The sequence below is a fragment of the Mercenaria mercenaria genome, chromosome 13 (genome assembly GCF_021730395.1).
Source record: "Mercenaria mercenaria strain notata chromosome 13, MADL_Memer_1, whole genome shotgun sequence".
In the NCBI taxonomy this organism is placed as follows: domain Eukaryota; kingdom Metazoa; phylum Mollusca; class Bivalvia; order Venerida; family Veneridae; genus Mercenaria; species Mercenaria mercenaria.
Window position 1 is genome coordinate 81705234 of NC_069373.1, and position 144179 is coordinate 81849412.

The window sequence follows — 144179 nt, forward strand, 5'->3', positions numbered from 1 at the left end:
ATGTATGTGATAATTGTGTCAATGTGATGTATATATTTACACGAATAAATCTATCTATCTATCTATCTATCTATAGATCTTTTACATTATTGACAGGGGGGTTGGCAAGATTAACCGATATAAAGACCGTGTACAATATGAGCGATTATTTTTGCCAAAAGATAAGAATTTATGAAATATCTTAGTTTCTCACAATAGAAATACTATTCTACGACTTCGGCAACATTTTTTTTTGCAAAAATAATCTGTTTATCTTGAAAAATACAAATAATTTCACACCTTCGGTATCAAGCCACGGAAGCGGCAGTGTAGAATAAAAGATAAAAATTCAAAAATAAAGTAAACTTTGAGGATATTTTTGCTATATCTTAATTACAACAATGTTTAATGATAATCTGCAATATATTTTTTATTCATTTTCTTTGTTTAAAACTTTGAAAACGGATAACCTAAACGCTACCACCATGTAGCGTAATGGCCGATACCCCCCTCACCGTGAAAACGGTAACGAGCGTTTATTAGTGGTTTATACCGGAAAACGGGATTTTATCCATAATGTCGATATCGAGATGAAAGTGTCTAGGGGTACGGATCTGTAATCTCTAATTAGCTTGTGTTTGCGCCTTGCTTTATTTCAAAGCATTTGCCAACTTGATCAGTCGTTGTCAAATCAACAGACCCTTCTTCTTAAAATTACTACATTCCTTCATAACTGGAGATTATGTTCAGTTGCAGTCCACTGCAGCTGCTGTGTGTGCAACAGCCGGCAACATGTTCCACTGACCTACTGTCCTAGGAAAAAATGTACTTATAGGAATCATTTGATGTGCCAATGTGTCAAAAGCTGTATAGGCAAGGGCGTAGGAGCTGGGGCGGCAGGGGTGGCACCCGCTGCACCAATATTTCGAGGAGTGGCGAAATTATGCCGAACTCTTAAATTGTTGAAAAGGCTAGAAAATATAATTGAAAATAAATATAGCTGTCTTCCATTTATCATGAAGTGCACCGGTGACTGATATGTACACAGAATCTTGTCATATCACTGACACCTTGCTAGATCACCTTGGTGACAGACTGACAGGGTATTGTACAAAATCGATAATCAGCAACGACCAAGGTCGCTGTATTTTCACGCCCCGCAGTCTCGGATTATAGGCAATACATTAATTTAATTAATAAAAGTTAATCGTTTTTAATTGCTTACTGCCAAAATTGCAATTAATGTTGTGTCTCAAATTCTGTCGACAAAGGAAAGTATCTTGAATAAAATACAAACGCAAATCGGGATCTTTAGATGTCTTAACATAAAATATTTTAAATGAAATATTTTTGACACTTACACATATTGTTTGAAAATCAAAAGCACCAATCATAATGATTAAATTCAACGCATAAAATGTAGAAAAATCCTCATAGATTTTACAGATCTATTGAAATTAACAAGTATTACAGCTTCTACATAAAAATATAAAAGGCCAATCAGCCTCGCAATTTTGCATTTCCAAATCGATCATTTGGTACAAAGAACCCTCAATGGTTCAAAGAAAACGGTGAACTGCGTTTTACCTTTATAATGCCATTTAATGACTAAAATGCTATAAGGATTGGATTACCCCTTTAAGTCAGGGTCTTGTGCTCAATCCCCTACTTAGACATTACTGGTTTTACCCTGGCAAGACATTGTCCGTATCTATTACTCTAACATCGTACCGCCATTACAGTGTTTAAACATAGTAAACTGTAAATAGAGGTGAAAACTCGAAAAAAAAACGAGTATGTTCAACAGATACTGAGCAGTCCAAGAAGTCGCCATATTGCACCATTTACTCTAGCTATATGCAAAATTTTCCGGGACCACCCCGGACCCTGTTCATAGGAGGGGCACACCCCCTCCCAAATCCACCCCCACCGCCGCCCCAATGCTCAACTCGTTCCTACGCCCCTGATAGGTTACCATGTCCATGCCGTGTTCTTGAATGAGCTGGTATTAGTAAGTTCATTTCTGGAAAAATAGCTACAACGTGGTGGACAATTTTGTAGAACATTATTAGCTGGGCTCTGGTTCTTCTAATAATATTATCTGTTTTCTTTATTTAAAGGTTTGGAGACAGCTAAGAAAGTGTTTTGAGGGAAGACCATTCCAAGATGTTGCATGGGAGAATTAGTTTCAGTGGTACACCATTTGTAATACTCGGAAGGAAAATATTTGACTGCCAGTTTGGTAAAAACAGGAAAGAAAAATGTAAATTGCAAAAAGATCTTGAAAGGGTAATTTTCTTGTATATCCTTTACATGTATAGTTTGAAGCAACAACTTCGTTAGAATATATTTTCACATTTATAAAACTTTATGACAATTTTAAAAAAAATTGACAGTATTTATAAATTGTTAGAACTGCTTAACCTATGTAATAATTGATCTTCTACGTATCAGTAACTATTTAATATTAGTTAAAAAAGTTTATTTTGTAATGGAAGAAGTATAGTACTGTAGAGTTATGGAATACATTAATTTCAATGTAAACTAGCAAGGAATACTGTTGTGTTAACTGTCCTGATTTAGCATGTAATGCTTATTTTAGAGAGATGAAGACCACAGGTACACAAAAGGAAAGAAGTTTTTGATGCAAGACTCTAAGAAAATTTGTTCCCCACATTAACGGTAAATTTCACGCTGTATTCAGCCCATAAAAAGATGAAATGTTAATGTTGAAATATTCTGAACCTTTTGGAGACAATAAGTAAGAAAGACGTCTATCAACTTTATTGTCATATTTAGCTCATCTGATTTATTGAACAAAAAGAAAAATGATGAGTTTCACCTTACGTGGTTAAGTTTCATGTTTAGGTCATCTTTTCTCCTAAAATATCAAAGCTAGTGCTTTGATACTTGCCACACTTGTTCACCATCAATAGCTGAACCATTACAGCAAGAAACATAACTACATCCTGCTTTTTGCAAGAATGATGGCCCATTTAGGTAAAGTTTTATCCTTAACTATCAAAGATATTATTTTTAAACTTTTAATACTTGTTCACCATCATAAGCTAACACTGTTTAGCAAAAAACATAACTCTATCCTGCTTTTTGCAAGAATTATGGCCCATTATGGACTTAGTCAATATCAGATTTCTAGTTTAAGTTTAGTATTTAGGTAAACTTTTATCCTGAATGGTCAAAGGTATTGCTTTAAAACTCAGAGCAGTTATTCGCCCTTAAAAGCTGACTCTGCACATCCAGTACTGTAGCTCTACATTTTTTTTGCCAGAATTATGGTCCATTTTGGACTTGGAAAGTCATTGGTTGGACAATATTTGTATTATTCAGAGACAAAAATCAGATGAGCGCAGGGCAGTGCTCTTGTTTGAAGGTGTTTTATGTACCCTTTACAATATTTTAAATGTCACATGATGATTTGAATAATAAATATAAGGGTAGTTCTGTACACCAGAATAGAAACTGTCATGACTGTTTTGAGGATATTTTTGTGTAATGTGTATAAAATTTTGAAGCACAAAATATTACAACTACTGTAAAGATTGTCATAAAACTGGGCTTAACTGGCATCAGGTATTATAAGCTTAATTTTCTGTCTTCTTTATGTGTTGTAAACCACTGAACAGAATTGAATAAAGCAAGGAACAATTGTAAAGGCCCAGTTGATTACGTACAAGGATGAGGTCTTATTTTAAGAATGAAATGTCATCAGCACAGCACTTGACTTCTATATCAAAACCTCATCTGTAGATATAAATATGCTTTATTGATAGCTTCAGTTTGTCTTTACAGATAGATAAAGATACACCTAAAAGTCAAAGAATCAAGATCGCAGAAGAGCTGCTGAGTAAAATTCGTTCTGGAGAAAATGTTGTTTCTGAGCGGGTGGTTATAGCCCATATGGCTAGCATTGAGGACCACACCTGCCATACTTTGGGCGAAGTATGTTTTGACATAATTAAAGTTTTATGACCCCCACACACCACTGTGTGGTGGGAGACATATTGATTTACTCCTGTATGTCTGTCTATCACATCGCTTGAACCAAATTTTTGCATAAGAGGTTATAACACACTGAATAGTTGTTCTTTGTTCTATATGAAACTGACCTATTTCCAATGGCCGCAGCACACAACAAAACCAATTTCAGATATCTGTAACCTAAATTTTCTTGAAGAATATTGTCATTACTCTATAAAGATCAGAAGAAAAATGGGGTCATGTTAGATTCAAGAAGAACAAGAGCTCGTCGAACACAAAATGCCCCCCTTGATGCATTTAGTAATTGCACAAGGAACAGAAATTATATGCTCACTGTAAACAAAAGTACTACCATTCTGGTTTAATCTGACCTTGACCTTTAACCTATTAACCTAACAAGAGATTACAGATTAATCTTGGCGCCAGCCACTGAGCCATTTTTGAATGTTCCAAATTTCAAGACTAGCTCAAGGTCAAAATCAAGGTCAAATTTCACTTATGTACAAAACAATGTGTATGTGGTCCAAATTTGAAAGCGGTGGCTTGAGAAATGTGAAAGCAGGTCACTAGATCAATTTCAAGGTAAAGTTCATTTCCGTAAACAGAACTATGCATATGCTTCAAATTTGGAGGCTGTAGCTTGAGAAATGTGAAAGTAGGTAATAGATAAAAATCAATGTAAAATTTCAATTCAGAACATAAAAATATGCATGCAGTCCAAATTTGAAGCCTGTACCTTCATGTGAAAGTAGGTCACTAGGTCAGTCTTAAGATCAAAGTTCATTTCGGTACACAAAACTATGCATGTGGTTCAGATTTGAAGGCTGTAGCTTGAGAAATGTGAAAGTAGGTCACTAGGTCAAAATCTAGGTAAAATTTTATTTCGGAACACAAAACTATGCAAGTGGTCCAAATTTGAAGCCTGTACCTTCAGAAATGTGAAAGTAGGTCACTAGGTCAATCTCAAGATCAAAGTTCATTTCAGTACACAAAAGTATGCTTGTGGTTCAAATTTGAAGGCTGTAGCTTGAGAAATGTGAAGCTAGGTCACTAGGTCAAAATCAAGGTCAAATTTTATTTTGGAACAAAAAACTATGCATGTAGTCCAAATCTGAAACCTGTGCCTTCAAAAATGTGAAAGTAGGTCACTAGGTCAATAACAAGGTCAAAGTTTTTTTCAGTATACAACCTATGCATGGGTCCAAATTTGAAGGCTGTAGGTACAAAAATGTGAAAGTAGGTCACTAGGTCAAGATCAAGGTCAACTCATGTCAAGGTTCATCTTGCCACTCAAAACTATACATGTGGTCCAAATTTGAATGATGTAAGTTATGGACATGAAGATTCTAAGTTTTTCCCTATATAAGTCTATATGAACCATTTGACCTCTGAGGCAGGGCCATATTTGACCCGAGAGGGATAACTTGAACAAACTTGGTAGAGAACCACTAAATGATGCTACATTACAAAATACCAAAGCCATAGACTTTGCGGTTTGGACAAGAAGATTTTCAAAGTTTTTATGACCCCCAGGGCGGAGCCATATTTGACCCTAGGGGAATAATTTGAATAATCTTAGTAGAGGATCACTAGATGATGTCATATACAAAGTATCAAAGCCCTAGGCCCTGTGGTTTTGGACAAGAGGTTTTTCAAAGTTTTTTCCTATATAAGTCTATATAAACCATGTGATCCTAGGGGTGGGGCCATTTTTGACCCCAGGGAATTAATCTGAACAATCTTGGTAGAGGACCACTAGATTTTGCTACATAACAAATATCAAAGCCCTAGGCCCTATGGTTTTGGACAAGAAGATCAGAAACCATTTAACTGTTCCTGGCCAATATGACCTTGACCTTTGACCTAATGACCTCAAAATCAATAAGGGTCATCTGCTGGTCATGGCCAACCTAACTATCAATTTTCCTGATATTAGGCCCAAGCGTTCTTGAGTTATTGCCTGGAAACCATTTTACTGTTCCTGGTCACTGTGACCTTGACCTTTGACATACTGACCTTAAAATCAATAGGGGTCACCTGCTGGTCATGACCAACCTCCCTATCAACTTTCGTGACCCTAGGCCTAAGCGTTCTTGAGTTATCATCCGGGAACTGTTTTACTGTTCAGGGTCACTGTGACCTTGACCTTTAACATACTGACCTCAAAATCAATAGGGTTCATCTGCTGGTCATTACCAACCCCCCTATCAACTTTCATGATCCTAGGCCCAAGTGTTCTTGAGTTATCATCCGGAAACCGTTTTACTGTTCAGGGTCACTGTGACCTTGACCTTTAACATACTGACCTCAAAATCAATAGGGGTCATCTGCTGGTAATGACCAACCTCCCTATCAACTTTCATGATCTTAGGCCCAAGTGTTCTTGAGTTACCATCCGGAAACCGTTTTACTATTCAGGGTCACTGTGACCTTGACCTTTAACATACTGACCTCAAAATCAATAGGGGTCATCTGCTGGTCATGACCAACCTCCCTATCAACTTTCATGATCCTAGGCCCAAGTGTTCTTGAGTTATCATCCGGAAACCGTTTTACTATTCAGGGTCACTGTGACCTTGACCTTTGACATACAGACCTCAAAATCAATATGGGTCATCTACTGGTGATGACCAACCTCCCTATCAACTTTCATGATCCTAGGCCCAAGCGTTCTTGAGTTATCATCCGGAAACGGATAGGTCTACATTCCGACAGACCGACCGACAGACCGACCGACCGACCGACATCTGCAAAACAATATACCCCTCCTTTTTCAAAGGGGGGCATAATAATTTCGGTCAAACACACAAACTGCAGAATCATTTTGAAAATTAGACCCAAATTATACTGGTGGTGTTTGATCTGAGTTTCCTTGAGAAAAACTGTCTTGTTGTTATTTTTTAATAAAAGTGCTCTCTACATGTCAAGCATACATTTGTCATGTGTTTTTAGCCAAAATTATACCAAAAAAAAAAAAAACAACTAGATTTTGGCTGTACAGAGCCAAAAAACTATTTGTATCTGCCATTATGTGACTACCGTTTATTTTGTACCCTTCTAAGCTGGACTTTCCTCAAGATAAGCCTGTTTTATACTTTGTTAAGCATTTTGATTGTGTCATACAGTGTTTATATCATTTCTGATTTTTACCGTGAAGAATCCATTGTAAATTTAATTGCGGATACAAATAAAAGAATTCACCTTCTTTTGGTTAACCATTTTCAATCTTTATGGCAGATTACACCTGAACCAATAGATCCAAGATTGGCACAGAAAATTGCAGAGATGTGCCAAAGTGGAGTGAGCAATCTTGATGCAATGAGAACTCTACTTAACAGCTATGTTAAAGATATTTGCAGACCATTGCCCCACCCATCCAACAAGAGGTTCTACCCAAGTGACAAGTGTATCTCAAACCACATGTACAGAGCTAAAAACGGGGGAAAAAGAAGACCAGCAAGCAGTTGTGGACTTGGTAAGCAAACATACCACATAATTGTAGATATTTTTCTTACGCCTCCGGCATCTGCTGATGCAGGAGACATATATTGATTGTCCTGTCTGTCCGTCTGACAGAGGTTAACCAAATGGAACTGTTTCGTCTTGCAAATACCCCTAACTAGAATGACTTGATACTAATGCAGATGTAACCTGTGACCATTCCTCATCTTCAGACATCACCTGACCTCGGTTTGACCTTGAACTTGATTTCGTTTTGGACTTAGGTTGCTTTGTATCAACAATTTTGCCAACTGGGGCATTAGGTTGCTTTGTATCAACAATTTTGCCAACTGGGGCATAAAACATTTGCAGTTACTTGTTTACCCTTCTTCTGTAAGAGCTATGTATGCAAGAAAAAAAAGACAGGAAAACAATCAAACCTTTACTGAGAATATATGTTGAAGGCCTACTAAATAGAGACTTGTCCCGCTAAGTTTGTATCATGCACAAGTTGAGAAGTTTTACATGTACAAATATGAATTATAACTACTTAGAGTGTATTATGGACATTGTCACAATGAACACTAGCAGAGTATCCAGTGTTTTGTTTTTATTAAATGTTCTTGTATAGGTATAGCTTTTTGTTAAGGAACCAGTGTGGGAGCCATCTGATGTAGTTGCGTAATGGCATACATGTTTTGAACACTTATTATGTCTCCCACCACACAGTGGTGTGGATAACTATTGATTTACTCCTATGTGTGTCACAGTGTCTGTCTATCTGTCACACATCTTGTCCGCTGTAAGTGAAACATTTCTTGTCAGATCTTCATCAAACTTGAACAAAATGTTTTGCCAATAAGTCCCAGCAAAGTTTGATAACTAGCCAAATTTGCTGTTGGAGGCACTTTGGAAATATGGCCCGTGAAACTTTTGATAATCAAAGCACTGAACTTCCAATTAGGTACTTGAGGTCTTGGTGCTCGTATGACTCATAAAGTACTATTCAGATGATTAGGCACTTGTGGAAAACATTCGCTTTTATCAAAGACAGCTGAAGTTTTTCATTTGAAATTCCCACAGAGGTGTAAATTGTAAATGTTTAAATTTCATTGTGGATGTATTGTAATTTTTACATTTCGGTAGTATAATTGGGAAGATGAGGTTGCAGTAGTACATTCAGTCCCAGCAACATGATTTTGATGTGATTTAACAGTAAGCAAATGTGACAAGATAAATATCTTAGAAGATACATGACCCTCCTGTTCTCTGTATTTTGTATTTGTTTTATCTTAACTATTTGAAATGACATAATAATTTCTCATGTGAAATGGGCTGTGTTCGTTAGGCATTTAAAAACGTCAGTTTTATATAGAATATATAGGGAATACTGTTAACTGTAGTGTGACCTGTAAAAAGTTGGTATGTGTATCCACTGATGTATTTTAGATAAGTGAATGGCAGAAAAAACCTGGTGATTTTATATATTATCGTTTAAAGTCGAGTGAGACACTTCCAAATAATGATAATAAATCAGTAGAGGTTTGTATATGTTCATTAAAAGTTATTTGTTTCATAAGTTTCTGTTACTATTTTTATGCATTTCTCCAGATCCCGTTACTGGTTTCAGAGTTAGTGCCCCACTGCGACTTTGAGGGCCAAAATTTGCTATTTTGACTTTTGCAGCAATATAGAGACTTTGTATATGGTATGATTTGATACAAACATGCAAAAATATCTTTAGCAACAATGACTCTTGATTTCCATGATTAATTTGTCAGATCCAGTTATAGGTTATGTAATTACAAGTCCTAATTTACCTCTGAAAGCATGAACATTTTTTGATTTTTTCTTAGTGAATATGATGGAAGTGACATTTTACATTTGATTTTAAACACACTTGCACACAAATTAAGTCACAAAGAGATCTGGCTTCCTTCCAAAGATTGGCTAGATTCCATCATGGAACTACTCCCCCTTTTTAGGGGCAAATTTTCCTAAACTGGGTCATGTTGGGTAAAAAACTGGCTTACTCACTAATGAAAATCATGCTGATATTCTAAAAACAATAATAATGACTCTGTCTTCATGAAACTTGGTCCAAATATTTATTATGATCAGTCCAGTGGTTATTATAAAATTGTGTCAAAAACCAGGTCACCAGTGAAATCAAACAGAAAGCACATTTATGACCCTTTCTTCATGAAACTTGGTCAGAATGATTAGTTCAATGATTCTAAAGACAATTTGAGCAGGTGAGTGATATAGCGTCATCATAGCCCTCCTGTTTGTTTCTCTACCTATTTTTCCCAAATCACAGCTCTTTCATAATTTAATAAATTCGGCCTTAGTGAAGAAATTTGTTTTGTTCACCTGATATTTACGTAAGGGTGTAATGATAAATTGTATTTCACAATACATAAGCCTGTTGATACACTTTATGTATCCTAGGCCTGTTTCACAATACAGAAACAATACAGTGAGAAGTAGAAACATTTAATGAAAACTTTTGTACAGTTATAGCTATAATCCTAAATAAATAACAGTATGATTTATTATATCATTTTATTTAACTTAAAAAATATCAAGTATTGTCCTAGTGTAATAACTTTCTCCTTTAAAGTGCTCAATGTGAGCTATTGTGATCAGTCGCTGTAAGATGTCCATTGTGCGTTTGCAATCAATGTTTGCTTGTGAACACTCAAGATGCCACATTCTTGACCCAATCTTTATGAAACTTGATCAGAATGTTTGTCTTGATGATGTAATCATGTTCAGATCTGTGTCAAAAATTATGTCACCCAGTCAAATCAAATGGAAAGCTTGTGAACAATCTAGAAACCCCAGTTGATCAGAATATAGGTCCCATGTGGTTCTGGGATGAGTTTTGTATGAAAAGAATTGGAACCACTGTCTTACCTTTGCAGGATTGTAAGAGGCAACTAATAGGGTCTTAACACTTGATTTTGCAGTAACTCTGTGAATCCAGCTGGTATGTAAATTTTGATTCCATACTTCATGTTTTTAGTTCAATGTAAATAATATGTGGAACCAAAATATGTAGTCCTGTTTGGTGCCATATAAGCTATACTGTGTTTGCGCACCGTAAAACCCAAATAAATAAATTATTGTCAGAATATTTGTATTAATTAGTTGTAGGTCAAGTTTGATTCAGGGTAATGTGGAGTCAGGAACTAGGTCAGCATGCCAGATAAAAGGAAAAGCTTGTGAACACTCCACAGAGCACAGTTGTGACCCACTATTTAACTTTATGATTTCTAGGTCAAGGTTGAAATTGGGTCAAGTGGGGACAAAAATTAGGTCAGTAGGCCAGATAAAAGGAAAATATCGTGAAAACTGTATAGGCCACAGTTGTGACCCAGTCTTAATGAAACTTGGTCAGAATGTTTTTCTTGATGATCTCTAGATCCAGTTTAAATCTGGGTTATTTGTGGTAAAAAATGAGCACACATGGTCAAGTTAAAGACATGTTTATGAGCTTGGTGTCCCAAAAGGAAACAGTTGAGACCTAACCTATATGAAACTTGGTCTGAATATTTATCTTTATGATGTTTATGTTAAATTTGAAACTCGGTAATATGGGGTTAAAAACTAGGTTAGAAGGCCAGATCAACCCTGGTGAGTGATAAAGGGCCATCATGGCTATCTTGTTTTCCTCTTTGTCACATGAATGGTTTGTTATGGTACTTAGTTCGTATCAAGATATGCACCATATAGTTGCAACTGTATCCCAGTATGTATTGTATCGTATGACTTGTGTATCGTTACACCCCTAAATGGATTTAAATCTGTTTCAGTTTGCATTTTCATTTACTGTTGTTTCCCAATTTTTTTGCTTTGCAAGAGTTATGCTGTTAACTTGATGTTTTATGCCTGCAGGCTCTCCAGCTGTTCCTTCCTAGTTTTCCTTTTTTTAATTCCCTGCCGTGGCGGAGGGATTATAGGAATGGTCTGCGTCTGTCTGTCCTTCCGTCCATCCTTCCGTCTTTCCGTCCTTCCGTCCATAACAAAATCACAACTTAGGGTCAAAGGTTTTGAGCCTTCACTTTTGTGTCCGCTCTATATCTTCTAAACTCCTTGAAGGATTTTCATGAAACTTGGGTCAAATGATCACCTCATCAAGACGATGTGCAGAACCCATGGGTCAGCCTTGTCGGCTCAAGGTCAAGGTCACAACTCGAAGTCAAAGGTTTGAGCCTTCCATTTAGTGTCCGCTCTATATCTCCTAAACCCCTTGAAGGAGTTTTATCAAACTTGGGTCAAATGATCACCTCATCTAGACGATGTGCAGAACCCATGAATCAGTCATGCCGGCGCAAGGTCAAGGTCACAACTTAGGGTCAAAGGTTTGAGCCTTCCATTTCATGTCCGCTCTATATCTCCTAAACCCCTTGAAGGAATTTTATAAAACTTGGGTAAAATGATTACCTCATCAGAACGATGTGCAGAAATTATGAGTCAACCATGCAAGCTCAAGGTCAAGGTCACAGGTTTGAGCCTTCCATTTTGTGTCCACTCTGTATCTCCTAAACCCCTTGAAGGATTTTCATCAAACTTGGGTCAAATGATCACCTCATCAAGAACTCTTGAGTCAGCCATGTCAGCTCAAGGTCAAGGTCACAACTGAAGGTCAAAGGTTTCAGCTCTGTATCTCCTAAACCCCTTGAAGGATTTTCATGAAACTTGGGTCAATCACCTCATCAAGACGTTGTGCAGAATTCATGAGTCAGCCATGTCAGTTCAAGGTCAAGGTCACAGCTAAAATCAAAGGTTTTGCCCTTTCACTATCCATAGCAGTGGCAGGGGATTTAGCTGTCTTTCAGACTGCCTTGTTTCCCTAGTTTTTTAGCTCCACTATTCGGAGAATAGGGGTGCTATACTACATGCTCCGGCGTCCACGTGACCCTTCTTGGTTAAATTTTAACACAACCTTTGTTTTGCTGTCATATCTTTGTTACTATTGCTTATATGTTACTGTAACTTCACATAAACATTGTCCAGTATAAAAATGTATGTTTAGGGGCTGAGCCCATTATACCCATGGTCAAGGTCACCAACTTGTTATACTTAGGTTATTTTTAAGGTTAAAGTTTTTCGGCAACCTTTGTTTTCCTTTCATATCTTTGTTAATATTGTTTATATGTTACTGTAACTTCACTTAAACATTGTCTATTATGCAAACAAAGTATATGTAGGGGTCGAGCCCATTATACCCAAGGTCAACTTTGACAAGGTCACCAAGGTGTTGTACTTTGGTTATTTTTAAGGTTAAAGGCCCATCAATGAAGGTCAAGGTCACTAAGGTCTTATACTTAGGTTATTTTTTAGGTAAAAATTTTTTTTGGCAACCTTTGTTTTTCTGTCATAACTTTGTAACTTTTGCTTATACCTTACTGTAAGTTCTCATAAACATTGTTCAGCATCCAAACATAGTATATGCAGGGGCTGTGCCCATTATACCAAGGTCAAGGTCACCAAGGAGTTTTACTTGAAATTTTTGTCATGTTAAATTTTTTTCGAAAGCTTTATTAGTAGAAATATCTTTGGTACTTTCAAAGATAATAACTTGATATTAAAAATATTTGTTTATAATCATCATCTGGATGTGTGGTTACATGCCCCATAACTCTAATTGTATTTTTGATAGAATTATGCCCCTTTTGTACTAATATTTTTGTGCAATATTTGCTTTCTGGATATTACTTTAATGCAATATAAGATAATGACTTGAAACTTAAAATGTATCTTATATCTCCAGCATCTGCATGTGTGGTAACAATCCCTATAACTATGATTTGTAATTTTGACTAAATTATTCCCCTTTTACACTTATTTTTTTAACAAACTTAATTTTCTGGACATAACTTTGGTACTATATAAGATAATGACTTGAAACTCAAAATATATCTTGACCATCATCTTCAACAATTGTTGTAACAATCCTGAAAACTCTTCATTTGTGCATTTTATGGAATTTTGCCCCTTGGTGTATCTTCCTATTATAGAAGAGATCTCATATTCAGACATACATTCATTTTACTGTCAAATCCCCGAATAGTGGAGCGCGCTGTCTTACAGACAGCTCTTGTTAAAAGTGCTTCTAGTGTTTCCTAGTTCTGTAAAATGCTCCTAGTATTCCTAGTTTCTCATTTGCAGCAATATGTCTGAAAGTTTCCTTTTTGTGTTTTAAATGTTTTTTGAAGATTTACTGGCAGAAAGCAATTTAGAGATGTTCAGCTTATCCGTGCCCCCCGTTGGCTGAGAAGTGACGTATACTCATCAAAGATACAACCAACTGTTTTGGCAAAGGATTAAATTTCTTTCAAAATTTACACCCAGAAACGCACCAGAGGCCACCATTTCATACCTGTAACCCGCCCGCTTAGTTCAGTATATAGAGCGTTGTCAGTTTGATAGACAACATTGTGTCTGCAAAAATTAGTCCTCCACCTCTGATTCATGTGGGGAAGTTGGCAGTTACTTGCGGAGAACAGGTTTGTACTGGTACAGAATCCAGGAACACTGGGTAGGTTAACTGCCCGCTGTTACATGACTGAAATAGTGTTGAAAAACGGCGTTAAATGTAAAACAAACAAACAAAATTTCATACCTGTATTTCAGATTTTCCAGGGTGACAGCGCCCTAACCCCTCTCATGAAGATACCCTTACCACCCAAAAATAAGGGTTGTACAGCCACCAATAACTGGAAGCAGAGGCCACCATTTCATGCCTGCATTTTAATAAAATCTAGAAACCCTCTAATATGAGAAAAGGCACCCCTTAAATACCCCCACTAGGCTTCTTGGTGGTTTCATCTTTCTAGACTGTTGACTTCACTGGTAATGTATATCTCAAATTAAGAATTCTAGTTCCATATTACAATTAGTGAATGGATGAAAAAACATCTCAAGGCCAATTGTAACCTGCTGATTTTGGAATAAGTGGTTAAAAGATCATGCAATGAATTTTTCGTAACTGTTTAAATATAGTTTTCAACCTTTATAGAGGGGGGGGGGGAGGGGGGGGGGGGGGGGGGGGGCGAGGGAGGTGCAGATAGTTCTGTAGTTGGGTATCATGGTGGTCATAAAAAGAAGTTGTGACTACTCTGATTTGTCAAATTTCTGAATTACATGTTGGAGGGTTTTTGTCCAGGATGGGATTGTTCGGCTTCAAGAATTGCTTTGTATTTTAGGGTCATATCACTGAGTTGACATTTACATTCCTGTACAGACAGCATGAGGTAGTTATGTTCTGGATGATGTTCTTGAATTTTCAAAAATTACAGTTTTAATTACATTCCGCCTAAAATTCATTGTCCAGGTAAAACATTGAAAATGCTAAGTGAAGTTAGTAAAAATGTGCATGGACATACATTTAAAGGCAATTCTGTATTGCCATACAACAATATTTTGATCAAATTTAATAGAATATTGTTCTTTAATTGTAATTGACATTTACAAGCCAGCTTTTCAAACAATATATTATGCTTTTTTAAGGGTGCATTTTTATTTAATTTTTTGTCCGGTCTGCTTGTTGTGATATAGAGTGAGTTGGCATTGTCATGCATGTGTACATGTGTGCTTGTGGATGTATAATTTTTGTCCAGACTATAACTTGACATGCAAGGACCAATTTTGTTTATAATTTGCATGAGTGTTTACCCCAAAGAGAAGGAGTGTCTGCACAAAGTCCATGTTCCTATCTAAAACTTCAAGGTTACTGGTGGAGGTCAAATGTCAAGTAGAATTTACTTTTAAGCATTTCTTACATATATAGTGAGATTTTGATGTCACTTGGCATGAATGTTCATTCTTATGAGATGGAGTATTTTGCCCAAGAAACAGTCCAAAGGTCTAAGGTCAAAGTCACAGTTAAGATAGTTGGCAGGGTCGACATTCTGCCTTTGGAAGTATTTGTTAAAGACATTTAAATCAACAAATGTTTCATGTCATAAAACCTTGCGTAACTTTTAATGCAGGTGCAACAGTCCTGATTTGTGATTTCCACCGGAACCAGGCTTGGGAATGGTGGACCAGAAAAAGGGAAAACTCTTTAGGGCATGGACCAGAAATTCGATCCCATCTGCAGAAGTTGGCAACTGCTTGTAATGTAGACAGCTTCGAAGCTGCTTTGCAGACACTGCAGACTTCAGAGCTTTGGATGGGTAACTGTAGGCTTCAGAAATATTTACAGAAAGTTTGGCTTCCTCACAAGAAGGTAAATTTCCTGTTCCTGATTATAACAGTGTGGTATTCTGGTAAAAATACATGTTTCATTTAAAGAGATAGAGGATATTTGTTTGTTTTGGTGTAAGATATAAAATTTATTTCAGAAAGTGAACATCACATGAATATTTTTATGAGTAGCAACAGTGAGAAATCGAGGATGAGCAAAGCATCAAACTGACAGCTCATGTCCTTATATGATTAACTTTGTAACAATAATGGAAAAAGATCGAATGAAGAATTCGCCTGAGGTATTTTACTAGAGATTATAAAAAATATTATCGATTCTGATTTGAAAGAGCCAGTGATGCATGCATAACTGATATTGATTGACTTTGGGTGTGAAAAAAACTTATTGTATAATGTGCATACTTGTAAGGGATAATTTGTGATTTTCAATTCTTGGTTCAGCTTTCTTGTCTCTAAAGTTTATATTGTAAAGTTTATTACAAGTGGTTCTCTTTTAACCAACATCTGTTTGGTTTATTATTTGGTGTATGGAAGAATGGCCTATCAGGTTTGCACATTGTCAGGTTGTTTCTGGATTTACACCTTCACAGATGTACATGATCTCTCTGGGTATCAGCAGTGGTATACGCTTTGGGTTTTATACCTCTGAATTAATGACCTTTACACTGTTATATATTATTAAAACATTTATCTTTATTACAGTCTGTAACCTTTTGACAGATTACATGCGTGTGTAAAACAAAAATGCAACAGTTGAGCATCCAAATAGTCCAGGGGAAGGACGGCTGTTTTTAAGTAGCAGCAGGCCTGGGTTTGAATCCCAGTTTGGATAGCAGTGATTTTGTTTATCATTATCATTACAATTCTTTTGTTGACATAGATAGAAAAATTACCAGACATGATCTCTCTGGGTATCAGCAGTGGTATACGCTTTGGGTTTTATACCTCTGAATTAATGACCTTTACACTGTTATATATTATTAAAACATTTATCTTTATTACAGTCTGTAACCTTTTGACAGATTACATGCGTGTGTAAAACAAAAATGCAACAGTTGAGCATCCAAATAGTCCAGGGGAAGGACGGCTGTTTTTAAGTAGCAGCAGGCCTGGGTTTGAATCCCAGTTTGGATAGCAGTGATTTTGTTTATCGTTATCATTACAATTCTTTTGTTGACATAGATAGAAAAATTACCAGACATGATCTCTCTGGGTATCAGCAGTGGTATACGCTTTGGGTTTTATACCTCTGAATTAATGACATTTTCACTGTAATATATTTTTAAAACATTTATCTTTATTACAGTCTGTAACCTTTTGACAGATTACATGCAAGTGTAAAACAAAAATGTAATGGTGATTGTAGCAACATGCAACAGTTGAGCATCCAAATAGTCCAGGGGAAGGACGGCTGTTTTTAAGTAGCAGCAGGCCTGGGTTCGAATCCCAGTTTGGATAACAGTGATGTTGTTTATCGTTATCATTACAATTCTTTTGTTGACATAGATAGAAAAATTACCAGACTTAGTACTGTGGTTCTTTGCGCGTTTGAAGGCTTCAAATCTGTAAAAATATATCTAAATACTTTATAAAACAGCATGGGTCAGTAATGAGCATCAAAAATCCCCTTCATCACATAAAAGGTTACAATGGCAGCTATACCAAATTATGTTATTTCATGCTTTTTAGTGGTTTAAAACAAATTATCAAGGTATTCAAGTGGTTTATTGTCTGATTTACCACGGTTCAGTGTTCAGATATGTAGGAACCATAAGGGTGGTTAAATTCTGAAACATCTGAAAGATGAACCGTGATAATTTAGACAATAAATCTGAAGAAGGCCTTAATTATTTTCATTCTGACATCGTTGATATTTTTAAAAAATATCAAGCTGGATTTTTTTTCACAAAAAAAATAATGTATGGACGTATTGGCAATTTTATGAAATAATTGACTTCTAATGTTTTCTTACTTGTCTCCCGTCAACTGTTCTTTATTGCAGAATATACGGGGTTTTGTTTTCCCTTTCTTCGTTTAACTGGAATATATGAGCATGTTATTTTGTAATTGATGAATGACTGATGTCGGGAGTGTAACAAACCCTTTAAAATGACAATGAGAAGATAGTGTAATGATTTTTTGCTTAAAACGTCGTTTTTTTTTTTACGGGGACCAAAAAAGATTGACAAAATGACACTTAAATTTATTTAAGGGCACTTGCCTAAGATTTTTACTCCAGAAATTTATTTCTTTTAGTAGCGGTAAATAAATGCTTTTTTCTTAAGAAGTGTTGATTAAGATTAAATTTACTGAAAAAAGTATTTACAGAAACACTTGTCCTCCGAGGTTAGTGGTTCAGGTTGCGATTATGATTGTTTTGTCTATTTTGATGGGGTTCAGACCCCCTTTGGGCCCATAAAATTTCTTTCGTGTGGGAAAGCCATATTCTTTAAGGTTTACCTGCAGGTACCAGTCTGAAAAAAGAAATGCCATGGAGCACCTGTGGTTTTCCCTGCATTTTCGAAGATGACCTAAAGTTGGTCAGATGAATTGAACAATAAATTAAGTTGTAAAATTTTAAAATACCATGTTTTGGTGGTTTTGTTTGAATAGAATTAATTTTTTGTTGGTTTTTAAAGCAGTCCTTTTCTAATATAAATTTTAAAGGTATTTCTGCACCTTTGTTTTTAAAAAAAATGAAAACAAAGTTAAGGCCATGAATATTGGATTATTTAATAGAGAGGGGCCCAAATGTACAGACAAGGAATCAGAGATGTTGCAAGCACAAATAAGGGATGAGTGCATCATGGATGTTAAAAAAAAAGTTTGAGGGAAAAAAGATCCCTTCAATTTGAAAAGCATGCTGAAGTTACTTGTCAATGATTTCTTTCCGCAAGGTATAGAGGTAAGTATGACTTTCTCAGTTTCAAAAAATCTGTTTTGAGGTTTTAAATTATTATGTTGTGTATACTTTGGGATTCAAAAATGGACACCCACTTTTAAAAAGTTTTTCCCACAATACCCAATTCATACAAAAGGTAAAGAAGGTAAAATTAATTTTTTGTATATTGTCATGATATCCCATTATGGTGTGTTTTTTTTTTCCCCTTATTGCAGCTTTTTTTTAGCTCGAGGTGTCAGCAAACAACATCGCCTTTGGGTTTTTAAAAGTTTTGTAAAGGGGAAATATATCGTCACAATAAAAGCTTTTTTGGCTTCAAGTTGAATACTTATTTACTATCGTTTACACAGGAGAAATGACCCATATAACTTTGATTTAAATTTTTAAAGAATATGCATCTTTTCAGTTAGAATTTTTTGGATAAAGTCAGATCCTCTGTTGTGTCAAAAATTATTGTTTTTGAAACTGGAGTACTTATTTAACACAAAGTTACACCTGGAAAAAACTCCCCAAATGTTTGTTTTGACATAATTTTGGCCTTTTTAATTTCATTTTGGTTAAAATTTTTTTTTGAAGTACCTATCTATTTTACTGTAAAGTTTTGATTGAAATAAGTGTTATTCACTATAAAAAGTCTACCTGGAGAAACAATCCCCCAAAACTTGATCTGTTTTTTGAGGGTAATCCCCCTTTTTAAATTGAATTTTTGGGTAAAATTTTTTGGAAATGTCAATCCTTGTGCCGCCGCTGCTAGTAGGTAAGGGGGGGTTGGTTTAGGGGACGCGGGGTCGCGAGTTCGTCTGGGGCGGGGCGTTGTTCTCCATGACTATTTTAAAAAGACTTTGGTCTGAAATTTGTCTCCACCTCTGATTTTTTTCTGTGGGGAAGTTGGCAGTTACTTGCGGAAAAACGGTTTGTACTGGTACAGAATCCGGGGAACCTGGTTGGTTAAATGCCGCTGTTACATAACTGAAATCTTTTTAAAAAACGGGTTAAAACCCAAAAAAAACAAAAAGAAATCCTTGTTTAAAAAAATGACTTGAAATGAAATATTTATTTATCACTTTTTGTACCCGGGGAACAGAAATCCTTAATCTGATTTGAATTCTGAGTTACTCCCTTTTAAAATTTGAATATTTTTTTTTAAATTTTTGTTTAAATCAAATAGCTCCTTTTCTTTTAAAACTTTTGATTTTAAAAATTTTTTATTTTCAAAAAATTTTAAAACAGGGGAAATAACCCGTTTTACTCGATTTGATTTTGCAGGTTATGTCCCTTTTCAAATTGGATTTCTTTTTAAAAGGGAAAAAAGTAATTCAGATTCAAGCCTGAGAAAAATTGAGTGCCTGTCTTTGTTTTCAGCTCTTGATGCATGTTGAGTAAAAGTGTAAAGCTCCTATCAAGCAAAACAAAGATTTGCTTGGAACCAGACTTGATATTACTTTGACGTTTTGGGAAAGTTATGAATTGAGGTATTTTTTTTGTACTTAACTTAATACCAGACCTTTGTCTGTTACTTTGTTAGAAAATATTGAAAAATTGTCTTGTTTAACATGTAATTTTTGTGGAAAAGATGCATATTGAAAATTCTTCAACCGAAGAAAATTTTAAGTATTTGTAGAATGTTATTGTAAATTGTATGTCTTTAAAGGAATCCATCCCCCCAAAAAAAAACCAAAATTAACTGATTAAAATGTTTCTTCCAGCTATGTTGACTGTTAGGTTCTTGGAAATTCAAGAAATACTCCCAATTATTTCCAGTGCCCCTTCAGGTAGGCCCAGCAAAGATAAGACTTTTTCTGCAGAATGTGGTTGTAAAAGATATTAAACCCCTTTTTAGTTTATGGTTTTTCATTTTAACACAAATGTTCTGAAAGATCGGGGGCATGTTTGAATGTACTTGTGACAGCGCAGGTGGGTGTTTGGTCCAAAACAGTTGATCTCCCAAATTATGACAATGTTTTTTGGCATAAAATCGCAGCAAGTTCGATAACCAGTCAAAAAGTCCGGCAAATTTGGAAAAAAATTTTTTTGCAGCCTTGGCCCCTTAAATAAACATTCTTCATTTGATGTTTCACTAAACTTCTGATAATGTTTGTGAGCATAAGTATCGTAAGTTCAAAAAAAAAGCAGATAGTATGAGGCCTCTTTTATTATGGCCACTAATTTTCTTGAAAAACAGCAAATTAAGCCCTTTCAAATTCTGTAAGTCAAATAGTTATCCTTGTTTTCCTCAAAAATTTCTGTAACATTTTTTTTTGAGAAATTAGCAAAATTCGATAACCAGGGAAAAAGAAACAAATGTAAAATTGTTATATATGTCGTGTTTTTATTTTGTATAGGAAGATCAACATCTGGTGGTAGGCAAAAACAAATGTCTTTGCTCGTTTGTGTAGGGTTTAGAATTTTTAATTCAGAAATTTTTGTATTTTATGGTTTTCAAATTCATAAGTTTTGAAACACTTGCAGTTTTTATTTTTATATTCAAATATTTTTTATTGAATAAGTTCGAAAACTGAAATAAACAGATTTCTATCAAAACAATCTTCCCATTGGCCCTTTTTAAGGATGATGTTAAGTCATTTAAGGTGATTTTTCCAAAATGTCTCTGGAAAGAAGAATACGGAGTTGGGTTTGGGTGATGCATCCCTGTACCGTTTTGGTTGTATGGGGCTGGTTAAAATTCCATATGCCCTGAAAAACATCATTGCTACAATTTCGAACAGATATTTTTAATTTGGCAGCGCCTTTTGCACTGTGTAAGCAGTCAGTGTATTGATTGTAGTGGTAATTTCCCACAAAAAAAAAATACACCTTGAGTGGGGAAATTGTATTTTAGGGTTTTCAGATCACCTTTAGATTTTATTGCTTTACCCGTAGACTATTTCATTGCAAGGTTTTCAGCACATAAAGAGTAAAAACGAATAGTTATATTTTCCCTCTCTTTCCTTTGTTCGGACTTTTTTGTTTTATGAAAATCCTTACTGATTAAAGCATTAACTGTTATGATGTTGTCGTGTTTTTTTTTGCCAAATCAAGGATGAAGCAACAAGACAAGTGATTGATATTTACCATTTTTCTTTCAAAGACTTTGAAGACGTTACTGATAGAGATGCAGATAATAAATGTGAGACATCAGGAGAAGAAGTCGAGATCAATGGAACTAAAGAGGCAAACACAGGTTATTTTTATAATTACGTCTCCCATAAAGGAGACATTATTTTTGCCTTCACCCTCTTTCTGTCCGCCAAAAATCTTGTCCGCACTCTACATGGACATTCCTCATCTGGTCTTCAGCAGACTTGGACAGCATCTTTTTTACCATTATTCCCGGGCAGAATTAATCAATTACCCAAATTGCTCGAGGCAACTCAGAAATAAGGCCCTTGAATAACCCAAAATAAGCCTTCTTACTCATTTAAGGTATATTTATAGTGAGGAAATAGTATTTGAAGACTCGCTTACTGTTTAGATGATGAGGCAGTTGTGTGAAACATGTGCTTATCTTAAAATCAGCTAATGTTTACTTATAAATTTAAATGGATTATGATTTAACTGTGGTACGTACAACAAAGTGTGAAATGACTAATGGCTAATTATTTGTACCACAGAAAGTGTTTACAAAAAGATATAACATCTTCATTACAAGAGTAATAAACAGATGTAATTATATTTTCCCATCTCTATCCCTAGGATCATGACCTTAATGTTTTATGAAAATGCTTACTGCTTACAGCATTAACTTTTATGATGTTGTCGTTCTTTTGTTTTGCTGACTCAAATATGAAGGAACAAGACAAGTCATTGATATTTATAATTTTTCTTTTTTAAGAATTTGAAGAAGTTACAGAAAGTAAACCAGATATGACAGATGAATGTGAAAAAGAAGGCAAAGAAACGAATGTAACTGAAGAAGCAGTCCAAGGTTTATACATAATATTTTCCCCTAAAACTCCCAAAATATCTTCTTTAAAAGAAAGTATCCAAAATGGTGGTTATCTGGTATAAAAAGAACTGCTACAGGCCAGGAGTCTTAAGTTTTCATTCATTTCACTATTATCGATCCTGCTGTCACATATGCTTGCTGTTTAATTTTTTACCTTTATATGTAACCTCTCATTGTATACGTTATTAAACATTGTCAGTATTATAACTGAATGTATGTATTTATCGTGCCTCCTATGAGTTCCTAGCTTTTCTAATGGTCAATGTCACATGGAGACAGGATATATATCATATCCAGTTTATTTCGGACATGAATTTTGATCAAAACAAAATTGCTGCCACATGGCTAGCATAATTACATCAAGTAAGATTATTAATTAGCTCCAACTATAATATTGTTTCCAAGATTTAATTTACTGTTTTCTTGTCATTATCATTATACCTAGTTTACTTCCCTTTGTTGTCACTATAAATATGTCATATTATACCTTTTTAGCTCACCTGAACCCAAGGCTCAGGGTGAGCTATTGTGATCATTCACTGTCTGTCACCCTTCTGTCCACACTTTCATTTGAACATCTCCTCCTAAACCATACGACCAATTTTTATGAAACTTCATAGGGATGTTCTTTACAGGGTTTTCTTTAAAAATTGTTCGAAGTATTGAATTCCATATAGAACTCTGCCATTGCAACCAATAGGCGAAACTTTAGAAGTCCTTTCTCTTTTCATCAGTCTGAAGTTAACGACACGCCTCACTCAAAAAGTATTTAATATAAGTTTATTATACCTTGCGTATGTCGTGACCATGCTATGAACTTGGGCACCTCCTATTTTTCATCTTATTTTCAGAGTTATTGCCATGTAAATAGATAAAAATTCAAATTTTGACTTTGCGCACCTAAATAAAAAAGTATTTCATATAAATTGAGTCTTTATTATGATATGAACTTGTGCTCCTCCTATTCTCAGGGGTCTAGCTAGGTCCAATTTTTTGGGAGAAGTCACTTCTCCCTCAAGTTGATTTAGGGAGAAGTGGGGAGACTTTAGGGAGAAGTGGGAAGACTTTTCCTACTGCAATGATGTTGAGTGATTTAAAAGGTGGCTGTAATGTTCTTGATAAAAAGTATTGATGTGACCATTCATTTTCTTAGATCATTTCCCATACAGTGGTTATTGTTTCGTTAAAAAATTCTGAAAAAAGTCGTTTTCAAAATTCAAGCCGATTCTGTAAATGTAACCCGCCGAATTTTGGTTATATCTTGTATGAAGTGTTTATTATTAACACCGAGTCATTCACCGAGGAATGTCAGTATCTCACTCGAATAAAACTGAAAGTAAACTGTGTAATCTAGAAATACATATTCAAATAAATTCATCGATGGAAGTCAATTTAAACATAGTTAATACATTACATGTCATTCTTTTATCATAGATAACAAATAAATTTGTACCAAATTCCAATTTATCGCATGGTTAATCAGCAGTTTCTTTAAAAAAAACTTTGCTTTTTGCATTCAAACATGTTGACAATTAAAAACGAAGTGTCAAAGATGTAAATGCGACGCTAATTGGCTGAACACAATCAACGAGGTGTATCGGATAATTTGATTCGCTTTCACACTTCTCGGGAAAATCTCGCAAGTACCTGAAGTAGGCGGAGCTTAAATTATGCTCCCGGCGTGTGTTTGTGTATTCGGCACTCGATATGACACCGTGCAAGTTGTCAACAGTCCGGGTAGCACTAATTAGTGAGTGCGGAAATCAAAGAAAATCGGGCGACTTGCATTTCACTTTGAGGTTAGATTTGAGTGAAGTTTGAAGTTCTAGAGCGCCTATTTCGCTCAAGTCGCCCACTCGCGAGAGCCCTGATTCTTTGACAGACTCCATGTCATATTTTTAAATTTATGACCACTGAGATAGTGAAAAATGCACATTTTCACCTACTGATGTGCGTAGCTCAAGAAAGAATTAGAAGTGAATTCATGAATCCTTCCTTGAGTCTTTATCATGATGTGAACTTGCACACTTGGCACTAAGTTTGAGAATCTTAGCGCTTGTAACAGAGTTATGTCCCCTGAAATAGCCAAAATAGAAGATTTTTTGTTTCTGATGCTCATAGCTCAAGAAATATATGACCTATACTAATGATTCCTTTTCATAAAATGTTTGTTGAGACGATACCCCCTCAAGACTGCAAACATTTGAATTATTGCCCCTTATTTTTGACAGCTGTACCATTTCAGACACATTTTAGTTCTTGTTTCTTTACAGGAAATGAAGATGAAGTAGAAAAAAATAACCACAATCATCAAATTATGGCAAGGGAACCATTGAAGAAACTAATAAACATTACCTATAATATTACGGACAATGAAATGCTGAAAATTATTCAAAAACGTACAAACAACTTGATCCAAGAAGTGTTAACAGCAACAAACAGAGTAAGAACTTCACATGAGCCATTATTGTCCTTACCAAAAAGACGTACAAAAAGGAGGCTGAGGAAACGTTTGTTATTAAGGAAAGGTTTAAAAGGAAATGTTACAAAGAGAAAAGAAGGTTTGTTTTATTGCAATTAGGGTTTCTTTTTACAGAGGAACAGTGTATCTCTAGACTAACTTGCTTGATAGGCTAAACAAGATAGAAAGTAATACAGCTTGCATTGCAAAAATGACTACAGTAGAAACACTATTTCTTTGTCATAATATTTAGTGTAGTGTAAATACTATATTTTTTTTAGCTATCATGTCATTAAAAAGTAGGACATGTTATGTTGTGCTTAACATGTCCATGTGTCTGTCTGCTTGTCCATGTAACTTTTGATATGCCTGTTTTGGAACATGTATTACTAAACCTCAGATATGTAAGAAAATATGTTTTACAACAAATCAGGCTACACAATATTTTCTACTTGTTTCGATAGTAACTGTGAAGCCATTTCAAATATTCTTTGGACAGAGAAATTAAATGCTCAAGACCATTCTGGTGAATCCTTTACATAGGGAATATATGTAGCTCTTGAGAAGAGCTTTGTCGGATATTAAAGATTTTCTTGCTTTAACTTTATAAACCTTTATGTTGCACAGATAAAGCTGACATTGTAAATGTTGAAGTTGATGGTGAAGTTGATGGAAGTTTTCATCAAATGGAGACAGATCAATTTGAATGTTTCTCCAGTAAGTGTGATGTCTATCAACCAGTTAAATATATTAAGAAAAATATAAAGCATTGCTAAATGTGGAAGAGCTGTTTCAGAGCATTATATATATCTACAAAAAAAAAACACTGATGAAGAAATACTATTTATGTCAATGTTAACTGTTGAGTTGTTGCATATATAAATATGAGTTGATATGTTACATATAAGTACCCTTAGAAAGTGAGAAAAGTCATGAACTTGAAATTTTGTTACTTCTAGGTGACTTGACAGATGGCCTACAATTGAATTTAGAGCATTGTATAGATGAAGAAGGTAAGTGTGTCGAGTAAGAGTTAATAAGTATTTGGCTGTGACTTCTAAAATCCATAAATAAAAACACCTGCTTGTTTGAAATCTGTTGTTTATTTTTATTTATTTATTTTTTTTGGTACTAAACACTGGTCTAGTATTATGGCAGCTTTGTGTAATATCAGTTTCAAGAAATAAGTTTAAAAGTAGTTATCATTTAAACTGAGTATCATTATTTTATCATAAAATATTAAATGACATTTATTTATAATTTCAAACATGCTTGTTTTGCTTGCACATATAGTTTTGTTTACATCAGGAGAAAAGGTTAGACGGCTGTGGGCTCTACCGCAGAACTTCAACATTCCGGTTGCCAAGGTGTATGATGTTTGTGTGACTGACACTGATATCAGATCCCTGAAAGACAGAGAATGGTTGACCGACAATGTAAGTTACATATATTAGGACAATATAGTAAAGTCTGTCTACAATGACCAATCTTTAGAGTACTTCAAGAAGGTCACTAGAGACAGTAACGCATTATATACAATGTAGCTATGAAAGGTCTTAATGTTGGACATGATTTGGCGGAGAAGTCTAATAGCATATTATTATTCCTGCTTTCACATACATGTATACTGATCCAGTCAAAAAGGTAGGTTGGGCTATGCTTGAAAGATGTACAGGCTGCTGTGATGACTCAAATACTGCTGAAACTAGCACTGAGCCCAAACAATCCAAACATTGTAGGTTTGTAACAAACATTTTGATTGTATCCTTAATACTTTCTATAAATCCAGTTTCTACAGTTCAAAATATAGCTTAAAATTGTAATTATGCCACAATTAATTACACCTGCTGGTCGGTAATGTGACTGATACTTGACATCTGCAATGACAAATGCAAATTTTAAAAGGTTATTTTGCACAAAAACATTATTGTTTGCAACTGAAATGATGATAGTTTTCACAGCAATGGCCACAAAATACAACAAAAAGACCCAACTATAGTTTCTGGTTGTCCTTCGGTATATGGTCTTATAAAGGTCCTAAATACCAGTTTGGGGAAAAAATCATGGTCACTGTACACATCAGACAAGTAGTCGATACAAACAAGCCGATTTCAATGCATAATTCTGTAGGAGGAAGTTAAAGCAGCCACTGTAGACAGATGGTTGCTGAAAACAGGGGGTCACCAAGACAGTCTTTACTGTACTTGTTTCATGTTGCTCATTGTGTGTGAATATATTAACAATGTCTTACAATAAATGTAAGTCCAGTGATACATTTTTTTAATGCCCCCAGCATCTACTGATGCGGGAGGCATATAGTGATTGTCCTGTCCATCAGTCCGTCCATTTGTCCGTCCGTACAAGGTTCATCTAGCATAAATACCCATTACTAGAATGACTTGATACTTATGCAGATGTAACCTGTGACTATTCCTCAACTTCAAACATCAGTTGACCTCAGTTTGACCTTGACATCATTTTGGACTTAGGTTGCTTTATATGGGCCATCTCTTGGTTAACCAAATGGGACATTTTCGTGTAGTATCAATACCCCTGAAAAGAGTACATTGACACTAATACAGATGAAAACTGTGACCCTCCCTTATCTTCAAACATCACCTGACCTCATTTTGACCTTGACCTTGTTTTTGACCTAGGGGCAAAATCTATGGACAACGATGCCACTTCGGGCATCAAAATTTAGCCTAGTATTTTGAAAATGAAATAACAAAAGAATGTCTGATTTGGTAAATGTATTATTCTTTATTTAGGTTATTGACACCTACCTTAAGATCCTCACTGTTGAGCTGGAAGAGTCTGGTGGAGGGAAATGTATGTTCCTTGTCAGCTCAACTGTACGGCAAATAATGAATAAAACCTTTAGTAGCAGGACTTCCCACAAGGTAAAGTCTTTGACATATACAGTTTAATCAATCAAGAATCCTTATTCAAATTGTTCTTTATATGAAAATAAAATAAGTAGTAATGTTTTTATTTAATTAATATTTAGGAAATGCATTTAGACATATGCATGTATCAAATGGTTAATCTTATATATCAAAGTGGTCTTTACAAGCAGAAAAGTGTTCTCATTTTAACTTTTAAGCAAAACTCCCAATTTATAAAAATGTAACTTTTTTCTCTTATATATATTATACATGTAGTAATACTCATAACCTATAAGTCCGATAATTAAGAATTACAGTATTAATGAGACTACAGATATGTACTCCAAACATTCAGGCAAAAGAAAATCAAGCATATTTTTTTTACAGTTAAGTGACTACAAACTTGTTGTTGGAGCCTACATCAGAGCTTCACATTGGACACTTGTGGTGAGTTTTATGTTGGATGTTGGATAAAATGTATTTCACAGTACATTCGTTTGTATCTCTAATGTACCTAATTACATTCTTTTTATGTAGCATTGTAGACACAGCATTTAGTATGATTCACTGTCACAGTTACCAGTTAAAATGCATATTGAAAAATATTTTCACAAAGTGGTATTTGACTGTTGTAAGCGTAAAGAGTGCAAGGATTTCATTGTCTGTATGGTTTTATTAAAATATATGTATCAAAATATATTCATGATGACTGTACAGTAAATTACTTATTACTTTCACTGAATTACATACAAATCTGTACAAAGAAAAAAAAAGGAAATTTGAAGAAATAAATCTGAAGCATGTGAATGTCAGTGAAGAATTTAAAAATGCTGATTCAACAATATCACATTTGTCAGCTATGCTATAAGGTTATAAACAGTTCGGTAAATGCTTCTGTTGCAGACAATAGTTAAACTTTTTCAAGTGTTAGCCTGTACAAATGAAGAGAATAAATATTTTAGGAAAACACTTGGTTGCTCAGGAAAATCGTATATTTACAGGTACTGGATTTACAGAAGGAGATTGTATACTTCTACAACCCTGTAGAAGGAGCGGAAGATATTGAAATGGCTTTTATCAAATCATCTATGTGGTAAGAGTAACAACATGATTTAAACGATTGTCAGCAGTTAGGAATCAACTCATACTGTAATATGTAAAGCATTAAGATCATAGATTAGCCATATTCTATGACTTCTCAGTACATGTATATTTTATTAGCTCACCTGTCACATAGTGACAGGGTGGGCTTTTGTGATCGCCCTTTGTCCGTCCACAAGTTCTTGTCTGCACGATAGTGGTTTCATTTATGATTTTATTTTAACCAAACTTGCACACAACTTGTATCAGCATAAGATCTTAGTTCCTTTCTTGAACTAGCCAGATCCCATTATCGGTTCCAGAGTTATGGCCCCTGAAAGGGCCAAAATTAGCTATTTTGACCTTGTCTGCACAATAGCAGCTTTATTTATGATTTGATTTTTATACGCCTGAAGGGACGTATTATGTTATGATGCTGGTGTCCGTCTGTCCGTCCGTCTGTCCCTTAGCAATTTCGTGTCCACTCTGTAACTCTTGAACCCCTTGAAGGATTTCAAGGAAACTTTACACAAATGTTCACCACACCAAGACCATGTGCAGAGTGCATTTTTTGGATGTCTCGCTTCAAGGTCAAGGTCACACTTAGGAGTCAAAGGTCATATCAGTTTGTTTCGTGTCCGCTCTTTAACTCTTGAACCCCTTGAAGGATTTCAAAGAAACACGACACAAATGTTCACCACACCAAGACGACGTGCAGAGCGCATGTGCCGGATGACTTGCTTCAAGGTCAAGGTCACACTTAGGGGTCAGAAGTCATATCAGTTTGTTTCGTGTCCGCTCTGTAACTCTTGAACTGCTGGAAGGATTTCAAAGAAACGTGGCAGAAATGTTCACCACATTGTAACGATGTGCAGCGCGCATGTTCTGGATGACTCGCTTCAAGGTCAAGGTCACACTAAAGGGTCAAAGGTCATATATGACTTTGCTTTGTGTATATTGCTCTGCATTGCAGTGCTCTTGTTTTTATTTGGCAGATCTCTTTTTTGTACTTACAATAATTTTTTTTTTTAATTACTTCCCTTTTATGTTACTATAAATAGCTTATTTTGAAACTTTTTTATTATTGGCCGTAGGGAAAAACCGAGACCACTTTTCCGTGGTACAACATGGATGGTACCTCCAATTTTAAGGTGTATTTTTACATACCTGTACCTGATAAGGATTTTTTTGTAGACTTTGAATATTTTTTTTGTGGACTTAGATTTGTTTTTTGAAGTTTTCCTTTTGTTATTCCAGTCCATTGGGGCTACAACAGTCAAGTTCTTAAAATTTTGCTCCCGTCCTATGATGTAAGCCTTCGGGCGTATATTGCCCCGCTTGGAGGCGCTCTTGTTACCAAATTTGCACACAACTTGTATCACCATAAGATCTTGGATCCTTTCTTGAACTGGCCAGATCTCATTATGGGTTCCAGAGTTATGGCCCCTGAAAGGGCCAAAATTAGCTATTTTGACCTTGTCTGCACAATAGCAGCTTCATTTATGATTTGAATTTAATCAAACTTGCACAAAATTGTGTCACCATAATATCTAGGTTCCTTTCTTGAACTGGCCAGATCCCATAATGGGTTCCAGAGTTATGGCCCCTGAAAGGGCCAAAATTAGCTATTTTGACCTTGTCTGCACAATAGCAGCTACATTTATAATTTGAATTTAATCGGACTTGCACGAAAACTTGTGTCACCATAAGATCTCGGTTTCTTTCTTCAACTGGCCAGATCCCATAATGGGTTCCAGAGTTATGGCTCCTGAAAGGGCCAGAATTATCTATTTTGACTTTGTCTGTGCAATAGCAGCTTCATTTATGATTTGATTTTAACCAAAACTTGCACACAACTTGTATCACCATAAGATCTTGATTCTTTTTTATACACTCTAAGAGACGTAGTATGTTATCGCCTCGATGTCCGTCTGTCTGTCTTTCTGTCTGTTGGTTAGCAATTTCCCTTCCGCTCTGTAACTCTTGAACCCCTTGAAGGATTTCAAAGAAACCTGACACAAACGTTCACCTCATAGAAACGATGTGCAGAGCCCTAACCCTAACCCTAACCTTGTTTCAGATGGCTCACTTCATGGTCAAGGTCACACTTAGGGGTCAAAGGTCATATTACATTGTGATGTGTGTATATTGCTCTGCATTTGCGTTGCATTGCAGTGCTCTTGTTTTTATTTGGCAGATCCGTCTTTTGTTCACTTACAATACTTTGTTTTTAATTACTTCCCTTTTATGTTACTATAAATAGCTTATTTAGTAACTTTTTTATTATTGGCCGTAGGGTAAAACCAAGACCACTTTCCTGTGGTACAACATGGATGGTACCTCCAGTTTATAGGTGTATTTTGACATATCTGTACCTTTAGGAAAATTTCAACTATATTTTCTCATAATTATTTTGATTGATCTTGATTATGATTTTTTGACCTTCTTGTCCTTAAGTGCAATGATGACAGGTGAGCGATACAGGGCCATTATGGCCCTCTTGTTTGTTATTATGAATATAAAATACAAAATGTATCATTTTATTGCTTTTACCAAGTAAAAGCTGAAAAACATTTCTATATATATTTATTTCTAGTGGTTTCATTGCAAAATGCAGTCAGGAGAATGAAGCAGACGTGGTTAGAAGATGGCGTGTTGATGTACTTCCCCATTCTTCACAAACAGATTCCTTCAACTGTGGTGTCTACTGTTTACTTGTAAGATTTTTATATATTTTTTGTTTTTGAAACAATTTAAAATATTTTCTTTTACATGAATACTTTCACCTTTTAAAGGAATATCTACACATTTGACATATACAGATCTATGTACATTTCAACTGTATATGTAGGATACTGATTTACTTACAGTGTTTAACAATTAATTTGTATCTGAAAATGAAAGTAATTGTAGTTCTTTTTCGTTTCACGCTGGTTATTTGTAAATGTTGAATCAGTTTTATAAGTACTACAATATGCAGAAATTTAAATCAAAAAACTTCTTTAGATGTAAGTATTGGTTCCAAACAACCAAAGAAAATCCTGCATGGAAATTTACATAACAAGAATTACATTTGACACACAATTATCAGTTTGCAGAAAAGCATTTGCATGGTGAATTTGGTGACATCACAAGGATAACATTTGAAACCCTTAAAGACATGAGGTTGAAAATTGGGAAAAAAATGATGCTGTTTGAAGGTACATATTACTGATATGCTTACCAAAAGGATATATTTTTTTATAAATTGCATAGTTTATATCTGTTATCAATTTCAGGCAACAGACTAAAATGTTGATATAACATATGCAGATGACAAAGAGCTTTTAATTTCTTTTTTTAAGATATAGCAATTGATTTGCTCTTGAAAAGGGTCTGATTGTAGTGGTACAGTTGGAATTCAAGACATGTTTATAGAAATCATTCAGATAACACCCTTTCTTAAGATGACCTCATTTTGTAATTATTTTCCTGTTATTTCATTTTATAGTGTTTGTACCGAAAATACATCCATCAATAGGGGTCTAGTGGATTCTTTAAAATCACTAGTCCCAATAGAAATAATTACCTATTCTTCCAGTCAAATTATTGAATAGGGTGTCCTGATTGACTATGCAATACGCACAAGCTGTGATTTCCTCACTGACTGCCACACACTGTTTATGATATGATGGCAAGGCAACATAGCGGAACATCCATAGCTTCCACTATTTTGCATGTTATAGTAGTTATGATAGTGGAAATGAAGTATAGACACATGTATTTATTCACTGCAGTGTACATCACAGATTGCTGCCCGAAATGTGGGATGAATGTTGAGGAGCAAGATCAAAAGGTATTTCTGACATAATTATTGATAGAACCAAAGTAAGATCAAGCCTACACTCTTTTAATAACTGGTACTGGTAACTATTTGCAACTTCATCTGCGGCATCAGTTGTGTTACATACAAACAAGCCCAAAAACTGCCTGACCACGGATTTAACCCAGACCCTTTTCTTTGCAAAGCAAATGTCAGAACCACTGCACAACTTATGCCCATTCAGTCATATAGTCAATGATATGTTTAATATCTAAAATATGGTTTGAAAATTGTATTGACACAATTTAATGAAACTTTTCTGTTAAATGTTGTGTTATGCAATTTCTTTGAATATTTGTGTATAACGCATACAGTTAAATTATAATTTCAGCTTCAGTGTGATACCTGTGGTAGGTCATATCATTTTAAGCCGTATTGTGTTGAAGATGATATAAACTCCCTTGGTGATGGAGACACATTTTCCTGCATACTATGTAGATATAATTACTGGGTAAGTTCATGTTTCATTGTCCCCCCCCCCCCTCCGACAACAAAGTTGAAAGGGGGTGTATACTGGTTTCAGGTCTGACAGTCTGTCTGCAGACACAATCTTGTGATCAGTAACAACAATAGTTGTGCATTTGACATGTTAGTTTCTTTCCAAAAGAAATTGCAGAGTTACGGGACTTTGTTTTTTTGTTACTATACTTTATACATAGATACAATCTTGTGTGCACTATCTGGTCATGGCCTAGACACAATTTAAAGAAACTTCACAGAAGTCATCAGTAACAACATTAGTTGTGCATGGGGCATGTTAAGTTCTTTAAACAACAAAAATTGCATAGTTATGGGACTTTTTTTCTTCTTAACATACTATATTAACACCTAATCTTCCAAACCCTTGCACATAATTTAATGAAACTTCACACAAGTGATCAGTACCAACCCTAGTTGTGCATGGTGCATGTTAGGTTCTTTTAGATAAATACTCTGCATAGTTATGGGACTTTTTTTTGTTACTATATTATATACATACAGTCTATATACATACAGTCCACATAATTATGCAGTTTTGTGTGCGTCCAATTGCAAAGTACTGTGTCAGTGCATGCTGGGGGTACATTCATCACCTTCGTTGATAGCTCTAGTTTTATTTCCTAGTTTAACCTTCTTCATATACTCCTGCTTGTGAATTAGGTATTGTGAATATATTGATTTCACTGTCGGGTTAAGTTAAAATTTGTCTTTCACAATAAGTCAATAAAATGTCTAAAACAACACCATTAGACTTTATTTATACCCTATAAGTCATTTTTAGCAGTTCCTTTCACATTCTGAAAGTACATGTCTGTCAAAAAAAGTCATAGTCAATAGGTTATATTGGCTTGGTACACACTGTATTAATGGCATGTTGAAAAATATTTTGTCACATTCTGTCTTATCTAAGTTGATTGTTTAACTGATAATAATGCCTCTTTTCTGGTAGTAGCTTGGCATTAATACATAAGTGATAGAGGAATGGCATGATTGCACTCGTACAAATAATTATGGCACTGTATGTATTGCAAGTACATACAATACAGATTTTTTTCTATAAGGCCATATTTGATAGTTGAATAACTGCTGTATTTTTCACTGGAACTTTATAGCTATGAAATTTAATGTTATTCACAACTCTATACATTTTTTTTTCAGAAATGTCATTCAAAAAAACAGTGTATTGGCAACAATTACACATGGATTGACAAAGACCAGGTAATGGGTTTGCATGCTTATAGTACTCAACGGATAAAATTAAACAAACTATAGTACCTTTTTTTTTAACAAATCTCAAAACTCTTAATATATTCAAAATTTATAATATAAATATAATTAACTATTCTTTTATATATCCAGTTTGTATGATAGTTATGTAGTTTCAACATATAAAACAGTCATACATATGATATGTCTGTAATAAGACAGTAAAGTAAACAAAATCTGATATTTTGTTTAATTGATACATCACTTTAAGAATGGAAATGTTAGTCCAGTGTTCATATTATATAGGCTTTGAATGATCTGTGTGAAAGCAGTAGAGTTGATGAAGAAGAAGTGATGATTGTTGATCCAGCAGTAACAGCAGAAGAACCCATAGGTAATTCTTAATTTGAGAATGTTGCCTTTTGATGACAAGTAATGCTTATGTTTATCATACAGATTTCAACATGTTCATTTGCTAAGGCAGCCGTTTGAAGTTATCACACATGTGACATTTCTTGTTATTAATGTTAACCCGACTTAAACTGATTTAGTTACACACAGCAAGAAATTGAGCATTGTAAATGATATAATCTGCATTTCATAGTGTCATACATTCACATGAAAGAAAGGCATCACTTTTCGTTTTCAGTTGTTCATGCACCAGATATAAATTACAACTAAATGTATTGCATTGACAATTCATATATGGCTTCCCAATGATCATTTCTTGCTCAACTTTACAAAATATGGAGATTTGTCCTACTTGATCAATTGACGGCGTCTGTCCGCGTCCTCACTTTGGTTTAAGTTTTGGTACACTTTCTATTTACTTGATTGATTTGTTTCCAATTTTAAATAGTTATTCATCATCACCCACATCAAATGGCCAGTATTTCATGAATTATAACCCATTTTACCAAGAATTTCAGGTTAAACTTTTGGCGAAGTTTCACTCTGTCATAGCTTTTGTTACTAGTAAATGAAATAGATTCAAACTTAAGTTGTTCTTACACATCATTACAAGACACAAGATTCCTCACTCTCACACCAATGAATAATGCCCCTTTTTGGCTAAGAATTGCATGTTTACTTAATAAATGTTTTAATTAATTTATCTTCATGTCTGTTATAACTTAATTCTTTAGACACAAATATAGTATGCCTTTGTCCAATATCTTCACCCTCATCAGTGTCATTAAACACTTTATTGACAGGTCCTGCTTCCTCACATGAACCTAATTACACTATTCAGCATCGATATAGTCCGGCACGCTGTCTCCAGTGACAGCTCTTGTTTATACTGACTAACTGATTTCAATTCCAAATTACAGTTATCAAAGGTAAAAGAATACTGCAGCCAAGGAATAAGCAAAACGTATGTAACTATGTAATTTCTATTGATTTTATTAACTGGCATAAATGTGTTTTAAATTAAAATTTAACACATTTACATCCCACTAGCTGATTGTTTTTCAGTTTGTCAAACCGAGAGAAACATTTCATTTTAAGCTCACATGAGCAAAATGCTCAGGTTGAGCCATTTTGATTGCTCACCATCCAGCGTCTGCCCGTCATGGTCAGTCCACAGTTTCTTTTAAACAACATCTATACCTTGACCTTCTCATTTTGTAATTAGCTCCACTATTCATAGAATAGTCGAGGTCTTTGACTCGCTCGTACTTCCGTGTCCAGATTTGGTTAAGGTTTTGTATATAAACTGGTGATCAGAGTATCAAAACATTTATACAAAGGCAAAATGAAATAAGGCAAACTGATTAGAATGTCCATACTTTAAGTTTTATTTATACAGGTAAACATGCACATCATAGTTTCATAAATATTCTTTGTTATTACTTTTTATCACTTTATTTCAGAGGAAAAGGACTTCATTTGTTTACCCAGAACTTACTAAGAAGAAGAAAAGTGCCGATGAAGTGTACTGTGTTTGTAGGAGGAAATGCAAGAAAAGGTACCTCAAAACTGAATACACTGTAACAAATTTCATCAGTCAAATTCATGAAAGGAATCCAAAATTATAAATAACACCTAACTAGGTCAGTATAAAGTCTTCTATGGATTTGAAGATTTTTGGTTTGCTGCTTCCATGGTGAGGAAAAGTAGTTCCTGTATGAGTCTGAAAGCTTGAATTTGGTTGGCCAAGCTTATGTTATAAAGAGCAGCTCTATGTCACAAAAAGAAATAGGCATATGAAAGTTAATTTATATAAAGGTCCTTATTAATTTTTTTGAATTCCAGAATGTATTAACTACTGCCTGGGGCATCTACGTCTACCTTGTTTAAAGTCATTGGTTTTTATGTCAGTCAGGTATGATCAAACATTAGTAGTTCGGTATAGTCGGTAACAGAACCTTTTTTTATGTTAGTATATTGATGACATGCCTTTTTATGCCCCTGGCATCTACTGATGCTGGAGACATGTAGTGATTGTCCTGTCCGTCCATTCGTGCGTATGACATTAACCAAATTGGACCGTTTCGTCTAGCATCAATACCCCTTACTAGAAACACTTGATACTAATGCAGATGTAAGCTGTGACCATTGCTCATCTTCAGACATCACCTAACCTTGACCTTGACCTCATTTTGGACTTAGGTTGCTTTATATGGGCCACCTCTTGCTTAACCAAAATGGACCGTTTCTTCTAGCAACAATACTGCTTACATGAATGAATTGTTACTAATACAGCTGTAACCTGTGACCATTCCTCATCTTCATACAACACCTGACCTCAGTTTGACCTTCACTTCTTTATGGACTTAGGTTGCTTTGTATCGACAAGGATGCCACCGGGGGCATGAAGCGTTTATTGAATGCAGCTCCCTGTTTTCTTATAGTGATTGCATGTGGTGTTGCGATTCATGCAATGAATGGTTCCATCCAAAATGTATTGGTAGAGATGACGAAGAGGAACCACCCAGAAATGAAACGTCATTCCTGTGTAAGCCTTGTCTGGTAAAGCATCAGTTAAAGATAATTTGTAATGTTTTACAATATTTGTGTCCCCCATGAGTGGTGGGGGCATATAGATTTTCTCTTGTCTGTGCATCTGTCCGTATGTCCGTCCGATGTTTGTGATGCGCCTAAAAAGTATTTGATATAAATTGATGAAACCTTGCATGAGTCTTTATCATAATATGAACTTGCGCACCTCCTATTTTTCATCTGGCTCCGCCCCCTATTTTTAGAGTTATGGCCCCTGAAATATTCAAACAGGCACATTTTCAGCTTGTGACACATCTAGCTCAAAAAGTGTATGATATAAATGGATGAAAACTTACATAAATCTTTATCATGATATGAACTTGCACACCTCCCATTTATTTGCTGGCTCCTCCCCCTATTTTTAAAGTTATGGCCCCTGAAATAGTAAAAATATGCACATTTTCACCTAATTATGTGCCTAACTCAAAAAGTAACCTTGCTTGAGTCCTTATCATAATGTGACCTTCCACACTTAGCATTCTTCTTAGAATCTTAGTGTTTATTATGGAGTTATGACCCTTGAAATAGCCAAAATAGTGAATTTTGTGTTTGTGATGCTCATAGCTAGAAAAGTATATGGTATAGAATAATGAATCCTTTTCATAATTGTTTGGAGGCTATACCTAATTAAGAATGCAAAGACTGGAATTATTTCCCCCTTATTTGTGACAAATGTACCAGTGGGGGCACACCCTGTGTCCTTCAGACACATTCTAGTTTTAATAAATATATAATTGATATTCTTATACCTTTTTTCCACTTGAATTTTAATATGTGACCATTCTTTTATTATAGTATGCAGTGGCTGGGGGGAGGGGGGTTGTTCCCATCCTACCCGGAAATATTGATCCCTACTAGGTGGAGAGTGTGAAGTTGGTGTATCCAGTAATATTCCCTGTTCCGTCTTATAGCCGTACTGTGGTCTGACGTTGGGTCAGATTGGATGATATCAATAATTTGATATTTTACGTGTTCGACATTATTATTTATCAATGTTGAAATGTTTTGGCGACAAGTGTATCTTTACTGAGTAGTATATCTCTCAGGTGTTCTTTGATTCAAATTTGGAATTCACATTTCGTTTCTCCCACGTATTGTTTCATGCATTTTGTAGATATACAACGTTTTGTGTTGTGCAGTGGCCTTGGAGTTTTCTTTCCCCGTTTCTGTGCATTCTCTTATTATAGTTCAAGTAGTTGGAATTAACTTTACTGTACTCAATGCAACAAGTGATTTTATCCAAAAATTACATAATGTTGACATAGTACACATAGTATGTTTAATCTTCTGTTTTGCATTTTCAAGACTGAGCAATTGAAAGAATGGTCCGTAGATGGAATAGAATCACTTCTTGGTTCTACTGTCGATGAAGAAGATTTAGACGAAGAGGATTTTTTTATCAAAATGGAGGAAGTACAGAAGCATGTAGGTTGCTTAAGTAATTATAAAAACATGCATATAGTAGTACTGTAAAACACTTTATTTGTCCCGATTTTTGGCATTTTATTATTTTGCGAAATCTTAAATTCGCGATGTACAAATCGTAATTTTAAATTCGCGAATGTGAATCCGGAAGAAAACCGGAAGTACGACTGCATTCGGTTACTTTCTGCAATTATTGTACCTGTATGACATCACTGTTAAAAGTTTATTCTCCGGTCCGCTAGTGCGTGTTATGCTCTTTATTGATAGCAGATTAGCATACATGCCTTTAATATCTGATATGTGCTCACTGTAGTATAGTCGTCAATAAATTGTCCTAAAGCTTAAAAGTGTTCACTGTTCCTTTCTTTTGTTATTACGTAGCTTGCAAACTTTTCACAGTTTCTTTCAGTTTTGAAAAAAGTGTAAACCATTGTAAAATTGGTAAACAATGGTACATTATGTATGATAATTATCTTCGTCTTTTGAAAAGGGAAACTGTTTTGTTAGGCGTAAAAAATAATTGCGTGTATGTATGCACAGACAGACTACAGCCCTTAGACCTGAGTGTAAATGCCAATTTCAAGTTGTACATTAAAGCGCGTTTTGAGGAGTTTTATGCTAACGAAATCGCCGTCCAATTAAAGGATAGTAACATTGACTCTGTAAATGCTGATTTGCGCTTGTCCACTGTGAAACCACTGCACACTAAATGGCTTGTTAAAACCATGCAGAAAATTGAGAATGACACTGATATGGTACAGCGTGGCAGGATTCAGACTGGAATTCACGTCACAGCTTAATTTAGAATTACTAGTACTTGGTACATGTACTATAGTATTTTCACGGAAGATAACTTTATTTGAGCGGTCATGTACAGCAACACCGTTAGTTTCTTCCCTTGTGCTGATCGATACGTCATGAATTGGATAAATGTTTACTATTAAATAATAAAAATTATACTTTGCTGTATACATATATATTTTGTATATAATATAGTCATTTAACCGTACTTGTTGAACCATGGTGGAATCACGCAAAATCACAATAACTGAATTTCGTAAGTAGCTGGAATAGAATTGACAATAGTGAACTAAGTAGAAAAACTACTGCAACAACTAACACTGAATTGCTTCAAGCACCCAATATGACACTCGGGCGTAAATCTATGCAAATATATTGACGCTTCCTGTATCACTGCAACTTAACCGGAAATAGAAATGAGTATGTAATAACTGCTCATACCTGGTTTGATATGTTTATATAGTGATGAACGCAATCTTACATGTATATTGACTTTTTCTAATGGAAATATTATCATAATCAACGAATTTCAAACAAATATTTAACACATGTCTTGCATCCTAAACAGACTTGGATGTAATTTGATTTCAGCTCCATGCCTTGGATGAAGCGACACATAATGTTCACAAAACAGAGAGGCTTACCACATTTACAAGGATTTGGGGAAGCTTTGTTCAGTCCACAGGTAGGATAACTAATTCTTAAAGAGAATGGAGTGTCAGTAATTCGGTTGAAAATGTCCTTCCATTGTGTAGAAGGAAGGCCATAATAAATAGATCCTAATTTTACCATTTTTGTGCAAAATTCGTACAGAATCAGTGCTGAAATCATGCATTTCCACTAGTAAAATACATTCTGCATGAAATGAGACGATTTCATATTCATACACCCAATGTGGAAAGGTTTGCAGATGGAAACTTGAATTATGTATTTATTGCGCAAATATGTGCCATTTTTAAGGTAACAGAACACAAATGACTGGCATTTCACCTATTTTCTTTTCATCTTTTCTTTAATTTGTGATAGATGTTGCACGAAAAATAGGTGTAAGAAAAAGTGATGTTCTATAAATATACTTAAAGACGACCTGAACTTGTCGTTTTTTATATGAAACCAAGACGGATTTGACTCAATGACCTTCAGCCAGATTGGCATTTTATCCTCTTATTTTATACATATGAACTTGGGGGAAATGTATCAAGTATATCATGATAACAAACCATTCACCTACATATATATTAGATACTGAACATTATAGTTTATACTGGCTTTATTCAGCTGTAATGCAAAACAAGTATTGTCCAATTAAAAAAAATTATATTCCGAAAATACAGTACTTTAACAAAATCCTGATATAGACAATCACTTTTTACCTCAACTATAAGAAGTATAAGGAGAGCTATCCTACTCGACTCAGTGTCAGCGTCTTTCCACATACAAACCTTGATTAAATTTTTTTATACTTTCTCTTTTTTTAAATTTATCTCAGTAATTACTTGATGGATTTAATTCAAACTTGAAATACTTATTCCTCATCATCCTCCACATCATCTGACATAAGGACCATAACTCTGGCACCAATATATCATGATTTATCCACCCTTTTCACTTGGATTTTCAGGTTAAAGTATTGTTGCACTTTCTTTCTATCTCTGTTATTACTGCATGGATTTGATTCAAACTTTAAATAGTTGTTCAACATCATCACCCACATTATATAACACAATGGGCATAACTCTGGCACCAATCTTTTATAAATTATTCCCAGTTTTTGCTTAGAAGTTCAGGTTAAATGTTGTGATGCACTCTAATTCTACCTTTTATTACTGAACGGATTTGATTGTAAGACTAACTTAAAATAGTTGTTCAACATTATCACCCACATCATATGACACAAGATGCATAACTCTAGCACAACTTCTCATGAATTATTCCCCCTTTTTACTTAGAATTCCAGGTTAAAGTCTTGATACACTTTCACTCTATTTCCGTTATTACTAAATGGATTTTATTCAAACTGAAAGTAATTGTTCAACAGCATCACCCACATCATAAGACTGTAGGTGCATAACTCTGAATTATTCCCCCTTTTCTATTAGATTTTCAGGTTAAAGTTTTTATTGCACTTTCACTCTGTCTCTATTATTACTGAATGGATCGATTCAAACTTTAAATTGTTGATCAGCATCATCAGCCACACCATTGACTTGTATAGTGTTTTGATACACTTTATCTTTACCTGCCTTACCCTTGCAGGATTGTAAGAGGCAAATAATAGGGTCTTATCATTTGGTTTTGCAGTAACTCTGCGCTTCCAGGTATGCAAATTTTATTTCAATGTAAATGAAATGTGGAACCAAACTTTATAGTCCTGTTTGGCCCCATATAACCTATACTGTGTTGGTGCGCCGTAAAACCCAAATAAATACATAAATTATCTTTATCTCTCTTATTACTTAATATTTTTTGTACAGACTTGGGCTATTGTACAATAGCTTCACCCACAAATGAGAATTAATAAACACTCTAGTGACAGCTGCAGCTTTATCAAATATGCCCAATTTCACTATCCAGCTTCGAAAAAGTCGAGCACACTGTCTCCTTTAGTTTATACTAATTTGTTTTATTTAATATTAACAACTCTCCGCTTCCTGGAAAAACCAGTATTGGTGTCATATGAGAAGTCATGGACGTGACACCAGTGGGGCTCGAACCCACGACCCCAGGATTGAGCGGCCAACACCTTATCCACTAGACCACCACTCCCCTGTCTCCTTTGACAGCTGTTGTTAATTTTGTATTCATTTTAAGTATTGATTGGTTAAATAATTTGGTGTATCTCTCATGTTTCACTTTACTGCAAAATTCTTTTACAGGCCATTTGTATGATAAAGGTGAATTTAAGAAAAAGATTCCAAAAGTTGAAAGAGTAAGTGAACTATTAGTGTTTCAAAGTATTTTTATGCCCTCCTTCCTTGCCGTTGTTAGTTAGTTCTTGGTATAGAGGTTAGTCATGCCCATTGTTTTACACCAGAAATGTTGCAGTGTTTTAAATACTCATCTTGTATGAAGTGAATTTTAGCAGTATGTTAATCGGTCAAAGGTTTCTAGATTATAATAATAATTTCAGTCAGTATAATGTTTAATATATATATATATATATATATATCTGTGTGTGTGTGTGTGTGTGTGAGAGATTTACATGGCCAGCCACGGAGAAATGATAATTTGTTTTTTTTTCTTTTTCCAGTTCCAGTTCAATCTATTCATTGCATTATGTGATACCGTCGGTTGCAAATGAGGATTTGAAATCTTTTTTCGAAGAGGAAACAGGGTAAGCAGATTTATTATTTAATGTTACTATTAATTAAAACGCAGCAATGTCTTTATTTCAGTGTGTTATTTAAAGACTTCTTGAAGTGACAATTTATTACTTTACAGCATTTTATGAGACATAGAAAGATATACTTTTCCTATTATATTTACTTCATAACAGCGGGTGTTAAGTGCTGTGTTGTGGCCATACAAAGTCACCCCAACTTCATTTCAGTGTTGCTGTATTTTCTGATCATTTGGGATCATTGATTTCAACTCATTTAGATTTCAAGATTGAATACCGCTTAAGAGGGTGATAGGGGGTGTGGGCAGTATTGCACTTTTCTTTACTGTTCATGAACAAAATCAGTCAAATAAAGTCCTCTATTTTCACAGCCCGCTTAGCTCAGTAGGTAAGAGCATTGGTCTACGGATTGCGGGGTCGCGAGTTCGATCCTCGGGCGGGGCGTATGTTCTCCGTGACTATTTGATAAACGACATTGTGTCTGAAATCATTAGTCCTCCACCTCTGACTCATGTGGGAAAGTTGGCAGTTACTTGCGGAGAACAGATTTGTACTGGTACAGAATCCAGGAACACTGGTTAGGTTAACTGCCCGCCGTTACATGACTGAAATACTGTCGAAAAACGGCGTTAAACCCAAAACAAACAAAACCTTGTTCTTAGTGCTTTTCTGTGGATCTACTTTTCAGGTTATATTCTTTTATAAATATATACAGACATGTAACATTACTTTGTTTCAGTCAATCGGAGAACTATATTTATAAAGTGATGGTGAAGGATGCAATGATAACAATAATGCAGGAGGTGAGAGGTCTATTCGACTTGAACAAAGACATATTTGTATTTTATAAGACAATTACAATAAATATTTCAATATTTGGATAGATAAATCATTTACATACCTCCACCTCTTTGTGTATTCAGCATTAGGAGATTTGCATTTTCTAGGACAAGTTACCATATATTAACGTGGAGCACTATATGATAATTTTGGAATGCACTACCGTATAATTTTAAAATTGCGTTAAGTTCAGTTATTAATGACCAAAAAAAATTTTAAAAAATGAACATTGGATTGTATATTAAAGTTTTGTTCCATTGTTAGGCCATAGGTGACGAATATGAAAATGTGGACGAGGAGCTGCGGAAAACAGAGGGGAAAACTACAAGTAAATCCAATTCGCTTCTGTTGAATTGTAAGTAAACGACATTTATAAAACTCATGCAGAAATGTAGCCCTCCCACTTTGCTTAGCATGGAGAGCAGGGTCGTGACTTCGATTCCCGGCTTGGGCATATGCACTATTTGAAAAAAATACATTGTGTCTGAAATCATTCTTCCTCAACCTCTGATAATTCTTGTGTGGAAATGGTTTTAATCCAGAAACAAAAAGAAATCCAAAAAATAAGCGAAATCAAATATATATGTTTTTCCTGAAGTGCAGTCAGTTTCTAAGTAAAACCTGAAAACATTAAAAAAAAACAATTTTTTATCTTTTACTTCAATTCCCTTATAATAGTACACACTGTTTATCGTATTCAATTAATGTGATCAATTTGAAAAAATGTATCTCTATGAATATACATATTCTATGTGTTTCTGATTATGTGAGAAATGTGCATGTTTATTTTTATTCAAATATAAGAAATGTGCATTTTTATTTATATTCAGATATCATGAACGACAGAGAAAAGTACATCCAGTTACACAAGAGGAATTAATGCATGATCTGCTCCATTACAAGTTATTTGTGACACTATATTGATCTGAATTCATACGACTAGAGGTCGTTAAAGTCAAGTACCTAGGACTTTTATTTTCCCTGCTGTAACAATGGCTCTACATTGTCTAATATGTTGAAAGATTTATTTCACGTGACCATGCAGTTGAAAGATGTTACACCATATGTTCTTCATGAGTGTTCGTGATCGTGCAAGTGTGTTGATTGGAAATAAGTTATTGCAGAATTATATTCCCTCATTTCAAGTGCACCATTTAACTACTGCATGGACTGTCATGACAATTTGCATGGGTGTTCCTTGGATTAAATTCATATTCAAATAAATGTTTAGAATTGGATATGTTTGTAACTTTTCTGCACGGCTGATATTAATATAAAGTTTTTTTTATATGTATTGCAGTCATTTCTTATTAACTCTTACTCTTTTGGGAATTCCCAATTAACAGCATTTTTGTTGCCAATATAATATCTGAAACTTTTATATGGTTTGTATAGTAAGGTAGTCCAGTTTGCATATTGGTTATTTGTAAACATATATTTGCAAATGCCCTGCAGAAGTAAGATTTGGAAGTTTACTTTAAACCGATATCCTACTCCATATAGAATTAAAATTAAACTTTTCTACTGTATTTAAACATGATATGTAAATGTACAAAACATGCTTTAGACTTATCTGTCAATTGTTAAAAGGTGTATGTCCCTTTGAATATACATGCATGTCAGTTCGATTATTAATTGCCTTTACTATCTGACAAATAAATTTGAAAAAACGAACACTTCAACAGCTTTCTTCGATATTCATTCACTTTCATCAAAAAACATATCAATGTCCCTACATCTTAAAGATAAGGAAAAGTTATGCCATTTAAAATATAATACAAATCGATTTTAAAAAAGCAGTTAAGAAAACATAATTTCTTCCTAAATAAATAAATATTTATGATGAAAATCCTTGCGGTTTGAAGCAGTGAGAAATGTCATTTTTTGTCAAAGAGATGTGATATTTTGTTGTATTATACCTTGTGGTTTGCAACAGCGAAACCGTCATTCCTTACTTGATATATTAGCTTTTCACTTATTACATAAATGTCCCGAAGTTTGAGCCAGTGGAAACCATTGATTATGATATAAATATGCTTTTACTTTATACATTTCCTTGAAGTTTGAGCAAGTTGAACTAATGATTTTATTTCTGATCATATCAATGTGAAATTTTGTCGAATTCTACATTGGGCTTTCCGCCATTGATCTTGAATATTCATTTATATTATTCCTTGTGGTTTGCGCCAGAACCCGTCATTTACTATCATATAGATTTGTTTTGGTTAATACATTTCCTTGAGGTTTGAGCCAGTGGATTTATTAATTTTATCTCGTATAAAAGTCAAATATTGTCAGATTCTACCTTGCGAGTGCGGCACTTGAAACTGTCATTTCTTACCAGATAGACATGGTTTGACAATACATATTTCCTTGTAGTTTGAGCCATTAAACTGACATATGACAGTGTCCAAACAGACCATAGTTTGAGCCATTAAACTGACATATGACAGTGTCCAAACAGACCAATATGTTAGTACATCACAAGCCAAGGATAGCCACAGTAAACTAACATTTTACTTTGTTCTATCTGTCGAAGATATGAGTAAATTACCGGCTGCAGGGTACTAACACATTTGTTTTTTTTTTTCGATTTGTTCATTATAGAAGTATATTAGGAATCAAGGACGGACACAGTTAAATAACATTTTATTTCGTTCGATCTGTCCAATAAGGAAATATATTACAGGCCACTGATAGCTGCAGTGAACTGACTTCAATTTCCTAGTTATGACCGGTATATAAGTGAAGAACGGACCAGGGATAGCCACAGTGAAATGACGCTTTACTTTGTTCTGTATGTCCAATATATTCTTATACAACGGGCCAAGGATAGCCACAGTGAAATAACACTTTACTTTGTTTGATTTCACCAATATATAAGCGTATGATAGGCCATGGATAGCCACAGTGAAAGGGCACTTTACTTTGTGCGATTTGTCCAATATTTAAGTATATTACAGACCAGGGATAGCCACAGTGAAATAACGCTTTACATTGTTCGATTTGTCCAATACATCATTATACAACAGACCAGCGATAGCCACAGTGAAAGGGCACTTTACTTTGTTCTATTTATCCAATATATTCTTATACAACGGGCCAAGGATAGCCACAGTGAAATAACACTTTACTTTGTTTGATTTCACCAATATATAAGCGTATGACAGGCCATGGATAGCCACAGTGAAAGGGCACTTTGTTCGATTTATCCAATATGTAAGTATGATACAGACCAGGGATAGCCACAGTGAAATGATGCTTTACATTTTTCGATTTGTCCAATATATCATTATACAACAGACCAGGGATAGCCACAGTGAAAGAGCACTTTACTTTGTTCTATTTGTCCAGTATATTCTTATACAACGGGCCAAGGATAGCCACAGTGAAATAACACTTTACTTTGTTTGATTTCACCAATATATAAGCGTATGACAGGCCATGGGTAGCCACAGTGAAAGGGCAATTTGTTCGATTTGTCCAATATTAAAGTATATTACAGACCAGGGATAGCCACAGTGAAATGACGCTTTACATTGTGCGATTTGTTCAATATATCATTATACAACAGACCAGGGATAGCCACAGTGAAAGGGCACTTTACTTTGTTCTATTTGTCCAATATATTCTTATACAACGGGCCAAGGATAGCCACAGTGAAATAACACTTTACTTTGTTTGATTTCACCAATATATAAGCGTATGACAGGCCATGGATAGCCACAGTGAAAGGGCACTTTACTTTGTTCGATTTGTCCAATATTTAAGTATATTACAGACCAGGGATAGCCACAGTGAAATGACGCTTTACATTGTTCGATTTGTCCAATATATCATTATACAACAGACCAGGGATAGCCACAGTGAAAGAGCACTTTACTTTGTTCTATTTGTCCAATATATTCTTATACAACGGGCCAAGGATAGCCACAATGAAATAACACTTTACTTTGTTGATTTCACCAATATATAAGCGTATGACAGGCCATGGATAGCAAGAGTGAAAGGGCACTTTGCTTTGTTCGATTTGTCCAATATTTAAGTATATTGCAGACCAGGGATAGCCACAGTGAAAGAGCTTACTTTTGACTTTGTTCTATTTAGCCGTCCCATTATTTTCTTTCTATACATACAACGGGCCAAGGATAGCCACAGTGAAATAACACTTTACTTTGTTTGATTTCACCAATATATAAGCGTATGACAGGCCATGGATAGCCACAGTGAAAGGGCACTTTACTTTGTTCGATTTGTCCAATATTTAAGCATATTACGGACCAGGGATAGCCACAGTGAAATGACGCTTTACATTGTTCGATTTGTCCAATACATCATTATACAACAGACCAGCGATAGCCACAGTGAAAGGGCACTTTACTTTGTTCTATTTATCCAGTATATTCTTATACAACGGGCCAAGGATAGCCACAGTGAAATAACACTTTACTTTGTTTGATTTCACCAATATATAAGCGTATGACAGGCCATGGATAGCCACAGTGACAGGGGACTTTACTTTGTTCGATTTGTCCAATATTTAAGTATATTACAGACCAGGGATAGCCACAGTGAAATGACGCTTTACATTGTTCGATTTGTCCAATATATCATTATACAACAGATCAGGGATAGCCACAGTGAAAGAGCACTTTACTTTGTTCTATTTGTCCAATATATTCTTATACAACGGGCCAAGGATAGCCACAGTGAAATAACACTTTACTTTGTTTGATTTCACCAATATATAAGCGTATGACAGGCCATGGATAGCCACAGTGAAAGGGCACTTTACTTTGTTCGATTTGTCCAATATTTAAGTAAACTACAGACCAGGGGTAGCCACAGTGAAATGACGCTTTACATTGTTCGATTTGTCCAATACATCATTATACAACAGACCAGCGATAGCCACAGTGAAAGGGCACTTTACTTTGTTCTATTTATCCAATATATTCTTATACAACGGGCCAAGGACAGCCACAGTGAAATAACACTTTACTTTGTTTGATTTCACCAATATATAAGCGTATGACAGGCCATGGATAGCCACAGTGAAAGGGCACTTTAATTTGTTCGATTTGTCCAATATTTAAGTATATTACAGACCAGGGATAGCCACAGTGAAATGACGCTTTACATTGTTCGATTTGTCCAATATATCATTATACAACAGATCAGGGATAGCCACAGTGAAAGGGCACTTTACTTTGTGCTGTGCTCGTTGTGTCCAGTAATCTATAGGCCATGAATACCCGTAGAAAAATGACATATGACTTCATTTTATATCATTAATAGAGATGCATATCACAATATTGAAGCGTATTACAGGCCATATATAGAATATAAATTTATAGGATATCATCAATATCGAAGTATTTTACAGGCCACAGATAGACATAGTAAAACGCAATATGGCTTTGTTTGATATTTTACATGCCATGGATAGAAACGGTAAACATGCCACATGAATTTTTTTTATATCATCAGTATCAAAGTGTTACAGATTGTACGGACAGATGGACAGAGAACATTGCTTTCCCTCCCCCATGACCTGTCGTAGCGAGGGATTTACTAAGCCTCATAGTTTAGTATAGTATGAAGATTTCAATTTAGTGGTACACAACCGAACCCTTTCACCGATAGCCATAATTGTATACGGTACAGGGATAGCCAAAAGGAAAGTCCAACTTTTATTGCCATAACTTCCGGTAACTATACGGAGTTAATTGAGTTTCTAGATATCTATTGGTGAAAATGAAAACGAAAGTAATATGTTTTGTATCAAAATAAAATAAAATGGACTAATCTGTTACATTGATAGAATTAACATTGACGAAATGTGTATTCACAAACTTCAATTTAATGTTGGAAGAATTAAATTTGTAGTCGTCGTAATACTATTCGTCCTCAAGAATTTCGACCCAATTATAAAATATATCCCACAGTTATGTTGTTATTTTTTGCAAAATAATTTTGTCTTAGAGGTGTTTAGATATCAAAATTAATCTATTATTTTATATGATATAATCATCTATCATTTCTTCCTTGAAATACCATCGTCTCACTGATCGTGACAGTACGTAATTTAGTGTGGACGGCATTTACTGTGTGGACCGCATTTGTTGTGTTCTGTTTTCGTGATAAACCAACGGCAAAGTAGCAGACATGAATTGTCTACAACAAACTTGTTTGGAAAAAGCACTGGACGGTCATAATTTGCTGTTGCTGGGACAGAGCGGCACAGGAAAAAGTTTTGTTGTGAAGGAGATCACCAGAAGATATGGAGAACGAGGTACAGGACTAGCTACAAAGTTAATTTTTGGTTCCAACACCCAACTTACTATCATGACGAATACACGGTCCTCGTATATTTTATTAGAAGTAAAGGTTCAAAGGTTCTGCAGTGGTGTGCGTTCACTGTATCTAGGCAAAGAATTTAGATCACATAACGCATTTATAATATCAATAATAAAGAGAAGACATACACTGATAACAGTGATGAAGCCAAGCCCTAGTAACGTCGCCAAACCCTTGTAACGTAGCCAGGCAATGTACACACCAGTGTGCGTATTTTCAGGATAGGAAAGCATTGAACATCAGACTATCCTAGTGACATAACGTCTGCGGGTAGTGATGAAACTCAGTAAAAGTGTTGTTTGCCATACCGTATGGCGGGTGTAGCTGCTCTCAGTCAAACTTCAAGAGCAGACACTTGCCCCACCCCTCCCCCGCCACTGCCAATTATGAGACAATATTTTGGCAGTGGCTTGGGGTCCGGTAACCAGACCTCTGGACAACACCTACAGGGTTGGCTAGATGTCCGGTAATCAATATGAATACTGATGGCATTTACAAAGATGAGACTAATACTATATCTTATCTTTATAACCGTGATATGATAATAAATGTTTTGCTTTCCTATTCGTCTCACAGTTTTAAATACATTTTAAGTGACAGAAAACAAGTGTAATCTATTGATAATTTGGAAGTGCTTAGCGGTACGGATCCGTACCTCCCGTACCTCTAGACAAGCCTATTAGGGATTTTCTGTGGGTACGGACCTCCTTTTTCCCCAGAGATTAAAAGATTATTTACATCATAACGTTTGTTTAACATGAAAGAACAATTAAGACTTCATCAGTATTCACCTAAAACTGACATCTAAATGGTTTAAAGATGACAGAGTTCATCCCATTATTTACATTTTCTTTGGAAACGTATGTAACCGAGGAAATCCGAATGAATACAATGTTCTGTGCCCTTTAACTTATTGTAAAATAAACTGACAACGAGCCTATCAAACCCTTTCACGAATTAATTGTACTTGAAATTCAACAGCAAAAATGTTTATTTTTTTAAAAATCTTTATGGCATGACAAGATACATGCACCTATTTATCCTAATTATATCATTATCTAACAAGATATAATCAACACGGAAGACTTTGTTTGAGCAATAGATTATATAGGAAATTTATTTTCAATGATTAATTTCAAATATGTCTTTTAGTTTGTGAATATTTTACCAGATATGACAGTAAACTTCAATTTCTTCTCTTCAATTAAATGTGAAAATATTTATTCTAACTGAACATCTTCTTGCTTCCAATTTTGTTTTAAAAGTATCACCATCGCTTATATTGAACATATAGTGAAAAACACGAAACTTTTCAATTTCTTTTACTTTAGAGGCAAATAAATTATATTTTCCAAAGCATGACAATTTATTATCACATATATAGGTATTCTTGATTTTATAAACAATACAATAATATAACTATAATTGTAATAGTGTAAAGGCTTCTTGCTTCCATTTTACTTCAAAGTGTATCAAGAAATAAAAAACTTGTGGATTTCTTAAATTTCTGGTGTAACTTAAACCGTGTTAATTTACGGAATTGCATATACCAACAACTGACGTACGATTCACTATAGTCTTTTGAAATAATAACGTTCATAAATGTCTAATTAGTCAAAAAATAGAAAAAAAAAAAATGAAAAGAACAGAATAGAACAGAGCTTTGATTTTTCACCAAGCTGTTTATGAGAACAATACGAATCAACATAATTTACATTATTTCCGACTGAAAGCTAAATATCTTTGGAATATTGAAACATTCGACGACAGGAGAAAAAAAAGCTACTTCAAAGAATAATTTTCTCATGAAATAGTGTAATTTGCAAGCTAGGCGCTCATTGAAAGTTGGGGTGGGGGGGGGGGGGGGGGGGGGGGGGGGGAAAGAGAGAGAATGCGTACATTTATTTAAACAAAAGCATGGTTTCCACGATATGCAAAGAAATGTGAAATTTACAGACGCGCAATATCGTGTCTATTCTAGAAATGAAATCCAAGCTTGTAAAAAAAAAAAGAGAAAAAAATTGGCATGCTTTCCATGAGTTTGCACGGCAGGATTATCTCTTTAGTACGACCTACATTTTTGTCACGGCTTTGTTCGTGGAAAGCATGCAAAATAGCCATCTTTACAGCTAAAGACTTTAGTTAACACGATAAATTTGATTTCATGATTGAATTGTATAGTATGTACAAACACATATCTGAATGGCATATTTGATTCATGTATATCATTGGTTATACAAGTAATACTCTATAAATAAGTAGACATGGTGAATCAGAGCTAATTGTTTAAAAAATGAATCCGAATCTCTATGATACACATACACCAGTGCTGATAAGAAAAATCAGAAACTTCATTCATAATTAAATAGATCCTTTCTTTCTTTGATTTCTATGGAAAACCTTGCATCAAGGCCAGTTAATAAAACGTGTGTGTGCGTGTTTTAGTAACATGTATATTTTATAAGTATAGGATAGACAACGAGTGCCGTTGTCTACGGTATATATACAACGAGCAAAGCGAGTTGTATATATCGCGTAGACAACGGCACGAGTTGTCTATCCGACTTAGACCACGTGACATAAAAACTGCAGTTATTGAAAACTGTCCCACGCGTTCTATAGAAATTAGGATTAACTTGTTTTTATAAGAGTGATATTATTTTTGTACCGTTAGCGCTTATTTGTCATTAGCTAGGGCATGTGAAAGAATGCAGGTTACTTTGTATAAATTCAGTTTTACTCAAATACCAGATTTACTAAAATTTGACGTTAATTAACACTTTAAGTCATTTGCAATCACAAATGCTAAACAGTTAAATATGGATTTCTCAAAAATACTCAGAATTGAACTACTGAACAATTAGTTTTTGTGAGGAGTTTGCATGTTGGCGAAACACGATGACAGATAAGTTGATTCAAGAAAATCGCCAGGTTCCGAAACTACAAAAAAAAGGCTGACAGCAAATCGGAGGTAAACATGTTGGATAAAAAAGATACTGTTGTTTGAAGTAATCTGGTATTTTAAGTATTGACTAGTGCTTACTGGTAATATACATAATCACATACAAGCTATCAGATTCTATTAGAAATCACTTTTCAACAATCGGTATAAAGTGACAAAATAATTATGGTTATATTCATTTTTGTTCTTATAAAAACAGGAACCAGTGTTGGTGTTTATTTATTTATTTTTTTAATCTATCTATCTATCTATTTATCTATCTATCTATCTATTTATTTATTTTGTTTATCAGGATATAGTTAGTTCGTAGATGCTTGTAGGACTACGAACACTTTTAACTATATCGTGCCTTTCTTGTAAGAATGATGTAGTTGTTCTACTTTCTAACAGGGCCCAGTTGTTCGAAACTTTAACGGGTTGTTAGTTTAGTTTAGTTTAGTTTATACTAATTTATTTTAGCTCTATTGTGATGAAAGCTTCAAGCTTATTGTAACCACTCTCGAGTCCGTTGCCTGGGAAAACCAGCACTGGTGCCATATGAGAAGTTATGGTCGTGACCCCAATGATGCTCGAACCCGCGACCCCTGCATTAAGCTATTAAACTAACCGCCTGTTAAATTTCTATTCAAGATACTAGTCTTAATGGGTGGGAAACACTAGTATGATGTTTTAATTTTACTGTAAAGATGATTTAGTGTTTATAATGATTAACAAGTACATTTGTTTTTCTAAGTTTTCTAAACTGTCGAAATATACTAATAAAGTTAATCGACCGTTAGCTCAATCGCCTGTTTAAGTTTCGAACAACTGGATCCGGTTGTTTGCAAATGTAAGGATCGTGCTGACATGTTTATTTTATAACAAGTGAACATAAAAAGTTACAACTGTTAGAAACGTTTCAGTGAATATGTAAATTACGTATTTACCCAGTTGGTTCTACACTGCAAATATGGAGTTTCTTGTAATTCAATTTGATTTTTATATAATTATAACTATTACTCAATTCATAGATTTGCGCGTTTCTGGGTATGTTTATGTTCGGTCTCGGTCACAAACAATCCCGCGGGCTTCTGCAGACGTTAATACACCAAAAAAAAAAACGTGTATTATCCCTACATTAATATTTAGACGTTGTCAACTTAATTTACCTCCTAGTCAATCTTATTTTTTATCCCATTGATAACTGGTGAGAATATTGCAAGGTCATTTAACTCCGGCGTTAGCCTGTATTGTTAGATGGTAAATTGACACGAAATTCACGCGTTTTTTGCCCAAGTTTCCCCCGATATATATGCAACGTTACTGTTGTATATGAAATATAGACGGGTACAAGTCTGCTTTGCGATTGGCTATTTACGGATTATCGTGGTCTAAGGTTTGTTAAATTGCTCGGGGTTTTCTTTGCAATTGCCTGTCAAATACAGTATTGCTTAGTTTATTACTTTATTTTATCATGTTTTAGAGTAAACTTCTAGGCATGAAAGTTAAACAAAAGTACCATTATATGGACAAGAACAATCAGACAAAATGGGAATACATGTATCTTCACACAAGTTTCGTTTTTCTCGAGGAAAACTATTATACATGTTTTTGTGGGAAATCTCGTTTATGAAATAATTATCGGATTTCAGTGTTTAGCGGGATTCAAAGTGTCAAAAGAAAAGAAAAGAAATTTATTTAAATGTTTTCATTTTCTGTTACATGACAACACGCACTTTGCAATATCATAAGCTAATATGTTTATTTTTGTTGTTTTTTGTGTGTGTGTGTGGGGGGGGGGGGGGGGGGCGTGTTTTATATCTTTACGAGATTTCTATATGAATCTATAAAACAACATATTAATATTAAAAACTGGCTACTTGTTGCTTTCTATGGAGTAACCTGCGAGCTTAATTTCCGTGTATTACCTAAAGCAAAAATTTAGGTCAATGCAAAATCCATGACAAAGGATATGAATGACACGACCTTAGCTAATGTAAGGGAGGCAATCCACTTCGAAGGGAATCGCTTTAACACAGTCAATAATTAAGGGAGAGAATTCTTGCAAATTCTCATTAAAAGCTGACCATGCATCCCCTTTACCTCAAGATGGTCACCAAATGTGTCGAAAACATATACTAACATAATGATAAATTAAAAAAGTTTGTCACGACGTACTTAAACATTGTTTTGTCTAACATAAGTCTTTTTGTGCCACTTCGATTCCTCGTGATTTATTTGGTGTTCTTTTTACGTTTCCAAAGAAAATACAAACAGTCTAGTGAATTTTGTGAATTTAGACCCAAATTGTAAGGGAATACTTAGAAAACATTATTTAGGCTTTCATATTCAACAAATTTGATATGTAAATAACCCTAAATCTTGACAAAAAGGAGGTCCGTATCCCTAGAAATTCCCAAACAGGCGTGTTTACAGGTACAAATCAGATTCTAGAGATACGGATCCGTATCCCTAGACACTTCCCTTTAAGGCGTTAAAATGTTTCTTTCCGGTATCTTGACCTACCCTAAGATTTTGGCCCCATCCTAAATGTTTTATGGTATTGGATTTTTTTTTTTTTCCATTTTTCAACAAAAGGTTGCAAAACTGCACTTCTTATGCTTTTAACATGGCCAGTGATGTTAGAAGTCAAGTTCCTGATGCTCTAGAAGCATAACCCCCTTATTTGTATTCATTTTTTGACACAAAAATAATTGCCGAAAAGTCTCCCTTAATAAAAAAAGTCCCAAAAAAAATTTCCGACCTACCTACCCTAATTTTTTGAGCATGTTACCGGAAACAAAGATTTTTTTAGGCCTAATTTTAATCACGAGCAAAATAAAAGCGCAAATTCGATAAATAATAAATAGCAATTTGTACGCCGTAGTCGGAAGCTTAATTTTATTTAAAGAATAAACTGAAAATTTGGGACATGAATTGTGCTCATGAGTTGTTTAATTCGATCATTTTAATGCATGAGCAAATAAATAACAGTGATGACCGGAGATTGCCGTTAAACGCCTCGAATCGAGATTGGTTATAAATTAAATATTTACAACAAAAAATCTGTAATAATGGCAACTTTATCTCTACTAATCAGAACTTTTACCAACAATAACATTTAGAATACAGTACATAATAGTAAATGTAATATTGATTACCGGACTCATAGCCACTGCATTAAAACACACACTTAGCATAGGTGACAACCATAAAATGGGTTTTGTAACAATTTCGCCATGTTTTAGAAATACATGTTTCAAGCATCACCAGTTTTAGCTCACCAGAGCATTTCGTGCACAAGGTGGGCTGTTGTGACCTTTCATTGTCCGGCGTCATCCGTCGCGTGTCGTGCGTCGTATGCCAACTTTTGCCTTCTTATAATTAACATTCTAGAGGCCAGAGTTATGACTCAATCTTAATGAAACTTGGTAAGAACATTTGTCTTGATGACCTCTAGGCCAAGTTCGAAACTGGGTCATGTGGAGACAAAAACTAGGTCAGTAGGCCAGACCAAAGGAAAATCTTGTTAACACCCTAGAGGACACATTTCATACCCTATCTTCATGAAACTTGGTTAGAATGTTAAGCTTGATGATTTTCAGAACAACATTTAATCTGGGTCATATAGGGTCAAAAACTAAAGTTGACCGGTCAATCAAAGGAAAAGCCTGTTAACACTCTAGAGACCACATTTTAAGTTTGAAACTCATGAGAATTGGTCAGAACGTTTGTCTTGATAAAATCTAGAAAAAAAAGTTTGAATATGGGTCATCTAGGGTCAAAAACTAGGCCAGCCTGTCAAAACAAAGATAAAACTATGTGTGTGCAATAGAGGCTGCATGTTTCAATGACCTGGGTCACGTGGGGTAAAAGTAGGTCACCCGGTGAATTAAAAGGAAAATTTTGTTTACACTCTGTGGGCAACATTTTTGATTCAGTGTTCATAAAACTTGGCCAGAATGTTTGGTATCATGTAGCATTGTAAGATTTCGAATCTGGGTCATGTAAATTCGAAAACTAGGTCAATTGATAAGATCAAAAGAAAAGTTTATTTACACTCTAGAGGCCACTTTTTGGTTCAATTTTCACGAAATTTTGTCAGAATATTTGTTTTTATGAAATCATGGACGTATTCTAATCTGGGTCATATTGGGGTCAAAAACTAGGTCACTAGGTCAAATAAAAGAAAATGCTTGTTTACGCTTGGTCCATTCCTGATAATATTGGTCAGAATATTTGTCTCCATGAAATTTCGTAAGGGTTAAAATTTGGTCTGTTTGGGTTAAAAAACTAGATGACTAGGTCAAATCGAAGAAAAATCTTGTTCACACTCCAGATGCCACATTTTTGCTCCAAGTTTCATGAAACTTGGTCAAACTGTTTATCTCCTTGAAAACTGGGACGAGTTTGAAACTGTTTCATGCGGTGTCAAAAACTCGACCGCTAGGTCAAACATATTTACACTGATATGGTGTGTTATTCTGGTGAGCGACCTATAGCCATCTTGGCCCTCTTGATAATGATCATGGGAACACTTCTAAACTCTTCCACGATATACTAGTATCATGTATTTCTAGACAGATCAGTGTAACAGACTAGGAACACTATGGTGGCTGATTTCTGCCAGTGTCGTTCTGTCGTTCTGGCGCTCCCGCCATAACGAAAGAACGACGTTTTCCTCTTTTGGCGTTGTTTCGTTCCCTCGTTCTGGCGCCCCCACCAAAACGATATAACGAAGAATGCAACGCGACAGAACGAAAGAACGATACTGATAAACGGCGCCGTAAAAACGTCGTCTTGGCGTTCTGTCGTTCTGGCGCCCCCGCCACAACGACGGAACAAAACAGCGCCAAATGTGAAAATATCGTTCTGGCGTCATGGCGCGTTCCGGTAGAGCATGCGCAGTGTTATCATAATTTTCATATTTTGCTTAAGCCTATTTCTACTGTTTCATAAATAGATAGATTTTTCTTGGAATCCATACAAGTTTGGAAACGGCACCTATCTTTCATATTTCACACTTTATTTCATTCATATCACCCGGTTTTGTTTGAAGCTTAAGTTGAAAATAACAGCGACTTAGCATATATATCCAGCTATAATACTCACGTTATTCAAATTTAGAAAAAATAAACATACTGATAAAAACGGTGGAAGTTTTTATCTAGTGTTAAATACATACGTTCAAATACTTAAAAATTTTAGCCATATTTTTACTCTAAACATAAGTAAATATTTTTTTTTTATTTAATGCATTCATTCTAGCTTTGATGGAAAAGAATAATATCAGAAAACATGTGGTTATATCCCCTCCCTTTGTGAACTACATGTTTAAATATGACGAAACACTGGTCATCAATTAGCAGCAAACATAATGAACCTTAAGATACAAATTTCAAAATGACATTAAATTATATACATATCATAAACATGATGAAATCGGCTAAGACCACAACAACAGCCCCTTAAATATGTCTAAAAATAGATTATTTTTTCGTCGTATGTTTCCGCCACAATCCGTGCAAATCGAAAGTTACCGAATATAAATGTACGGGTACGATATTGGGATTAGGAACAACCAAAATGGCGGTCTCCACTAAAAGGGAGTAACTCCGAGTTACTCAGCCGAAACATGACAACACTGCGCATGCTCTACCCGAACGCGCCAGAACGCCAGAACAATATTTTCACATTTGGCGTTGTTTCGTTCCGTCGTTGTGGCGGGGGCGCCAGAACGACAGAACGCCAAGACGACGTTTTAGGGCGCCGTTTATAAGTGTCGTTCTTTCGTTCTGTCGCGTTATATTCTTCGTTATATCGTTTTGGCGGGGGCGCCAGAACGAGGGAACGAAACAACGCCAAAAGAGGAAAACGTCGTTCTTTCGTTATGGCGGGGGCGCCAGAACGACAGAACGACACTGATAGAAATCAGCCACCATAGAACACTTCTTTGCAATGGATCCCCGCTTTGTATCGTGCGATTCAGGAACAGGATATCAAAATTAAAACACTTACGCATATATTAAACCGGATCGTCCTTTCTATGATAAAAGTCCAATTTGGTACCCGACTAAGATATGCACAATACAAAACAGGGATCAAATAGCAGAGAAGTGTTTCACGTATGGTTGCACCTGACCAGTACGTTACTCTTAACTCTATTTTACAGGTATATCTGTCGCCAAAACAGCCTCCACTGGCATTGCAGGCCTGCAAATAAGGGGTACTACTATTCATCTATGGTCAGGCTATGGAGATGGTAGATTTTCTAAAGAGGAGCTATATAAAAATGTAGAGAATAATGAGCAATTTTGTGTTTATAAACACAACATTCTATCAACTGACTGCCTTATAATAGATGAGGTATCAATGATTTCATGTAAACTGCTTGAATCCATAGAATTTCTGTGCAGAAAAGTAAGAAATACGGATAAATACTTCGGAGGAATTCAAATAATAGGCATAGGTGACTTTTTTCAACTCCCCCCTGTTGCAGATAAGAACATTGCGGACTCTGGAGATTTTTGTTTCTTGTCACCAATATTTCGTTTGGTCTTCCCTCACATTATGTGATTACTGAAGTCATAAGACAACACGAGGCTGATTTCATTCAAGCAGTGTTTGAAATTTCTAGAGGAGACTGCTCTGTACAGACTGAAAACCTGTTACTACGTTTAAACAGAAAATTACCGCCAGGAGATATTCCCGTTCGGCTGTCGGGCCGAAGATTCGATAGTGACGTGTTTAATGCATTGAAGCTAATTGAACTTGAAGGCGAGTTACACACATATAAAGCCACAAGTAGTGGATCTCCGGGTGAATTAGAACACATTGTGGTACCACAACTGCTCTGTCTAAAAGTCGGATGCCCTGTACTATTGGTGAAAAATATATCCGATTCTCTAGTTAATGGCATGAAGGGCATTGTACGAGAATGTCACCCAGACAGTGTTGTTGTAGATTTTACGGGCTGTTGCACTACTGGTCAGAATTTTGCAACTGTAAATAGGGAAACTTTTTCAGTTTTCAGTAGCAAGGAAAACAAAGTCATTGCAAGTAGATACCAAATACCACTAATCATTGCCTACAGTATAGCATAACATAAAGCCCAAGGTTTAACGCTAGACAGAGTTGAAGTTAATGCAACAAACATATTTGCTCCAGGTCAGTTAGGAGTTGCTATTGGGAGGGCAAAAAGCTAAAAAGGTCTAAGCGTAATTGGATTCAGTAAAACCAAATTATTCCCAGTGTCTGATGAGGTACAGCAATTTTATCGCTACACTCCCGCACAGTTTTCAAAATCAATGGAATGTTGTAAGTATGATGTCACAGTCATTAACAATTTACTCATTGATCCCAATTTCGACAGCGATACTTCTTCTCTGGAAGACTCCAGTTTCTCTGACAGTGAAATTTATGACATAGACAACTTCCTAGAAGGGGAATGTTTACAAATCCCAGTAATTCCTAATCCATCATCTGTTACTGATGTGAGCAGTTCTTTTGAAGTTCATTTGCCCTTTGATTTCAACAAGTTATCGCATATTGTAAATGAACCTACACATATATTAGAACAAGAAAATATAAATAAAACTTTGTCTAAAATGCTAAGTAATGACTTGGAATTTAAGAAATGTGTGAAAACAATTTACAATAATGTACTTGAAATTTTTGAAACAAAATGTGGTGACTTAAGTTCGAAAAAAACTAATCCGAAAATGTGGTCTCAATTTTACTCAGAGCTGTAAAATATTCCACATCTGAAAATTATAAATTAATACTAGCTAACCTTTTAGAAACACCAATCACATCTGAAGAATATTGTGCATTTGGAAAAGTGTTTGATAAAGTCTGTGATAATATATTGGAGCAAAAGACTTCACATATTACCGGGAAACAATCTGCACAGTCGGAATACTTTACAATTTTGACAGAAGCGGCCAAGGGTAAAATTCGTTACTTAGACGGAAGATGTGTAGCAAAAAGTAAATATCATCATATGAAGATAGTGAAGTCTAATTTGTATAATCCGAAAAAACAAGTAATGGTTAACAAAGCTTATTATATTGTTAGATTTCTAGACTTTATTTCAGTGAGGTCTGGCCAGCCAGTTCAAAGTAGCTATGGACAAACTTTACATGAAACTGAAAGGAAACAGAATGTTTCCCGGGGTTTAACTCATATCAGTGATTCCTGTTTTGATTTCTTTATAAAACTGAATGTAGTTAGAATGCAACATCAAACCGAGTACAGTTTGCATTTGCATGGCAGTGATGCGCTTAACGCTACAAAACAGGAAGCACTGAGTGATCAGCTCTTTAGATCTACATGGAATGCATTGTTTCAGTCATTTGAACAAAATACTGTTGAAATTGTGAAAGAAATCGATTTCTGCAGCGATATATATACCGACCTCGTTAGCAGATTTCTACGGATTGGTGACAATCAATTTCGCAAAGACTGTCTCCGCAAAATGGGCAAGACGAAGAAAGAAAGTCTGCGAAAAGGTATATCAAAGACTGTAAAAGATAAAGTTGAAGTTGATGTAGATACTCCTGGGCCTAGTAAAGTTAATACTACTAAACGAAAAAAGAAGGGGAAATCTGTCAAAGGAAAAAAGAGCAAATCAGAAAAACAGGAAACATATTGTAAGTCGTGTAACAGATTATATTCAGTGGAAGAGCCTTGGGTGCAATGTGATGGCTGTGACGGTTGGTTTGACACATACTGTCAAAATATTAATACTGAAGAATTTGAAATACTGAGTGCCACAGAGGAGACAACCTGGTATTGTAATGAATGTCAATGAAATTTTGTTGGTAATAATTTGCTTAATACACAAAAGACTATTTTGACCACGGGTTCATAAAACAATCTGTCTGTCTGCCTGCCGCCCGCCTGACCCATAAAACCTAACAAAGAAAAAATGATTTTTTTCCGGTAACATGATAAAAATTCGAGAAGATTGTTCTTTTATTTTCTTTTTATTAAGTGTGATTTTTCTGAAATTATTTTTCTATCAAAAATGAATTCAGATTAATGGTTTTGCCATTAGAGCATCCGTATTTATAGAAAACACTATTTATGTTCGAATGGTGGTTACTCGTCGGGCGTAATAATTTCACGAGGGCGCAGCCCGAGTGAAATTGTTTGTACGACGTATTACCGCCCAAGTGTATAAATAGTGTTAAAGCACGGTTCTGATATACTAGTAAATTAATACGATTTTATTGTTAAAATAGAGCTGCGCTCTTTCTTGGTTATCAACAAAAACATTGACGTCTCTGCACGTAACGTGACGTTATTCTTGCATACCAAACGGGGATTTCCGGTATTTTTACCGGTGCTGGAAAAGTCCATCTTACATCCCAGGGTGTAAGATGACTCTCGTGCTTTAAATGACGTATTACGAACTACCAATTTGTAGAACATTTATGTAGTTATTTATATTTTAATTCGAAAAAACGGGGGAAAATCCAATACCTTGACAGTTCCTCTTTTTTCTGATAGTATATTTCTCGATTCAAAACACGTTATTTTATCAAAAATTCATAATGTTACGCTGCAACTGATAAAACAAAACCTGAACTTAACATTGTTATTTGTCTTTGAAACGTCATAACGTCTTTCCTGTTTACGGACGTTGGTTTCCCGCGCTTTGTTTAAATACGCTGCTATAAGAAATAGTTCTAAAAAGAAAGCCGTTCGACTGACTTTATTTTTATTATTATATCTTGATATCGGTATGCAAGAAAAAGATTCTGTCACTGGTTACAGGTGCAGATGGGAATTTCCGGCTCTCGGGTAACTGTTTAGGCGGTAACTCGGTAGGAACCTCCTTACAGCCTAAACAGTTACCCTCGAGGCCGGAAATTCCCATCTGCACCTATAACCAGTGAAATAATCTTATATTCTAGCGTAAGAGTGTGTTAACGGAGAAGAGCATATTACAAGTTGATTTCAATATTGCAACTTTTTGTGAACAAATTAAAAAAAACAAACTCTCGAAACATTTAAGATCTGGCCAATAATATAGTGTAGGACGGGATACCGAAAACACACATTTTTTTTAGGCGTAAGTGTGACTTCGAACCAGTCTGGCTTTGAACAGCATTCAATACACATATCGGACAAGATGAAGTGTATTTCATTATCCTTAGAATAGTTCAAGAGACATAGAACAGACGGGAAATGTAGTCACGTGACCTTTGACAAACTCTTACCTTTTTTGCGCTGGATGGTCGGTTGATGAATACATGTATGTGCTGATGTCTTATTTATAAGTCTTTAAAGCAGTTCAACGTATATATGGTTTATTGGATGAAAGATCATGCAGTTGTATTTTGTTCAGGTTCTATATTGGTCAGAATGATTGGAGGGACACTTTTATTAATTTTGGCGGATTGGGGTGGGGGTGGAGGTGGGGGTGGGGGAGGCTTGGGCACAGACATATTCAGTAACCAAAACTGCTTACTGTCCTATATTATATTGGAAAGGATTAAGCTTTTTTCTTTAATATGTCAAGGGATCTACCTTTTTCAGAATTAATACAGGCATCTGAAGTTGCAACAATTATCTGTTAACATAGATGATTTATTTGAATACTACCTTTTACCATGAATGCAGTGTATAACGTAGCTACAAGACATTTAGGCATTATCCTTAACATGTAAGACTAATGATCTATGGTGGCATATTACTGCCATACGGTGTTTATCATATAGATAATCACTTAAATATCTAGGGTGTTTATCTGGTTACCTATTTTTCATTTCGCGAAAGATTTCCAAGCAAGATAAATAACGTAACATAAATTTTGAACTTCCATCCTAAAACTGCCACCACTTATTTACCTATACAAGATGATTAAGTTACTAACTTTTTAAGTTTTCTCGAACACATATAGCTAGATAACGAATTAATATAACAGGTTAATAAGTGTGAATTCCGAACTAGTTATTCGCTTAAATATCTGATTAACTAGTTAGTTATGAAGATTTCACGTTTACAGATAATTAAATGAGTAACTAGTTAAGAATATAGAGAATAATAGGTTACATGCCGTAGATGAGAAAGTTTATCTAGCGAGGTGGAGGAGGTTATCGGGTGAGCCGAAGGCGAACCTGATAACGTCCGGAGCCGAGCCAGATAAACTTTCTCCATCTTAGGCACTAACCTATTATTCTATGTATCTTGTCATTACTTCATTTTCCAATATTTGGCAATTTATTTTACAAAAATTGGTGTGCGACAACCGTTTTAATGACGTCATATTCGTAATGACGTCACTTGTATAATGACGTCATCACCGACACAGTTATGTGGTTACAATTGAAAAATAGCAATAACATCTTCGTTTTGGATAAAAACTCATTATTTGACCACTCATTTTCTAAGTTCGGCCGTTTCCAACACAGTGGTGATGGTTTCAATGCAAAATTTCTTACGATAACAATATCGATCATAAGGTCACATGATCAACTGACCGTATATCACTGGTCACGTGTCAACTAACGGTATATCAAGAAAGATATACGGCACCCTGATATCGGGTCGAAAATACTGTAAGTGACAGGATAAAATGAATTATCTAGTCAGTTTAACAAGACGATAATGCGAAACACGAAATAATCTGATAAATAGAAAATAATAGGTTAGTGCCGTAGATGAGAAAGTTTATCTGGCGAGGTGGAGGAGGTTATCAGGTGAGCCGAAGGCGAACCTGATAACGTCCGGAGCCGAGCCAGATAAACTTTCTCCATCTTAGGCACTAACCTGTTATTCTGTTTATCTTGTCATTACTTCATTTTCCGATATTTGGCAATTTATTTTACAAAAATAAGTGTGCGGCAAACGTTTTAATGACGTCATATTCGTAAAGACGTCACTTATATAATGACGTAATCACCGACAAAATCGCAATAACTTCTTCGTTTTTGAATAAAACTCATTATTTGACCACGCATTTTCTTAGTTCGGACATTTCCAACACAATGGTGATGGTTTCAATGCAAAATTTCTTATGACAACAATATCGATCATAAGGTCACATGATCAACTGACCGTATATCACTGGTCACGTGTCAACTGACGGTATATCAAGAAAGATTATACGGCACCCTGGTATTGGGTCGAAAATACTGCAAGTGACAGGATAAGAATCAATGCGAAATAATAACTTTAAACAGATTATTAGGTGAATAACTAGTTAACATTTCGCGTCAATTAACTCGTTACCTTGTTAATTTAACTCGTTTCTGGTTATGTTTTCGCTAAATCTCAATGAGTTATTTCACTTAATTATTTTGGATAAGTGGTGGCAATTTGGGATGGAAGTTCACAATCTATGTTATATTTATCGATCTTGTATGGAAATGTTTCACGGACATATAACCAGATAACCAAATAGATATCATATATATTAAGTGGCTAACTACATAATTAACATGAAATTAAGGCAGTAATAACAATCCGATCAAATGCCGTTGATGCATTTTGTTGTTATGTACATTATATATAAATGTGTAAAAACAATATCATGTTAAATCAGCACAACAGAAAATAAAGACGTTCTAAATGTTGCTTAAATTTTTATACATGTTACTGTTCACAAAGTCTTCATTTCCGGTCAACTGTTAATGCAATCAAAATCGCGGTAACTTAACAGACTTTGCAAAAGGCTCTGCCTTTTGTCCACCAGCATTTGATTTCCGAGTTATAGTTGATTGTCCTAGAATAACAGAATTTATTCCTGTACGGTAAGGCATTGTAAGTTGGGTTAGTAGTCGCGCCATGGTACAGCGATCTCTGTTGATAAAATACATTTTCTATGATGTTACTATTGATTCTTGACGGAACAATGTTGTGTTTCAACTCTGTAACGGAATACTGAACAAGCGACATGAAACCATGGTACATATAATCTATGTCTTCTCGTGTTTCCATGGTGAACAGAGATTTGTAACGCTTATTTGCAGGACCGTTGTTAGATTCAGCAGTTTCCCACGCTTTAAACCAGTTATACACGTCAGTCAATTTCATAAGCCTTTCATCAGACATGTCCTTTATCGGTCGATTGTCCGCGGACAGGTCTACCAAGAAACTGGCATTTTCCAGCAGTGTAATCGCAGCGTTGATGTAGTCAGATTTGTTTGCAAGATTGTCCTGGTAAGTTTTCATTAAATGAAGCATGTCTTTATCTAAAACGTCAAATGCTAGTTTGTTTCGCATTTTTGTGCGTTATTTTGGAAGATGTGTTCATCTGTTAGTTTGTTATGAATCGGGAAGGGGTTATTTCTGTCCCACAAATATGCATCGATCCACATTTGCCAGACAATGACATTAGAATTCATAGTGAGCACTCTAGTTTGAAACTCTTTGTCACCACTTGATAAAATAATGTTGCAGATTTTTTTAAGAAGATGGCATGGGTCCGTTATAAAAATAAGTTTCTTACATGGATTCTTATAGTGACTGGCGACCATTTTTGTTGCAAGCAAGTTATCGTCCGGAAAGTGCATCTTTAAAAATGATCGGTTGTTGCTTGAGCCATCCATACAGCAATATATTGGATGAAATCCATGCTCTTCAAGAGCCTCGATGCATTTCCAAGCAGTTACAAAAAGTTCAGAAGGTGGCGCCTGTGTATTTGGGTAGTTTGCAAACGGCCATCTGAAGCCAGTCAGTCCATGAAAAACATATTGCAATACATGATTAGCTAACTTTCTTTCAAGATAACCATTATCTGCTGCCTGCATCAACAAACATTCTCTACCACTGTCGGACAAACCCACTAGACTGCTCCCCTGTTTACACTGAGTTATACAAATATCTTCTTGAATCGACATTTCATTCATTACTAAACCGCCATACATTCCATTTGGCGGAACTTGTTGACGCTCAGCCTCCTGTGTCATCCACAGAAGCATTTCGGGTATTATACTTGGCTTTTGATGTACTGCGTTTTTATATAAAGAGAGCAGTCTTTCAGACGGTAATTGTAACCAGCCGTTTTGACATAATAAGCGGTAGGAAGAAGGATTTCTATTGAATATTGATAATGACATACTTATAACCTCCTTTGGCCACCTCATACCGTAAGCACTTTTACCTGAAGCCTTCAACTGCGTTTCCATTAACAGTAATTGGTTTTCATTCATATTTGGAGCAACACTGCTTAGAATACTTTTAATATCGCTAAAAGTGTTACACTGATTACGGTCTGCTTCATGATCCTCTTCTTGCTCTCTACAAGCTTTCCTTGAAGACAACCTAGAACACTTCTTACAGCTTTTGAAAGTTGCCTGTACTGAAACAACATTGTCACAATATATATGCCTTAAAACTGTCGTCTTTGGTCCTGAAGGTTTAGTGAAACTTTCAATTACGCCTACTGAAGCTGATTGAAAATCTCCAGTCACACTTTCGTGGCCGCAGCATAACCGAATTGCACTGTTCAGACACGGAAAAAAGCAGTCACAGACCAAGAAGTAAATTCTATATTTGGCGAAATGAACAAGCTATGGAGGTCTACATTATTATCTGCAATAAACATAGTACACATTCCGTTCTTATTTATATTTAATTTAAGCAGAACCTGATTTCCATCAAACCTCTCTTCAGAAAGTTTTCCAAAGGTAACTTCGTTTTCTGTTTTATCAATAACAAAACATTCAGGTGGTACAAATTCATGTATCCGGGGTAATGTGACCACTGGGCCTTGTTTCAATTTTTCACAAATGTTTAAGCCTTTAAAACTAGCCTTTCTCTTCGTTATATTCGTTTTTGTATCTTTTTCACGAACATATGATTTTTTGGCATTAGGAAAGACTGCAGATATTGTTTTCGATATTAGACATTCATTTACATTCTCCTTAGCTGCTGGATATTTGGCTGTTAGTGCATGTAAATTCTAAAGTAGTATTGCCATTGCTTAGCTATAAAGTTTCAGAGACCCTGGAAAGAGTAAACATACTAACGGTAGAAAGAAACGTAAAACATAAAGACGTACTTTCAAGTCTCATTTTATTCGTATAGGTTCGATCTGCCTTCCTTTGCCAATCAATGAAATCGTAACATTATCAAACATCCCAGCACACAAGCCCATATGAGTTGTCTCTGGCCAAATGTACCATATGGGTCCCTTATTGTAAGTATTTGTCCACAAAGGACCCATATAGGACCCATATACAATGTCTAAGCGATCTGATATAGGAAGTGCAGGAAGTAGGGGTTTAATAACTTAGAGTTACCCTTGTCGGTCCAATATACTGTGTTCATTTTAAGTTTGTAAGTGTTGTGACCAGTACAAAGAACGTTTTTGCCTGTTTTCGTCGGATGTAAATACATTTATTTGGTCTCAAAAAGCATGTTTCCCTCAAGGCTCCAATTTTATGTCCCGTATTGTAAGAATTTGCCTACATCGGACCCATATGGGACCCAATGCTGCCTCGGTGCAGTGGTATGATATACCAATTTATTGATTTAAATTTGTAAGGGTTGTCACTAGTAGAAACAATCGTTTTGTATGTTTTCCAAGAATTTTAATGCATTTATTTGGTCTGAAAAAGAAACGTTTCCCAGAAGGGTCCTATATCGGTCCCGTATATCCTATCGTGACTAATCGGGCAATGCACGTGTCTATCATTTTCTTCTGTTTTTATTCATGTATTCATTTTGTTTAATTAAAAAATATTTACTCGTAATAATATGACAGTAAAATCTTAACTTCTTACTTCATAAAATATTACAACGAAAATCTCATTGTTTTTTTCTTTTAAGTCAGATACAGCAATGTCTGAACACCGCATCGAGTGCCAGAATTACAAACCTCAAGAGGACACGTGTACGCAAATGCTTTCTTTTGTATTTACATACCATGTAGCTACAGAAGTTGTCATGGATGAATCCATTTTGTATCTTTAATACGTTCTTAGACACAAATCACTTTATGCCCAGCTGGGGCGCCTGGATGCTTTGTTTTGTTTTCACGTCCGGTAGCAAAACTCCGACTTTATACAAGCCTGCTTTTATTCACTCCGTATAGTTACCGGAAGTTGTGGCAATAGAAGTTTGACAGCTTAGCGGGTTAGCTACACACGGCGAAGAAAGTTGATTATATCTCGAACAGAAACCGTGGTGAGAATATGGTACCGGTTTAAATCGATAGATAAAATGTGTACTCTTTCGACTGCAATAGGTGTCCAGTTGTATATTACGTTTACCGTAATAAAAAATCGCCGAGAACACCGCCCATCAAATTTTCGTACCAGCAGACTTTCGTACCTTTAGAAGATTTAGAGGCTAGAGGGGTGTCATATTTTATTGTATATGTTTTATTGACCGAAACATGTTCCTGTGGTTTTTACCCCGCGCGCAGTGAATTTTCTTTCCATTTTTGCAAAGTTAAAACATTGAACTCACTGGGAAAACCTCTACCAGTTGGCTCAAAACTTCTGAAGCATTTGAAAAATGTCAATGAAAATCGCTACAAATACCGAAAAATACTCACTTTTTGCTATGTTTTCCTTCGATTTCTCCGAAGTGCCACTTCACTCCGCCATGTTTCTTTCTCTACGGTAACTCTCGTTAATTCTCACGATACTTTGATGACGCAAAATAGCGCGGAATTCAAAAATAGTCACGTTTGAAGAGCGAATTTGGGATGACTTGAGATTTAGTTATCAGTCGCAAATAATCACTTGGTTAAGTGATTTTTGTGATCACTTGTTTAAGTAACTCCCCTGACTTTTAACTATTATTTCATTCATTCTTTCATCCAATTGTCTACAAGGATGTCGGTCACCAAAAGTTCATGTTGCAAGTGTTTGAAATAAAAAAATATCGTGCAAAAATCATTTGATGAATACCATTGGGGTTAAACGAGATTAAAGTTGCAAGGACGAAAACAACTCCTGACAGAAGTTTTATTTCGTAGAAGCTAGGTAGCCGAGGCTAGCTTCTTTAAGAATGAATAAGGCGGCACGCACATTCATTCATTCGATCAAAACTGGAATCTCGGAAAAGCATTAATGAAGTTAATAATTGCAATCTTTTATATTTAGAAAATGGGTACTGGTAATCTGACAAAATAACGCTTTTTTTTTGAAAAAAGTTACAACATCTCTTGCCTCTGTTTATAGAGAAAAAAATTTTCTGCGAAAATATCTGTGCCAGTATGAAGAAATTAATACTATTACAGATTATTTGATCTCTACAGACTTTGTAAGTCTATGTAAGCGGTTGTGGTGTGTATTATTGTTTCAAAGTATTATATCAAAACAAGGTTGGTAATAATAAAAATTCATATTATGTAGAATTTGATTATTAATCTGAAAGTTTTAAGAATTTAATAGTGACCTAAAAATACATACATACTACAGATCCTTTGCATTACCAACTTTTAGTAACACCTTTAAAACCGATAAAGGCGTGGCCACATTACACGTAGTTAATCCTAGTAAGGAATGATCGTAGTTTATCGCAGTTGATCCTACTAAGCGTAGTTACACGTAGATAATCGTAGTCAAACGTAGTAATGATCGTAGTTCGAACTTATGATTTGTCCGTAGTAAGCAAATAATTTTTCGACATGTTCAAAATCTGACTACGATTAACTACGATGTTTTGACCCTACTGCGACCGTAGTTTGAACGTAATTGATCTTAGTTAAACGTACTTGATCGTACTTAACAGTAGTGTGTATCGTTTTTGATAGTAGTACAAGTACAAACATGATCTGAAACGAGAGCCGATTACACAAAAACTTTACTGTTATAAAAATTAATTTCAATTCTAGTATGATTATATCGATAATTATAAATACTTAAAAAATTAAACAGAATTTTTTCGGTATTCATGCGAAATGAACAACAGATTTGGATCGGCAAATACATGCACATGAATCGCGCTAGCAATCAACTGTTCATTTACCATGAAGACCGGGAAAAATCCATTTTATATATTGCATTTAAATTATATTTTCTTTGCATTAGTTAGCAAATTTCTGGTATAAATTGCGCATTTTTATGCATTTTACTTTTAAATTCAGTTTTTCGGCCATTCTGTTTTATAACATCGTTTTTTCCTAGGCGGCATACTGAAGCTTAAATGATGCTGTCTCGTCAACTTCCTAGAGCAAAATGACTGTAGCCTTCCCGTCCTGCGCAGGCGCAATCACAACGCTTTTCCGTAGCTCAACGTAATTTATCGTAATTTGTTGTAGTTGTTCGTACTTCGATCGTAGTATATACGTAGTGTAACGTAGTAACTCGTGGTAAGACGTAGTGATACCCTAGTTAACCCTACCAGATTTACTCGTAGCTGAACGTAATTGTTCGTACTTACACGTACTTCAACGTACTTAGACTTTCCATATTTCATCTTTTAAACCTAGTTCGAGCGTACTTCAACCTAGTTGACCGTAGTATTACTACGACAAACTACGTTTAAAATGAACTACGACCAACTACGTGCGTGAACGTAAATGTGACAATTGCTTGAGAACAAATAATCCAATTTGTCGATTTCCGTACTAAGTGTTGTTGTTGTAGTAACACGGGTTGGGGGTGGGGTGAATCGATAATTAATAGCTTTGGTCATTATAATTTTTTATCTTATGCATTAACAGGCGAACGGTTTACTAAACGATGTACTTGAATGAAGTTTAAATTAATATTAAAGTGAAATACGGAACAAGTCGAATATGTATATAATACTTTATTTATTGTCAAATAAAAGTAATATTTAGTAATATGAATATGGTATCTAACATATTTAAAAAGCGTTAGATATTATACATTTAAAACAAACATTTACTTTCAGGACCATACATGTACAAACAATAAGTAATTGCTCAGCTTAGTCTGTTATTTTAAACCGATTTTCAACGGACCATTATGACATTTTCACAAACTAAAGTTGACGATATTTCCTATTGACTGGTATTTTTTCAGTTCTCTGATTTACTCCATTTTGCAGCTGTAAAATCTTCAAATATGACCACAAACGTCTTTTTTTCAGCAGGACGCAAAATGATGTACTTAACAGGTTTTCTAAGTAGCGTTTCTATATACAACAAAAATACGGCAAAAATTGGTTGTGTTAAAATTATCTCCCCGATGATATATAATTTGTCAAGTTTAATTAGACGTCATATTGGAGGCAAACGATTTTGAAAACACTGACGTCGAGTTTCACCCAAAATATTGCGTAAAGACGCCTGTATTTATTGAAACTGCCCGATTGTTTAAAAAAAAATTTGAAAAAGCGTACATGATTTCATTCACTATCGATTCAAAAAAAAAAAAAAAGAAAAAAAGGAGAAAAATCGGGGGGGGGGGGGGGGGGGGTCACCATTTAAGAATTCGATCTATTTACCATTGAGCTTCCCCTACCCCAGTAAAAATAATGATACCTTAAGTGTTTTCGTGAAATATGGGAGGGGATATCCAAGGCTGGGTAATAGTTTGTACTGATTTCTCCGTCTGTCATAAGATTTATGACATGAGTGCAAAAATCATGAAAGCTAAATCCCCGAGAGAAAGAAAAAAGACGATATAAAGACAGAACAAAGAAATATAAATTATATTTTTATAGCTCTTTGGACAGAAGAAGGAAAGTGATATGAATGTTACAATGCAAAAAGTACCTATCACTTGTAGTAAGTAGGTGAACACATTTTTATGACACAGCTGGAAACAACACTGACCGGATATTTCTTATCCCAAGACAATATTGTAATACACAATGAAATTTAAAGGGTGATTAAACATTTGACACAATTAAATTATTTTATTTTTAATGTAACTATATGCAATCTTGGGGCTAAAATAAATTTAAGAAATAACGCAATTTTTAAACGAATACTTAAAAAAGGCACTGGCCTCCAGATCGTCCGACAAGAACAAAAAATATATAATTGAGCCGTGCCATGAGAAAACCAACATAGTGTTGGTTTCGACCAGCATGGATCGAGACCAACCTGCGCACCCGCGCAGTCTGCTCAGGATCCATGCTGTTCGCTAACAGTTTCTCTAATTCCAATAGGCTTTGATAGCGAAGAGCATGGGTCCTGACCAGACTGCACGGATGCGCAGGCTGGTCTCGATCCATGCTGGTCGCAAACCCACTATGTTGGTTTTCTCATGGCACGGCATTATATTTTTTTTTAGATATATGGAAATTAATGGTGTATATGCTACGTATACTGACGAACTATAATGTTGCGGAAACACATGAGAATTAGATGTTTTAACTAATTTTTACGGTAAAATTTGTATCTTTAACGCGCATTAAACACTAAACCCTCAATTGCGTTATTGGTAACGACAGCGGAAAACTGTTTATTGCCACTGCGCTCAGGGTTCGATTCCCGGCGCGACCATCTTTTTTTCTATATATGACATTTTTAAATAGTTTATAGAAACGAAAATTCCTATTTTAAGTTTCATAATGTGACAACTACATCTTAAAAGGTATCCTTGATGAACTGATAATTCTGCTTTTTAATCGAACCTCCTTTCAATATTTTACTCCGTAGATGTCATTTGTAGAATTTTACCGTCAAGTATATCCTGTGCATTTAGGAATTTTGATTAAGGAATATTAAAGCCGGTTTGCCTAGGGTCTATATACTTGGAAAAAAAAACAACTGTGAGAACAATAAACATCTCGCGGGAAGGTCTATCTTTGCATGTCTATCGTTTTTCTGTTACTCTAGCCAGGCCTGGTCACGTGCACGAATAGACATGCGCTCGTGCAAAACCAATCATTCTGAAAACAAAGTGGTCATTTGTTAGGAATGAAATCGAGTATGTCTGTAAATTCGATCTTCAAACATTCAATCAAACTAGTACCATTTCTTTCATTTTACCACAGATTAGACAAGTATACACTGTAACATTATTATTATCGAATATTCGGCAACTCTAATATGAAATAATGTAAATTATATTGATACTCTGATATTATTTATTATATTTTAGTTAGGTGAATCTATGAGATTTGGATAATTTTAAATCCAGATTTACAGTAAGTTTTCTATTTTCATACTTTAATACAGGATTGCTGAATAAAAACCCGAGATGCATTATATTTATTTGAACATAAAGAGATGAGACGTTTATGATGAATATTTTACTTGTCTAAGAATATTATACTGACCGCGAGATTGGAAATTCTGGAAACTCTTCAGATTGTTCAACCAAATATTAAAACATTTAGAGGCAAATATATCGTTCAGAGCTTGTTCAGTCACAAAGTTGAAAGAAATGTTTGAAAAATTAAATTTAAAAAAGCTTAACAATGCGGCTTTTATGTCACTCTGATATATTTTATCAAAACTGTATAAAAGATTTATTGTCCATTTTGAATAAGTTCTTACACGGAGGATTGCGTAATGGCGGACAGGTTAAGGAACACTAATTTAGCATAGTTTACGTTAACGCTAGCGTTGGTTTAAATACCGTGGCTATAGTTTTGACATTTTGGTAGGAATAAAATGGGCTATTATTGTGTTTGACATTCTGAAAGGACAGTCATACTCGTTAATTGATCAACTACATTTCCGTGTGAAATTAGTAGTAGAACTATTTGTTATTGAATTAATACATAAGACTGAATTGAACAGTAAAATTATATGTAAATATTAAGCCTTTACCTATGTTATGAAAGACATAGTATAAATACCTACTGTAAAACTTTACTTAACAAGCAATGCTGTGATAGGGGCAGTGCAATATTTGAACTATGAAAGTTACAACTCCAGCATGGATTGTACAAATTTTGAAGTCCCTCCTAAATGGAGGGATAAAATTACAAACAAATAAGCATGCTCAATTGAAATGAAATATTGTCCTAACCCGTATTGTTGCACAGGGGCTATCTATCTATCTATACTGCAGCGCTCCTCTCTGCGAGTATTATGTGCAGCTGCGCGCCTGTACCAGAAGTTAAATTTATTTATTTATTTTGTTGGGTTTAACGTCGCACCGACACAATTTTAGGTCATATGGCGACTTTCCAGCTTTAATGGTGGAGGAAGACCCCAGGTGCCCCTCCGTGCACTATTTCATCACGAGCGGGCACCTGGGTAGAACCACCGACCTTCCGTAAGCCAGCTGGATGGCTTCCTCACGTGAAGAATTCTACGCCCCAAATGAGGTTTCGAACCCACATCGATGAGGGGCAAATGGTTTGAAGTCAACGACTCTAACCACTCGGCCACGGAGGCCCCGTACCAGAAGTTAAAAGTAGATTGAACAGAAGGATAAAAGTAATACACGGTGTGTATTGCAGTATAAATACAGTTGATAGTGTTAAAAACAAGAAGGATTTACAGATAAAAGCAGTTTAAAAACAGGTGTATCATGTTAAGCATTGTGTACAAGTTTGGTCACACCCTGTTTAAACTGATTCAGGGTGGGGGCTTGCACAAGTTGTACTGGAAGGGCATTCCAAAGTACTATGGTGGCTGGGAAGAAAGTTTGTTTGTTTGTTTTGGGTTTAACGCCGTTTTTCAACAGTATTTCAGTTATGTAACGGCGGGCAGTTAACCTAACCAGTGTTCCTGGATTCTGTACCAGTACAAACCTGTTCTCCGCAAGTAACTGCCAACTTCCCCACATGAATCAGAGGTAGAGGACTAATGATTTCAGACACAATGTCGTTTATCAAGTAGTCACGGAGAACACACGCCCCGCCCGAGGATCGAACTCGCGACCCCGCGATCCGTAGACCGACGCTCTACCTACTGAGCTAAGCGGGCGGGTCTGGGAAGAAAGAGTACTTATAGTAATAGACATTTGCGAATTAATCCGATACCGAATCCGAGATTGTAATCCGATGTTCATACTGTATTTCAAGGGATAATCTCGAAACATTTATATGTATCAGAAATATTCGCAAAATATTGGTCCATTTAATTCAATGTTTTATTTTCTAAAACCACATTAGGCCTAACAAAAAAATTGTTTGTTTCCGGTAACATGCGAAAAATACGGTAGGTAGGTCGGTATTTTTTATATTTTTTATTGTGTTGGACCTTTCGGAAATTATTTTTGTGTCAAAAAATGAATACAAATAAGGATGTTATGCCTTTAGAGCATCAGTAAGTTGGTTTCTAACATCACTGACCATGTTTAAAGCATAAAAAATGCAGTTTTGTAACATTTTGTTAAAAAATTGAAAAAAAAAAAATCTCCAAGGTCATAAAACATTTAGAGTCGGGCCAAAAATTTAGGGTAGGTCGGGATACCGGAAACACACAAGTTTTCTATGCCTCATAATGTTTGGTCATTACTGTTTTATACGACAATGAAATTTAGTTAACACTACTCTGTTAAGTGTTAAGAAAAAGCCACACAAGACAGAGATTCTGTTTCAGACGCTATATCCTATTATCTGAGAAAACACAAAGGGCGGACAGTAGACATCTTCCTTCCTATTTCTAACATCATGTCGTACGTTATCCAGTGAGTTCCTTGTAAAGCTTGAACTAAGGGCTGTATATTATCCTTATACCTTAATTGTTTCCTGGGACAAATGGGAGATGATTCTTTTGTAATTCTTACGGATTTTTTACGTCATTAAATAATTAAGATTTAATTTTCTTAAAAGGTTCAGTGAAGAATTTTGTATAAAACGAAAACATGTTATAGTTCATTTTCTACTGTCTTTCACAGATAATCCTGAGCATATTAAGTTCACCCATCATGCCGTACTCGTGTGTGTGTGTGTATTCGGGTTTAACGTCTTCTTCAACAATTTTTCAGTCATATAAACGACGGTGTCTATTTGTAGCAGTGAGCACAATGCCCAGCTTTATAGTGCTGCCTCACTGGAATATCACGCCGTAGACACGTGACATGATACCCCACCCAGTCACATTATACTGACACCGGGCTGACCAGTCCTAGCACTACCCTTTTAATGCTGAGCTCCAAGCGAGGAAGCTTTTAGTACCATTTTTACGTCTTTGGTATGACGCGGCCGAGGATCGAACCCACGACCTCCTGCACTCGAAGCGGACGCTTTACCACTAGGCTACCGAGGCGGTTTATCTATGATCATGAGATGTCCGTCGTACGTCCGTCATTAGCCCCCCATACTTATTGTTATGAGCATCTTCTCCTTAACCATAGAGTCAGTTTTGTCCAGACATAACAGGAACATTTCTTGCTTTTCGATAATGAAAATATTGGGTCATCCATGCAGAGTTCTGGTTGCGATAGCAAACGAAATTAAGAATTCTTCTCCTTACTGACACCTTTTTTAACATTGTTTCACAGAAATCTTACCTTCAACAAAATTTCATTAAGTCCTGATCGCAAGTTACTTGTATAGAATGGTCGAATCTGTCCAATTTTCTTAGGCTGTTGTACATAAATTTTTATTGGGTGGCCGTCAGATCATTCGCTATGTTAAACATGGCCGTGAGGGGCAAAGAAAGCTTCTATATAGTCTATAACTATAACGGAACTTTTGAGAATCTCCTTTTTCAAGACTGCTAAGCTGATTAAAATATGATTCCACGGATTTTTTTCGGTGAGCCTCTGCCAGATTCATTCAGATCGTTTGGTACATTAAAGAATGTGACTGCAGGGGAGCGGAGCAGAGGTTCCTCATAAAGGAAGAGCCTAAAATTTTGAGGTCTTCTTTGGCATAATATTCTACTTTGCATCTATTGTCAGGTTTTCAAAGTAATTTGGCAGAAATATGTCTCTTCCAAATGTTTACTTGTTTGGACTATGGAAACTGTAGAGCTGTGGCAATTTTCATGAGTATAAATCTTTATGCAAGTACGTAAGTTCGAAAGAATTCAGACAATATTTTATTATTTAATATATAATTTTAAAAGGTATGAAAAAGAGTACTAAATCTTGTCATACATTTTCCTGCTAGGTACCATACAAGATAAGAAACATATATGCGATATTGGAAAATGATTCAGCCAAATTAAGTTTTGCATTTGACTATTTCCATGCATCATGTACTTCAGATCTCCTGATGTCTATCTATTGTTTTAAACATGTTAGTACAGTAAACAGCCATTATAAGTAATGAGCTCGGCAGATCATACTGAAAACATTTAACAGATCGAACCATTCTTTCGTCAGAATATTGCTAACTGTAATGGACGATATCTGTTCTTTTCGATCAATTACTTCAAACATGCATATTTTTGTATGAATGAATTCATCACGTTAAACTATACCTACAGAGACAGCAAAATTATCAATGGAATTCGTATCCTTTACTTTATTTAAAGTCAAATTTCTTCATTGCAATGGAATGTGTCTGTTTATATGGTAGATGGGTCTAACCAAAGTCAGCAACATGTTTGTGACCGTGGCAGTTAACGTGTATTTACCATGTATTATGAAATAAATATTGTGACAGCTTGAGTTCCATAAGTATTGAACAGCGCTTTAAGAATAGATATATACCTATATAACATATATAGATATCATATCTGTGAGCTACGGAACGATTAACTTAAAAAGTAAAAAGTTCGCATTTATTCGGACGACAGTTTGGTAAATATGGTCAGTTTAGCAAAATATGTAGTCAATCGACAAAAACTGCTCAACGTAAAATGTCAGCTAAGAACCATTATTATCATTTGAACCACTAAATGTTTTGAGAAAGTCCCTAAAATATACCCGATGTCAGATTCGGATTCGGCATCGGATTAATTCGCAAATGTCTAATTACAGGGAGTGAGGATCTGAGTATAGGAGTGGGGATGCATATGTCTTGTTAGACGGGATGGGGGGCTGATATAGTGGGGGAGTGGCACAGCAACCAAACCATTCACTATCTTGTAGAACATAAGGAGGCGTGAATCAGATCTCCTATCTTCAAGGGTACGCCATCTCAGCTGACCTAGCATGTTTGTGACACTGCTGTAAGGGGAATAGTCATGATTTACTCATCGCGCTGCCCTCCGCTGAATCATTTCGATCTGGTGGATGTTTTGTTGGGTGTAAGGGTTCCAAACACAGCTAGCATATTCTAGCTGTGGCCTGACTAGTGATTTATAAGCTACTTCTTGAACCTTTGGGTTCTTGCATGGGATGTTTCGTTTAATGAAGTTTAGGGTTCGGGTAGCTTTGGACATGACTAAATTGATGTGTTTATTCCAGTTTAGATCTGAGGATATAGTGACCCCAAGGTACTTTGCATCAGGAACTGTTTCCAAGACTTGGCCATGGAGTATGTACTTTGATTTAAAAGGGTTGTTTGACCTTGTTACTTTCATAACAGTGCATTTTGAGGGGTTGAACTCCATGTCCCACTTACTTTCCCATATCTGTAACCTATTTAAGTCTTGCTGGAGGATGTTTTCTTGGGCAGAACTATTTACAGTTAAGTAGACAGCAGTGTCATCGGCGAATAACCGAACCTGTGAAATTAGATTTTCGGGCAGGTCATTAATGTAGAGTAAGAATAGAAGGGGGCCTAGGACGGAGCCCTGTGGGACTCCGGACGTTACTGGAACTTCTTCTGATGTTTCACCATTCACAAGGACAGACTGGCGCCTGCCAATCAAAAAAGACTTGACCCATTGCAACGTGGTGCCCTGAACGCCATGTTGATGAAGTTTATACAGAAGTTTCAGATGGTTAACCTTGTCAAATGCTTTAGAGAAGTCCAGAAGGATCAGGTCCGTCTGGTGGCCTTGAATTAAGTTTCGGGATAGATCTTCTACAAGTTCGAGTAACATGCTTTATCTATTTTTAGGGACGAAAGGAGTTTCTGAACACCATTCATGCCTATAGTGACCTTTGGCATTTTGGGATAATTTGATTGGTAATCAGTTGGTATGGAGAGTAGAGACTGCACTTTCATTTTACAGAGTTGGTCCAGTTTGAGAGGTGACACTGGGGTGAACACGGACTGGAATTGACGATTGAGGATATTGGCCTTCTTTTTATCATCCGTATGAATTTGACCGTTTTCAAGGAGTGGGGAAATGCCTTGGGAGTCTTGCTTGGCATTTTTGGCAAGGGAGAAAAGTTTCTTATGAGAGAAATTTTGACCTGTTTATGGGTTATCCGGATCATCCTGACATTCTAGGACATAATCTATGTAGTTATCATGTGCTTGTTTGATATTTTTCCAGACAAGATTTTTAAAATTTATGTAATGTTGTTTGACCTTTTGGTTGGTGTTGTTTTTGACCTTTTGGAACATCTTATTTCGTTTCCTAATCTGACGTTTAATGCTTTGGGTAATCCATGGTAGTTGGGGTCTTGAGCCTATTCTCTTGGTTGGAATGAATAGGTTTGTACCTTCGGATAGAACCTCTTTGAATTCTGACCATAGGTCTTCAACAGACCGTGTGTTAAAACCTTTAAACAGGGAAGGGGATTTTGACTTTATGAACTGCTGAAATTTTGACCAATCTGCTTTTTTATATAAGTGAACTAGGCGGGGTTTCATTTTATTGAACCTTGGGTTGAATCTGAGTGTACTTTTACTATATCATCATCGGACAATCCCGCCATAGTGTTTACATGTTTGACCAGAGTTGGGTTTGAGGTGAGGAAGAGGTCTAAAGTGTTGTTTAACCGTGTAGGGAGACTAACCATTTGCTGGAGAGAGAAATAATTTATGATAGAGATGAATTCTTCATAAATTCTACTGTGAGAGCAGCCAGGTTTCAGAGTTGGTGTGCCCTCGGAGTCCCAGGACAGCTTGGGGAAATTAAAGTCTCCGGCAATCCAATTTTTGCCTTTGAGTTTGGTGACCTTGTCTAAAGATTTTCTAAATTCAGTTAAGCTGTCCTCATCATGTTCATGTGGTCTGTAATAAGATGCAATATAAAGGGGCTTAGAACCTACTAATTCCAGCTTTAACCATAAGAGTTCGCAATCTGCTTGTAACTCCTTCATTTCAGAGACCACTATATTGTTTTTGACCAAGATGAATACACCCCCACCCGCTTGGCCTGTTTTCCTGTCTAATCTGTATGGGGTATAACCTAGGGAAGGGGGAAATATTTCATTATCTTTATGGTTTGAAGTTAAAGGTCCATTACTAAGGGAAAGTGAGTTGGCAATTTTTTTCATAGCCAGTGCATAGACTTCTGCAAGACACTAAATAATGAAGATTGGCAGGTCAAAATTTACAGAAGGTCTTTGGAACTCAAAGAAATGTATGTGTATTATGTTGAAATTTCAATGAATCGACAGAATGACCCCCCAGGTCTTTTTAACTTTCTTCATACTTCATAGAAAAATAATTGTACATATACTGCGATTTATTTCGAATTTTTACCTACCAACTTTCATTTTCCAATAAAATGAAATAGTTTCTGTGCTCTTTAAAAGAAATTAAAATGTTCACTTTCCTTAGTATTGGACCTTTAACCAGGATTCTGTACCAAAAATGATGTCCGGAATTTTCGGTTAGAAGTAGGGAGTGCAGCTCTGATTTTTTGTTTACTATGGACTGGAAATTGACGACGAAGGTCTTGAGGCCAGAAAAATAGTTCTTTTTAATTGGACGAGGACTTTGGGTAGGATGGTGCTCAGTATCTGTGGTGGTGTCGGATAGTGATGAGTAACTGTTGTTAGATTCGTACGAGGATAACGATACATTTGAAGCTATAGTGAAGTTGTTGGACTCACATAATGTACAGGATCATGAAAATGTTTGGTTGCTATTTACCAGGTTTGAATAACGGTCAGGGTCAAAGGATTCACACTGGATGTGGAACCAGGAGTCACAATCAATGGCTGGGTCAGTGTCCAAGACGCTAGTGCCACATGTGCCACAGGGGAAGTCAGTAGGGCCAGGATTTAGCTCAGTATCTGCTGAAATTGAAAGTAACAGAATAAAAAGATACCTTTTTGTGACTCCTGAGACGTCTACCATGTCTACATTCTTTTTCTTTTTGAAAAACAAGTAGCCAACCTGCAAGCTTTGGGTAATGTAACAATTTGGTCTGTGACAGGGACGGGGGATAGATCTGTCTAACTCTAGGGAGGACTTACCATTGCCAAGAATTAAAAGACTCATGGCAAGACAACAAAAAACAAACAAAATACCTGTAAAAGCCATGTTGTATGAGCTTCCGGTTATGAAAAATGTAAACTTCCGGTTGAGAAATGGGGTCAGAGGTCACGGGGGGAGTATAATAAAACTCGGTGCCGTTACAATTACCTACTAGTCTTACCAAAGTTGAATTGGGGATTGAAAAAGAAGATATTTTACCACTGTTTATATTAATTGGGAGTGCTAAAACACTCTAGAAACCTGTTTTTGAAAACAAAATACCGAGAGGAAGTAAAGAACGTGTTAGTGTACGGCGCATGCGCAATCAGTTTTCTCTCACTTATTATAACCCATATGGTTTCACAGGGGCTTTTTTTTTTTCAAACCCATTATGTCGCACGGGCGCTGTCATGCTCTAACCCATTTTGTTGCACTGTACTCAAAGAGCCCCTGTACAACACAATGGGTTAGATAATGAGAGCCCCTGTACAACATAATGGTAAGAAATAGAGAGCCACAGTACGACAAATGGGTTAAAACAAAAGAGAACCACTATACAACAAAATGGGTTAGGATTAGAAAGCCACTGAACGACACTAAAAGTTATATTATGAGAGCTCCTGGATAGTGTGTAACAGTACACACACTACAATGTGCTACAGTACACACAGTACAGTGTGTAACAGTACATACAGTACAGTGTGCTACAGTACACACAGTACAGTGTACTAAAGTGTATGACAGTGCATAACAGTACACATAGTACAGTGTGTTACAGTACACACAGTACAGACCCTCTGTGTGTAACAGTACTCACAGTACAGTGTGTTACAGTACACACAGTACAGTGTGTAACTGTACTGTGTGTACTGTAGCGAACTGCACTGTAAGCGTAGCCTTTGTTGTACCGTGACTCTCTACCCAAGGGTTAGACAGACAGACAGACATACAGACGGATACATGCAAGAAATCAGTACTTAAGCGTAGCCTTTGTTGTACCGTGGCTCTCTACCCAAGGGTTAGACAGACAGACAGACAGATGGATGCACAAATAGCAATGTATCATTGCCAATGTGCCGATAACTTAATTTCCACATGGTTTAAAAACGGATAAAGTAAGCGTTTTCGCAAATTGGACCGGCACGTGACTGGAAAATTTGATCCTCAGTTTAACAAGACCGACCAGATTTTGCGTTAAATAGTACGGTTGTATAGGTACTTCCGTGAGCTACACGGACATATATTATACAGTAGATATGGTCATCAGGCAGGCGAGAATTAATGTTACAGGAGAGCTTAAAAAGACGCTAACATCGGCATTTCTGCAGTATTTCGAGTTAAGGAGCTGTAACATTTCCTCCGCTGTTCAATCTGACCGGGCATATATCGCTTTTAATGGCATGGATGAAAAGATATGTACCTTACCGACACGGATATACATTATATAGCAATGTGTCATTACCTGTGTGCCGATAATTTAAGTTCCACATGGTTTAAAAACGGATAAAGTGAGCGTTTTCGCAAATTCGACGGGCACGTGACTTGAACATTTGGTTTAAACATATTTTTTTATTTCCCAATATGTACATATCAAATGATTATTTACCTACATAAATTCTGGATTGGACTGGAAGCCAGTAGGCTTATTGAAGTCTTCTCCATACATAAAATCAATTTACACAGAGTCCTGGCGTAATCGAACTTATAAAAAGGAGATGCTCTCTTATATTGTATATGAGTTGATCTAAGTTATCGGAAAAGAAAAAATAGAAATATTAGAAGGGAAATTATTTGACAAGGAGAGTGAAAACGACAAACTGAAGGTTGAAATAAAGAGTCTTAACAAAAAGTTAGACAAGCAAAAAGAAGAAAACGAAAAATTAAAAAGCAATATAGATAGAAATAGTGAACTAGATTCTGAATACATGAATGAAATAGAGCAATACAGTAGGTCGAATAACATTCGGATTAGTGGTCTGCAAAAGACAGAAAAAGAGAATGCACATCAGACTACACAAAAGGTAATAAACAAATTAAACACACACATTCCTGAATTAGCTTGACAAATTATGACATTGATATAGCTGACAGACTGGGCAATAAAAAGCCAAATAAACATAGGCAAGTGATAGTCAAGTTTTTGTCACGGTTCTCCAAAAACATGGTTATGAACAACCTAAAAAGATTTAAAGGAAGCAAAATATTCATTACTGAAGATTTGACGAACATAAATCAGCAGGCCTTCATAAGCGTGAAAACGAAGATGCCAGATGATATAAACTCTGTATGGACCAGGGGTGGAAAAATCTATTACGCAAACAAAACGGGAAACGTTCATCATGTAAGATACAAGGAGTATCAGAATTGGTTTGATCTACCGTGGCCAAAGAGAGAAGACCATATCCAACGACGGGAAAGTGGTAAACCACAAGAATTGATGGCGCAATCAAAAATGACCGACATAGGAGAAATAGAATTTTGACTTGAACGCTTTTAGCGGAAGTTGAAAAAAATGAAACCATGTGAACTTCTCTTCTTTCTTCTTCTTCTTCTTCTTATTATTATTATTATTATTATCATTTTATTATCATCTTACTTTTGTGAAAAAAGGTTTCCACATTTGGTTAAATTGTAATGTATGATGGGCTTTTTTTTGTAATTTTGTTTTTTTTGACATGTGTCGGTTCCTATATACGAAGCATTTCTTATAATTAGACTAAAAAAGCTTTTTTTACAGGTAAAACCAGCTCATCAGGTGATGTTTAATAAAAAAAACAACACCATGAGTTTTTTGTTTTGTTCTTAGTTGAAATAAAAAAAAAAGCAAGCTTTGAAAGTGATGAGTACCGGAACATATGATATAGTTAAAAGAAATAGTTCAGTATGTAGTGCTTGACTAAACACACAGTATTATAACTTTTGTGAACTTTTTTTTCATAATTGGTTTAATCATATTTTTGACATTTATTTTGGTGTCAACATTTGAAACTTCCTCACATTAAAAAATCATAGTTTAGTAGCTTAGTGCTGAACTAATACATATAACAATTGTTTAAGATGATAGCCTTATACATACATATAAAAATTGAAATTTGAGATCAATACTGTTGAAGTACTTATACAGGTATAAAATGTATTTTGCAATTTGTGTTTTTTGAGTGAAAACTTGTTTTTCAGTGTTATTTTCTTTTGTTGTTTCTGTGGTTTGCATTTTTCTTTTTATAAATACATAAAAGGACCAAACGATGTGTATTTAAAATGTACATATTCAGTAATACCTCACGTCTTGGTTAAAAGATTGTGTGTTGCTGTAGATAAAAACATTACAAGGTACTTATGTACGGTGCTATAAAATATGCTACAAATAGCATACTGTGAACACTGAGTGTAAACATATATTATGATTTATTATAGGGCATCTAAAGTCAGTAGTGCTTCGCACGGCATAAAAGAAGACTTTGACATTTCGACATGTATTAAAAATGTACATATTCAGTAATACCTCACGTCTTGGTTAAAAGATTGTGTGTTGCTGTAGATAAAAACATTACAATGTACTTATGTACGGTGCTAAAAATATGCTACAAATAGCATAATGTGAACACTGAGTGTAAACATATATTATGATTTATTATAGGGCATCTAAAGTCAATAGTGCTGCGCACGGCATAAAAGAAGATTTTGACATTTCGACATGTTACTTTCTAACTTTATACACTGCTAAAAATTTCATAATCATAAATGTGGAAGTGTAATCATGTATGATATAGAGACGAAAATAGATTGTATGTTTTTTGTTTTTTTTAATCCTAAATCTGTAGTTCTAGTTGAAAGTAGCATAATAAAACTGTGAAAACATAGATGTTATAAAGAATATTTTTGGACATTTGAAGTCAAAATTCTAGCGTATTGTTTTTGAAAAAAAGAAAAAAGAAAAATATTTACCGGAAAGGCTTCAAAAATAACCAACACTATAGCGAAATTTTGCTGCTATTAATTTTAGGGTAGTATGTCTAAAAAAAAAAAAATTTAATAGTAAAAGAGTAATGCCATGCATGTAAATGTGCATGATCCTTTCTTTTCATCAAAGCTAAATTGAGACATGATGATTAAGGTTTTTTCTTTTTTTCCTTTTTAATTTTTTTCGATTTTTCTATGAGACATAACATTATGTATATGCACATGGTATAAAACCTGTATGAATCGATGTATTACAGATGAAAATACCGATACAGGTATAATATGCACTAACTGAGAAAGATGGGATTATATTTTATAATTTATGTATTATAAACATAGATTTTATTAGATAGGAAAGCTGTGAAATCATTTTGGCATGTAAATGTCAATTTTTTATATTTCTTTTTATAGTCTGCAGGATGGAGTGAAGTGTGATCTTTAAAAAGCGTGATGTTGCTTATCAATTTAGTACATAACAAATAAAACAGCTATTTTTCGGAAATATTTGAATGTTCTGCACTTTGAAATATTCGGTATGATAAGAGATTATTCGTGCCGGCTGCTGTTTTTCGTTTTGTATACATTATTTTGGTTTAAAACATCTTAGTAAAATACATCATTCTGCTGTCATTTTTTAAACTGATCCGTTGGTAATTTGTCACACAAAAACGCATAGCCATATCTGTCAACGAACAAAAAGCTTTTAGTTAGAGTTCCACTCCACGGGGTTATAAAACAGGCGGTACAAATTGACTGAAGCAAAATATATTGATACACGATTATAATAGATGTGGGACCAACAATAGCAAAATAGTTGTCAGAAATTCTCTTTTTATGAAATTGAAATTATACAAATGTAAATCTGGATGAATTTGTCGTTTTTGACTATTAGAATGATGCCACCAAACCCAAATGATTTCACAGTATTACACAATTTTTTATAAAAAGTATTACATGTATTATAAGTGTTACAACGTACATACATAGATCTACATTTATACATAATTATAGGAAGTGTTGGAAGATACAATTTAATTTTTTGAAATGATAGTGTGGAATGTAAATGATAAGTTTTGGTGTAGCGGTTTATGTTTTTTCTTTCATATATAAGTCTTAAATGTCTTATATAAATGCTGACTGTATTTTTGAGGATATAGTAATTTAAAGAAAAAAGCTAAATTACATGATAATTGAGATAGTGAAGCCCAACTAAAATCTCTTTTACTTTAAACATACTTAGAATGAAAGACAATAGTGAAGATTTTGTCGTCTCCAGTTTCACAATTACAGAATATCTAATCTATGGAATTATGTAATATATCATGGATAGTATATCAATATGCTCTCTCAATGTTAGAGGTATAGGCAACTTTAAAAAAAGGAGACAAGTTTTTCAGTGGTTAATAGGGAAAAAGTATGCAATATGTTTGTTACAAGAAACCCATTCTACACCTGATTTGGCAAATGTATGGAAAACAGAATGGAATGGGAAAGCATTCTTTAGTGGAAATAAGAGCAATAGGGCAGGAGTAGCAATTCTTGTAAACTCTGAACTGACAAACGTCAATATGGCCTTTAAAGAATTAATTACAGGAAGATTAGTTTCTATCGAATTTTCAATGAATGAAAAAGATTTTACTGTATTAAATATCTATGGACCCAATGAAAATAATTCTTCTATATTTTGTTGTTTGGAAACAGAAGTATTAAGAAAGTATGTCACAAATATCATTGTAAGTGGAGATTTTAACACAGTAATAAACATAAAACTAGACAAAAAAAATGGAAGGGATGATACACACTCAGTATGTAGGAAAAAAATTAATGAAATCATAGAAGCCGGAAACCTTGTAGACATTTGGAGATACAAAAACCCTGAACTTTTACAATACACTTGGCACTCGAATACTAAACCAAGTATTTTCAGTAGGCTAGATTATTTTTTAATATCGGATTGCTTAACGGATTTCACCCAAAAATGTAGAATAAAACCAGGGTATAAAACTGATCATTCAATTATTGAACTGAACATAGATCTTATTAATGCAAAAAGGGGACCAGGGTACTTTAAAATGAATAATAGTTTATTGATTGAAGAAGAATATAAACAGCAAATTATATTGTGTATAAATGAAACAGTAGAAATAAACAAAGAAGCCAATCCAAATACGTTGTGGGAGGTCATCAAAGGTGCCATAAGAAATACTACGATTAAATATGCTTCTCAAAGAAAAAAAGAAATGTTTCAAAAAGAGGAAAACTTTATAAATGAAATAGAAATACTATAAATTAAGATAACATTGTCCGACTATGAGCAAGATGCACAAAATTTGCTGGACATAAAAAAGCAAGAATTAGATAGAATATATGATTTAAAAATGAATGGAATATTAATTAGATGTAAAGCAGAAAGCATAGAGGGTAATGAAAAAAATAGTAAGTACTTTGCAAATCTAGAAAAAAGAAATGATGAAAAGAAAAATATAATTAAATTAAGAGTAAATGAAAATAAGATCACAAATCAAGATGTAATCCTAAAGGAAGAAAAAAAATTCTATGAAAAATTATACTCTAAAAAGATTGAAAGAGAATCAGAATATGATTTCTTTGACCAAAATATGAACAAACTGGAAAATGATCAAAAGAATTTATGTGAAGGGCTGTTAACAGAATATGAATGTCTGCAATCATTAAATGAAATGAAAAATCAAAAAAGTCCTGGCTCAGACGGCATTACCTGTGAGTTCTATAAAACTTTCTGGGAAAACATTAAAGACTATTATATAAAATCTATAAATTTTTCATACAGTACAAAAAACTTAACTACTCTTCAGAAACAGGGGATAATCTCACTTCTCCCAAAAACTGGAAAAGATCAAATGATACTATCAAATTGGCGTCCCATCAGTTTGCTAAATGTAGACTATAAAATAGCAACAAAAGTCATATCAAATCGCCTGAAAAAAGTTATTAACTCTGTAATAAGTCAGTCACAATCAGGTTTTTTGAAAAACAGATATATAGGAGAAAATGTTCGATTATTATTTGAAACGATAGAATATTTAAACACACGCAATGAACCTGGTATTTTAATGTTTGCAGATTTCGAAAAAGCATTTGATAGTTTGAACCATGATTTTGTTTTTCGTTGTCTAAAACACTTAAACTTTGGGGACTCATTTATTGATTGGGTAAGGCTCTTTTACAATGATATATGCAGTGTAGTAATTAACAATGGCCATTTATCTGAAAATTTCCCAGTACAACGTGGTTTTCGGCAAGGATGCCCCCTGTCCTCTCTGCTCTTCATAATATGTATTGAATTTTTATCAAATTATATTGAAAAAGATGAACATATAAAAGGAATAAAGATAAATGAAAAGCAACTAAAACAAACATTATTTGCTGATGACGCAACTTTTTTAAATAATGGAGAACCAGGATCTTTCGAAAAACTAGTTCATGTAATTTCGGATTTTGAAAACACGTCTGGATTGAAACTAAACAATCAAAAAACAACAATTCTGAGGGTAGGTTCTTTAGCTAATACAAACTTTAGACTGTGTCAGGAGAAAAGTTTTTCCTGGACATCAGAGTCAGCTAGTACACTTGGTATGACATTTACAAATAATGCAGAATTGAACCTTAATATTAATCTAGAGCCGAAGCTCAACAGCTTTAAAAACTGTCTTAAACAGTGGGAACACAGGAAACTAACACTCCTTGGAAAAGTTACAGTAATTAAGACTTTTGCATTGCCAAAACTTATTAACCTTTTTACAGTTCTCCAAAGTCCAAAAATAGAAACAATTAAAGAAATTATAAAAGCCATGTATAATTTTATATGGGATAGAAAACCAGAAAAAATAAAAAGGGAAATATTGCAACTGGACTATGACAAAGGAGGGATCAAAATGGTTGATTTAAACAGTTTTCTTAATGCCATCAGATCTTGTTGGGTGAGAAGATTTAATGAAAATCAAACAAGCAAATTATGGGAAGTTTTTTATAAAAAATATCTGGAAAAAGTAGGAGGAAAACTAGTTTTTGAAAGTAATATAAATGAAAATGACATACAGCAAATTGGTAAAACACATGATTTCCTATCAGATATCATTATTGCATGGCATAGAGTAATGGGAACAAAATGGTCAAAAGGAATTAGCAAACAAGTTTTATGGAACAATTCAAAGATAAAAAATGGAAACAAAACTTTATTTTTCAAAAACTGGTATGATAAAGGTATCAAATATGTGAAAGATTTATTTGATTACAGAACACATAACTTTTATTCTTTTGAAAACTTTCAATATATATATGATGTAGAAAATAAAGATTTTTTGAAGTATCATCAACTTATAAACAGTATTCCTTCACATTTTAAAGAACAACTTAAAACCGAAGATATGAACCCTCCTAGGGAAAACCTTATAGAAAAACTTTGTACATCAAAAACGCCAAATAAATTCCTGTATGAGAGGCAGATTAAAGATAAACCAAAACCGAGAATAAAGTCTGAAGAAAAGTGGGAAAACATTTTGAACAGAAGCAATATTGAGTGGAAAGAGTATATACTCAACCTTTCAAAGCTACAATAGATACAAAAATCAGAAATTTTCAATATAAATTCATCAAGAGAATCTTGCCAACAAATACAAGATTATTTAAAATGGATATATCCCCTACAAACCTTTGTGATTTTTGTAATAGCAGCCTGAAAACTTAGAGCATTTATTCTGGGAATGTTGCCATGTACAAGTTTTGTGGAACAACTTAACTCAATTTCTTAAACAAAAGAATGTTGAAGTAAAGTTTGATATAGAAAGTGTAAGTTTTGGTTTTTTGCAAAATAATGTGAAAAATAGTGTATTAAATTTTATCATTTATTTGGTGGAGTATTATATATTTCAAATGAAAAATAGAAAAATAGTTCCATATTTTGAGTCATTTATGCATTATTTGAAAATAAGAATCAATATAGAAAGAGAAATAGCCTTCATGTGTGGTAAAATGAACTATCATGAAAGAAAATGGTCCATGTTTATGGTAACAGCAGATGAAAATCATATTTAAAGGCAAAAAAAAAAAAAAAAAAAAAAAAAAAAAAAAAAATAGGTATATGCATGTTTTATAAATATATACATATTCCTTTGACAGTTTTATTTATAATTTAGAACAGTGTAAGTAAATAGAAACTGGAGACGACAAAACAAAACAAGAAAAAAAAACGACAAAACAAAACAAACAAAAATTGGACGACAAAACAAAACAAAACAATAAAAAAAATTCCCTTTTTTTATCTATTTCAAGTTTTTTTTTTTTTTTTTTTTTTTGTTATTATAATTATTATTATTACAGAAAATTATCTCTTTTTTTTTCTGTTGCAAACTAAAAAAAAAAAAAATCATCACATATAGAAAACGATATTTTTGAGAACTTAAAAAAAGAAATTTGTTTATTATTCTTCTGTAGTATTTAGCTAGATATGTATTAATATGTATTAATAATCATCACATGATTATATTAAAAATAAATTATAAAAAAAAAGTTATCGGAAAAGAAACATATCAAACTAGCAAAAACAAAGCAAAAGTATATTAATCAAAATCAAAATATAATGTAGATTTTAGATAAGTAAAGGAAATCAGAGAGTAAATGGACATGAAGATGAAGATAGGCGACAGGGTTTTTAGTTTTGTACAATAGTAAATTATTGAAGGAAGCGTTTCGATTTCTCTATATATCTGTGTACTGCAGAGAAGATGGTAATATTGTCTTCGTACGAGAGAGACTGGTCACCACAAAGGAGAACATTTAAAGATACATGGCAATAAGTAGAAACTGTCTCCAGGAGACTCATTCGTAAGTCATTGTACCTTTCACAGCGAAGGAAGTAATGATTAGCGCTTTCAGCGTAGCCACAAGTACAGTTTGGAGAGTCAATAATGTTCTTTGAATAAAGATCTTGCGAAAGTGAACTACAGTTGGTACGTAACCAAGTATGTAAAACCTGAATTTCTCGACTCCCATAATAATAATATTTAGGAACATATACAATATTCGAGCTGAGGTGGTGTTTAAAACTAGATAATGATTCAGCTTCCCGAGTAGGTCGTGGCAATTCATTGAAAAGACGTACAGTTGAAGGAAGAAATGAGTGCGTTGCGGAGGCTGTAATTAGACCTGTCTTCTACGAGAGGCGGAACTAAATATGACAAGTATTCAGGCGTAAGACCTTGTTTCATTTTATAAAAAAGAATTAGTTTATGTTTTCTTCTTCTATCTTTCAATGTGTCCCAGCCCACTTCTTTCATTAATATCTGGATAGAAACTAATTTAGTAGTACCAGTCACGATGCGGGCGGCTTCATATTGATTTTGTCTAGTTCATCGAACTCTTCAGTTGTACAGTTTAAAAAAAGGACATCTGCATATTCAAGTATTGGTCTTATATAACTAATACACATTGTTTCTAATGATTTCCGGTCTAAAATGAATTTGAGTTTCCTCATTATATTTAGTCTATTGTAAGCTTTGGATTTAATGTATTCAATATGTTGGTTCCATCGAAGATCATTAGAAAATAGTACACCTAAGTGTTTGTGATTTTGAACTTCTTGAACGATTTGGTTCTGCATTATGATTGGTAGATGGGGGAACTGGTGTATTTTTCTTGAAAAGAGAATACATTCAGTTTTCTTTGGGTTAAATTAAGTAACCATCTTGCAGCCCACTCAGAAAATTTCGACAGATCAACATTGAGTGTATTTGCCGCTTCTTGTTCATTTTCAACGATTACATAAAGACTTGTGTCATCAGCAAATAGACGTATATTAGCTCCGATGTCATGTACGATGTCATTAATGTACATCAGGAAAAGTAAAGGGCCCAGAATGGACCCCTGAGGTACACCAGCATTGATAGAATTCCAGTCAGATTTTGCACCACATATTACCACACGCTGCCTACGATTTGAAAGATAAGATGAGAACCAAGAGTTCAGTCGACCAGAAATTCCAAATAACTTAACCTTATAGAGTAGACCAGTATGCCAGACACGATCGAATGCTTTACTGATATCACAGAAGACAGCCCTAATCTCTTTGCCGGAGTCAATTGCATGAGTGAATGTGTTGTAAAGATAAACAAGTTGATTGACTGTGGAATCTCTTGTCACAAAACCAGATTGTAAAGGTGTAAGAAGATTGTTATCCTGAAGATAGTTGAAAACATGTTTAAATACGATTCTCTCAAAGACTTTACCGACTGTGCTTAGAAGAGAAATTGGTCTATAATTAGTAACAAGAGATGGATCTCTAGATTTGAATAGGGGTGTAACATTTGCTTCCTTCCATCCTTCTGGAAAAGTGCAACAAGTAAGCGAGTAGTTAAAAAGATCACATAATGGTAAAGCAAGTTCAAAAGAAAGTTCACGCAGAATTCGGTTGTTTACCCCGTCGGGACCGGATGTTTTGCCGAGTGGTAGGGTTTTAAGTACAGACTGAACTTCTTCTGGTGAAATTTGAAGTGAATTTAGGGATCTGTTAGGTTTTTGGCAAGTTTGGAAATATGAGTTTTCTTTGCTTCTTTGATAAGTGTAGTAATACTTTACCTAAGATGCCGAAATCTAGACCAGTGTTCTTCAGACCCAGTGTTCTTAGCTTTTCGATAAATTCGTTTTCTTTTTCTTATAAGTTTTTTTATATGAGTTGTAATCCATGATGGATCATTCTGCCGTATGAGAACTTCCCTGTTTGGGATGCACGATTTTGCAATTTCCAAAATTTGATGAGTTATATTTGAACAATAAGTACCGTATTTTCATCTTTAAAAGAACTCCAATTTATCATCGATGCTTTCTGGCGCAGAAGATCATAGTTTCCTTTATCAAATAGCCAAATGTGTCTCTTAAAAGCTGGGTTAGAATGCTTCTTTAAATTTAAAAGTCCGTAAGTAGGCCAATGATAACGTATTTCTTGGGATAAGAAGGGATCACCAACACCAGAACAGTATAGAAGACTTGCATTAGATGTAAATATTAAATCAATTAACGAAGACGAATTCTCAGTATAATGTGTAGGTTCATCAATGTGCTGTATGAACGAGAATTGTTGGCAGATTGAGTGGATCTTGCGGGCTGATTGTTGGTTTGCACAGTTAAGATTAAAGTCACCTACGACTATTATATTACGAAAGCAAGTGTCAACCGCCAAGTGTAAAGAATCAACAATTTTTGAGTGTTGAAGTGCATCTGTATTTGGTGGTCTGTAGAATAAACCAAACAAAATGTTTTTAGTTTCAAGAACTAATTCAGCCCAAATACACTCAGTACCAGGAATTTCTAGATCTGTCCTTCTTTTGTAATGGAGTGTATCCCTAACATACAATAAAACACCTCCGTGTGGATCGTGCATACGGTCTTTCCGTTCAGGAGGATGAAAAGACGTAAAAAGAAGCTCTTCTGTATGGATTGATTGGTTTAACCAAGTCTCTGATAAGGCAATTATGTCAAAATCACGGAGTTCGGCAAATAACAACTCTAGTTTATTTGATATACTTTGTATATTATAGTGAACAAATGAAATATGTCTAGACAAGTCTAAGCTGTTTACAGACGAAGATGATAAAGAAGAAGAGGAAGTATCTTGTGATGAAACCGTCGGGCCAGGGTTCGGGTGGACGTCGCCAGATAACAAAATTTTTAAGATAAGATAACTATATACCAGGAAACTCATCAAAAAGACACCGGCAATAGCAGCAAGAGAAAACCTGTTTGACGCTTTTAGGATAATTCTTTTTCACTCCTGCGGTGACTGGCATTTGACTTGACTGTTGTGTTATATAATGTAAGGCCGTGAATATTGACAATAAAGAGAAATGAAGACTAAACATGAAGCTTATGAGGACTAAAAATCTAAACCGTCCCTGCAAGCAAAAATTCCTCATGATGGCTGGTTTTCTATAAGTATTGTTGGTCATGTTATTTGCAAGAGGTAAAACAGGAAGAATTCAAAAGCCAACAGGAGGAACATAACCAAAACACAGTATATTAACATACAAGAGAAAGATCGAAAAGATATTAGAAAATAATCTGTCGCCAAAGAAGCATTTGGAAAGAAACAGAAAGGACCTAATCTAATGGTGAGCATTAGGAGAAGAAAAGAGATCATTATTTGTAATGATGATTAAGTTGACTTGAAAGATACAGTTACACAGAATAAGTGAAGGACTGCAAAGTAAACGTGTTTAAGGTAGTTCTGCACGTTTGGTAAACCGGGGGTCTAACGGAATCCGTTACGATTGTTTTACAACATGTGTCAAAAAGTAATGTAGGATCAAAATTTTACCCGTTAGTTGTGCAGGGTTCAAAATTACAATAGTAGTAGTCTGCTGCCATTTAATAGGGATTGCCACAGTTAAAAAATTTTACGACACTATTGTTACTACTTCCGCTTCCTTGAAACGTCAAAATCAAACGACAGTAAAATGACCAAGACTAAATCAAAAGGTAACGTCGGTTTTAAGTCTGCAAAGCAAAAGGAAATCTTCGAAGTGTTAAAGAGGAATTCGTTTGGTCGCGCAAGGATTTTGATCATATCTATAGTAGCATTGGAAATAAAGTTTCGGAAGATCATCAAGTTGAAGATCATGAAGATGAGGAAAGTTACTACGGATATCTGCAATTGAGTTGGACCATTCCTATTCAAAGACCGTGGATGGCGAGACCACAAGAGAAGTATCTGAAGGTGATTTATGTAGATGCTATGCATTGTTGACTTTTTTCAGTTGTAACATGCAATGGGCTATTTCCATAAAATACACTCATTCTGATTTTTTTGTGGACAGTGAAGGGGTAATTTACATATCCCCAGGTTAATTATAAATTAAATGGGGAGTTTTCTACAGGTAAGGAAGGGTTGAATTTGTTTGTATCGTAATATGTGTGGAAGTAATCGAAATAATACTATATGTGGATAAGATTCTTTCACAGGTAGGTGCAGATGGGAAGCTCCGGCCTCGAGGGTAACTGTTTAGGTGGTAACGAGGTTACTACCATGATACTGCCTAAACAGTTAATTAAGAGCTGAGCCGGATTTTTCTATGTGCATCTATAACCAGTGACAGAATCTTTTTCTTGCATACCAATATTAAGAAATAGTAATATAATAAAATCAATCAAACGGCTTCCTTTTTAGAACTATTTCTTACAGCAGCCAGAAAGCAACGTCCGTAAACAGGAAAGATGTCATGACGTTTCAAAGACTAATAAGAATGTTTAGTTCCGGTTTTGTGTTATAATTTGCAGTGTAACGTTAAAAATTTTGCTAAACTTTTTAAATGTGTTTTGAATTGAGAAATATACTATCAGGAACAAAGAGGAATTGTCAAGGTATTTGATTTTTATTTCATTTTTTGAAATGAAATATAACTACATAAATTAATCTTGCACATATATGTAGTTTGTAATACGTCATTTAAAGCAAGATAGTCATCTTACACCCTGGTATGTAAGATGGATTTCTCCAGCACTAGTAAAGATACCGGAAATCCCCATCTGGTATGCAAGAAAATTAATTGGACGCCCCACGGCCCCCCCCCCCCCCCCCAATAATTTGACCAATTATGGTTATTGTCTTAGGGAGGGGATTATGAAATGCGATAGAATTGTTTACAGTTTTTCTGCAAATTTATCCTGAGAACACAATATTATGACGTCATGATGCGATTAATTTATTAAAACCATTAGAAATGAATGAAATTAAGGCAGTGGCTAGGGTTATGGAAGTTCAGTATTCCCAAACATCCCTATGAGGATAGGCTACGATAACGGTTGTATTTAAGAGGCATCCAGTATATGTTAGAGCTAGCATTTATCTATAAATGATGTTTTAAACTCACTTATTTCAGTTAAAATAGCGAGATTTTTCATGCTGTCATATTATTTCTTGTTATTGAGCCACCATTTTGGGTTATTGAAAGAAGAAAGAGAAAGGAATTACGATTACGAAAACATTACCATAAAGTAACCCAAGTCACTGCCTAAAATAAATTAAATAGAAAATTTGTTTGTTTCAGTGTAAGTTCTCGTGAAAATATTGCATTTTAAATTTTTAGTGTTCACTTGGTGAAATGTATTTAGATCTTACACTGAAACAATTTTGATTAAATATGATTTTTCATTTGTTGAAAGCTCTGACTTTAAAAAGACTTTAAACATGTTCTTTTTTCTTTTTATGAAAAAGACATACAGCTTGCGGAAGAAACTGTTGAAGGCGACTGTAGGTGGAGAGAGGGGAGGAGGGTCGTAGAATTAGGTGTTTTAGCTGATGCATTAGCTGGATGTAGACAGTGTAATTTTCCACTTCAAGTAAGTAATATACTGTATTACTTTGTTAGCAATTTTGTGTCCACTAGATGTCACTCTTGAAGCCCTGGAAGGATTTTAAAGAAACTTGGCACAAATGTTCATCACATCAAGCCGACATGCATAGCGCATAATTCATCACACTTAGGGGTCAAATGTCACATGAGTTTGTTTCGTGTGTATATTGTTGCATTGCGGCACTCTCGTTTTTATCAGACAGAAATCATTTTTGTTCACTTACAATACTTTTTATGCCCCCACCATAGAATAGGGGAGGGCATATAGTGTTACCCCTGTCAATATGATATGTGTGTATATTTGTTTGTGTGTTTAGGAAATGGTGGTGTTCATGTCCGGGACAGTACTTCGACATGGATGGTCTGATTTCAGAATAATTTGACACAAGTAAGAAGCATGGATAGGTAATTTGTCATGCGCAAAACCGTTTCACTAGCTTAAAGGTCAAGGTCATAGTCCTTGGTTGAACTTAGCCGATTTTCACTACATATTATTATAATGATAAGTGGTCTTCGTGTGGGACACGACGTGTCCGGACCATAACTTTGACATACATGGTCAAATTTCACAATATTTTGGCACAAATAAATAGTGTGGATAGACGATGTAACATGTGCAAAAACCATTTCTTCACTAGCTGAAAGGTTAAGGTTACACTCTCCCCACCCCCTCCTCCAAAAAAAAGGTGTGCATATTAAAATCGCACTGTCCGTCCATCCCTGTGTGCGTCTAGTAAATTCTTGTCCGGATTGTGACTCTTCAATGTTGAAATATCAAATTCAAGAAAAAATATCAATGTAATGTTGGCCTGAGCTAAAGTGTATGTCGAATTTGAGCATTTTTGTCTGTTTACTCTTGTCCTCCCTCTAAGTCGGACATTTCTCATCCGATCTTCACCAAACTTGAACAAAATGTGTTTGGCCATAAGACCTTACCCAAGTTTGATAACTAGCCAAATCTGCCCAGGCACTTTTGATTTATGGCCCTTGAATTACTGATTCGATCCACTCATCCAGACCATCTAATTGGATCCACTCGTCTAAAACATCTAGAGAAACTAACATTTTTCATAGGGGCAGTTGTGGGAGACATGCGCTTTTCTCAAAAGCATCTCTAGTTTTCTTATAGAAAGATTAAGTTGGCCAGGAATCACAACTTAATACTTGTATTTTGTGATGAACACCAAGAAGAAGAAGAAGACGACTTGTATTTTATCAGACTACTGGCCTTTATGTATTGAATAAATGGAACTTTTGGTTAATATTACAAGTTTTGTGTATCTGTGTCAATAAAATATCATTTTTTGCTTAAACTTTGCTTAAGTACATTTTCTTGAATACTGCATTTTTAAAGTTTTTGACTTACTTGTCAACATCATTAAGTAAGTAAGAAGAAGTGAAACTGTTTTTGCTTAAGAAATAATATATCTCATCCAGTGATTTGTCGTTGAATAATTCATTGTTTGGAGTACAGATCGAGGGCTCGGCGCAAGACTATTCTAACTTGATATTTTACAGAAAATGGTTATTTCACATTTTCTCTTGTAAAATCTGGAATTAAATAATTCTGTGAATTATTGCAGTTATATTCCAAGATTTTTTAAATTTTTTTTCAAATACCAAAAATATATTCTATTTCCAGTTATAAATTACTTTGTGCAAAACTATTCTAACTCAAGTTAGATTAGTTTTGCAATACAGTTTCATATTATTACTGACTACACATTAACGCAAAACTATTCTAACTCGAGTTAGAATAGTTTTGCAAACAAGGATAATGTAACTTAACTGTGATATGTTTTATGTAAGACTATTCTAACTAAACTTGATGATGTCATTACATGAGTTTATGATGTCATAGCTCTTTTGGCACTTGTGATTCAATTGTATTGTCTGAAAATGTCTGCCAAATTATGATTTTTTTGGGTTAGCCATCTTTAATAAAAAGCAGAATGGAAGACTATTTTTAAGACTTCAAGAAACTTAAATGTAAGTATCACAGTTTTCTTTTTAAAAAGGTCCTAGTATATATGAATCATGAAATTTGATATTGTTCATTGGCACTTTATAAGAGGCGTAATTATTTTAGAAACAGTGTTACTCCTAGAGCGACACTAATGATGGACAGCTTTTTATAGCTTGTAACTTTATATTGGGTCTCGTCTCAACATTTTCGCACAGTTCTCATAGGAACTGACTATAATTTGAATCTGAACTCACTCATCAAGAAAATCACGTTCTTTTTTCTGTGACCTGTTTCAATGTGTTTCATGCTTAGTTTGATGTTGTTTGATGAAGTACCTTGACAATGTGACAAATTCAATATATCGTATTTGAAATCATGTGCAAACAAACATTACGCAGTGGGACCAATCATGAAACTGTACAACTGTTACAGGCCCACAGGACTTTGCTCTTTGTACAGATTTATAATGAGTTAAATAGACTTCATTTCCAAGATAGGCGTCAGTGTTTGATTTTGTATTCATTTCCCTTGTCACTTAATTGTGCATATTTGAAATCCGGATGAGTGCTGAATAACTTTATCGGACTTGACGACCAGACTGTAGCTCAAAATCATTCATCAACTGTGCAGCTGATCAGAGTCTGTAGTGTTTGCTACTTGGACATTTTAATCATACCTACTGGTTCGAACAGCAAACCATGATGCAGCATTGATAGTGCTGCCTGATCTGGGTTTGCACGGGAGACTTAGACTTGATACTATATAAGTGGTTACCATTAAGTTACAATGGTACCGGAAAGCCAATATTTTTCTATAAACTGACACATGTAATTCATATCGGGTGCGTAACATAATTTAATGTGTTGTTGCATTAATTCTTTTATTTATTTCAGTATTTTCAATCTTATTCAGGCTATTAAACAAATTCATAATATTAACATATTACATTTATACGTGTAGATGGGTATGTAATAAAAAGGTCATTATCTTTGCATTGGGAAATATGCACTCGTTCTTCAGCGGAGAATATTACGCTTCTATCGTCGCGCAGTATTTCCATTGCAGAACTCGTGCATATGTCCAGATACAAAGCTAATATAAATACAGTATATCTTGTTTCGCCACTTTAAAAGTTAATAAACAAAAAACTGTGTCACTACTGTTAAAATTGAACAAGAGCACCGCCTTGCGGGTGCTAACGCTCACCTGATTTTTTTGTATAATAGAAATATTGTCCTACCCATGATTTTCTAAGTCTAAAAAGGGCCATCATTCTTGAAAAAAGCAGGATAGAGTTATGTTTCTTGATGTACAGTGTCCACTCATGATGGTGAAAAACTGTTGCAAGTTTTAAAGCAATAGCTTTGATAGTTTATGAGAAAAGCTGACTTAAACATAATACTCAACTAAGAAAACTGATTTTTTAAGTCTAAAAGGGGCAATAATTATTGCAAAAAGCAGGATGGAGTTATGTTTCTTGTTGTACTGGGTCAGCTTATGACGGCGAACAAGTGTTGCAAGTTTCAAAGCAATAGCTTTTATAGTTTAAGAGAAAAAGTTGACCTAAACATAAAACTTAACCAAGGAATCTGATATTTTCTAAGTCCAAAAGGGGCCATAAATCTTGCAAAAAGCAGAACGGAGTTATGTTTCTTGATGTACTGGGTCAACTTATGATGGTGAACAAGTGTTGCAAGTTTTAAAGCAATAGCTTTGATAGTTTAGGAGAAAAGCTGACCTAAACATAAAACTTAACAAGGCAACGCCGACGCAGACGCCGATCAAGTGATGACAATAACTCATCATTTTTTTTTTTCAAAAAATCAGATGAGCTAAAAATGGTATGACACTGTTTCACTAACTTTACTTCAAAGAGCTTAAATAAATTACCTTTTCAGGTTATTATGTTGTCTGTACAAGGTTCATATCATCAAGGGCATACAAGGTACCGTGGGGCTGGATGCAAGTGCATGGCAAACAGTGTAACAGCTGTAATGCTTCTTACAAATGCACAGTCTCCTATGTTATGGAAATCAGATGACATACACCACATTCTTGAAGTTGGTGATATATACAGTAAAATAGTCCTAGACAAATATCGATTCAAGTGACACAAACTGTATCCCACTTATGCATATTTTTGACAATCAAGGGCCATAACACTAGTCTGACTGACAAAAATCCAAAACAAAATCTCCCATGTGCACAACTTCACATGCCGAACAATATTCCGATGATGTTTCATGACCCTATGATATATACTTTTTAGATATATGCAACACAACTTTGCATATCTTTTTTACTAAGTCAAGGGCCATAACTCTAGTCTGACTGAGTGATATCTCTAACAAAACCCCAAATGTACAACTTATTATGGTAATTAATATTCCTGTTATGTTTCATAATACTGGGTCAGATACTTTCTGAGATACATGCGACACAAACTTAAGCCCTTTTATGCCTATTTTAGACTAGAAGTCTGAAGGGCCATAAATCTTGTCTGTGTGAGATCCAGATTAAAACCCCTGGTGCTCTGCTTCCCTTGCTGAATAACAATCTTGTGAGGTTTGATGACTTTGGCTGAAATAATCTTTTAGATAATTTATGAATGATACACATTGGGACGGACAGACGGAGGGACAATGGTAACTCTAAGACTAGAGCAATACCCACTTGTTATTTAAAAAGAATATGAAATTTATGCATTTATGGGTTTTCATGTTTTGACTTTGAGTGCAATTAGCACTGGGAGCTTGATTTATTTTTTGCTGATATGGAATTAACCTTTTTTCATTGTTTTCATATTTAAAGGGATTTCTTGGTTTGGGCAATCATTAGGCAAGAGTGAAAAAAAATACTTTAATTTGCAATTTAATCATATTAGATTCACAAAGATAATAGGCTGGATTTACATGGATAAGAAAACAGAATCACTGATATTTTCAGTGAATTTGTTACTTACTTTACAAAGACAGGACATCATATACAAACAGATATAAGTATATTTAGTTCCTTTTTCAAATTGCATGTCATGGCGTTAAAATGTTTCCACGTTTCCCTAAAACCTCTTTACTCTCCCTAATCCTAGCCGAGGGAGAAGTGACTTCTCCCTAAAATCTTAGCTTAAGCCTGCTACAAACCCCATAAACATCAGGTTCAGACAGGTTGAATGCAGATCAGCCAAATATTTCTTAGCAGAATTAAATAAATTCCATGATTTGCTATCTCTTTGCTGGAGCGGTATTATATCAAAAGTCCATCACTTGTTTTATCTGCTTCTTCGCTTCTTCCTCATGACAAAACTGTTTAAACTGTTTCTAGAAAGTGTTTTTGATCTCTGCAATGAATGTTGCTTTTCAGTGCACTTAACATTTCAGAGGGTCTTTTCTCTAAACAGTTATTGTTAAGTTTTAAAGTTTCAAATGAAAAGGTCAATACATGATATGTGTATTAAAATACACCAAGTTTGCTATGTATTAGATGTCTTTGTGGAATCTCTTTATCATGCATGATTTTACCAATTGTTGTATGAAATGCAATGTAAGTCTAAATTATGCTAAAATTGTAAGAAAATGCACATTTTGCGAGTAACGTTGTACAACTTTTACTGTAACAGCTTGGTACTTAAATTTCTATTGTAAGTGGGGATATATTTGCAAGAATTTCATTTTAATGATTTCAGTTATTTGTGAAATCTTAACACTTGTGAATAAGATTCTGTTATATGTATTGCTAGAATGCTCTAAGAGAAACAACTTGATCAGAAGTAAGAACTAAGCAGAATTTGTTACTAAAGTCATTTAATTATAGAGATTTTTTATTTTTTTGAAAAATATTGGGGGTGGGGCTCCAGGTTCCATTTTTCCTATGGGACCACTAATATATATCATTTTTCTTCATAAGACATGAGTCTGCATGGCTAAAGATATATTGCAGAAGTATTCAAACTGGAGTTAGAATTATTCTGCACCAAAATATAATTTGGATTCAACATTTTTTAATGCAAAACTATTCCAACTTGAGATAGAATAGTCTTGCATAAAAAATTAGTTTTAAGTAGTGTGTGTTTCTGGTGCAAAACTATGCTAAGTTTAAAGATGTGTATAAAATCAAAATAAATGGTTTTATTGAAATCCTGAAAAGTGTATGGTATCAATTTAACTTTTAAGATGTACTGATGATGAGAAACAATTTATAAGGCCAAATCCAAAACTACAACGCAATTTTTTTTCACTTCCTGACTAATTTCTGAAAATCAAGTTAGAATAGTCTTGCGCTGAGCCCTCGAGATGCGAAGGAATTATATCACGAGGGCGGAGCGCGAGTGATATAATAATACGCATCTGAACGACAAACAATGATTTATTCAAGAGCAAATCACTAAATGAGAACTATTATTTTGATTCTAACACGTTACCATGGATTTTTAATTACATCTTTGACGACATTCATTAAATATTTGCCCGTTTTCAATCGGTTTCTTTTCCAGCGCGCCGCTACGCCGTTTGACGCCATGACGTAATAATTGTGACGTCAGAACAGTGATTTGTTGTATAATAATACACTGATTTCTGCCTTCTTTCTTTAATAGGAAAATGAATCGAATCGTGTTAGAATATATGATTTGAAGATGTTTTATATTGCAGACATGGAACTAACACTGGCTGCACAATCTGTGTTGACTGTGGATGGCAGAAGCGTGGAAGTAGAAGATCGTATGATAGCTTATCAGGTAGTATCTTTTATTCAGTATATACTGTTTGTCATGCACCTGCCTTAAATAAAATGACATAAGGTATAGTAAATGGTATAGACCTATTATAACCATCAGCTGTAGTGCATAAAACAGTTTGGTCAGTCTGATGTCAAGGATATCCCTTGGAGGAAAAGAAAGATCTTTAATGATTGGTTAAAATAAGCAAGATGAATTATCGATGCTACTTTCTGTATTTCAGAATAGAATTGTGTGTTTGTCCATCACATGGTCTACCTGCACACAAAGACTTAGAATACAATATTCATGTAGCCAGAACTTAGCTTTTATTGCTTTTGTAAACTTTTATTTCTTAGCTTGACTTTACGCAGTATATGGAGAGCTATCTTACTGACCCTGACTTCAGCATCTTTCAACATCCCCGCCAAGATTTTAGCTCACCTGTGCTCAGGGTGAGGTATTGTGATCGCTCACCGTCCGGCGTCTGTCCGTCCGAGCTCACATTAGCATACTTAGGTGACTGTAGGAACAATAGGTAACTGTACTTTTTCTTTGATGTCATTCATTCCGTAAGGCTTTTATCATAACTCAAGAACGCTTAGGCCTAGGATCATGAAAATTGCTAGGAAGATTGGTCTTAACCAGCAGATGATCCCTATTGATTTTGAGATCAGTAGGTCAAAGGTCAATGTCACAGTGACTCAGAACATTTAAATGGTTTCCAGATGATAACTCAAGAACCTTTAAGTCTAGGATCTTAAAAATTGACAGAAAGACTGATCATGGCCAGCAGATTACTCTTATCATTTTTAAGGCCAGTAGGTCAAAGGTAAAGGTCACAGTGACACAGAACAGTTAAACGGTTTTTGGATGATAACTCAAGAACGCGTTGGCCTAGTATGAAGAAAATTAAGAGGGAGCTTGGTCTTGACCAGCAGATGATCCCTATCAGTATTGGTTTAAAGGTCAGTAGGTCAAAGGTCAATGTCACAGTAACCCTGAACAGTTAAAAGGTTTCTTGATCGTAACTCAGGAATGCTTGGGCCTAGGATCATGAAAGTTGATATGGAGGTTAGTCATGACCAGCAGATGACCCTTATTGATTTTGACATCATACGACACAAGGTTTGTAACTCTGGCATCAGTTTTTTCTTGAATTTTATGTCCTGTTCTTACTTGAAATTTCAGGTGAGAGTTTTGGTCCACTTGTTTTAACTGAATGGTTTTGATTCAAACATAAAATAGTTGTTCAAAATCATCAGTCATATCATATGATGCAAGGTTCATAACTCTGGTACAAATCTTTTCATGAGTTATAACCCTTTTTACTTAGAATTTCAGGTAAAAGTTTTGTTGCACTTTCACTCTATCTCTGTTATAAAGAAATGGATTTTATTCAAACTTATAACAATTGTTCGACATCAGCACTCACACCACTAATTTTGAATTGTTGGTGCACCTTCAGTTTATCTCTGTTATTACTTTAGAAATTTTATTCAAACTTACAACTCCAGCTTTCTCACATGTGCCCAGTTTCACTATCCATCATCAAAATAGTCCATCGCACTGTCTCCTGTGAAAGGTCTTGTTGTTTCCATATTATTTAAGTTAATTAGAGGATATTGCATGAGTATCTTTTCATAATGAATTTATTAAACAAGTTGAATTGAATAAAAAATGTGAGGCTCTGCTGAGCATTTATTAATTTTATTCAACGAGTTTAATAGAATAAATCTAATGTTGAACGTCACAAATAAACATTCTTTTTATCACATGTTAGCTTATCCTCTGGAAACATCAAATATTGTATTTCTTTTTACTATATAAACAATTCAATTTGACCAACGTCTCCTATACTATAAACGATGTTGGCGTCAAAGCTTTATGACCCTTATGTATTATCATTTTTAAGTAATGGCTTTATTACACTCCCGCAATGACAAACAGGAGATGAAAAAGCATCTTATTAATAGCTTGCTGTTCATACTTTAGTACAATTTCTGTAATGTACAATATTATATTACTAAAGTGTATATGTATCTCTGCATTTAATTGACAACATTTAAAAAAAAATTTTATTTAAGGTCATGCTGCAGCAATAGGAGAAGAAACTGGAAAATGTGTTGGGTTTGCTGTAAGATGTAAAACGTGCCGAACATGTGAAACCGCATTAAAAAGGTCAGTAGCACCTAATGTCGATCATTGTAGAAAATATTTTGATAAAAGTGCAAAATCTATGGAAGCAGATATGGTAGAGGAGATTGCCAAAGGAATGGTAGATAAGGGTGTAGATGTAGATGCCATAGTTGGTGATGAAGACTCTGCAACAATTGCCAAAATTAGGAGAAATGTTGACCAAAAGATAAAGAAGAAGTCTGACAGCAACCACATTATAAAGATCATATCAAATGCCTTATATTCTATGAAAAAATCACAAAATATTATCTTATACAGTGATTAAATGCTTCCTGAATAACTTTAATGAGATGCTAAAGAAATGTAGAGGAAATGCAGCAGCAATAGAAAGAGGTCTGGTTGCAATGTATCTTCATCCATTTGGCGATCATTCTAGTTGTGACAAAGAATGGTGTAGACACATCACCAACACAAAAGCAGTATACAAGTACCTGCCATATGGAAAAGTGCTCAAAGATGATGCACGGCAGGCTTCTGTAAAGAGGCTGTTTCTGTCATATATGAAACATAGTGCTCAGTTGTCTACCTTGAGTAGTACACAGGCCAACGAAAACTTCAATAAAATGGTAGCTGATTAAGCACCCAAAAATAAGCATTTCAGCTCAACTTGAAGTCTGTCATATAGAGTGGCTGCAGCAGTTGCACAAAAAATATTGGACACAGCTATGTAATGAAAGTAAGACAAATATAAAGGTTCTACATTACTGTTTTTTTTATTTTGACCTTCCAAATTAACAAAATATTTTTTAATATGTTATGATATGAAAATTTCTACTTCCCTAGAGAAAATGATGAAAATTTGAAACTAACAGATATTTCATGATGTCTTTTTAGCTCACCTGAGATTTCATGATGTCTTTTTAGCTCACCTGAGCCAAAGGCTAATTGTGATCTTTTGTGACCTCTTGATGACAGTAGTCAGATATGCATAAAAATCTTCTACAAAAGCACTTACCAGATTTAAACAAAGCTTTACAGGAATGTTCCTTAGGTGGCCTAATTTCAAACTTCTTCAAAGAATTAAATACCGAAATGGAACCTTAAAATGTATTCTTGTCTAAAACCACCAGGCGTAGCACCTCTACCTTTGGCGTCATCTAATGATCCTCTATGAAGATTGTTCAAATTATGCCCCTAGGGTTTAAAAGAGGCCCGCCCTGGGGTCACTTGTATATTGGTTATATGAGGAAAATACTTAAAAATAGTTCAGAGGCTTGTATCACTGGGTTTTATATAAGTACAATTTAAGAAGGTTTATGATAAAACATTTTGTTGCTGTTTTTGTGATATGTTACTGTTGTATTGCATTAATTTTGTGTTCAGGTGTTTTCAACTGCCATTTTACATTATATATATATATGCTTGCAAATTTTTAAATATAACAATATTATTGCTGGTTTTATGAGTCATACAGTTAAATATATGCCACACTTCTCTATTAAAATTTTCCGATGCAAACTGTGCAGTTTATACACACCATTATTTAGAATAATGCAGTTATTGAAATTGATGATTTCTTGGTATTTTGATGTCACATTTCAATTCAGCATATTAAATATTTCATGAATTTTAACAGGTGAATGAAGGCATTGGCATTTCCCCTGGGGATCATACAAAGAAGGCAATGACGCTTAGGGACTTACAGCGGAGAAGACAGAAAGCGATTGCAACAACCATAAAAGCAAAACGACTGAGAAATAAACTAAAGAAAGACAGGTATTTTAGCAGAACAAAATCAAATTTAATCATTTTCAGCTCACCTGAGCCAAAGGCTCATGGTGAGCTTTTGCGATCGCTCAGTGTCCGTTGTGCGTTGTGTGTCCGTCAACATTTTCTAAAAAAAAGTCTTCTTCTTGAAAACCACTTGGCAGAATTACACCAAACTTCACAGGAATGATCCTTGGGTGGCCCCCTTTCAAAATTGTTCAAAAAAGTAAATTCCATCCAGAACTCTGGTTGCCAAGGCAACCAAAAGGAAAAACTTTAAAAATCTTCTTGTCTAAAACCACAGGGCCTTGGGCTTTGATATCTGGTGTGTAGCATCATCTGGGGATCCTCTACCAAAATTATTCAAATTATCCCCCTAGGGTCAAATATCTTCTTGTATAAAATTATATGGCCTAGGGCTTTGATATTTGGTATGTAGTATCATCTAGTGGTCCTCTACCAAGACTTTTCAAATTATCCCCCATAGGGTCAAATATGGCCCTGCCCCGGGGGTCCCAGATTTTACATAGACTTATATAGGAAAAAAAGTTTAAAAATCTTTTCTGAAACCACAACACTTAGACCTTTGATATTTGGTTTGTAGCATTGTCTTATGGTCCTCATCCAAAATTGTTCAAATTGTACCCCTGGGGTGAAAAGAGGTCCTGCCCTGGGGTTACTTAGTTATTATGCAAGTTATATAGGAAGAAATACTTAAAATATCATCTGATCCTATTTCCAAGATTGTTTAATCATAATTACCTGATGACCCCAAGTAATATGATATCACTTGACTGTGACCTTGACCTACTGACCTACTTTCCTGTTTTTAGCTCACATGTCACAAAGTGACAGTGTGAGCTTTTGTGATCGCGCAGCGTCCGTCGTCCGTCCGTGCGTGCGTCCATGCTTAAACTTTTGCTTGTGACCACTCTAGAGGTCACATTTTTCATAGGATCTTTATGAAAGTTAGTCAGAATGTTCATCTTAATGATATCTAGGTCAAGTTCGAAACTGGATCAACTGCGGTTAAAAACTAGGTCAGTAGATCTAAAAATAGAAAAACCTTGTGACCTCTCTAGAGGCCATATTTTTCAATGGATCTTCATGAAACTTGGTCAGAATTTTTATCTCGATATCTAGGTCAAGTTCAAAACTGGGTCACATGAGCTCAAATACTAGGTCACTATGTCAAATAATAGAAAAAAACGACGTCATACTCAGTTCAAAACTGGGTCATGTGGGGACAGGTGAGCGATTCAGGACCATCATGGTCCTCTTGTTTAAGATACAGCCTTGAAATGTTGATGACCTACACAGTTTTGCATACCAATCGTAAAACTGAATTTCATTAACCATGAATATGACCTACTAACATTCTTAATATTTTATCATCAGTTTGACATTTGAAACATGTAGCTCATATTACTCAGGTGAGCGATCCAGGGTCATCATGACCTTCTTGTGTAAACAGATTGTCCAGTTTTAAAGTTACTTCAAATTGGCAGTAAATGGCCGTATTGAGTGTTAGGTCACTGTATTAGTCTGTCGTTTATTACAAGCACACCCTGATGCCCAAATTTTCTGCTCCATTTGCATAAAACTGTGTCAGAATACTTGTCTCTGTGAAATCTAGGTCAGTTTCGAAACAAGGATTTATGGATAAAAATTTTGTCAAAATGATTTTGTATTCAAAACTAAATGTTTAACTCTGTCAGTTTGAAAGATACAGGTTGGTAGACCTGTCATATCATACAAAACCTGTGTTAATTTGTTAGAGGCCGTTTTAGCCTATCTTTTCTTTTTTTGAAAAAATGAGAGGTTATGTCATAACTTGATCAGCATCGGCTATTGCTTAAAACTTGCAACACTTGTTAACCGTCAATAGAAACATAACTCAATCCTGCTTTTAACAAGAATTATGGCCCCTTTTTGACTTAGAAAATCAGATTTCTTGGGTAAGTTTTATGGTTAGGTCAGCTTTTCTCTATCAAACTATCAAAGCTTTTGCTTTAAAACTTGCAAATCTTGTTCACCATCAATAGATGACTCTGTTTAGCAAGAAACATAAATCCATCCTGCTTTTTGTAGGAATTATGGCCCCTTTTGGACTTACAAAATTCTTTGATATTTTTGTGTTTAGGTCAACTGTTCTCCTCAATGATGAAAACTATTGCTTTTAAACTTGATATATTCACAATTAAAAGCTGACTCTGCACGGCAAATATTGTCACTCTACAATGCTTTTTGCAAGAATAATGGTCCCTTTTGAACTTACAAAGTCATGGGTAAAACAATATTCTATTATGCAAAGACTAAAAAATCAGATGAGCGTCTACAACCGCAGGGCAGTGCTATTGTTTTCAGAAATTGGGACTGTATGAAATATGGGTCAAGTTCAAACGTGTGGTACATAAGGCCAAAAACAATGTCAATAAAAATTTGTATCAAATCATTGATATCCTGGATATTAAGCTACCTAATTTATATTATACTTGGCGAAACTGTTTACTATTTTTTTTAATCTGTTAGAACTTCTATAACAGTGTACACCTCCAATGGTCACTTTGACCATGTTGAATTGACAGATATATTTTTGCTATTCAGAGTAACAAAGTCAGAACTTTATGAAACAAAGGAGGGATCAACGTATGAAACAGGATTAGAAATGAAGGAGTCAAGTGAAACGGCATATAATGTTTCGTCTATTCCTCCAGCCCATTTCAAGCCTTTGACAGACAGCGTGAATGTAGAGAATGTTACAGAGATCTTTTTTGATTTAGAAACAACTGGGCTTGGTGAGACATTTTTTGATCCCCCGCAACAAGTGTGGGGGATGGTTTAATTGAATGATCTCCGTCCATCCTTCAGTCTGTCTGTCTGTAACACTTTTGTGTCTGCTCCATATCTCCTAGACCCCTTGAAGGGTTTTCATGAAACTTGGGTCAAATGATCACCTCATCGAGATGATGTGCATAACACATGAGTCTGTCATGTTGGCTCAAGGTCAAGGTCACAACTCTGGGTCAAAGGTATGAGCATTCCATTTTGTGTCCACTCTGTATCTCTTAATTCCCTTAAAGGAATTTTATAAAACTTGGTTCAAATGATCACCTCATCAAAACAATGTGCATAACATATGAGTCAGCCATGCCGGCTCAAGGTCAAGGTCAAAACTTAAGGTCAAAGGTTTGAGCCTTCCATTTTGTGTCCACTCTGTATTCCTAAAACCCTTGATAGTTTTTTATCAAACTTGGGTAAAATCATCACCTCATCAAGAACTCATGAGTCAGCCATGTCAACTCAAGGTCAAGGTCACAACTCAAGGTCTCATAGCAGATGTATTCGGACCTTTAGCTCTGTATCTCCATAACCCATTGAAGGATTTTCATGAAACTTGGGTCAAATGATCACCTCATCAAGACAGTGTGCAGAATTTATAAATCAGCCATGTCAGTTCAAGGTCAAGGTCACAGGTAAAGGTCAAAGGTTTACCCTTCTACTATCTATTACTGGTTTGAGGTCAGTATGTCTAAGATCCTGTGCACAGTGACCAGATAATCTCTGTTTCTTGTGCAGTTAGTGAATGAAGCAAGGGGGCATTTAATGTTCTATGACCTCTTATTTACATACTCTTCTTGATGGGACAGTAATACTGACCTAATTTGTTGTTTACTGGATGCAAGATATATGCTGGCAAGTCCGTTATATAACTTATTTAGATTATTACATCTTATGAATATAGCAGATGTATTCAGGTTATGATTCTCTGTAATGTAACGGTAAAGTTTGATAAGAAATCATATCTGTTTTGTATATTTACAATTAAGACGCTTAAAATTAAATCTACCACTGCATTATGTTGCCTTATTTTATAAAAGCAAAATGTAATTATCTTGTTTGATCCTGATTTCAGAGAGAACAAGTCATATAATACAGATAAGTGCTAGACGAGAAGATAAAACATTCAACTGTTATGTTCAGCCAACAGTTAAAATCGGCGGCAAGGCTGCTGAGATTACCAACATAATTTTTGTAAACAATCAATTGTTTCACAAAGGAGTTCCTGTAGAGAGATTTTCTGTAAGCGAAGCTTTGAAAAAGTTCATCAACTTCCTATCAGAAAGTGAAAGAAATGTTCTTGTAGGACACAATATTCAGTCTTTTGATTGTCAGGTATTATCAAATGCTTTAAAATCTACAAATTTACTTAAGAAGTTCAGTGAAAATGTGTATGGGTTTATTGACACTTTAAAGTAATACAAACAAATTTTTAAAGAAGGGTCTCATAAGCAAGAATGTCTTGCAACAAGTATTTTAGGCAAAGATTTTTCACATGAAGCTCACAATGCAGTAGCTGATGTCTGTGTATTACAACAAATTTTTAAGAAATGCCAAGTTCGAAAATGGGTCATATGGGTTCAAAAAGTAAGCCACTACCGGTATGTCAAATCAAAGAAAAAACGTGTGTGTGCATAGAGGTTGTATTGTTCAAGTAGTCTTCATGAATTTTGGACAGAATGATTATCCTGATGAAATCTAGACCGAATTCGAAAATGGGTCATCTGATGTCAAAAAGTAGGTAACTAGGTCAAATCAAGGACAATCTTGTGTATACAATAGAGGCTGTATTTTCTAATTGATCTTCATGAAATTTAACATTAATGATTTCCTTGATAAAATCTACGTTGAGTTCGAATATGGGTCACCTGGGATCAAAAAGTAGGCCACTAGGTCAAATCAAAGAAAAACCTTGTGTATGTGATAGGCTGTATTTTTCAATTGATCTTCATAAAATTCGGTCAGAATGATTGCCTTGATGAAATTTAGGTTGAATTTAAATATGGGTCATTTAAGTTCAAAAAGAAGAGTGGTCAGATCAAAGAAAAACCCAGAGTATGAGCTAGAGGCTGTTTTTTGTTCAACCGATGTTCATGAAATTTGGTCAGAATGATAGCCTTAATAAAATCTAGGTCAGTTTTGAATATGGGTCGTTTTGGATCAAAAACTAGGTCACAAGGTCAAAGCAAAGAAAATAATTGTTGATCATCAAGATTTTTGCTCCAATTTTAATGGTAATTGGTAAGAATATTTTTTTCCATGAATTCACTAGGTCAAACATGTTTACACTGTTACAGTGTGTTACGGTGTGTTTCTCAGGCCATCTTGGGTCTCTTAACCCTAACCCTAACCCTAACCCAGCTCGACCAAGTGAAGAATAGGGTAGCTATCCTACTCACAATGGCGTCAGCATCACAACATTATTTAGTTTTTCGTACCAGTCAACATTTTGATGAAACCATTCGAGAAAAAGCTTTGAAAATTTCAACACCTGTGTAACATCACCTTTTCCAATTTTAGACAAGAGTTTGTAACTCCATCATAAATTTTGGCTGAATTATGGCACCTTTTAGTTTTAAATGACACATTTTGGTTCAGTTTTTCGTTCGGTTCATATTACAGTGTATGTGTAAACTGTTTGACACATGGCTTTAAAACATTTATCACTTGTTTACCATAACTTCTAAATGTAGGCAACAGTACATAACTCTGTCATTTATTTTGGCTGAATTATGGTCCTTTTTGGAAATAAAAATTGGCTGCCAGATGGCATGGTCATTTTTCCCTATATGTATATAATAGAAAAGTAGCACAATCCTAGAATTATTTCACACAAATGCTCCTTGTCTGACTTTCTAGAATGTTTATGCCCCCATGGGAGGCATATAGTTTTTGAACCGTCTGTCAGGCTGTCGGTCTGTCCGCAATTTTCGTGTCCGGTCCATTTCTTTGTCATCCATGGATGGATTTTCAAATAACTTGGCATGAATGTGTACAACAGTAAGACAACGTGTCGCGCGCAAGACCTAGGTCCCTAGCACAAAGGTCAAGGTCACACTTAGACATTAAAGGTCATATTCTTGATAGTGCATTGATGAGCGTGTCCGGTCCATATCTTTGTCATTCATGCATGGATTTTGAAATACAGAAATTAGAGCCCTTTGCCGTTCTGAAGGGCGAAAATAGATATTTTAGCATTATTTACAGCGCATTTACATCCAATTGTCGCTTATTTCTTTGTGACAGCATACTATTGTATACCTCGTTTTATAAGTACGGGACTCGGCTAAACAATCATACCGTAAACAGACAGATATTCGTTATGTGCGTTAACAGGAGAACAGAAATTACAGCCCCCTGCTTTCCAAATGTGCGAAACATAGCGATTTTAGCCTTAATTACAGCGCATTTTTCTGTTATTGCCGACTATTAGTTTGTGATAGCATACTTTCTAACACATGTTTTTGTAGGTATGGGACACAGCTAAGCACAATCATACCCTCAACAGTGCATTATCTCCGGTGTGCGTTAACCGAAGTACAGAAATCAGAGCCCCTTGCCGTTCGGAATGGCGAAAATAGCCATTTTAGCCTTATATACAGCGCATTTTTATCAGATTGTCGCTTATTTCTTTGTGATAGCATACCATTCTATACATGTTTTGTAGGTATGGCTCTACGCTAAAGACTCATGCCAAGAACAGCCAGATGTTCTCTGTGTGCGTTAACAGATGAGCAGAATTTACAGCGCCCGGCCTTCCCAAAGTGCGAACATAGCGATTTCAGCCCTAATTACAGCGCATTTTGCTGTTATTGCCAACTATCAGTTTGTGATAGCATACTTTTTAACACATGGTTCTGTAGGTACGGGATATAGCTTAACAATCATACCCTAAACAGCGCATGATCTCATGTGTGCGTTAACAGAAGTACAGAAATCAGAGTCCCTTGCCGTTCGGAATGGCGAAAATAGCTATTTTAGCCTTACATACAGCGCATTTTTATCCGATTGCCGCTTATTTCTTTGTGATAGCATACTATCCTGTAACCCGTTTTGTAGGTATAGGGTTAGGTGGGGTTAGGGTTAGGAGCAAAATGACTACCTGGGGAATGAGTTTTGAGGAAAAATGAAAACAAATATCACGTGAATAGATTGGACATGCGCATGACAGTTTTTTATGACTTGTAGAAAAATTTCAAAATTGTTGTAATTTTTGCTTTTTTGACATGCTTTTGGAAACCCGTCATTGATCATTTGTAAATATACGGAGATGCTTTTACCATCTTTTTGTAGCTGTAACATTTTGAAGAACTGTCTTGAGATGACATTAATCGTATAAGTTATCGGTTGTAAGATATTATGTACTAAATTTTTGGTTGACATTTGAAACGGTGAAATCAATCGTGTCGTACGATGCATGTATGTTTGAACTGCCTGGACACTTAGCCGCCCTTTTTGGGTCATTGAAAAAGATATGGAGACGCTTCACCTTCATTTTGTAGCTGTAACTTTTTTGGAAGAAGTTGCTGAGATGACATTAAATCGTATAAGGGGACCGTTGTTAAGATATCCCGTGGTAAACATGAGTTGCGTTTCATTTTAGGCGAAACTTGACATTGTGAAATTTCTAAGTGTGTCCTACTATACATATATTACGTTTGAACTCCGGGACACTTGGTGCTATTGGTGCTATTGCAGGTGTTCGAATTTGGGTATGAAATGATAGCAGGGAACAAAGTACTTAACATGTATCACACGAGAAGATGACTAGTCGTACGTGCCGAACTAGGTGCAGAACATAGGAAACACGTGAAAATAGTGTTATTTTCATATGTCGCACTTGCAGGTCCCCTTCAGGGGATGCCTTGACACATAGGGATGGTTGTAGAATACGAACTTGGTGGGAACGAATAGCCAGAGGCATAGCTATAGAACGTGTTTATATTGGTAAATGCAATGGCCATAAAGCTTAGACCAGGGCGGAAAACATTAAAAAATTGTCATCAAAGTCCAAGATAACACTACCCGGGCTCCTTGCATGCTGTGTGCTGAGCCGTAGAGTCGTACCAGGTATTCGAACTTAGTGCGAAAATTTTTCCCAAACAGATACCTACGAACCGTGTTAATACCGGTATATAGCGTAGTTTATAAGAGCTGGAAACGAGTGGAAAACTGAGATATTTTACTTACTAAGCCGGTGCTTATCCCACCTTACCTCTGCTACTACGGTCCTTTTCCACCTTACTTTTGCTCACCACGGTGCTTATCCACATTACTTTTGCTAACCAAGTTGCGAATCTACCTTACTTTTGCAAACCAGGCTACTTGCCAGCTTACTTTTGCTAACCACTGTGCATACCCACCTTACCTTTGCTTTCCCAGATGCTTATGCACCTTACTTTGCTTACCACGGTGCTTATCCACCTTTCTTTCGCTAACCACGGTGCTTACCAACTTACTTTTGCTGAACACGGTGCTTATCCACCTCACTTTTGCTAACCAAGGTACTTACCCACCTTACTCTTGCTTACCACGGTGCTTATCCACCTTACTTTTGCTAACGAAGGTGCCTCTCTACCTTACTTTTGCAAACCAAGGAACTTTGCAGCTTACTTTCGCTAACCACGGTGCATACCCACCTTAGCTTTTCTTACCCAGATGCTTATGCACCTTACTTTTGCTAACCACGGTGCTTATCAACCTTACTTTTGTTAACCACGGCGCTTGTCCACCTTACTTTTGCTAACCACGGTGCTTTCCAACTTACTTTCGCTAACCACGGTGCATACCCTTGGGTTACGGTTAGGGTAGGAGCTAAATGACGCCTAGGGTAAGGGTAGGAACAAAATGACGCCTAGAGTTAGGGTAGGAGCGAAATGACTAGTACGAAATCACGAAATTATGTTAGGGTAGGAGCAAAATGACTACCTGGGGAATGAGTTTTGAGGAAAAATGTAATCAAATATGCTTTTACCATCATTTTAGTAGTATAAGAAAGGATGGTGCGAGCGCAGTTTAATCTAATTTAACATTTAACCCTTGACCTAAACCGACCAATGCGCCCAAATTTCAAAAAATTTAAAAAAAATTTTAACAAATTATTGTTAAAACCTATAGTAAAATATGTTTAAACATTTCCCAACCAAATATTGCCAAAATCCTCCCAAAGTGGCAACAATGTGGCAGTCGCGCCAACTTGAAAAACTTTTGGCGGGAACGTTGGCAAACACAAATTCAACCAACAAAAGCCTGCCATTTTTCTGCCAAGTGGCAGCATGTGACAATGTCTGCCAACTTGACAAACTTTTTGGCAAATTTTTGGCAGATTATTTTTTTGAAAAATGTAAAGGTATTTGATTTTATTTTCAATTAGTAAGTATATTATTAGGGTACACATAGTAATTAAAACTTTAATTAAACTTTTAACCCAAAAGTCGTTTCCATCATAAGATACAGGTTCATCCGATATGTAGAATCTAATGTAACTACCCATCAAAAGCATAAATGTTACTTCTGTAGATGCTGAATCCTCATAAGGATGAATATCAAACATTGTTCCTTTTTTTAGATAAACTTTAATTTTTTTTATACATAGATATTAACTTATCAGTGTCAAAGTCCTCACTGCCTCAGCTGTTATATTTACATTATCAAATATATCAAAAATAAAACATCATCCTGAGGTCTAAAATTTTCCGCCACCAAAATATAAAAATGTGATATTGGGCTTTTAGTGGGTTTTAAACCGGTTCACCTAAGAGCTCGTACCCTTTAATAAAATCTTAATACTATTATATAATTTCCGGTTTTTCTGACTATAAACACACCACTCAAAGCATATCTAGTACATCTATTTATATTCTTGGTTTGTTTTTATAAAATTTTTATAATCTACAAAAATTCAGGTCTTATTTCAATATATTTAAATAGTTCAGATGGGCCATATTTTTTATGTTGAATGAAATCCAGGCACCGCGACGGTCAAAATACTTTTTCATTTGTATGTAATCAAAAGTATGATTATAATAGTATTCAAAGAGAAACATTTTCATGTTTCACTTCCTCTACCCTTTTTTTTTTCTATTTTCCTGTCTTTCTTTTTAAGTTTAAGAATTATTTCAGCTAAATCATCAACTCGTTTTGTTGTAGCAACTTCAGAAGCAGAAAAATTGTAAACAGTATTTTTGTTCTAGCTAATTGTGTTTCTTGTTTTAAAAGAAAGCATCTTTACTTCTATAATTTTTTCCCAATTATTAGAAATTTTTTCATCATTAGTAGAAATTTCTCCGACATTAGCGGTTATTGCTTTAGTATTAGCAGTAATTACTTGGGTATTAGCAGTGATTGATTCTCCTTGTTTATCCGATATTTTTAACTGCAGGGGCCCAAAACATTATTATTTTTTTAATTTTAAATCATTAAATTTATCATTAATTCATTAATACTTTTGAAAATAAACCTTTAAGTTTACTTAACTCTCGTAACTTGCTATTGTAACGTGCATCAACATTATTAATCAGGTCTACAAGTTGTTTCTTCAAATTTTCTAGCTGATTATTAACTGTATTAATTGCTTCAGTATTAGCAGTAATTGCTTCATATTAGCAGAATTAACTCTCCTTGTTTAAGATTTTTCAACTACAAAGTCCAGTTCATTTTTATGTTCTTCAACTTTAGCATAAGCTGCGTCATATTCTCTGTAATTTTTTTGAAATATTACTTAAGTCTGCATACTTTAAATTATGACGGTTGTCAACAATACTATCCAATTTCGAATTTGTTTTTTAAAGTCATTCTATTTTAGAATTAATTTCTTTTTTAAAATCCTCTAATGCTGTGTCATGATCATCACCTCTTTGTGAAGCTGCCTTTTCCAGTTCAGCTTATTTTCTGCAAGTTTATTTGAAATTAATTCTAATAAATCTTTATGCTTTTTTCAGTTTCAGAAATTTAGTTTATTTATTTCTGTTCTGATTTCTAACTGATACATATTTGTAACTTTTTTTCAGCTTCAATAATCTTGTTTTTTAGTTTTTTTCATGTTTAAAATTCATACTATCTTTAATTCTTGAATTTGGGTGAATAAAATGTTTAAATTAACTCGAAATATTTCCCTTTATGTTGTCATCTGTCAAATCAGATTTCTCTTCAAGTTCTTTAATAGAATCAACCATAGCTTTCATTTCTTCTTTCCAATTTTACCTTGTAATTCAACTATTAATAATGAATTCTTTTTAAAATCTTTTGTTAATTTTTCAATATTCTTTACTTCTGCTTCTAAATGTCTGTTTTATACTTTTAATATCTTAAAGATTATAGTCATCTATTAACACTTTGAACTTTTTTATACACAAACCGTCTTGAAACTACATGGGTGGATTTATCTGGATTTCCTAGGTTAATTATTTATTACCCCCCATATCAAATTTGCCTGTTCATTGTGTTATCAAGTCCTTATTTCTGTGAAGATATGATTCCATGTCCTTTCTAAGTTTTTTTTTATATTGTTTTTTAGTAGCATAATCACTTAAATCAATATCAAATTTAACTTTACTTACACTTTCAGTTTCACTTATTTGTTTTGTATCATTAAAAACACCCATCTATATATTACCAGTAAAGTTTTTTCTTAAAAACTTCCTTGGTTTGTCAATATATAAGAAATCATATTTTTTGATTTGTTTGCATTGCAATGAATCACGATCAAATATTTTGTTCATTACAATCATATCATTTTCTCCGTTTACCTGGACTTCAAATAAAATATAATGTGACAGTTAATTCGAAATCTTTTGGTGTTTTATAGTAAGACTGACTTAAATAAATAACACAACAGTTTTTTGTGACGTCCTTGAATAAAGTATTTTGTTATTTCTTTTTGAACTTTTTATTTTCCCACAACAAAATCTCAAATATTACAAACTTTTTGTTTTTCTGATTCAAGATTCTCACAAGGTTCAATTTGGTTGGGATCAGCTGAATATTCAAGTTTTTCATTGGGAAATCTACTTTAATTTTTTTTGCAATTTGACTTAAGTTGTTAATTAAATCTTGATATTTAGATTGTTCAGGTTTTTAGCATATAAGTATAATTATCATAATATATAAGAGGTTTTCGGTATATGAATTAATGTATTTGTTTTTCCAGATCCAGAAGATCCACATATTAACATTCTAAAACATGAACTGGCTAAAAGGATAAAATTGTTTAAAGTTATGGATTTATCACTTTTGTATCATAATTTGGAATTTCCATTTATATAATTAAAACTAAAGTTTTAAAACTTTATATTACATTATTTTACTTTATCTTACATTATTTACATTATTTTACATTATCTTAAATTAATTATATAAATCAATCAAAACTTAATGAAAGATAATAAGAAAAAAATTAGTCGGGCAAAAGATGAGAAATCTTAGAGAAGAAATAATGAGAGAAAAAATAAGAAAAGCTAAAAAATCGGGAAATGTTTTACTAAAATTTAAAACCAATTACTGAAAAATAGAAAGTTCAAAAAGAACAATTATCAAGTCAGTTAAAAGCATTAACCTGGAATTAAGGAGCAATTAGCGTTACTAGGTGATGAAATGAAAGACATACAAACATATCAGGGTTTTTTCCAAAAGCTATTCCAAGAACCCCCACCAAATTTCAGGGTCTCCTGAAGATCATTGTGGGGTTTTGGGTACGGGAAAGGATGATGGTGATGAGTTTGAAGACACTAAAGAATCTCTTTTAAGAATCAGAAGAAAAAGAATTGGGACAAGACCAAAAGAATTTACAATTGATTTAATAAAGAAATTGATTTAAACTTATAGATAAAAAATATAACACACCACAGAAGTGTTTAACTTTTTCACAGAAATCTAAAATCCTAATAAAGAATGACTAGAGAAAAGTAGAGGGTATCATAGAACATGTATCGGATGAAATAAAAAAATTGGGTAGCAAATCTGGTGCAATAACTAGAAAGACAAACAAAACAGATCATGATCTGAAGCAACAGGAAGCAATTATAGCCGAGAAGGAAACTTTTAAAAAATATAGAGAAACGATCAATTATATTCTAGAAACAGGAAAAAGTATATGGGAAAAGGAATAAGATATCACAATCCATATAAAGTTTCACCAAATGGACAATATGGTAATTTAATTATTAACTTAAATAAACTTATGGTCAAAACAAATAATTGCTAAGGAGAATAACTGGAAAAAAAGTAATTAATACTGAAGTAGATAATGATTTAATTGATTTGATTAATTAAAGATATAACAATAATAAAAAACATTCAATTCAATTCAATAAAAAAATTTAAAGAATTAACAGAAAAGTCAGGATTACCTATCAATAAAAGATCTATGAAATTTAAAAAAGTAATTAGAGGACAAGGTTATGACGTTTGTCCATGTAATCCAAAAGAATTGGTTAATGACTTGGAGTTAAATTGTGGTTCAATGATGCTGGAAATAATAATGAAGAACTAAAAAATGAAGGTATTAGAATAATTGATAACTATTAAAAATGAATTCACTTTTACCAGAACAACATGAATGTTATATAAAAATTATTTTCTTGAATATATAAATGGAACAAAAAATAGTATTAAGTTCTGAAACAGTTAAAGAATAATAAAAATAACGAGTGATTTTACAATCAGATTTAGTCGTTCTTTAATTTTAGTAAAAATAAAACTTATGTTGTTGTTTGGATAGTATTAACACTATGACCTACTCTTGGGATAATATTAGTGATGAATATGACAATAAAAAATTCGTTATCATAATGGGAAAGAATGGGAAAAATATTATATTTACAAACGGTTCTTACATTTACACAGATATTAATAATTTATTAGGGAAACATTAATAAGTAATGATGATTTTGAATTTAATAAATCAGAAATTGCTCCAATAAGTTTGGAATTTGATTTAAGTAGTTTTAAGATTTTGATTTTAATTACAGATAATTTTATGTTGGATTTAAGAATGTCAATTTTCATACATTGCTTGGATTTGAGAAAAAAGCATTGAAAAATACCGAATGGGGAACTACAACACCGAATATAACTAACTCTGTTTTAATACAATTTTCATTCAATTGTGATCTTATTGATAATTCACCCTTTTTGATGGTAATTTCAGTGATATTATTTATGCTTTAAGTACTGCAGATTTAACAAGAGCAATCCTTTACAAAAGAAAACCCCAAAGAGTTGGATATTCTGAAATTAATAAAATAATTAAAAAATTCAATAAAGAATATATATTACAGATGTATTTGTAGAATAATTTAATTTTAATGAGGTTGAAACAAGTTTTACACTAATTTTAAAAGAAATTTAAATTTAAAACTAAAGTTTTAAAACTTTAATTATGAAATTATAAATTTTAGTTTTATATAATGTCAAAAAAATTTATGACAAAAATAAAGGAATATTTATTTATGTTGATGCTCACACGGGAAAAGAAATCATACATGGAACAGTATCTTTGACACTTTAACGAAATTGTTTTCAAGCGGAGTTGCATCTTCAATTGGCACAGCGGAAAAAAAACCCTTTTGGGAAAAAGCAGGAAAAGCAGCACTTGAAAGTGGAACAAAAAAGGTTGGCACAGAAGTTGGGAAATTTAGCTGCTGATAAAATTGTTGAAAAACTTAAAAAGAAACCTGCTCCGGCGTTGGTAATTTAATTGCTAAGGAATTACAAGAAAAGAATAACAGTAAAAATAATAATAAAAATAATAATTTAAAAAAAATAATAAAATAATATAAATAATGAGGAGGATATTCATATGAGAATAAATAAAATATTGTCAGGATCTGGGGCACGTAAACGTATTAACAGATTAATTTATAAAAAATAAAGTTTAACTTTAATAAAAAATAAAATAAAAATAAAATAAAAACTAAAATAAAAAAAAAAAATAATATATAATATATACATGTTTAGAACAAAACAAAATTTGCGAAAGATAATGAATTAACTCCTATTCAATTAGATACAGCTTTAATATCTGTCCTAGGAAATAATGTTAAGCAACAAAAAAACGGATATCACTTTACAATTAATGATAGAAGCTCATATTTTGATTGGTTTAATGGTTTTTTTTGAAGTAAGTTTTTAAAATAAATAAGCTTTCTAATGGTAATAATTAAAGGTGATGGAGATCAAATTGCTTTAATTAATAATGCAGCTTCATTAATTGATCAGTTAGTGGTTAAACAAAATGGAAAAATTGTAATATGATTGTAATAATTTATACAAATAACAAATGTAAGAGTTTGGTTGAACTATCTGAAGATTAGCAAAACAACTGGAACAAATGAGTTTTTTTTATTTAGATACTGACGCTGGCACTGAAAAACAGACCTGCCCAAGCTAAATATAATAGTGGTTTTTTCTACTAGGAAGTTATTAATCGAAGGTGGTGCTGAGCCCAAAAACTAAAAATTCCATTTAAAAAATTAATCATTTTTCAGGGTTTAGAAACTAATATTAACCTCCAAGTCAAATTCAAATAACATTGCAGCTGACAGATGATGAAGAATTAATTTTTAGAGCTAATGCTGCTGATCCAGGTAGGGGAATTGTAACAAAATTATTCTATGGTTCCACTTTTTGGTTTTTAATGAATTTGGGTTTGAACTAATTGCTACTGAAAGATTTTCAAAAGCAAGATGGTCATACCTTAGGGAAATGATGACCCCAATCACTGATACACAACAAACTAATATAACCTTTAGAAAAAACAGCTGGGGTAACAAACCACAACATGTATTTGTTTATTTACAACGACCTGATAAAAGTAATTCACAAGAACATTAATCCACATTTATTAGATACATTAAAAATTAATGCAGCAAATGAAAATTTCACTTTGAGCTCTTGTCGTCTTGAGTTGGTAAAGGTGTTTTTTATCCAAAACAGAATACACAAATATATCAAGAATATATGATATGTAATTAATATTATTTTAAAACAAAATAATAAGACTACGGAAGTCTGCTAAATAGATCAAATTTTAAATATTTTTTTTGGATTTAATTTATTTTAACTTGGAATATAAAAAGGAAGTAATAACAGAAGATCCTAAGCATAATTACATTAACAGCTAAATTAAATATCCACCGGCAGCTAATATTCGTGTTTTTCGCAATTGTATTATATGAGGAAACAGTTAAATAATACTATTGGAAATGAACTGTTATTGTTTAAAATTGAACTTGTTATTGTTTAAATAAAATAATATAAATTAAAATAAATATAAAGTATATAATGTCATCAAATTATATTGAATATAAAGTTTTAAACCCTTTCAGATGGACAAAAAAAAATTTAGCCCGAGCCTACAACAACAAAATTCCACATACTTTTAGATTAAAACATGAACAATTACATGGAAACTTCCCTTTACTTTTAACAAAAACACAAATTAATCAAATTAAAAAGCTGTTGCAAATAATAAGGGATTAGAAATTACAATTTCAAAAAACCAAATGTCCAGTCAGGTCAAAATGGTGGATTTTTAGGAGCTTTAGCTGGTTTGTTAGGAAAAACAATTCTTCCAATGGCAGCAAAAATAGCTCCAAAAATATTAGCCCCCCTAGGCATTGGCGCTTTGTCTGGGCTAGCCAGTACTGGTGTCAGTAAAATACTTGGAAATGTATGATTTCAGTAGCTAATGATAAGAAAATATGATATCACCATATCTTACACCTAATCAAAAAAAGCAACTAGTAGGATCTGGAGTGATTAGATTAACACAAAAACAAAAAAAAGACGGTGGCTTTTTAGGTATGTTGGCTGCTAGTCTAGGAATACCTTTGATTACATCTTGTTAAGTGGTAAGGGACATGGCCAGGGTATACAGATTGATTCACAACGGAGACCTTACAGGGCGAATTCCTATAGTAAAAAAAAAATAAAATTTTAAAAAAAAGAAAATAAAATTTAGTAAAAAGGAATAAAATTTATAAACAAACCAATATCTAACTTTTTAAATTGAACAATGGGTAAACCAATTAAAAATTAAAAACTTTAGGGGTGTATTTGTAGAAATAATTTATTAAAATTTAAAAAAAAAGGACGAGTGTGGAAATTTAAAATTTGGACGACTCTGTTTTGGGCCTGGAACACATTGGGTTTTTTACTTGAATACTTTGTACTTTGACCCATTTGGACTTCCTCCACCAAAAGAAGTAATCAGTATAATACCAAATGTAAAATACAACAAGTTCAATACAAGACAAAACAAGTATGCTTGGGGGATATTATTGTTTTATTTTTCATTAAAATGTTACAAAACAAAGTACCATTGTATGTATTTATTTATAAATACTAAAAAATTTATAATCAAGAGTAAATGAACAAACTATTATAAATTATTTAACTAATAAGGACATTTTTTTAACTGAAATTTAACTGGGAAAAATTAATATAATGGGAATATTCAATAATATAAATGAAAAAGTAAATAAAATAGAAAGACAATTAATAAAAAAACCTCCTTGTTTTTTAACAGTATACTCAAGATACTGATAGTGGATTATTTCAATGGAAAACTGTAAATGCTAGTCCTGGTTTAGTTCAAATGGTAATAATGTAACAATTAATTTTAATTGCATTTTAATTATTCTTGTTGATGCAATTAAATTAATAAAGGAGAAGCTAAAATTACAAATAAAAAAAAAAGAAAATGTAATTCTTCAAAGTTATCATGTAAAAATAACAGAAAAAATGAATCTATTTCTATTAAATTTTATGCAAACGAATTTAAAAAAAAATGATGTTATTTATTTTTAAATTTTTTAAAACGTTAGAATATTCAGTTAAAATTTTGGTTTTTAAAATTTTAAATTTTTAATTTTAAAGATTTAAATTTTAAATTTTTAAATTTTAAAGGGGAAATTTAATTTTAAATTTTTAAAATTTAAGTTTTAATTTAATTTTTTAATTTAAATTTTAAAGGGAATACGCAAATTGTAGCAATCCATTATAAAGGGAATATATTTTTTATCATCAAAACCATGATAAAAAGTTTTATTTAAAACTTTAACTGGAAAGTTTGTGTTTATTAGAACGAATAACTTTAAAGGTGTGATTATTTTTGGGGTTTTGAATTAAAAAAATTGTATCTTTGTAATTTTTATAAAACTTTTGTTTTCCCTTAAAAAACAATTTTTTTTTAATTTCCCTTTTAAACATTTTTTTTTAAACTTTAACTTCTTTTCTAATAAATATAAATTTACATTTTACTTTTTTAACCCGACAAATTCAAAAATTTTCTACACCGGAAAGCTTCATTTTTTAAATTTTTCCAAATTTAAACTTTTTTATTATTATCAAAAAAAAATTTTTTAAAATTAAACTATCTTTAATCACAAAAAAACAAATAAATCTTTTTTCCCTTATAAAAAACCCTCTTATGCATTTTTTGGTTTTTTTTTCATAACAAAAAGAACCCGTGCCCAGTAAAATAGAAAATTTACAATTATCCTCGTATTTTTCCTTTAATAAAATTTATAATGAAAATCATACATTTAAAAAATTTTGAAAAAACAAGAATGCCCCAACCCAACATAACAAGGTCGTTTAATAAAAAAACTTTTTTTATTCTATAAAAACCAAAAAAGGGTTTAAAGGGAAAACATCTTTTGAACTAAAAAATAAAGGGTTTTGGGCCCTATGTTTTTTTAATAAAATATTTTAATCATGATTTTTTTTAAATATTAACCCTCTTGCGTAAATTCCCATCGTTTTAAACCAAATACAGAATTTTTTTTAAACTTAAAAAAGCCCTTTTTCCAAATGAATTTTTTGCCTTTAGTGCTTTAAAATTTTTTTGGGGTATTAAAATCAATTTTATTTTTAAAAAACCAAGGACTTTCTTTAAAAAGTTAATTTTTTGGTGTTTTTTTTTAAATTTTTTAACCCTAATTGTGTAAAAGTTCAAGTTTTTTAAAAATAAAAACTACATAATTTTGTTTTTTTTCAAAAAATTTGGGAAAAAATTTTTTTTACTTTTTTTTTTCTTTTTCCAAAATTTCAAATTCTTTTTTAAAAATTTTTTACTATAACAGAAAACCCTTTTGTTTGGGTTTATAATAATTTTTTAGGAGCAAAAAGGATAATCTTTGGGTGGGTTTTATGAAAATTTTTTTGGGGATATTAAAGGGATCACTTTTCAACTAAAAAGTTATTTTTTACCTTTGCAATTAATTTCTTAAATTTGGTTTTTTTCGGGAAAAAATTTAAAAATTTTCCCCAGAGGGTAAAGTTTGCCCCAAACCCCAAACCCGGGTAAAGGTTATTTGGCTCGGGGGTACATAATGTTTTTTGTTTTCCCCTTCTTTTGAATTAAAATTTTTCCATATAATTATTTTTTGGGTTTTACTGTACTTTTTAAAATATAACTTTTTTTCCCCCCTCTCGGGCCCTTTTTTCAATAAAAGATACATTTCAATATCAGTTATTAAATCTAACTTAAATTCCAGTCTTTTTTAAACTTGCACCCCAAGCTAAACCAGGACTACAAAAAATAATGAAAAGGATCTAATTTTTTGAAACTCAAAAATAGTTTTCAAAAATTTTAAAAATAAAATCAGCTAAAATTTAATACTTTCATTTTTAAATATAGATCTTGATATTCTCCCATTTTTTTTTTTTAAAAATTTTTATTCCAAACATTTTTAGCTTTTTTGTTTTTCATTATAAATTATATGTTTTTTCTTTTAAAAAATTTGAAAAAAACTCTTCTTTGAAGGAAATTCTTTTTCTTTAAATTTTTTTTAAAGGGGAAATCCATGTAATCATATGGATAAAAAACCTTTGTTTTTAATAATTCAAATATTTTTTATTAAATTCTTGAGTTTAAAATTTTTAAAATTTTGGGAAATTTTTTTACTAAGTTTCCAATGATTGAGACAAAAAATTTGGGGAATGAATCAAAAAAAACCCAAGTGGGAAATCAAAAAAGCCATAATTCTTTCCTATTGTAATAAATAACTTTAATTTCTTTTTTAAAATTTTCCCCTTTTTGGGCGGGCATGATGAAATGACCGTCATAACCTCTTAAATTATGAAAATAACAGAAATTTTGTGTGTTTTTTAAAAATTAATATTACTTTCTGAGTAAAGCACTTCCTCTAAATTTTCCCTTTTAAAAGGGACAGTGTTCACGTACTGGGAATTCACCTTCTATATATTCTTTTTACAGATAGAAAAAAACTTTTTTTTTTTAAATTGGGTTTTAAAATCTTTTTTAGACATTCTTAGTTCTTTGTTGAAATTTTCCCTTTAAATATTTCTTTAAAAATATTCCTCTTCCCCCAAGCATTTTTTCAATAAACTTAAAAAGGGGCATTAGGACCTCTAAAAATCGGGTTGGGGTTTAGTAAATTTATCGTCTTTAACAAAAAAAAAACTTTAAAAACCAAAAACCAAAAATCTATATGATTTTTTTATGGTTCATTAAATAAAGGATTCAGTTGAGGGTTTAAAGCAGTTAAAACTTTTTTAGTTTTGTTTCAAAACCCGCAAAAATTTTACAAAAGGTACTGCAAAAAACCTTTTTGAAAATTTTTTAAAATTGTACTTTACCCCCCCTTTTTTGGCTTTTTTAAACACCTTGGATACCATTAATAGCTAAAAAATTTTGGAATTTTTTTTCATTTAATACCCTTTCTTGTGAAAAATGTTGAGACAGCTTTTAAAAAAAAGTTTTTTATTTGCATGTTTTGTTTTTTTTAAACTTTAAATCTATTAAAGTTTTTTTTTCCAAAAACATAATTTTTGGACTACAGTTCTTGGGGTTTTAACAGTCATCTTCGGTTATTTTATAGTTATTTTATCATTTATTTTATCTTTTGAAATTTAAAGCAACATGTCACAGTGTTTTTCGTATTGATTTTTTGTTTCAATGGAAAAATACTAATTTTTTTCATAACCAAATATATTAAATGAAAATTTCTTTTTTAAAAATTTCTTTTTTAAGGTTTTTTTGATTTAATGTAACGGGAAAAAATTTAATTCCAATAATAAAGATCTTTTATTTTGTTTTTTATTTTTTGAAACTCTATAAAGGGTCTTTTTCAAAAGGAAATTTATAAGCTAAATGGGCACCAACTAAAAAAATTCGTTATCATCATTCTTTTTTATTTATTAATCCCTTTTATTGAAAATTTTTTAATGGTTTTGGTAATTCTAAATAAAATTTAAGCAGCCCAAAAAGGGCTATCCCAAAATTTGTTTAAAATTTAAAAAACATCAACTGACTCTTTCTCCAGCCAAAATTCCTTCAGAAATCCAAATTACCAATTCTAATTTTTTATTTCATCAAAAGCTTGATGTAAAAATTTTTTTTTTTTCGTTTTGTTTAATAATTTTTTTAAAGCCTTTGATTGAAAATAAGCTGAAATTTTTATATTGTATCAGTTTTTTCCTTTTTTGCAAAAGTTATTTTTAAAACAACGTTTTATTTTTATAATTTTAAAGTTTTAAAATTTTAGAAATTTTAAATATTTCATAAGAGTCGTTTATATTTAAAAAATAATTGATTTTTTTGGTCTTTCATTTTGTAATTTTAAATTTTAAAATTTTTTAAATTATTGTTTTTTAGATCTCTCGATTTTTCCTTTTTATTATTTTAGAAAAAAAAAACTTCAAGCAAAAAATAAATTAAAAAAAAAAATTAAAAAAAGTAATAAAATAAAATAAATAAAATTTTAAATTATCTTTAAGAAGAAAAAAAAATTTAAACTTATATCTTTTTCCAAATTTCCTTTTGGGTTTTTCCAAAATTTTTCTCGGTTTTCCCTTCACAACCAAAATTTTAAAATTTCCCCCGCATTAATACCAAATTTTTTAGATGCTTTGTAAAATGCTTTTTATATATTTTTTTTCATTAGTAAACACAGGGCGGTTAAAAATAACTTTTTTAGGATTGTTTCGAAAAATTATTTGGTCTGGGGGCAATCCCCATAATCTTTTTAAACATTTTCTTTTTCAGTTTAAAAGGGCAACCACCCGTCCCCTTCAAAAAAAAGTTCTTTTAACCCAAGAAAAAGGGGTCTATAACATTTTGGGAATTTAAACCTGACAAGATTTTTATATTCACGTAACTATTTGGGTCAAGTTTTGATTTAATAACATTTTTTTTTTTTTTTTTTTTTTTTTTTTTTTTCTTTTTTTTTTTTTTTTTTTTGAACTTTCTTTTATGGGGTTTTTTTCTGGATTCATTATTTCTCCCAAAGTGCTAGATAATTTTGACATAATCATTCTATCTACCTTTCTATTTTCCATTATATATAAATATACTTATAGAAAAAAAACTCTAAAAACCACGTAAAATTTTTAAAAACAGTCTTCTTCTTTTTTAAATTTTATATCCCCTTAAGTTTTAAAATTTCCTTTAATTTTTCGTTTTTAAAAGGCATTAAAATTTTTTTTCTTTCTGCATTTCTTTAAAAGTATTGAAAAATATTTAATAACTTTTTTTTCTTTTTCTTTATTTTCTTTTCCAATCCGTGCTTTTGTTAAATTGTTTTTTATTTTGTGATGATGTGGGTTTTTAAAAAAAATTTCTTGTCCCTCAAGTTTTGTCTGTTAGTAAATATGGGAATTTCTGATGGGGAAAAAGCGCCAGAACTGCTACAAATTTTAGGAATAGCTGGAACAAGTGCTAATGCAGCTGAAAAAACCAAAGACACCTGCTGTAATTATAATCCGGTTAATTACTCTCCCACAAAAATTTTTAACTTTTTTTTTGTAAGCAGCCCGCTAGTTTATTTTTAAAAGGGGAAAAATTTAATTTATCTATTGTTTTTTAAATTTCCCTTATTAAAAAAATTAAAATTTTTTTGGACCTTTATATTTAAAATAAATTTTTTAAAATTTTTTTTTTCTTTCAATTCACTAAAAGGACCCAAAAAAAAATATTAAATTTTTCACTATAAAACCCTTTTCCAAATTTTTCTAAAGCTTGTTTTTTTTTATAGTCTCGTTAATAAAATTTTTCTATTCTAAAAAAATTTTTGTTTTAGTAGGTTAAAAATTTTTTGTTCATAAAAAAAGAAACCTTTAATTAATTTTTTATTTAAAACTTTAATATTTTAGTTTGGGGTTTTTATTTTTAAATTTTTTAAAAATTTTAAAAAAATTTCCCCTGTCCAGTTTGGTTGAAACCTTTTTCAAAATGTCTTTTAAGTTTGGGTTAAACGAACTCGATCACCAATTTTAAATTTTGGGTTTTTCTCTTTGGTATCTTTTTAAAACCCATATAAAAATTAAAGTAAACAGTACCTTTATTTAAGTTTTTACTAGCTTCGGTTTTGGGGTCATTTTTAAAAATAAATGTTTTGTTTTTTTTATATTTTCAACCATATCCCGCAAATTATCTAAAAAAATAAAAAGTAATTTTTTGCTGGAAAATATTTCCACATTATTCTTTTTTAAAAATTCTAAATTTAAATTTTCTATTACTTCGCCTTTCCTTCATTAAATGTATGTTTCATTTTTAATCTTATTTTTATTCAAAAATGATTCAACTTTTTTTTATAAAAATTTTTTTCCTTCATCTACCCTAAATTTTTCTTTGGGAATCGTCCCTTTTAATATTATTTTTTCAAATGCTTCAGTAACAGATTCTCCATTTTATTCTTTTAAGGAATAACCAAGCATATTTACTAAATATATTCCCAAAAACTTTTAACCCAAATACTTTACTCCTTTATTTTATTTTTTAAAAAACTTGCTTTTAACTAAATTTAGCTTTACCAAAATAATTTATCAAAAATCATTTTAAATATCACTTTCGTTTCCCAAATTTTTTTTTTAATTTTGGTTTTTGTAATTTTTCTGCTAATTAACGTTCCCGTTATTTCGGGGGGAAAAACCTACCCCCTTTTTTCCCCTTTTTTTTTTTATTTTTGGGCCCAACCCAAGTGTGTTTTTTTCGTTTTAATTAAAAGGTTTTACACCCAAAAGTTTTGCCCAAACTTTTCTCCAAATGCTTTTGATTTAGTTTTATTTAAAAATTGGAAAGCATTTTGGGTTATTTACTTGGGACCCCTTTTTTTCACCCCTGGGCATAGCAAAATCAGGGGCCCTACATCTGCATCCATTCCCTTGACAGGGGGTCCCCTTAACTTTGGGGGTTTTCCGGCCCACAAAATTTTTTTATTCCGGGAAAAGGGTTTAAACCCCTTTTTTAGGTAAAAAAGGTTTAAAATTGCTTTGTAATATCTAAATTACCCCCCGACTTTAAAAACTTTGTTTTCATTTTTCCACAAGAGAAAAAGTACCTTTTATCTTTTTTTTTCCCCTTTTTTTGTTAAAATAATGAGGATTTATATTACTTTTAATTTTCTTTTTTTCAAACAATATATTTTTTTTTAAAAACTCATCATATCATATGTTTTTAAAATTTTTTAAAGACTAATAAGTTTTTAATTGAAAAAAAAATCAAATACATTACATTTTATCAATAAAAAAAAATCTGCCAAAAGTTTGCCAAAATTTTGTAAAGGGGGCAGACTTTGTACAGCTCCATTTGGGCAAAAAAAAGGGCAGGCTTTTGATTGTTAATTTGGTTTGCCAACGTTCGCCCAAAATTTTGTCATTTGGCAGCGACTCCCACATTGTTGCCATTGGCGGGATTTTGGCAATTTGGTGGAATTTTTTTAAAATCATATTTACTAAGGTTTTAAAAATAATTTGTTAAAATTTGTTTTAAATTTGTTGAAATTGGTCAGCTTTGGTCGGTTTAGGTCAAGGGTTAAATGTTAAATTAGATTAAACTGCGCTCGCACCATCCTTTCTTATACTACTGATTTTATAGCTGTAACATTTTTGAAGAACTGTCTTGAGATGACATTCATCGTATTAAGTTATCGGTTGTAAGATATTATGTACTAAACATTTTGGTTGACATTTGAAACGGTGAAATCAATCGTGTCGTACGATGCATGTATGTTTGAACTGCCTGGACACTTAGCCGTCATTTGGTCATTGATAAAGTTATGGAGACGCTTCTACTTCATTTTGTAGCTGTAACATTTTGGAAGAAGTTTTGCTGAGATGACATTAATCGTATAAGTGACCGTTGTTAAGATATACTGTGGTAAACATTGAGTTGCGTTTCATTTTAGGCGAAACTTGACATTGTGAAATTTCTAAGTGTGTCCTACTATACATATATCATGTTTGAACTGCCTGGACACTTGGTGCTATTGGTGCTATTGCAGGGTGTCGAACTTGGTATGAAATGATAGCAGGGAACAACATGTATTTAAGCATGTATCACATGAGAAGATGACGTAGTCGTACGTGCTCGAACTAGGTGCAGAACATAGGAAACACGTGAAAATAGTGTTATTTTCATAGTGTCGGCACTTGCAGGTCACCTTCAGCGGGATGCCTTGACACATAGGGATGGTGTAGAATATCGAACTTGGTGGGAACGAATAGCCAGGAGGCATAGCTATAGAACGATGTATTATATTGGTAAATGCAATGGCCATAGAGCTTAGATCATGCGGAAAACATGTAAACAATTGTCATCAAAGTCGCAAGTATGAACACTACCCGGGCTTCTTGCATGCTGTGTGCTAAGCCGTAGAGTCGTACCAGGTATTCGAACTTACTGCGAAAATGTTCCCAGAACTGATATTTTATATGTTTAGAATGCGCAGACTGTTTCCTTTATGTACATGTAAAATTCATAATTTAATATTAAAGAATAAGCTCACAGTAATAAAATGAAATTAAGATTATTTCGTACTTTCGCCGACTTTACGGCAAAATACCAGTTTTTTTATGAATTTCAGCGACATCGTACGGATAGACGGACAGTTCTAAATTGATATTTTTTATAGGTTTTGAAAGCGCTGATGGTATACTTTATATACATATACAATTGGTAATTCAATATTAAGGAATGAGTACACAGTAATAAAATGATATTAGCATACATTTGCACTATTGCGGTCTTTACGGCAAAATATTAGTTTTCGTGAACTTCAGCGAGCTCGTACGGACGGATGGACAGTTTTACAATAATATATCTGATATGTTTGGAAAGTGCAGACTGTTTCCTTTATGTACATGTAAAATTCATAATTTAATATTAAAGAATAAGCTCACAGTAATAACATGAAATTAACATTGTTTCGTACTTTTGCCGACTTTACGGCAAAATACCAGTAATTTTATGAATTTCAGCGACATCGTACGGATAGACGGACAGTTCTAAATTGCTATCTTTCATAGGTTTTGAAAGCGCTGACTGTGTACTTTATATACATATAAAACTTGTAATTTAATATTAAGGAATGAGTACACAGTAATAAAATGATATTAACATACATTTGCACTATTGCCGTCTTTACGGCAAAATACTAGTTTTTCATGAATTTCAGCGAGCTCTTACGGATAGACGAACAGTTCTATAATAATATAATTTATATGTCTTGAAAGCGCTGACTGTGTACTTTATATACATATAACATTTGTAATTTAATATTAAGGAATGAGTATACAGTAATAAAATGATATTAACACACATTTGCACTATTGCTGTTTTTACGGCAAAATACTAGTTTTTCATGAATTTCAGCGAGCTCGTACGGACGGACGGACAGTTCTATGATAACATGTTTTATACATTTAGAAAGCGCATACTGTTTCCTTTATGAACATGTAAAATTTTTAATTTAATATTAAAGAATGAGCTCTCAGTGATAAAATAAAATTAACATGTTTTCGCACTTTGGCAAACCTTACGGCAAAATACCAGTTGTTCACGAATTTCAGCGAGCTCGTACGGACAGACGGAAAGTCCTATATCTATATATTTTATATGTTTGGAAAGCGCTGACTGACTGCTTTATGTGCATGTAAAATTGATAATTCGATATTAAAGAATAAGCTCACAGTAATAAAATGAAATTAACATATTTTCGCACTTTTGCCGACTTTACGGCAAAATACCAGTTTTTCATGAATTTCGGCGAGCTCGTACGGACAGACGGACAGTCCTGTATGGTATATTTTATACGTTTGAAGAGCACCGACTGAGTGCTTTATGTGCATATAAAATTGATAATTTGATATTAAAGAATAAGCTCACAGTAATAAAATGAAATTAACATATTTTCGCACTTTTGCCGACTTTACGGCAAAATACCAGTTTTTCATGAATTTGAGTTTGGCGGTACCTAGAGCGGCGGTCGGGTGTCTCAGGCCGTGTTGCTTGGTAACCAATGGACATGCCGAGACCTTTCCAACGGTATCAAGATCATGCATTTGCGACCTCTGGTTCGGCCTTTGTGGCCGTTTATCTGCATTTCTCACCCGTTTTCGCGATTATAAAGCACTGAATCGGTTGTGGAGCGGCCGTACGGCGGCCCAGCGACATGGTTCCGGTACCGTTGGATAGGTCTTGGGCTTCTCTTTCCAACGACACCAAAACCATCTCGCTGCGCCCAAAGACGAACGCTCCAGAGCCGTTTTTGTGTTCTAGAGGTAATTGTAGCAGTTGCGTCCCTTGGACCAGAGTTATAGGACTTTGGAAAATGATAGGCAACACAAAAATGGCCATAACTCGGAAACGGGAGGTCGCAGCGGGCTGGTTTTGGTACCGTTGGAAAGGTCTCCTCAAGCCCCGTCTCATGGCATAGGACACGACCTGGTGGGGACCGTGCAGCCGCTACAGCGGGCCCAAAACCTCTGAGAACCGTTCTCTAAGGGTTATAATCGGTCGCCACGGGCAAACGACACATCGCAGCGCCTTGGTTATGGTACCGTTGGAAAGGTCTTTGCAAGACCTACAAGATGGCATCGAGATATCTTCGCCATCCTGTCCGGTTCTCGCGCAGTGGCCGGCCGTATACTTGAGCCTCGGTCCGACCCCACTTTGCCGGTACCTAGAGCGGCGGTCGGGTGTCTCAGGCCGTGTTGCTTGGTACCAATGGACAGGGCATGCCGAGACCTTTCCAACGGTATCAAGATCATGCATTTGCGACCTCTGGTTCGGCCTTGGTGGCCGTTTATCTGCATTTCTCACCCGTTTTCGCGATTATAAAGCACTGAATCGGCTGTGGAGCGGCCGTACGGCGGCCCAGCGACATGGTTCTCGATACCGTTGGATAGGTCTTGGGCTGCGCTTTCCAACGACACCAAAACCATCTCGCTGCGCCCAAAGACGAACGCTCCAGAGCCGTTTTTGTGTTCTAGAGGTAATTGTAGCAGTTGCGTCCCTTGGACCAGAGTTATAGGACTTTGGAAAATGATAGGCAACACAAAAATGGCCATAACTCGGAAACGGGAGGTCGCAGCGGGCTGGTTTTGGTACCATTGGAAAGGTCTCCTCAAGCCCCGTTTCATGGCATAGGACACGACCTAGTGGAGGTCCGTACAGCCGCTACAGTGGGCCCAAAACCTCTGAAAACCGTTCTCTAAGGGCTATAATCGGTCGCCACTTGCAAACGACACATCGCAGCGCCTTGGTTATGGTACCGTTGGAAAGGTCTTTGCAAGACCTACAAGATGGCATCGAGATATTTTCGCCATCCTGTCCGGTTCTCGCGCAGTGGCCGGCCGTATACTTGAGCCTCGGTCCGACCCCACTTTGCCGGTATCTGGAGCGGCGGTCGGGTGTCTCAGGCCGTGTTGCTTGGTACCAATGGACAGGGCATGCCGAGACCTTTCCAACGGTATCAAGATCATGCATTTGCGACCTCTGGTTCGGCCTTGGTGGCCGTTTATCTGCATTTCTCACACGTTTCCGCGATTATAAAGCACTGAATCGGCTGTGGAGCGGCCGTACGGCGGCCCAGCGACATGGTTCCGGTACCGTTGGACAGGTCTGTTCAGGCACCGTCTATTGGGACCTAGGTTGGCCATCTGACGGAACAGGAAGTGCATGCAATGCGGCGGAATAAGGGGCTAAAATTGATCCGGCTACCACGGCCGAACCGGAAATCGCAGCGGCATGGTTCAGGTATCGTTGGAAAGGTCTCTTTAAGAGCTACAACTTGAAATCACATTTTCCAGTTTTTCTTTTCAAACGGTCCGTCCAGGGTAGAAAACGTGCAAACCGGAAGTGGACCAAATGGGTGTGGCACCAAGTTTCAGATCTGCCCGAGCTCTTTCCAACGGTACCACATACATGTGGCTGTGCCCACGCGTTAACAATCTACAGCCGTTTATTGTGCTACGGCTTCGCGAAAACTAGTGACATACTACTGTTCATACGGCGTTAAGACTTGTGTTTCGGCACATTATTGGCCATTGCGGGAGAACGGGGCGTCGGAGCCGGGTGTTCTCGATACCGTTGGATAGGTCTTGGCCTGCGCTTTCCAACGACACAAAAACTAAAGACGGCCGCTCTAGAGCCGTTTTTGTGTTCCGGAGGTAATTGTACCAGTTGCGTCCCCTTGACCATTGGCCTCTTGATTTATCGGACTTTGATAAATGAAGAGTCAACACATAAATGGTCATAACTCGGGAACGGGAGGTCGCAGCGGGCTGGTTTTGGTACCGTTGGAAAGGTTTCGTCAAGCCCCGTCTGCTGGTGTATAACACAACCTAGTCACGGGCCGTCCAGCCGGCACAGCGGGCCCGAAACCCGAAAACACATAATCAGCAGCCACGGGCTAACGACACATCGCAGCGCCTTGATCTTGGTACCGTTACACAGGTCCTCTCATGTGCTTTTCAACGGTATATAAACCTTGCCGCTGTAGTTAGAGACGGTCGCTGTATAGGCATTTAAGTGTATACTTACTGTTATTCTTAATCACGTAAAGACATCGCTGCTTGATTATACCCACAGTAAGAAAGTAGAACGAATGTTAATCATACCCATTTAAAGAAAAAGATGCATTTTCGTACTTTGTCATTTCTGGGACCTTTTCTTGGCGACATTACCCACATAAAGAAAATCATGCATTTCCGTACTTTGTCATTTATTACACATTTCTTACGCCAACGGCCATTTTAGCCTTAGCGACAGCGCATTTTACATTCATAGCCGCCAGTGTGATGGTGATATCATATAATGTAATATGTCTTTGTTTGCTAAACAGATTTGCCTACAAAGCGATACTATAAACAGCGGCGTTTGCATGCTTTCAGTGAGCACAGGGACAAAAGTTCGAGACCCGTCCCCGCCGAAACCGCAAAAAAGGCCATTGGACACTTATTAGCAGCGCGATTTATCTTCATGGCCGGTTATTTCACGGTGATATCATACTTTGCAATACGTGTTCTTGTAGGTATGGGAGTCAGCTAAACAGTCATACAGAAAACAGCCAGATATTCGTTGTGCCCGCTGATAGAAGAACAAAAGTTATAGCCCCTTGCCTTCCGATGAGGCAAAAAATAGCTATTTCAGACTTATTTACAGCGCGTTTTTATCTGATGGCCGCTTATATCTTTCGGATAGCATATTATTCTATACCTGGATTTGTAGGTATGGCACATAGCTAAACAATCATACCGTAAACAGCCAGAGATCCGTTGTCTCCGTTGGGAGAGGAACAAAAGTTAAAGCCCTTTGTGTTCTGAAAGTGCGAAAATAGCTATATTAGCCTTATTTGCAGCGCATTTTTATCCATTTTTCGCTTATATCTTTGTGATAGCATAGTATTCTATACCCGTTTTTGTAGGTATGGCTCTCTGCTAAAGAACCATATCCCGAACAGTCAAATATTCATTGCTTGTATTAACTGGAGAACAGAAATTACAGTCCCTTGCCTTCCGAAAGTGCGAACACAGCGATTTCAGCCTTATTTACAGCGCATTTTTATCCGATTCTCGCTTATTTCTTTGTGACAGCATACTATTCTATACCTGTTTTTGTAGGTTTGGGTCTTAGCTAAAGAACTATATCCTGAACAGTCAGATATTCATTGCTTGCGATAACTGGAGAACATAAATTACAGCCCATTGCCTTCCGAAAATGCAAACATAGCGATTTAAGCCTTATTTACAGCGCATTTTTATCCGATTCTCGCTTATTTCTTTGTGATAGAATACTATGCTATACCTTTTTTCTTGTAGGTATGGCTCTCTGCTAAAGAACCATATCCCGAACAGTCAGATATTCATTGCTTGTATTAACTGGAGAACAGAAATTACAGTCCCTTGCCTTCCGAAAGTGCGAAAATAGCGATTTTAGCCTTATTTACAGCGCATTTTCATCCGATTCTCGCTTATGTCTTTGTGATAGCATACTATGCTATACCTGTTTTTGTAGGTATGGCTCTCTGCTAAAGAACCATATCCCGAACAGTCAGATATTCATTGCTTGTATGAACTGGAGAACAGAAATTACAGCCCCTTGCCTTCCGAAAGTGCGAACATAGCGATTTTAGCCTTATTTACAGCGCATTTTTATCCGATTCTCGCTTATTTCTTTGTGACAGCATACAATTCTATACCGGTTATTGTAGGTTTGGGTCTTAGCTAAAGCACTATATCCTGAACAGTCAGATATTCATTGCTTGCGATAACTGGAGAACAGAAATTACAGCCCCTTGCATTCCAAAATGTGCACATAGCGATTTTAGCCCTAATTACAGCGCATTTCACTTATATGGCCGACGATTTGTTTGTGAAAGCATACATTTTTACACACGCTTTTGTAGGTATGGCAGATAGCTAAACAATTATACCCTAAACAGCCCATTACCTCGTCTGTGCGTTAACAGAAATACAGAAATTAGAGCCCTTTGCCGTTCTGAAGGGCGAAAATAGATATTTTAGCATTATTTACAGCGCATTTACATCCAATTGTCGCTTATTTCTTTGTGACAGCATACTATTGTATACCTCGTTTTATAGGTACGGGACTCGGCTAAACAATCATACCGTAAACAGACAGATATTCGTTATGTGCGTTAACAGGAGAACAGAAATTACAGCCCCCTGCTTTCCAAATGTGCGAAACATAGCGATTTTAGCCTTAATTACAGCGCATTTTTCTGTTATTGCCGACTATTAGTTTGTGATAGCATACTTTCTAACACATGTTTTTGTAGGTATGGGACACAGCTAAGCGCAATCATACCCTCAACAGTGCATTATCTCCGGTGTGCGTTAACCGAAGTACAGAAATCAGAGCCCCTTGCCGTTCGGAATGGCGAAAATAGCCATTTTAGCCTTATATACAGCGCATTTTTATCAGATTGTCGCTTATTTCTTTGTGATAGCATACCATTCTATACATGTTTTGTAGGTATGGCTCTACGCTAAAGACTCATGCCCAGAACAGCCAGATGTTCTCTGTGTGCGTTAACAGATGAGCAGAAGTTACAGCGCCCGGCCTTCCCAAAGTGCGAACATAGCGATTTCAGCCCTAATTACAGCGCATTTTGCTGTTATTGCCAACTATCAGTTTGTGATAGCATACTTTTTAACACATGGTTCTGTAGGTATGGGATATAGCTTAACAATCATACCCTAAACAGCGCATGATCTCATGTGTGCGTTAACAGAAGTACAGAAATCAGAGCCCCTTGCCGTTCGGAATGGCGAAAATAGCTATTTTAGCCTTACATACAGCGCATTTTTATCCGATTGCCGCTTATTTCTTTGTGATAGCATACTATCCTGTAACCCGTTTTGTAGGTATAGGGTTAGGGTTAGGGTTAGGGTTAGGGTAGGAGCAAAATGACTACCTGGGGAATGAGTTTTGAGGAAAAATGTAAACAAATATCACGTGATATAGATTGGACATGCGCATTGACAGTTTTTATGACTTGTAGAAAAATTTCAAAATTGTTGTAATTTTTGCTATTTGACATGCTTTTGGAAAGCCGTCATTTGATCATTTGTAAATATACGGAGATGCTTTTACCATCATTTTGTAGCTGTAACATTTTTGAAGAACTGTCTTGAGATGACATTCATCGTATAAGTTTTCGGTTGTAAGATATTATGTACTAAACATTTTGGTTGACATTTGAAACGGTGAAATCAATCGTGTCGTACGATGCATGTATGTTTGAACTGCCTGGACACTTAGCCGTCATTTGGTCATTGATAAAGATATGGAGACGCTTCTACCTTCATTTTGTAGCTGTAACATTTTGGAAGAAGTTTGCTGAGATGACATAATCTATAAGTGACGTGTTAAGATAACTGTGGTAAACATTGAGTTGCGTTCATTAGGCGAATTGACATGTGAAGTGTGTACATACATATATGTTTGAACTGCCTAGCACTTGGTGCATGTGCTTTGCAGGTTCGACTTGTATGAAATAACGGAAACACATGACTTAATGATCAATGAGAGATGACATCTCTTCAATAGTGCTGGAACCGAATAGATTCATATCGCCTTGAGCACTAGCGATTACACATGGGATGGTGTAGAATATCGAACTTGGTGGGAACGAATAGCCAGGAGGCATAGCTATAGAATGATGTATTATATTGGTAAATGCAATGGCCATAGAGCTTAGACCATGCGGAAAACATGTAAACAATTGTCATCAAAGTCGCAAGTATGAACACTACCCGGGCTTCTTGCATGCTGTGTGCTGAGCCGTAGAGTCGTACCAGGTATTCGAACTTAGTGCGAAAATATTCCCAGAACAGATACCTACAGAACCGTGTATAATACCGGTATATAGCGTAGTTTATAAGAGCTGGAAACGAGTGGAAATCTGAGATATTTTACTTACTAAGCACGGTGCTTATCCACCTTACCTCTGCTAGCTACGGTCCTTATCCACCTTACTTTTGCTCACCACGGTGCTTATCCACATTACTTTTGCTAACCAAGTTGCGTATCTACCTTACTTTTGCAAACCACCTTACCTTTGCTTACCCAGATGCTTATGCACCTTACTTTGCTTACCACGGTGCTTATCCACCTTACTTTCGCTATCCACGGTGGTTACCAACTTACTTTTGCTAAACACGGTGCTTATCCACCTTATTTTTGCTAACCAAGGTACTTACCCAGCTTACTCTTGTTTACCACGGTGCTTATCCACCTCTACTTTGAGGGATAGTATCAGGTTCAAAAGTAAACCCTATTTGGATTTTCCAGTGCCAATGGAGTAGTTCGGGGATTTTTAACGTATGACCTTGACTTGACCCCAAACTCTGCCCTAATTAGAATTTCGCCCGGAAAAGTTTCGAAAAATCTTAGATCCCAGAATAATACAAGTTTTTCAGATTTTCACTTTCGCCAGGTTCTATGTTGACAGGTATACCAAATAGGGTCATGGATTTGGGCAGCATTTGGGCAAAGACCTGCAGTTGTTCCGCACCTGTTGAGAACCCCCTAGAAAGGTCAGATAGACCTCCCAAAGAGTCCCAAGACCGAATTTTATTTTTTTTTTTTTTAAATTGGTCATTCAACAATTACGACAAAAGCTTTAAAGATATCTAAATAAAAGTTGCATATCTTTGTCGAACTATTCAAGGTTTTTTTTAATAAAGGTATAATTTAGGTTTCAAAGCCGATCCTAAGGGTCGTCCGCGCTCGAACATTGGTAACATGTCCAAAGGCATAAAAAGCCCCAAAATACACCTTATTTGTCCAAATAAATGTTATTTTACATCAACTAAGGATCAAAAGTAATACGCTTTGGTGCATAACTTTAATTTCTACGGAAATGGGTTCTTTTGTGTAAGTTTTGTCCGTCTGTACGATCTATAGACTTGCTATAGGGACCGTAAAACGGAAATTTTTGACGCATTTTTCCAAAAATTTCATCAACTTTATCTTATCATATAAACAGTTTGGAGTAACATATCAGACTAAAATTTCTTTTAACAAGTAGTTGGAACTAAACACTAAACAAATATGTAAAATCTTTTATTTCCCCGACGGATATGCCGTCGGGAAGTACTGCCAAACTTTGCAAATTTCTCGGAAAAAAATTTAGCCGTGAAATAAGGAATACATGCCTATAAATTGATTTATCTGGAACAAATAAATACAAGTAAACATTACTTTTGATAGAAAATAATAATATCTAAAAGTTTATAACAAAACAGACAATAGGTCAAATTGGTTGTGACTTTTGTAAGGAAGTCATTGTCGCTGATTACGAATCTGCAATTATTTTTGACCTATCTAAACTCGTTTTAGATGTCAACTCCAGGCTGAGAATACGAAATAACGGAATTAGGTCAATAGGTCAAATTAGTTGTGACTTTTATAAAGAAGTCATGGTCGCTGATAACGAATCTGCAATTATTTTTGACCTATCTCAACTCGTTTTAGATGACAACTCCAGGCTATGTCTTTGCTAACGACGATGCTTTTCCATTCTTATTTAGCCAAAGGCAATGGTAACCCGTCTTAATTGTCCTTACGCAGTTGCTCATCCATCCTATTATATGGTATATCACGACCTATTCCCACTACGAGTATTATATGATATAATGCTCTTTTGTGTTTACATACAGACTTTATTGTCCGCCTAAGGAGAAGAATTCTATAAGACATGTCTTTCATTCTTATCCTTTCCTTAGTGTCATGTTAACTTGTTGTTGTAAATATACAAATCTATGTTATGTACTCTTGGGAATAAATATGTTTAAACTTATTATTTGGTAACTACGTTGCTTATCCAGCACATGTTTACTAACCGCGGTGCGTACCCATCATTTGTTGTTCACCAGGTTGCTTATCCACCATAGCTTTGCTAACCACGTAGCCTATCCTTCATATGTAATAGATAATCAAGTATAATAGATGATCGCCATGATTAGCAAATATACATGGTGGGTAAGCCCAGTGGTTTGCGTAAATATGATGTATCAGGAATTGGTTGAGAGAATTTCTGACGGTAACTCACTGCGGTTAGCAAATTATTATTGTTTACCCGTTTGGTTATTCACCAAAGATTTGCTAAGCACGTCGCCAGACTATCATTCTTAATGGATAATCGCCGTGGTTAGCAATTATAAAATCGGTTAGCCCCGTGGTTTGCAGAAATATGATGTATTAAGAACTTGGTGAGCGACATTCTGTTGGTTACCCACTGAGGTTATCAAAATTATTATTTTGTTATCTGTTTGATTATCTGTCTGTTTTGCTAACCAAGTTGCCAATCTATCCTCCGTATTGGCTTAGCGCCGTGGTTGGCAGAAATATCCTGTATAAGCAACTGGGTAAGTAAAATTATGATGGTCACTCGCTGTGGTTAGCAGAAATATGACTTGTATTAACTTTTAGTATCAAAATATTGTTTTTTTTAACCTCCGTGGTT

The 144179-nt window shown here is 34.5% G+C and overlaps 1 protein-coding gene and 1 pseudogene across 1 annotated transcript; both read left to right on the forward strand.

The window, feature by feature from the left end:
• Positions 1–18496: 18496 nt before the first annotated feature.
• LOC123549697 (uncharacterized) lies at positions 18497–43345 on the forward strand. The gene is made up of 23 exons (XM_053521012.1): positions 18497–18541; positions 21578–21719; positions 22371–22463; positions 24758–25045; positions 25573–25662; positions 25905–25958; positions 26254–26381; positions 27717–27848; positions 28221–28280; positions 28835–28926; positions 31510–31630; positions 32005–32113; positions 32690–32748; positions 33107–33226; positions 34414–34473; positions 34768–34855; positions 35793–35836; positions 36336–36430; positions 37317–37434; positions 38770–38889; positions 40282–40375; positions 42567–42619; positions 42941–43345. The coding sequence occupies exons 1-23, from the start codon at positions 18497–18499 to the stop codon at positions 42989–42991; spliced, it is 2256 nt and encodes a 751-aa protein (XP_053376987.1). The 3' UTR covers positions 42992–43345.
• Positions 43346–106411: 63066 nt separating this feature from the next.
• On the forward strand, positions 106412–140242 carry LOC128547805 (uncharacterized; annotated as a pseudogene).
• The last annotated feature ends 3937 nt before the right edge of the window (positions 140243–144179 follow it).

Excerpts from the sequence above, each read along its gene's own strand:
- LOC123549697 (XM_053521012.1), top strand. The coding sequence starts at position 18,497 with ATGCTGAAGTTACTTGTCAATGATTTCTTTCCGCAAGGTATAGAG. Across the intron at positions 35,837-36,335 it reads AGCCAAGGAATAAGCAAAAC|AGGAAAAGGACTTCATTTGT; the intron begins GTATGTAACTAT and ends ACTTTATTTCAG. Across the intron at positions 38,890-40,281 it reads TGGAGGAAGTACAGAAGCAT|CTCCATGCCTTGGATGAAGC; the intron begins GTAGGTTGCTTA and ends ATTTGATTTCAG.